This window comes from Oryctolagus cuniculus, chromosome 6 (genome assembly GCF_051225735.1).
Source record: "Oryctolagus cuniculus isolate XC-2025 breed Fujian yellow rabbit chromosome 6, ASM5122573v1, whole genome shotgun sequence".
In the NCBI taxonomy this organism is placed as follows: domain Eukaryota; kingdom Metazoa; phylum Chordata; class Mammalia; order Lagomorpha; family Leporidae; genus Oryctolagus; species Oryctolagus cuniculus.
Genome location: NC_142872.1, coordinates 120,148,751 through 120,291,799, shown reverse-complemented (window position 1 = coordinate 120,291,799; position 143,049 = coordinate 120,148,751). Strand labels below are relative to the sequence as shown.

Sequence of the window (143,049 nt, the reverse complement as noted above, 5' to 3'; positions counted from 1 at the left end):
CACCTCGCCACCTGTAGAAGCTGTGTGACCTTGGGCAGGTTCTCTGGTCACCTGTCCCTTTCCTCCTCTGTAGAATGAAGTAGCAATGTGAGAATCAGCACCTAGTTGCACTGTGCTAAACACTGAGGCTCCTGGAGGCCTAACAGGACCTATTAAGTACAGGTCCTGGGAGGGACTTGGTAAATGATAGGGGTGGTGGTTCCCATAATCCTGCATGCTTGATTCCCAGGCGGCTCTCAAGGGACTCGGGCTGAGTGCTGGTCCCAACACTCTGGCTCCAGGCCTGGGGCTCCGCAGCTCTGCCAATGAGGCTGCTGATCGGGATGCTGATTAAATTCCCTGATAGAGAAGCCCCAGCATTCTGGCCCAGGGCTCAAGGACCGGCAATATTTAGCACAATCTGCGTGGTTCTCTAATTAAGTTATTTTTCGAAACTGCCCTTTGCAAGGTCTCCTTCCTCACCTCTCTCTGGCCCCTTCTCGCTGGGTCCCTGCCAAAGGAGGGAAATAAAACCGAGTGGGGCGCCCTCCTCCCTCCCTTGGCCGCCGGGAGAGAAGGTGACTGGAGGCAGGCTGAGCCCGTGTTCCTTGCAGACAATGCAGCTGCACCAAGCCCTGGTCATTCCAGGTGGCTGCGGCCCCCACGCAGGGGGCTAACGTCCCCACCAACACTGGCCTGGGCCTTGTGTTTTGTTTTGGGGAGGCAGAGTTGGGCTCGCCACTAAGACCCATCCTTTATCCCGACAGCTCGCAAGTGCTCTGCTGGGAAGGGCGATTAAACAGCACTCCATGTATTTTTCCATTTTCCTATGTGCACCTGGTAAAAATAAAATAAAACAAAAGAGGCCCAGGATTGAACTGTCATTGTTTTCTTTTAAAAGGGGGAGCGGGCTCACGTGACTGCGAGTAACCGCTTCGGCCAAGCCGCTTGCCACTCCGGAGTTTGCTGCAGAGCCGCCCCCTCCCGGCGGGGACGCTGACGTCACGGAAAAGCCCGGTCGCGGGCCAGCGGCGCTCGCTATAAACCGCGGGGCCGCGGCGGCCGCAGGCGGCGGCTCGGACGGCGGCCACCGTGCAGCAGCAACGCGCTCGGCTGCCCGGATCCCCCTGCGGAGTGACGCGCGTGCGCGTGTGTGCGCATACCCACGCGGACCGCCGGCCCCGGCCGTGCCAAGTAAGGGGCGCGCTGCGTGAGGGGCTCCCGGGAGCCGCGGCCCCTAGCGGGCAGGGAGTGGGCGTGACCCCCGCGGGCGCAACTTTTCAAGTTGGGAAGGGAGCCCTTGGGGTGCTCAGTCGAGCTGTGGTTTTCTGTGGGAGTGGGCGGACGGGGCAGAAGGGGGCGCAGAGCCTCAGGTGCAGGGGTTGTCGCTTCTGTCCCCTTGATTGCCTCAGGGGGAGGCTCGCCGCCTCCTACAGTTCCGTACCGACAGAGGGTAGTCCTCAGGACACCTCCTGCTCTTGTCGTTTGGGTTAAAAATCGCCGGCCAGGTAGTGGGCGAGGTGTTGGGGCGCGGAGTTTGGGGGTGAGGCTGGGGAACAGAATGTTTGTCCAGTTCTTTCTCACTCGCACCGGCCGGATCTCGCTGATGGAAATGCAAGGGCTGCCATCGGTATGCACGGATTGCACAATTGTTTGCAGCCAAATAAACTTAGCAATTTGGATTCCGTTTTCCACGACCTTTTTGTACTCCATCTCTGGTGGCCGCGGAGTGTGCGGAGAGGCAGTCTTGCGAAGGGAAAGTTGTAGGAGGGGCTCTGGCCTTCTGATTGGCTTCCAGATGTCTGAGTCGAAGAACCCTGCGGGAGGGATGTGGTTTGCTCAGAGCGAGGTGCCTCCTCTGCCAGTGGATAGGTCTGGACGTGAGCAGGTCATTCCCCAACGTGGGTGAGGAGCCCGGGGTGGGGTGAGGGGAGGTGACTGTAACCCTCCAGAATCCCCCTGCCCCCCGCTAACGGTCTGTCCAGGCAGCTGGAGAGCATCAGGGCGTCTTGACTAAACATGGAAGTTCCCATAAGTGCCTGTCCAGTCGCACGGTGGGGGGGTGGTAGGGGGTAGGGGGTTGGGGGTTGGGGAGAGTGATGTCATGGCCACGTGTTTCCCACCGAGGCACAAACGCCCGCTGTCCGCTGGTGCAGTAAGAGCCTTGTTTAGACAAGAGCACCCAACCTGGCCAGCTGGTCTCCAGCAACATTAACTTGTTGCTTTTCAAGCCTTCTTGGGAGGTTGTCGGCTCTCTCTGGTTGCCTCTGAGCCAGCTCTGAGTGGGGATCACAGGAGTCCCCAAGGATGGAGGAAACCCACGGGCAATGGGCCATGTTAATGGTACTTTTTAATCTGTGCAAATGGTGTGGGGTGTGTGTCCCGGCGAGGGCCTGGCTGCTTGGGGTTTGGGGACTGTTTCACTGGTGCACTGATGTTAGGATACTTGGTCGTCACCACGTCACTGACGACCGCCCCTGACTCTCGCTCATGCTTGCTAATGCTGGCTTCTTGGCTGCTCTGCTCCCTAGGACCCGACGATGACTCTGAACAATGTCACCTTGCGCCAGAGCACCGTGGGCATGCAGCCCCAGCAGCAGCGCTGGAGCATCCCGGCTGACGGCAGGCATCTGATGATCCAGAAAGAGCCCCACCAGTACAGCCACCGCCACCGCCCCGCTGCCGCCCCGGACGACCACTGCCGCCGGAGCTGGTCCTCCGACTCCACGGACTCCGTCATCTCCTCGGAGTCGGGGAACACCTACTACCGGGTGGTGCTCATCGGGGGGCAGGGAGTGGGCAAGTCCACTCTGGCCAACATCTTTGCGGGCGTGCATGACAGCATGGACAGCGACTGCGAGGTGCTGGGAGGTAGGTAGTGCACCTCGGTGGGCTTCCATCCATCAAGCGGTGGTCCAGGCTGAAAGAGCAAGAGTGGTGGGTTGTTGGAGAGCTGAGCTGCGGCTGTGCATTCTTCACGCTGGGTGAGGGAGCTGGGTGCCCAGAAAAGCCTTGGTCCAGCTTGGCACAAGAAAATGGAACTGCTCCAAGACAGGTCCCATATCTGCTGAACCTGGGCCAGCAGGGAGTGTCTTAGATTCCAGGTCTGAAGGGGTGGTGGGTGGGTGGGGGGGTGGGCTGATGAAGAGGGCAGAGAGTAGGGGTCTGGATCCCACTTCTGGCTTAGGCGACTCTGACCTAGAGCTTATTACCTGAGTTTGGGATAGATGCTGCCTTTCCCTGGGTTATACCAGGGAACCCAGCATTTGAAAAACTGCAAGAATTCACTAGTTTCCATCAATATTAGAGCCGTTCAAGGGTACAGATAAAGAGTTCAATATATATATGTGTGTGTATATATATATATATATTTGAAATGGTATAAGAATTTGTTACAAATTTAAAGTACACAATGTTGATACATATTTTCTATAGAGCCTTACAGCTTTTCAAGACAAGATTTCTCATGTAATCTCATTTAAAATGTTTAGAGAAGGCCTGCTTATTTCCTATACTGATCACGAGCACACGTATTCCTCTGTGGCAGGTCAGCCACAGTCCTGTGTTCGGGGAAGTGATAGGCAGATCCGCATGACCAGTGGTATCCATACAGTGTCATTCAGCCACGGCTTCAGTCTTAGCATGTGTGGCCAGGGTAATTGGCTGCTGTGGAAATAAAGGAAGAACTGTCCAGTGCTTGCCCAACTCACGTGTTCTGTCCATACTCTCAGCTGCGACTCAGCCTGAATCACAGACCTGCCGAGTGGGAAGGTACCTTAGTGATGACTCAGTTCCCGCCCCCTCTGTGTGATGCACACAAAGCCTACTCCTCACTACCGGCAGCCGCTTCATCCAAGGGATTTATTCTTCTTGACGGTGGCAGGGTCGGGGAGGCCACGGCTGCCCGAGGCAGCTCAGGAACTGGGCTATTAATGATGACTCATGGACGTTAACATTGATTTCCCTCCTCCCTTCCGAAATCTCAGGGACTACAGCTTAGCAAGAGGCAAGGGGACGTTGTAGCATTGATCTTCTCTTCATAGGGGCTGGAGGGTGACTCTCGCTGGAAGAGAGGAAGGAACCAATGCCGGGGGGTGGGCCTTTGCTGCGAGAGGGGTGCTTTCTTAGTCCCTTCTGTTTGTTTGTTATTTGCTTTATGAAGAATCACCCAGTGACTCTGGGCTTAGGATTTAGGAGCCTGATGTAGAGTCTGGAATTTTGTCATCTTAGTTCAGTGCTTTGCTCATGCTGCTATTTATGGGGCACCTGCCATGTGTGTGCCAGGCACTGTGCCAAGTACTTCCCATGTGCACTTTTGATAATACTAAAGTGGAGCCCATTTGGTATTAATATCCACATTTTACATATGAAGAAATGGAGACTTGCGACATCACGTGACTGGCAGGGTGACAAAGCATGAGATGGCCAGGGTTTAAACCTAGTTTTGGTTGAACCCAAACCCTGTGTTCTTTCACAGTCTTTCCTGCAGCCTCGAATTTAGCTTCCAAATGCTGCCAAGAACCACAGCCTTGTGGGTGGGGGTATCAGCCTGGCTCTGTGCAAGGCTCTGGGGTACCCTGTGGTGGATAAGGTAGCCCATCCTAGGAAGGAGCTCTCTGTCAGTGGCCGTAATTCAGAGCATGGTGAACTTAATGAGTACCGCAGGATGGATAAAGTGCTTAGGGAATTGGCATAGGAATACATCAACTCAGAGCTGTCTTGAAGAGGAGGGAATTGAAACAATCTGTCTATCCTGGACTTTCAAAAGCACTGGTTTGTTACATTGGTGGGGCATGCATCCAGTGGCTGGTGTCCCCAGAAGACCAGTTCATGTCATGCAGGCATTGCACTTGGGAAACCTGTTAAAAGAAGGAGGCAAGGAAGAGGACGAGAGTGTCCCTTTCCTACCTCCTTAAACAGAGAATCTTTGACGGTGAGAAAGCTCCAAGGGACCCATCCCATCTAATATGTCCTCGGGAGCAGCTTCACTCCTACCGTCAAGGATCGCATCACTTCTTTGCAGGCCCTGTTGCTTTTATGTTTCTGAAGAAGAAGGTTTTATAAGGCACAGCCCCATATTGTTGTTGTTTTTAAATTCACCATTAACCATTAGAAAAAGAATCTTCAATATTCTCATCATTTCTTCTAATAAAGGTGGATGTTATTCCAATTATATTGCAACAATCTTACGACTCTTTGTATACATTTAATACCATTCATTCATTCATTCATTCAATCCTAAATAATTACCAAACATCCAGGGAGTTTCAAACAGTTCATGGCAAAACTATGCATGGATCTCAAATTTGGTTTTTTGTTTTTGTAACAAAATGCACTTAGCTTTGAGTTCCATTTTCCACCAGCTTTCTGAAGCACCCTCTCGTGCCCGGGACTCGGTGAGGCTGTACAAGGACTCCTGGGACTTCTTTGCGATGCTCCCAGGGTGCAATGGAGATCAAATCTGTACCAACTCTGAATCAAGACAGGGCGTTCTCAGAGTCTGGAGAGAGTTACTAGGAGAGGACTGTGGGAATTCGGAGGAGAAAAATGACTTCTGGCTGTGGAAGGGTTTCACGGGAGAAGCGCTCTGGAAGCTGAACCCTAAAGGCAAGTAGGGTGTGGAAGCCTGAGCGAGCTGAGCAGGCACTCCATGCACAGGCTGGGAAGTCCGGGAGACAGCACCGGGCCTGCAGGCTCCCCGGTGGGTTGGACCTTGGCTCTGACACTGACCTACCTGGTACTCTCAGACAAGCTGACTTTACCTCATGAGAATAATTGGGGTAATACCTACTTCATAGGATAGTGGGAAGTTCAAGCAGGTAGCATACGAAGCATGTGGCCCAGTGCCTGGTAGATATGAATGTGGAGTCTGATTCTGCTGTTTCCATTCAGTGTGCTTATCTTCTCAGACTGACAGGTTCACGCATCCCCCCTACCCCTGGCCCTGGTCTACGTTGATCACTGGCTGGGGCCCTTGCAGATGTACAGAGGAGTGACAGCCACTACAGGAGAGAACAGTTTCTGCCACGGTTCCCTGGGCTTCCTTGGGCTATGAAAGCAGGAAGCAAGGGAGAGTTTGCAAGGGGAAGGGATGCGAGGGCCTCAGAGCTTTTGAGGGACTGCAGAACAATCCAGTGTGTGAGGATGCCTGAGCCAGTCTTGGGCAGGAGGGCCCTGCACAAGGGGTACTAAAGAAAATATTGACATGGTAAGGGAGATTATTCAGAACTATTGCCATCTGGGGAGAGATTGCTCTAGACTCCCAATACTAGAACGAGGGATTTATGACCAAAGAGCAGGTTGCAGGCAGGTTGGTGGATGGAAAATTACTGAGAGGAGGCATCCAGTACATGCTAAGTCCATGTAACGAGTTGAGCTAAATCAGGCCACAGACTCAGACACCACGGCTGGGGGGATCCGGGATTTGGTCGGATGCTGATGGTGGGGGATTCTCACTAAACTGAGTACACAGGACTCATGGTGTGATGGGCACAGACTTTGCAGGGACGGGCACAGAAGCCCAGGATAGAGGCCTGGTCAAGAGGAGAGTTTGGAGGAGCCAGACTAAAGTTTGGTTGAGGAGAGAGTCTGTCAGGGGGGATCAAATGAGGAAAGACAAGCAGAAGGCCCCGGGTCCAGGGAAAATGCTCCCGGCCACAGTTGCCCCCTGTGGAGCCTCCTCCCGGCCATCAGGTGGTTACTGCTGGTATGCAGAGTGAGTGGGCACCCCCCACCCCCACCTCGCTTTCCATCCAGAGCCCTGGACAGAAGAGGACGTCCCCACACACTGATTACTGAACTGCCCAGACTGCAGACTCAGCTCTGTCCCCACCCATCTTAATCCAGAGCAAATCTCAACAAGCACTTTTCTGGAGTTTCATATTCTATTCTACTTCCACCTCCTCACATTGATGGGAGCTTGAAATGGCTAAAAGGTGAGCACAGCCACCCTGTGGGCAGGAGAGAGCTGGAGCCGAGGTGAGAGGCAGGTGCCACGCAGGGCACACTGTGTGTTGCGAGGGTCCATGGGGCACACAGCGGGCACAGAGGTGTTGTAGGCTGCCAGGTCTCCTGCGCAGTGGCTCTTGGGAGCAGAGTGGCTAAGTGGCCAGTGCCCACTTTCACTGCTGTGATCCTTAGTCCCCTTCCCCTTGGATGTGTTCTGATACCTCTAGGCCAAGAGAACGTTTCGGTTTGCTTTTGCCCTTAGCTAGTGGAACACAGCAAGTTTCTTTTTAGACAACTGGGCATTCAACTTAGTCAGTTCCCTGTGCCTGCTCTCGGGTGGTGGATAGTGGGCCCGGGCAGGGAAGGTGCTTCATGGAGCATTTTCTGAGTGCAGGGAGAGGTATGGAGAACAGATGATGTGGCCAGCCCCACCCTCGCCAGGCTCTGATGGTTTCTATTGGGTTGTATGGTTTGGCACCTGGAGGTCGTGGGTCCCACCCTCCAGTAAGCCACAGAATGCCCCCCACTGGGATTGGCACACATGTTGTGGGTGAGGCAAACACAAGGAGCGTGGCAGATTCTTAATCCCAATGAAAAACAGTTACCACTGCTTTTGAAGAGTGACATTTAAGGAGGCGTGGAAATGGAGAGCTGTCCCTGGATAGCTTTCTTTTCATTTGTCCATGTTTTCTAGTTTTTTAAAAGATTTATTTATTTATTTGAGAGGCAGAGTTACAGAGAGAATGAGAGACAGATATATTCCATCCACTGGTTCACTTCCCAAATGGCTGCAATGGCCAAAGCTGGGCTGGTCTGAAGGTAGGAGCCAGGAGCTAGGAGCTTCTTCTGGGCTTCCCACATGCGTGCAGGGGCCCAAGTGCAAGGGCCATCCCCCACCGCCTTCCCAGGCCATTAGCAGGTCACTGGATCAGAAGTGGAGCAGCTGGATATTGAACTGACATCTCTATTGGATGCTGGCACCACAGGTAGAAGCTTAACCTACTATGCCACAGCGCTGGCCCCCGTCCATGTTTTCTGTCATTCCCCTCTCTTGATTCCAGATCCTGGGAGGAGAAACAGCCAATCAAAAGCATTGCTTTTCCAAAGCCTTTGCCAATAAGAGACAAAAAAATTCCCTGGTTTTCTTAACGTGGCATTCTTTTTTTTTTTTTAAGTTTTATTTATTTTCATCTTATTTGAAAGGCAGAGGGATAGAAAGAGATCTTCTGTCTGGTAGTTCACTCCCCAGATACTGAAGCTGGCCCAGGCAGAAGCCGAGAGCTCAGAACTCCACCTTGGTTTCCCACATGGGTAGAAGGGACCTGGATACTTAGGCCCTCATCTGCTACCTCCAAGGATGTGCATGAGCAGGAAACTGGATCAGAAGCAGAGTGGGACTTGAACCAGGCACTCCAGTGTGGGTTGTAGGGAACTCCAGGCAGCAACTTAAGCCACTGTGCCAAATACTGGCCCCTAGGGTGGCGTTCCTAAGCTAGGGTTAGCCTGCAGTAGGAAATGCTGAGTAAGGCAAGAACCAGCTTCCTCCATCTGAAAAAGGGATGATAACATTTGTTGAGCTTTTGCTTTGTTCCCAGGCTTAACAAATGTGGTTGTCAATCCCATTTCACAGACGAGGAAAACTGAGGCTCTGAGAGTTTCAGTGGGTGGTCCAGAGCCACGTAGTTATGAAGGGTGGCACCCAGGTTCTGCTTCAGGTCTGCTTGTGCTCACAGCCACAGAGCTGTATCTGTCATTCATGTCTTCACTGCACAGGGTTTCCCTGAGCACCTGCAGTGTGCCAGGCGCTGTGTTGGGTACTGGAGGGGGCAATAAGTAGCACAGAGGCAAATCTCTGTGCCCACATGCTAAGCAGCAGCAAGGACAGAAACTAATAGGATGAGTGGGCGTCTTGCGTGTCAGACGGCACTCAGCAATGGAGAACCGTGGAACAGGGGAAAGCGTAGGGAATATTGGGGGGAGAGCAGTGCTGCAATTTGACATTGTCGGTCAAGGGCACAGGCCTTTGGCTCTCTAGGCAAAGAGATCCCAGGCACCAAGAGCAGCAAGGAAAATGACCCATCATGGTACAAATCACTATTTTCAAATGATGAAATTTGAAACAGGAAATCTCATTGTGAAAATAGAGCAGGGGTGGGTTCTGCTGATGGGAATTCCTCTTGCAAAGATCCCAGCGTGCCTCTGCGTTCTCCAGATGAGTCCAGGCTGGAGTCTCCCAGGCCCCTTGTACCACACTCACCCTTCCCCTACACCCAGTCTGGGCACAGATGCAGGGAGGAAGTTTCCATTACCAAGGAGAGACGGAGGCTGCGCTGCTGTTGGGCTCAGGATGGAAAAACAAGCCTGTTTATTCCTAGGGAGCTGCATAAATTTTAAAGGAAGCAAACTGGAGCCCAGACAGGGCTAGATTTTTCTCTTGTACTTCTCCGTAGAGGAGAAAGCTCTCTGAGCTGGAAGCTCCTGAAATGACCAGTAGGTATTCAGTGACCACCCACTGCAAGGTACAATGGATTGCACATAAGGCTGATGAAAATGAGGCTTGCAGCTAATGCCGCCTCATAGCATCAGCCAGGGGCTCTGAGTACAAAGCTCTTATGTGGGCTTATCTGCATAAATGATTTTTCTGTATAAAAGGTCCTGGAGTGATCAAAATGAATGCCTTGCATGTCAGGTGTTTTCGGACTGTGTGTAGAATGTCGTTGAAGGTGACAAAAACGTAGTAATTTATCTTTGCAAATATTTGTGTATTTCCATCATTCATTGCATGCTTAGTAGGTTTATTTGCTAGCATAATTGTTTACACGACTCTCTTAGGTAAGAATGTTGCATTTTCTCCTGAGTCCAAAAACCACTGTTCTGTTCTTTTCCAGAAGATACATATGAGCGAACCCTGATTGTGGATGGGGAGAGTGCAACCATTATACTCCTGGATATGTGGGAAAATAAGGTATGCCCAACTCAGGTTCTCTGCATGTTCACCAGGCCTTGCCTTTCAATAGGCTGTTGGTTGTGAGGGTGACCTTGTCCTAGGATCCTGGTATTCCAACAAGGTGAGCTCATTTTCTTGATTGAAAACACTTTCTTCTGAAGAACAAGCCTGTTCCAAGGAAGAGGTCCTCCCCAAATGAGCTCTGAATAATATGCATGCTGCAGGATTTGCTCCTAGATCTATATTTTTTTTCTTTTTTTCTTTTTTGACAGGCAGAGTGGACAGTGAGAGAGAGACAGAGAGAAAGGTCTTCCTTTTTGCCGTTGGTTCACCCTCCAATGGCCGCTGCGGCCGGCGCAGCACGCTGATCAGAAGGCAGGAGCCAGGTGCTTCTCCTGGTCTCCCATGTGGGTGCAGGGCCCACATGGGCCATCCTCCACTGCACTCCCGGGCCACAGCAGAGAGCTGGCCTGGAAGAGGGGCAACCGGGACAGAATCCGGCACCCCAGCCGGGACTAGAACCCGGTGTGCCGGTGCCGCAAGGCGGAGGATTAACCTATTGAGCCACGGTGCCGGCCGCTCCTAGTTCTATTAAAAATATAGAAAAGGGTATTTGTTTAGGGGAAGTGTGAACAAGTATGAAAGTATGAACAGTTTTTTTTTTTTTTTTTTTAATTTTTGGATGGCGGGCCGGCGCCGCGGCTCACTAGGCTAATCCTCCGCCTAGTGGCGCCAGCACACCGGGTTCTAGTCCCGGTTGGGGCGCCGGATTCTGTCCCGGTTGCCCCTCTTCCAGGCCAGCTCTCTGCTGTGGCCAGGGAGTGCAGTGGAGGATGGCCCAGGTGCTTGGGCCCTGCACCCCATGGGAGACCAGGAAAAGCACCTGGCTCCTGGCTCCTGGCTCCTGCCATCGGATCAGCGCGGTGCGCCCGCCGCGGTGCACCGGCCGCAGCGGCCATTGGAGGGTGAACCAACGGCAAAAGGAAGACCTTTCTCTCTGTCTCTGTCTCTCACTGTCCACTCTGCCTGTCAAAAAGTAAAATAAAAAAAATTTTGGATGGCTTCATTTTTTTTTCTTCTAGATTTATTTATTTGAAAGGAAGAGTGACAGAGTGGGGTGGGGAGGAGAGAGAGAGAGTGAGAGAGAGAGAGAGAGAAAGAAACAATCTTTCATTTTCTCTTTGACTCCCTAAACAGCTGCAACTGTAGGGGCTGGGCCAGGCTGAAGCCATAAGCCCAGAACTCCATCCAAGTCTCTCTCATGGGTGGGCAGGGGACCAAGCACATGGGCCGTCTTCTGTTGCCTTCCCAGGCACACTAGCAGGGAGTTGGATCAGAAGTGGAGCAGCTGGGACTTCAAACTGGCACCCATATGGGATTCCGGCTTTGTGGGCAACAGCTTTATCTGCTATGCCACAACACCGGCCCTGTGAACAGTTATTTTCAATTATATAAGACCATCTTAGGTGAAGTTGTTATTCTCAATGCTAGTTTTTGATGTTTGCTTTTTAAAGATTTTGGGCTTCTGAGCATGTAAGTTATACCTTTTGTTTAATGAAAACCCACCTAAAAAGTAGTCTTCAAACAGTACTTTCTACTTTGTGTATCTGTGTGGGTGCAAACTGTTGAAATCTTTACTTAGTATAGAGTTGATCTTCTGTATATATAGCTAATTAAAAATGAATCTTAATGAAGAATAGGATGAGAGAGGAGCAGGAGGTGGGATGGTTTTGGGGTGGGAAGAACTGCTATAATCCAAAACTTGTACTTATGAAATTTATATTTATTAAATAAAAGCTTTCTATAAAAAAAGAAAATCCACCTATTCTCCTTAAATGATTCTTAATTTTGTTACTTGGGAAAAGCAAAATGTTTTTGAGTAGTCAGAAAAGGCTCCTTTTTGGAAGTTTAGATAGAAGATGGAAATTTTGTTTGGCAGGGTATTTGTTTAATTTATCAACTCAAGCTGTAGAAGAAATCAGAAAGTAAAAACTTCTGACACAAATACTGTACTACCAGCCATGGTTACAGCCCCCGGGCATCTGGTTGACCTGGGCGAGCAATGTACTTTGGGGAGTTGAAAGTAGTTTCCTTCTCTTACCAGCATGGGCACTTTAGGATACAAATACTGCCTCTCTGCAAACTGACACCTCTTTTCCCAGGCCAGCATGAGCTCACGGCAGATCTTGTCATTTCGTTAGGGGGAGAACGAATGGCTGCAAGACCACTGCATGCAAGTCGGGGACGCCTACCTTATTGTCTACTCCATCACAGACCGAGCAAGCTTTGAGAAGGCATCTGAGCTGCGAATCCAGCTCCGCAGAGCCCGGCAGACAGAGGACATTCCGATCATTTTGGTTGGCAATAAAAGTGATTTAGTGCGGTGCCGGGAAGTGTCTGTATCAGGTATGAGGGGTGGTGCCAGGACTGCGGAAACATCCTGGGTGGTGTGCTTCTGCCTGCCGACAGGTGCCCTTCCTCCTCTCTCTCATGAGGCTGGGGACAAGGACTCAAAACAGTCCTACACAGTTTTGTGCGTGCCACTAACTCCTGTAGCCCCAGCAGTTCATCCCCATGCTGGGTGCTGTTCTATTGGCCATCTGGTCTACCTGCAGGATTCTCCTCTCCCCAGCTCCAAGAGGTTTCCTGGAATTCCTTTAGGGAAGAGTTCATGCTCAGCAAATACTGGCAGTCCTTGACCTTTTCTCTTTGTCCTTTGTATTCTCCAGGGAGATCCCAAGCATTCAGGGAAATGAAAGAAGTGTCCTCATACAGGAAGGATAGTGAACTCTGACTTAGGGGAGCTGGGAGAAAGGGTCACTGGAAGCAATCATTTATTCTGGTTGACTCTGGTTCCTCTAAACCTGGGAACACCCTTCTCCTCCCTGTTCCCTGCTTCCAGTTAAGGCACAGTCTGGTGGTGTCAAGCACACTTGTTCACACTTAGTTCAGGGCTGATTCATATGTGCTGTGTACAGACCCGAGTGCTTTTAGGGCCACTGAGACTTTATTGGCCTAATGCAGATTTGGTCTTTGCCATGATTGTAAAATTAAAGTACTGCATTGCCCGGCCCTTTAGAGGAGAAAAGAAGCCTCATAAGGAGAATGCCCTCAGCTAGTTTGGCAAGGTCTTACTGCAAGGATGTGACTGTCAACAGTAAGCATTGTCTTCCAAGGCTGAACTGCAGTAGGGGGTCATTGAAAACCGTGAAACATTTGAAGTAGAGATGCTTCCAGAGAAGCTAGGATAGTTTGCTGTGTTTTACATGTTTGCAAAACCCTCAAATCTTTTTCAAAATATCCCATCCCTACTGTTTTTCTTTTTTATAAAGAGAGGAAAGCCACATAGTGGAGCATTCTGATATTCAGCATCCTTATTTTCAAGTCAGAAGAAAGATTTAGGAACACGGGCTTGAGAATGAAGCAGCCCTGGGCTCACTTCCAGGCTATATGAACTCCCTCAGTTTTTAAAAGACTCTTCTCATCTTTTTCATCTAGGTAATAGATTACTAATATATTTTCCAAGACCTTTGTGAGCACTGAAAATGTTTAGAAGTAGCTTAGTGTAGTTCTTAGCACATGGTAGGTCTGCAGTACATTAAGGCTGTACTTTTATTGGTTTAATTAGCATCACTAGATGAGGATACCTCAAAAAGTTTGTGGGAAATGGGATTACAAGATAATTTATGTTGGTACAAAGATATTTTGAAAACTATGCATATGAGAGAACTTCAGGGAGCCCATGAAAAACGCATATTAGGAAAAAGAAGATGCATGGGGTTCAAAATTTTTTGCACCCGAAGAACCTTATCTTTGAAATCCCTTTTCCATGAGTTTTTGGAAGCCTGTGTCCTGCTTCCAGGGACCCTCCTGTAAAGACACTGGCCTTGGAGGGCGTGTGCGATAGTGGTTCGCATTTGACTTGGAATTAGCTTGAGAACGAGTTCAAGTCAGGACTCATCCTAATCTGTTTGCCCTCTGACCTTCTTCTCCCCGCCTTCGCTTACCAGAAGGGAGAGCGTGTGCCGTGGTGTTTGACTGCAAGTTCATCGAGACCTCAGCGGCTGTGCAGCACAACGTGAAGGAGCTGTTTGAGGGCATCGTGCGGCAGGTCCGCCTCCGGCGGGACAGCAAGGAGAAGAATGAGCGGCGGCTGGCCTACCAGAAAAGGAGGGAGAGCATCCCCAGGAAAGCCAGGCGCTTCTGGGGCAAGATCGTGGCCAAGAACAACAAGAATATGGCCTTCAAGCTCAAGTCCAAGTCGTGCCATGACCTTTCTGTGCTCTGAGCTCCCAGAGTGACCCGGATGTCCCCCCCCCCATGGACATCGTAGAAGGCCATTGGGGCCAATAATCTATATTAGATTGGATTCTTAAGGATCGCTGGATGTGGCTTTCCCCATTGCAGCCCAGAACTCACGTGCGAGCCTCTTGGGCAACATGGTGCATGGGAAATGAAAGATCCTTGAACAGAGTCAGTATTTATTTACAGGAAGAGCCTGATCTTGTTACCCGAACACCCCAGACTCATGGGAGGACATGTTTGGTGTTCATATGTGTTTCTTCTCTCCTTTGGATAGTAGAGAATTGAAGCACACAGAAGAATATCTACAACAAGAAGTTTTCTCATAAAAATTTTGCCCAGTGTTCTGATATGTGAATTTGAGGCCAATGACTCATAAACAGATATTGGGAAGGTATCTGAGAGTTTACTCCAAGGAGGGAGAAGTTTCCACATACCTTGTCTTCGTGGAGCTGGGACTTGTAGAAGTAGGCTCGTCCTCACGGTCATGGCTCTGATTAATCCATCAAACTGTGAAAAGAACTGGTGGACCTTGCTGGAAACTAAAGCGTACCAACAATTTCTGTTCAGTACCCACAGAGATCTGTAGAATTGGGAACTGATATGTGTACCACCTATAAGTTCAGAAATTGTATCTTATGTGTCTTCACATTTTTTATTTAGGGGCAAATTAATCAAAGTCTACTTAATCAAACCACCTTTCGTGTTTCATTATTTTTTAACCCATGGAGCCATCATATAAATTTTTAGAAATCTGAATTACTGATATCCTGCAGTGCAAAATGCCAAATGTTTCAATATAATCAAACGTCTGAATTTTTTATAAACCGCACAACACAAAAGCTTCCAGGGCTTTGGGGTCACCCTTGGATGCCACAGCTCTGCTCTATTTATTATTATTTTGCAAAATAACCATTTTAACATTTGATAAAGCATATTTATGAACATATTTCTTAGCAAGAAAACGTCCATTTTATTACCATTTTCTATCTTTTTTCAAAATATGCAAGTTTTTACCTATATGTCTTATAATAAAAGAAATAAAATATTTGAAAAAAAGGCATTCTTAAATGTTTTCCTCCCCCAAGAAGATGACTATGATTATTCATATATAACTTTTAGAGCAAGCGTGTTCTAAAGTGACAAACCTGTTATTTCATTGCTTTTTCTCATTAGCAATAGCCCAGCCATCCTTACCTGCTTTACAGAGGGTCCGCAGCATCTCTCCTTTGGAATCATGATCTGCAGTCACGCAAAGTTATTTTTGCCTGATACAGTTGGGAAGTGTTTGGGGTCATCAAAATGCAAAGTTATAGTGAAAGCCTGATTGACCTTTTCCATTGGTGTGTAAATTCCTGACTGTGCAGATGGGCCTTGCTTTGCTCCCCAAAGGCCCACGGTCTTAAGCCTGACTAAAGCATTAGAGGAGGTTGTAAAGGATTAGGGGAGGGAAAAAAAAAAAAGAATGAAATGTGATTTTGAGCCTGAGATTTAGCCGGGCAAGTCTTCCCCCAAGCTCTCTCCCTGACGTTAATGCAGTTTGACACTGACCACGGGGCATGGCTCCAGCAGCCTGTGCAACCCTTTTGCTGGAATGGAGCCACCTGGTGTTGCCCTGTCACGTCTTCTCTGGCCCCTGCTGCACTTCATTCACTCTCAGGAGCCTGCCTCCCTGTGTTTTAAGTCAGACACACAGTGATAGTGACAGTCATTGGACGTTGCCTGAAGTGACACCGTTTTAAAAGGTGTGCCTGCTCTGTTTCATTGGCTCTTTCTTCTTCATTTTCCAAGTTAAGAGCCAAGGTCTCTATCTCTGTGTACCTTATGTCTTTGAGTTGCTCAAGGAAACAGTCCAGGGAGGTGATAAGAGTAAAGATTCAGGTTACACAGGCCTGGGTGCATCTCGGCTGTGCCATTAACTTTGGTGTGTCTTTGGGGTAGTCAAGTGTTTCTAGCTATCAATTTTTCTTTTTATGATTGCTGTGAGATTAGCATGTTTCAATCTATTGTACAGTAAAGAGCTTAAGAAATGCTCATGTTTATTATTGCCCATCTTCCTTTTTGCCTAAATTACAGTTAGTATTATATGTCTATCTCCTCCAGCTTGGAAGGAAGCTCCTTCAACCCAGAGACCACTGCTTTTCCCTTTACCCCTCTACTCTCAGTTCGCTGCCTTGCATGTATTGGGACTTTCCTTACTGTTTCCTCTGGAATTTCATGGCTCTTCCCATGGCTCCGTGAAGTCAACAGGCTATCTCACTGCAAACTAGTTCAAGGGCAAAGTGACTCATCCAGGTGTGTTCAGATGTGAAATGTGCATTTGCATATTCTAGTTCCCTAAATGGTTTCTCTTTTCATTCCCATCTATCACCCCACACAAAGCACACACATGTACATAAAGCATACCACTTTTACATACAGCGAACACACAGCACACATACACACATAGAATACATGTAGTACACATGCATGCTACAAACACACAGAATATACACACCCTTTATCTACACTATTCTTTGTTCTCAGACTCAACCTTGCTCACCACCTGTTCCAGATTGTCCTGCCAAATGGCCATCAGACCCAAGTTCCCAGGCCTCTCAGGCTTGTGGGTGTGTTCAGCATTGTCACAGCAGGGCTTGACCCAGTAGGCTGTAGGCCAATCTAACAGATCTGGAATCAGATAGACCTGGGTTTCCATCTGGCTTTTTTTTTTTTAAGATTTTTTTATTATTTATTTGAGAGGCAGAATTATAGACAGTGAGAAGGAGAGACAGAGAGAAAGGTCTTCCATCTGCTGGTTCACTCCCCACATGGCCACAATGGTCAGAGCTGGGCTGATCCAAAGCCATGAGCCTGGAGCCAGGAGCTGCTTTCAGGTCTCCCATGCGGGTGCAGGGTCCCAAGCACTTGGGCCATCCTCCACTGCCCTCCTGGGCCACAGCAGAGAGCTGGATCGGAAGAGGAGCAGCTGGGACTAGAACTGGCGCCCATATGGTATGCTGGCGCCGCAGGTGGAGGATTAACCTGCACCACAGCGCCGGCCCCTCCATCTAGTTTAATCACTTCACAGGTAAGTATGTGCATCCTCTCCCAGTCTCACCTTCCCCATCTGTACCATGACATAGCGACAGCTCCTCGAGGGGTGAGGGAATGTGTGACCTTTCAGAGCGTGAGTCATCGCCGCGGGAGAACAGGCTCATGCACCCGCATTGCTCGGACACCGTGCGGCCCCGGGCCCCGACAGTGCAGGGACTCCCGCGATGGCTCAGACTCTGTCCTTGGCCTCAGATCTCCAGAGCAGTCAGTCTGGTCTGAGAAGTCAGAAAAAGGGGCACTGGAGGCGGGAAGTAAATGAAAAAGCTGCAGGAAGATAATACCAGGAAGGAAATGGATTTTCTGACATTAGATAAAGGAAGGAAGAAAATTAAAAAAAAAAAAGATTTATTTATTTTTTTGAAAGAGTTACAGAGAGGCAGAGGCAGAGAGAAAGAGAGAGGTCTTCCATCCACTGGTTCACTCCGCAGATGGCCGTAATGGCTGGAGATGAGCCAATTCCAAGCCAGGAGGCAGGAGCTTCCTCCAGGTCTCCCACGCGGGTGCAGGGCCCAAGCACTTGGGCCATCCTCCACTGCTTTCCCAGCCCATGGCAGAGAGCTGGATCTGAAGAGGAGCAGCTGGGGCTTGAACCGGCACCCACATGGAATGCTGGCACTGCAGGTGGTGGCTTTACCTGATATACCACAGCGCCAGCAGGAAGAAAATTCTTAAAAGTATTGATTAGATGCGGGAAAGTATCAATCTATTTTTTAAAAATTCCATTTTGGGGAAGTGGGAGCATTTGAGATAGATTGGTTTTTCAGCGCCCTGTGTTTTTGCTTGATTTTGTTTGAACTGTCTGGGCAGGGAGTGGCAAACGGTTGTGGATTCACTTTGCCATTTTTAGTGTCTCCTGCCTGTGCCAGGTGGTGTGGAGACCACACAGTGCATGGAGACAGTTTGGCCTTTTTTTTTTTCTTTTGACAGGCAGAGTAGACAGTGAGAGAGAGAGACAGAGAGAAAGGTCTTCCTTTACTGTTGGTTCACCCCCACAATGGCCGCTGTGGCCAGCACACCGCGCTAATCTGAAGGCAGGAGCCAGGTGCTTCTCCTGGTCTCCCATGGGGTGCAGGGCCCAAGCACTTGGGCCATCCTCCACTGCACTCCCGGGCCACAGCAGAGAGCTGGCCTGGAAGAGGGGCAACCGGCACAGAATTGGCACCGCAGGTGGAGGATTAGCCTAGCGAGCTGCGGTGCTGGCCGACAGTTTGGCCTTTAAGAAGCTGATGGTGGATGAACAGCCATGGAAAGTGGGCATGGTGTGGAAGGAAGATAGCTGTGTGCAAATTGAGACTGGACATTGATGATCATAAGGGCATCATCACGGTCATGGCTATGATGTGGGAGGTGAGGCAGTGGGAGTTGAATGGGAGAAAGAATTTCGTGGTTGGCTGGTGCAGTCACGGATGTCTTCTTGGAGGAAGTGGCATTGAGCTGAACCTTGAAGACCAAGTAGGGGTGGTTGAAAGGAAGAAAGAAGGAAAGATGGACCTGTGTAAAGAAAACAGCATGGGGCGGGCACGCTGGCGCAGTGGGCTAAGCCTCTGCCTGCAGTGCAGGAATCCTATATGGACACCGGTTCGAGTCCCGGCTGCTCCACTTCTGATCCAGCTCTCTGCTGTGGCCTGGGATAGCAGCAGAAGATGGCCCAAGTCCTTGGGCCCCTGCACCTGCGTGGGACCCAGAAGAAGCTCCTGGCCTCTGGCTTCAGATCAGCTCAGTGCTGGCCATTGCAGCCATTTGGGGAGTGAATCAGTGGAAGGAAGATCTCTCTCTCTCTCTCTACCTCTCTGTAACTCTGCCTTTCAAATAAATAAATAAATCTTTAAAAAGAAGAAGAAGAAAAAAAGAAAACAGCGTGGGCAGAGACAGCGAGGAGGGACGGGAAACACCTATTCAGAAAATGAGTGAAATCTTGTTCTACCAGGAGTTTCCGGCATGTGTTAAATGTGTGAGGCTTGGAGTCAATAGATCTAGTTTCAAATTCTTACTTGTTGAGTATAGTGGATTGAATAGGGTTTCCCTGAAAATTCGTGCGTATTTGAACCTCAAAATGTGACCTGATTTGGAAAAAAGGTCTTTGCAGGGGTCGTTAGGGAAGGAGCTTGAGCTAAGGCATCCTGGATTGAGGGTGGGCCCTAAGTCCACTGTGTGGCGCCCCTAGAAGAGGAAGAGGTTGGGATACAGAGAGGAAGGCCACACAGAGATGGGGCAGATGCAGTTCCAAGCCAAGGGGTGAGCGGCACCCCCAGAGTGGGAGGCACAAGAAGCGTCCCCCTAAAGTCTTCAGCGGGGATCATGGCCCTGCCAACCCCACTGTGTGGGTTTCTGGCATCTCTGACTGTGAGAGAATAAATTTCTGTTGTTTCTCACTGAGTTTATTTAGCCATAAGAAAACTAAGTGCATGGGTTTATTTAACGGCAAGTACTTGGTCTGGATAAGGCACAATTTGTTCATCCGAGAAACAAGGATACTAATGCCCATCTCATAGAAATACCAGGAGGACTGACAGTGAAGCGCTTGATATACTAACTGCCTGTCACAGGAGCAGCAGGGAGTGAGCGAGCAGGAAAGGTAACCTGAGAGCAGTGGGGGAGCTCGGAGCTCCAGGCTGGGAAGTGGACTTGGTTCCAAAGACAAGGGCCAGGGCTTGCATATTTCCAAACAGAGCTGTGACAGGTTAAAGAGGAGCTGTTTCAGGATGACCCAGGAGAGCTGAGCCTGGCGGGGAGCGGAAGGCACCAGCCTCAGCTCAGGGAGGCCTCCATGAGGCCTGGGTCAGAGCCCGCAGAAGGCACTGCGGGTGCAGGGAGGGAGGCCATTCACTGGAGCCTCCAAAAACGCACTTGGGGTGTTTATTGGCCTGGGTGCACACGTCTGGCAGTATTAACATTTTAGATGAGAAGTACTCAGAAAGCAACAAAACCTGATGCCCACAAGTGCCAGACAGCACTGCAAAATGACAGAGAGTGGGGCAGGGGGAATCTTTTAGCAAGGTCGAAGCACGGGAGGACCAAGAAGCACTCTTGCTGGTACCACCCAGAAGTGCCAAGGCACTTGTTAGACTTGGAGAAGTATGGCTGCCTTGAGGATGATTTGATTGGATTTCGGAGAGCCCTTTCTGGAATAGTATTTGCACACGCATACACATACACACACCAGTTTGCATGAGTTTTGTTTAAAGGTAGGGAATGAGGGTACAGATGACAGATGTTTTAAACATCTGGTGGGGAACTCTAGCCAGCACGTGTCTGTTGGGCTGGGCTGCATCCTGGGGAGGGGGCACCCCAGACACAAGGGAAGAACAAGTGTGTGGCTATCAGAAAATGGGCAAAGAGCTATGAGGAAGCATTTGAGCAGTTTGTAAGCCTTTATTTGCCTAAATAACATAAGCAGATATATTTACAAGCAGTAATTTCTTTTTCTGTAAACATCAGTCTAGACAAAGCAATGAGGTGGGAGTGCAAATCCTATTAACAAAAACAAAGAAAATGGCCTTGTGATTCATCTATTGGATGCTAAGATGGAGCCGGTGGTCTGCTGTAACGGGCTTCAGTATGTGAAGACAGCAGAATGAGGAGCTTGGTTTATCTGAGGAACGGGTGAGCTGGGACGGAAAAGAAAATGAAGTGGAAGCAGGGCCTCCAGATGTCTTTTGGCCAAGAACTGCAACCCTAGAGAGGCAGGCAGGCGGGCAGGCGGGCAGGCGGGCAGGCCCCCGGCCTGGCGCCCCCCCCCCCCCGCCCTGCGTAAAGGGCGCGTTCTGACTGTCAAGTGTGAGCAGCTGAGTCCCAGCCCCGATGACGGCGTGGATGAGGATGAAGTGACTGACGCTTAGCTCTCTCCCTCTTTGTCATTCAGCAGCGCACGCAGACCTGCTGTCTCCAAAAGATGACTCAAGGTTGAGTGCGAGAGGATCTTCAGTATCAGATCCGCCTCCTCCTGTGTACACAGCAGACAGAAATCGGGACTCGGATGAGTGTAATTTGCTCTGATGACTCAGTAGCCCAGCTGGCCTAGAACCCAGGGCCCCAGGGCCCAGCTCAGCGGTTCCCTGGGTCCACACTGCAGTCAGACAGCTGCCCCCCTTTTCCGTTCTTCAGGGAGGAGCACTTGGCTGTTTGGCTTGGGCTTCTGCTTCTGGGCCTTACGCCACTCTCCAAACCTTGTCCTGAACACCCGGATCAAGCTCAAGTGTCCTGGGCTTCAGGCCTCTGCCAGGTGAAAGAATTGTGTAAGAAGTGTTGGTAAGTGCTAATGTCTGCCCTCCAGAGAACACCGGGCTTGGCGCTGAGAAGCCCGAGGCGAGACGCTAGTTCTGGCTTTGCTAGTGCTTAGTGAGCTTACAGTCCTCACATAGAGAATAAGAATAAGGATACTAACCCCAGAGGGGTTTGGAGATGACAGAGATAAGTAACTGTGATGAACTGTAACCCCTGAAAGGTGTTCAAATCTTACAAGGTTGCCACAGCGCTGTGCACCCCTGAGCTGGCTCAGGGCTTTTGTGCTCCAGTTGCTTTAACTGGTGTGAGGTCAAAAGCTCTTTTGGTGGGGCTGGTGCTGTGGTGTAGCAAGTAAAGCTGCCACCTGCGGCGCCAGCATCCCATATGGGAGCTGGTTCAAGTCCCGGCTGCTCCACTTCCCCTCTAGCTCCCTGTTGTGGCCTGAGAAAGCAGTAGAAGATGGCTCAAGTCCTTGGGCCCCTGCACCCACGTGGGAGACCTGGAAGAAGTTCCTGGTTTCTGGCTTCGGATCAGTGTAGCTCCAGCCATTGCTGCCAACTGGGGAGTGAACCAGTGGATGGAAGACCTCTCTCTCTCTCTCTCTCTCTCTCTCTCTGCCTCTCCTTCTCTCTCTGTATAACTCTGACTTTCAAATAAATAAATAAACCTAAAAAAGATAAAAAAAGCTCTTTTGGAGTAGGTGGGTCTCTCAACAGCCACCCCAGCTCAGCTCCTGATTCCAGCGCATAGACAGACGCGTACTTACTTCGCTGATGTATTGGACTGGCCTGGTCATTGTCCCTGAGGATGTATAAAGCCAGTTAAAAAACATTAGCAGCTGGGAAAATGCCACACATCTCCTCTGGCAGCCAAGGAAGGGAACTCTTAATTTGATTTCCTTTATTGTGTCTTTGAACAGACTGGGCAATGAGAAATGCTATTTTAAGTGAAGATGAGGACGTTTGACTCATAAAAAAATTAGGTTGCTTGGTGACCTGGTCTGTTCTCCTGCTGGGAAGCTGCACACGGCTGCATCCAACAGGCCAATGGGCCCGTAGGGTTTCACAGGGCCTTCCGGTTATAACTGTGAGTGCGGCATTGAAGACAGCAGTGAACACAAAGAATCCACCTGTTTTGTGCCTGAGAAGGAAGGTGCAGACTAGAGTGGGTGGCTAAAAAGATGGGATGAGGTGGCTGTGAGGAGGGGCCTCTGCCATCCAGGGACCCACGTTGGAGTCCTGGCTTCGCCTGTTCCAGGCTGCGTCACTTGGGCATCTTTCTAAAGCTCTTTTCATCTGAATGGAAACATTGAATGACAGCAGAAAAAATTGAACTTCTTAGGTTTTACGGGGGAACACATGGGAAAATGCGTACTATGTACTCGAAGAAGCCCTTGGCACCCTGTGAAGGTTCAAAAACTTTGAGCAGTGTTTCATGATTTTCGTTATTCAAACCCAAACCAAGAGCCATCAGAGGTGAGTCCAAGGAGGAATCCGGAAGCGAGGAAGGCTGTCTATTGGGAGACCACCTTACTCCATTGTTCTCAGTTTTCATTTTCTCCTTGGGCAGTCTTGATTCTCGTCTGTGGGTGACCTGACTTAGCGTCCTGGTCTAAGAGTGGACCATTTTTCATGGCCAAAGAACTTCTCCCTTGGCAGCTGAGAATAGGCTAAAAATGTCAAAAAAAGCTTTATTAAGTTCTGAGGTCACTCAGCAACTTGATTTCTGAATGTATCCAGATAGAGCATAATGGTAGAGGTAATTAGCTCCCAACCCCTTGGGCACATGCTGGGGTACAGATTGTCTCAGGCCTCTTATTGGAATTTCTTGTTTCCAAGCCCCCAAACCTCTATGAGAGGGTTCCCCTTGAGGACTCCCCACTCAGGAATGATCTCATGGATATCTTGATATCAAGACCCAGAGGATTAGACGCCTTCTCTGTTCTCTCTCAGTAAAAAATTATGTATTTGAAATGCAGAGACACAGAGACGGGGATCTTCCACCCAGTGGTTCACTCCTCAAATGCCCACAACAGCCAGTGCTGGGCCAGGGCCAAACCAGGTGCCAGGAACTCCATCCAGGGTCCCACATGAGTGGCAGAGACTCAAGTACTTAAGCCATCCCCCGCTGCCTCCCATGGTGTGTGTTAGCAGGAAGCTGGGCTTGACTTGAGCCAGGACTCACACCCAGGCACTCCGATATTAGAAGTGGCATCCCAAGCGATGTCTTAACTGCTGTGCATAACAGCTGCCCTGACCGTCTTTCTTAATCCTAGGTCCCTGAATGAGATCCAGGCATCTCCCTTCCCTAGAGGACTGGCCTAGTACATTTCTCCTGCTGAGGTGCGAGCCTGACCCTTGACCGTCCAGACGCTGTGCCACGTGCCACTTTCCCAAAGCATGTTCTCTGGGGTCCTTGCTCACTGTTGGATTAATGTGAACTCTGCTGAAGAGGAGATCTCCAGAGTCAAATACATCCAGGGAAAATGAAAGAACATGAAATAGGTTTATTTTTATTGTGGGAAAAAACCTCATAAAAATTTACCATTTTAATCATACAGTTCTGTGACACTAAGCATATTTACACTGATGTGCAGCCATCACCACCATCTGCATCCAGAAGGTTTTCGTCATCCAATGTGAAAATCTGGGCCCATTCAGGAATAATACCCTGGGGTTCTCCCTACCCCTAGCCCCTGGCAATTCACTTGACTGGGTTTTCTCTGAATTTGTCAGTGCCAGCCGCCTCACGTGAGTGGAATCAAACTCTGCTTGTCCGTTTGAGACTGGCTTCTTTCACGTGGCGTAGTATCCTCAAGGTTCATGCATGTTGGAACATGTGTCAGAATTTCCTTCCTTTTCAAGGCTGAATAATATTCCATTGTGTGTGTCTACCACACGTTGTTTCTCCATTTGTTGATGATGGCCACTTGGGTTGCTTTGACCTTTTGGCTATTGTGAATTATTCTCCCACAAATTTGGGCCTAAAAAAATCTGTTTGAGGCCCTGATTTCAGTTATTTTGGGCATATACCTGGAAGTGGAATTTCTGAATCATCAGGTAACTCTTTTTATTTTTTGAGTACTTTGCTTCCTTCCTCACTCTCCTTTTTTTTTTTAATTTATTTGACAGAGTTAGATAGTGATAGAGAAACAGAGAGAAAGGTCTTCCTTCTGTTGGTTCACCCCCCAAATGGCCTCTACGGCCAGAACTACGCCGATCCTAAGCCAGGAGCCAGGTGCTTCTTCCTGGTCTCCCATGCGGGTGCAGGGGCCCAAGCACTTGGGTCATCCTCCATTGCCTTCCCGGGCCACAGCAGAGAGCTGGACTGGAAAAGGGGCAACCGGGACTAGAACCTGGCGCCCATATGGGATGCCAGTGCTGCCGGTGGAGGATTAACCAAGTGAGCCACAGCGCCGGCCCCTCTCTCTCTCTTTTTTTTATTTGAGAGGCAGAGATGGGGTGTGGAGAGAAAAAGAGAGAGAGAGAGAGAGAGAGAGAGAGTATGAGCTCTCCATCCACTGGTTCATCCTTCAAATGTCTGCAATGGCCAGGACAGGGCTGTGCCGAAGCCAGGAGCCAGGAACTCAACGCAGGTTTGTCACGTAGGTGGCAGGGACTCAATCCCCTGCTGCCTCTCAGGGTCAGCATCAGCAGGAAGTAGGTCCTGGGAGCCAGAGCCAGGGATTGAATCAGGCTCTGCTATGGGATGTGGGTGTCTTAAAGGGAAAGCAGGTTGCCTGCAACCTGCCTATATCTTAGTTGGGTTACTGTTTTCTTTTTGAATTGTATGAGTTCTTTATGTGTTATGGATATTATCCCTTAACAGACGTATGATTTACAAATATTTTCTCCCACTCTTTGACTTCCCTCTTTACTCTGTTGCTAATGCCTTTGATGCACAAAAGTTTTTAATTTTGATGATATCCAATTTATGTTTCTTTTGTCACCTATGCCTTTAATGGCATATCTGAGATGTTGCCAAATCCAGCATGGTGACAATTTCCCCTGTGCTTTCTTCAGAGTTTTATAGTCTTACCTCTTGTGTTTAGGTCTATGATCTGCTTTAACTCTTCTATGTCATGTAAGGTAAGGACCCAACTTTATTTTATTTTCACATGGGAATAGGTTTCTTGCATCAGCTAGAGTTTATTGTTTGCAAGGAACAGAAACTGAGATGGGCTACTTTAAGGAAAATTATTGAAAGAAATTTATGAATTAAGGGAAAAACTGAATAGTCACGTCTCTGGATATATAGGATCTGGGAAAGACTTGGGAACTTTAATCACAGGAACTCATACACTGTTCCTAAGGGAGCCATGACCTGTGAGACTCAGCTCCAATAACGTTATGTGTGTGATTCCGAGCTGGATACCACAGTTGCATTGGGGCCTATAGGTGGAAGTGTATGTGTGTGCGCGTGTGCGGGTACATGCATGTGTGTGTACGTGTGTGTGTGTGCGTGCTGAGGATGAGGCAGCACTATCATTTAATGTTCTCAACAAGCATACTACCTAAACTCCGCAGGGCAAGGGTGGCTGGGTGGCGGGAGTGGTTCCCCAAGGAAACGCAGGTGCTGTTACCAAAGCAGGGAGGAGGGCGGCCTGGGCAGGCCAGACAACAGACACCCACTACTTCTCTTCCTCAGCGCTGTTGACGTTGCTTTGTGCACCCTGGGCCGGGAGGCACAGCGTGTGCAGCACTTCCCTACTTATCCACAAAACCCTCAGGGACAGCTTAAAGGAGGAATGTTCCCCAGAACATGTGTTGAGAAGTGTTCTGCCATGCTAAGAAAAACAGCTCCAGATGTGTGCAGGTTCCCTGGGAGAGTCTGATGCGAGCAGGCCTTGTAATCACGTTGTGCTGCACACTGCTCTACGCTCCATGGCAAAGGCCAGAGAAAGCTTCTGGATCAAGGGAAGAGCTGTTCCCTCAAAATGCACTAGCAAGCTTCCAAAAATGCAAATGCAGGCAACAGCATTCAGCCGACATGATCCAGCTTCCCTACTCCGACAGTTAAATTCCCCATGACTACCCTCATGAGAGCTGAATTTTGGAAGGAAGTCCCTGTAAACACAGAAGAGAGAGTCTGCCTATTGTGACCTGGTACGCACTGGCCTGGCCTCGGCTAGGTGTCTGGTTGGCTACGTCGTGAGCGACTGACTGGCCTTAGTCTCGGAGAGATTGGAGGCATAGAGAGAGGTGGCAGCTGGGCAGCGGCCAGTCCATGAATCCACTGCTGACTTGGGCTTCTTTTGTGACTTTCAGAATTGGTTTTTGGTTTCTGCTGCCAGCACTACCCACTATGTCCAGCTTCTCCAATTTGCAAGCAGGCATCTGTACTTCTGCCACTTCATAAACCCTGGCATGTGAGACCCACAGGGCCATCCACCCGGGCCATGGCTCCCCTCCCTCACCAGCTCCGGGTAAGGTAGAAATGGCTGTTTTTGAATTCTAAAAGTGAGTGCTGATTGGCAGGGTGATTTGGTGCCTGGGTTTTGGGGCTTCCCTGGGAGCTTCTTAAGGTTTAAAGTCAGCTTCCTAAGCCTCTGGTCTCCGAGGCTGGCCCTGCTTCTTCCAGGGCTGGGTTTGGGGATCAATGCTGAATGCAGACATCTGGGACCAGGGAGCATGGGCAGTGGGGAAGGTCCTTGTCCCCGGGGTGGCGCTGTCTAGGATGTGAGACGGGAGGCAGGATGCTGAGGATCTGGGGTTCAGCTGTAGCTCCTCCACCAGCTTCTGGTCACCTCTGTGGCTAGAACCTGTCCTCTATAAAGTGAAGTGTTAGGCTCAATTCAAAACCCAACATCTACTGAGCTTCGATGATGCCACAGGCTCTGTGATAGAGGGACGTGCCATTAAAGAATTCTTGCTCTGTGTCCCTGGGAAGGTGATTTCTAAGGACTCTGAACTCCCAGAAGCTCTGGGACACTGGGTGCTTTCCAAGACCTTGGCACAGTGGCACTCTTCCTCCCAGGCCCAGCCTTCAAGCCACAGGTCTAAGGATACACAGCTATTAAGTAACTGACTCCCAGTCCAGTGCTCTCTGCTCTGAAGCCTGCTACCTCTGCCCGCCCCTCTCCTCCCAGACTCTTCTATCCAGTGGCATAAGAGCTACCACCTTCCAAACATGTACCAGGCATATCTCAAGGATATGCATATCAGCCCCAGTAGGTACCGCTGTTGTCAGTATTGTCACAGGCTCAGAGAGGTTGTGTTCCTTGTCCAGAGTCACACAGCTTGTCTGCAGTATTTGATTGCAGTGCTGTCTGGAGCTGCTATGCTGCACTGCCTCCTGGAGTCATCACAAGACACCACTGGGAGGACACGGGCTCTGTTCTTGTCCAGAAATCAGAAGGTCGTCCCATTGGTAGGCTCCTTCCCCGGGCTCCTGCTAGAGGAGGCAGAATAACAGAGGAGCCTGGAGAGCCGGCTGTGAAGAGACCCTGGGCAGGGCCTGTTCTGGGCCAAATGTCAACTTTCAAGGCCCCAAAGACATTCTGAGTCCTGGGGGCTCAGCGGTCCCAAGGAAGAGCCTACTGGGAGCCAGCAGAGGCTGCCCTATTCCCTGAGGGACACCGTGGACGGTCAGGAAAACATCCTCCCCGCTAAGGGGTGAGGCCTGTGCTTCTCTCCGTGGTGCCTGCTGCCCTGGCCTCTCTCCCCTGCCCTGGGCCCGCCAGAGAGGCCTCTCTTCCCCCCACAGCCTGCCCCCGCACAGGGAGGCCCTGAGAACAAATTTGCCACCATGCCCCACCCCCCGCCCCATCCCCTCTCCTTCCACCCCACCCTGAGATTCTCCCGACCTGCAAGGCTCCCTGGGTGCCTTACAGCCGGGAGGTGGCCTCCTAACTCGCTGAACGCTGACCTTGCAAGCTGAGACTGGTTTCTTAGCTACAGGAAGTGTGTGGGACCTGTGGCGGCTCTGCGGGGGACCTTTGAAGATAGCCAGGCGGCTCAGAAGCAGCCAGGGCCTGAGAGGAAGCTGCAAGCTGTAGGGGGAGTGAGCCAAGCCCTGCAGGCCCCAGGGGAGGTGGCTGTGATGGCTGAAGTCACCCCGGGTGACACATGCTAACAGAGGAAGGTCACGGGTTCCACAGAGACGGGCGTGAGGCTGGCATCTGTGAGTCACTGTGGGAGAAACTCGCAGCCATGCCCCAAAACCCATGTCCCCGGACCAAGCCGTGTCCACAGCCGCCCTCCCATAGAACCCGTGATTAATGATCATAAAAGCACCTTGCAAATGGGAGCCTCTGCACCGGGTTTGCCGTCAGCCTGAGTCTGGCGGTTCACATTCGATTAATTTTTATCTGGCCTGCCAGGGAAGGGCCCTGCTCGAGCTGAAAGCACTGAATTCCCTGCCAGGGCCCGGGGCGGTCACAGCCCCGTAAAATAGAGATGACAAAAGCCGAACAGATGGGCGAGTAATGAGCTTAATTCTCTTGCCCACCCCCTGGAGACCCGGGGAGGTAAAATCAAGTGCTCTTGGAATGTAAGAGGGAAATATGGCAGCAGGTTTTTCCTCTTGCTCAAGGAATAGAGTATTTTAAGAGGGAAATTTCCAGTGCACATGGATTTGGATCCCGCAGTGGCAGGAGGGAGGGGTGCAAAGGGAGCCGAGGAGGGGCTCCTTTTGGGTCTGGATGAGGGTGGCTGTGGCCCCTAGCAGCTCTTGCTTTGCCCTCCTGCCCAGTCCAGAAGCTTAGCCACCACGCTGCTGTGTGTGGCTGGCCCCAGGCATGAGCCTGGGCAGCAGGAATGCGATTCCTGGCCTGTACCATGCGTGTTCATGGGATCCCCCGCTGGCTGTCAGCCCCTGAGCCGAGACCCCCGGGGCCCACCAGAGGGCCCCAGGAACAGCCAAGCACTAGCTGCTGTTGGAGTCAGGGTAGAGGGGATTGGGGAAGCCAAGGAGACTGGTGATGGGGGTGGGGGCCTGGCAAGTCCCTGAGGGCAGGGTGGGATGGGAAGAGTGAGGTCTGGGGACTTGATGCCACTTCTTGAGGCTGTAGGTAAGGCCAGCGTGCCGTGGCGGGGAGTCTGGAGTTTGGGGATACATGTTCTGAACTCTGACCACCTAATTAGATCTAGCCAGAGAGCCCGAGTAAGCCAAACCAGGCTGCACCTGCCGGAGCTCCTTGGGGAAGCTACTTAATCTCTCTGGAGCCCAGGTTTCTCGTTTATAAAATGGTGATAATCCGCAGAGCCAGTGTGGGAGCCATCGGAGCTGCGCCCGAGGGCCGGGGCAGGTATGGTTCAGGCCCTGCGGCCCAGCCAAGTCCCCCTCCCTCAACAGAGGCACAGACCAACCCCCGGCCCTTCCCCCAGATTTGACTGCCCCACCGCAGCCCTTCAAAGCCCTGGGAACTTTGGGGCTTTTGTTGTCCTCCCGAGGACTTCCCCCCCAGATTTCCTGCCTCTGCAGCGTTTCCAAGCCCCCCGCCCCACCCCCACCCCGCCTCTCTCCTGCCATAACTGTTGTCTTGTTTCTCACTCCCCACGCCTGCTCGTCCCTTATCCACCAGGGAAGGCATCATTCATTAAGGGTGGGTGCTGCTGAAGACTCGGCCTAGCTGGGCATGCTTCGAAGATGGAGCAACAACCCGCAAGTGAGTAGTAGTCGTTACTGGCCTCCTTGTGTCTCTGCCATTTCCTCAGACACCTGGGGCCATTCATAACTCTATATAACCAATCGCCCCTAACCTTGGCGCTCGCGATGCTGTGCGTTAACAATTCAGGACTGGCTGCGTGGCTCGCCTCTCCTTGCAACTGGATTCTCACCAGGGGTCTTCAGTGAACTGTGGGCTCATTTGCTGATCATGCTTGGAGTCTCATAGGCCTGGGGCCTTGGCTCAGACACCTGGGCTCTGGTTTAAGTGGCTGTAAACTTGCAGCTGACCAGCTGAGACTTGTTGATGTGACTGGTGGGTGGAGATGTGCAAGCTCTTGGACTGGGGCTCCCCTTTGTGCTATTGATCAGAACAAGTCTCAGCTTCCGCCCCCACTCAGGGAGAGGGAAGCAGATTCTGCGTTTGAAGGGAGCAGGTGCATGGCCATGGCATTGCAGAAGGCGTGGACACGGGGAGCAGGGAAGGGTTGTGTGCAGGCTTGGTGCTCCATCACGCCATCTTCCGCCTTATCTCACCTACTGTCCTCCTGCTGGACCCTTAGTCTCTCCTCCTGGGAAGTCTAGAGTTCTTCCGAAATACTCTTTTCTTTTTTTCTGTTCTAAGGGCCTCAGTTGTTTTTCCCATTTGAAGAAGAACCCATTTTTTAAAAAAAGATTTATTTACTTGAAAGGCAGAGTTACAGAGAGGGGGAGGCAGAGGCAGAGAGAGAGATGTGCAGAGATCTTCCATCTGCTGGTTCACTCCCCAAATGGCTGCAATGGCCAGGGCTGGGCCAGGCTGAAGCCAGGAGCCAGGGGCTTCTTCCTGGTCTCCCACGTGGGTGCAGTGTCCCAAGGACTTGGACCATCTTTCGCTGCTTTCCCAGGCCATCAGCAGGGAGCTGGATTGGAAGTGGGACAGCCAGGACTCAAACCAGTGCCCATATGGGATGCCAGCACTGCAGATGGCGGGTTTACTCACCATACCAGAGTGCCAGTCAAACTCCACATTCTTATAATTTTATTATACAGAATGTTTTCCTTTATTAATTTTTCCCCCTTTGTAAATATGTTCACAACTGAAAATGGTTCAAAGTATGTTTGACTAAGGTAAACCAGCAGTTATCAGCCTGCCTGGGCATGGGAGTCACCTACAATATTTAATTTTATTTATTAAGATTTTATTTATTTGAAAGGCAGAGTTAGAGAGTGAGAGGGAGAGACAAAGAGATCCTCTCTCTGTTGGGTGACTCGTCAAATGGCCTCAATGGCCAGAACTGGGCCAGGCTGAAGCCAGGAGCCAGGAGCTTTTTCTGGGTCTCCCACATGGGTGCAGGGGCCCAAGGACTTGGGCCATCTTCTGCTGCTTTCCCAGGCCATAGCAGAGAGCTGGATGGGAAGTGGAGCAGCCAGGACTCAAACCGGCACCCATATGGGATGTAGGCACCGCAAGCGGCCGCCCCTACCTACAGTCCTGGGACTGGTGTTGTGGTAAAGGAGGTTGAGCTACTGCTTCCAGTGCCAACATTCCATATTGGAGTACAGGTTCGAGTCCCAGCTGCTCTACTTCTGATCCAACTCCCTGCTAATGTGCCTGGGAAAGCAGCAGCTATCGCCTAAGTGCTTGGGCCCCTGCAGCCATGTGGAAGACATGTGGAACTTAGGGCTCCTGGCTTTGGCCTGGCACAGTCCCAGTTGTTGTAGCCATTTGGGGAGTTAATCAGCAGATGTTAGCTGTCTCTCCCTCCCTCCCTGTCTCTCCCTGTCACTCTGCCTTTCACATAAATAAAATAAAATAAATCTTAATGCCCAGATCTGTGGTAGGCTTTGACTATTGTTAGCTTGTTTTTTAAAATATCCCCAGGTGGCATGTACCAATGCCATCTCACTAGTCCAAGTGATCAATTTCTGTTCACAATTGATCATAATGATAGGACTAAGAGTCAAAGGGATCACATAAACAAGACTAATGTCTGCAAATACTAATTGATAGAATAAAAAAGGGAGAGAACGATCCAACATGGGAAGTGAGATACACAGCAGACTCATAGAATGGCAGATGTCCTAAACAGCATTCTGGCCTCAGAATCAGCCCTTAAGGCATTTAGATCCGGCTGAAAAGCCCATGAGAGTATTTCAGGCATGGAAAGCCAAGACACTCTGGCCAAAAAAAAAAAAAAAAACAAACCAACAACAAAAAAACCTAAATGATAGATCTCCGTGAGTGAGATCCCAGTGAAAAGAACAGGTCATCAAAGAAGGAGGTACCTTTCTCTGAAGGGAGGAGAGAACTTCCACTTTGACTACGACCTTGTCTAAATATGATCAGAGTCGGTGAACTCAAAAGGCTTCCATAGCCTTGGCAACTCATGACAAGAGCCTAGGGTGATTACTGATGCCATAAACAAGAGTGTCAATTTGTTAAGTCAACAACAGGAGTCACTGTGCACTTACTCCTCATGTGGGATCTCTGTCCTTAATGTGCTGTACATTGTGATTTAATGCTATAACTAGTACTCAAACAGTATTTTTCACTTTGTGTTTCTATGTGGGTGCAAACTGAAATCTTTACTTAATATATGCTAAACTGATCTTCTGTGTATAAAGAGAATTGAAAATGAATCTTGATGTGAATGGAAGGGGAGAGGGAGAGGGAAAGGGGAGGGTTGTGGGTGGGAGGGAAGTTATGGGGGGGGGAGCCATTGTACTCCATAAGCTGTACTTTGGAAATTTATATTCATTAAAGAAAAGTAAAAAAAAAAAAAAATCCCCCGGTGGTTCTAATAGTAGGTGGGCTGAACGCAACTGGAGTGAGTAAAAGCCCCGTGTGTCTGGTGTGTCTGAGATGAATTTTGCTTCCCTGTAGTATGGACATCTTGAAGCCATTGTTTGTTTTACCAGTTTTCCTTGAGCAGGTTTCTCCTTACTGTCACACACTGGGGGAGCATCCAGGGCATGGCGGGAACTTGCCGAAGCCAAGCTGCCCTCGCTTTTACTGTTGCTCCCGAGGGCAACCTAAGGGAGGGGTGAGGAACGAGGTTATGAAGACAGACACTTCACCGTGGTCTGCCCTACTCCTCATCTGTAACACGACCAAATGAAAACCCCGACTCGGGGGGTGGGTGTTCAGCCTACCAGCGGAGACACCAGAGCTCCCGATTCCAGCTTCCTGCCAATGCAGCCCTGGGCAGCAGGGGTGGGGGCTCGGGCCTTCGGATCCCTGTCATTCACATGGGAGACCTGGATGGAGTCCCTGGTCCTTGGCTTCAGCCTGGCCCAGTCCTGGGCATTGCAAGTATTTGGGAGGGGAGTGTACCAGGATATAGGACTGCCTGTCTCTGTCTCTCTCTTTCTCCACCAGAAATAAATTTATAAAAATGCCTACTTCATGACTGCTTGTGTCCTACAGCCTAGGATTGCTACGAGGACATGATGTCTAGACGGGTATATTTTGATATAAATAATAATAGATATAATAAAACATAATGGGATTATTGTCTTGTTCACTCAGTTCACCCCTCAGCTGGCTCACTCTTTGGTCCAGTTTCCAAAGCAAATGTGATGGCAGTGGCTGGGGTGACGTAGTGGTGCCCTGATACTGGGCTGGAGTACATTAGTGTTGGAAGAGAGCAGAAGAGAGCCGTTCCTGTTGCCCAGGGAGCCCTGAGCTCTGCCAATGCAAGATTATTAAGAGCATTAAGAAAATTCTCTGGTGTACTTAGGTCTCCTCTTTGTTTTCCAGGTGGAGTTTTCCGGAGCCTAATACTCATTTCAATGTGTGATTAATTGAGTAGTGTAGCTCAGCTGGGGTGTCCTGGGCATAGTGGACATGAGCAAGGATCCAGACATCTTCTCATGGGGGCCTGGGCCAGGTAGGAGGTTGAGGGGGTGGCAGATGATGTCTTGGAATCCCAGAGTTGGAATCAGTGGGCTGTTTGACATCTGGACACGTCTATGAGGACACAGAACCTGGGAGAGTTAAGTGCATCCAAAGTCACACAACTGGTGACGGGTGAAGCTCGGGCAGGGGAATTGTGGGGATTACGACCACCACTGGGCCCACCCTGTGTCAGGCTTTGTGTTAAATCTTTATCTCAACTTTTGTGGCCATCCCGCACAATGTATAGAAGCGGCTGTTTGTTATCAGTGCCATTGGGTAGTTAGAGAACTGAGGTATTCTGATATCACAATGAGTATGTGAAGGGTCAGGGCACAATACAGCCTGTAACACTAGGGGGACCATTTAAGGTGTTGGAATGCCATTTAAAAAGCAACCCTAAAGGGGGTTGGCATCGTGGTACAGTGAGTAGAGCCACCACCTGCAATGCCAGCATCCTATATGGGCGCTAATTTGTGTTCTGATTGCTCTGCTTCTGACCCAGCTCCCTGCTGATGGCCTGGGAAAAGCATCATGAGATGGCCTGAGTACTTGGGTCCCTGTCACCCACATGGGAGACCCAGATGAAGCACCTGGATTCAGCCTGGCCCAGCTTTGGCCATTGTGGCCATCTGGGGAGGGAACCAGTGGACGGAAGATCTCTATCTTTCCCTTCCTCTGTGGGGAGCAACTGGGAGCAACTCGGACTAGACTAAGTTACTGGAATTAAGACTTATTCTATGCATCTGCTCTCCCACAATATGGCGCTGGGAGAGGAGGAAACAGCTTCTACGCAGCTGCCTCCAGTTCAACCAATAAACTGTAGGACCTGCTCCTGATTGGAGGAGAGCAGCGTACTCAGCGTGTGGGTAGCAGAGTTGGGATTGGTGGAAGAGGACTATAAAGGAGGAGAGAGACAACATGCACCAGGAACATCTAAAGGTAACACCTGAGCAGCCCCCGAGAGAGCCGGCCGGCAGTGTGCCTCTCCCCCGCGGAAGTGGGGAAAGTGGCAGGGGGAACCGCCCTTCCACGGAGGTGGAAGGGACGGTAGCCAACCCGGGAAGAACCAGCAGCAAACCCGGGGAGGGCCGAGCAGACAAAAGAACAGCGCAGGGTCCTGTGTTGTTCCTCCACGAAGACGGGGAGCGACATTCCTCTGTATATCTGACTTTCAAATATCTAAATCTTAAACAAAAACAAAAATCCTGTAACATTTCTGTTTCTTGGAACAGACTGTTCATACTGTCTTCATGGTCTTATGTTAGGAGGAATCTGATTAAAACAACAACGACAACAAACTCTTCCCTAAAGGCAAAAACCGGAAAACCAAGACCTCGCATCATGTTCTTTTCATCTCATTCACTGAGATGTGAAAATAAATCAGAACTTAGTTTTGATTTCTGATAAAATGGAAAGACTGTTGAGCGAAGCAAAGACTCGTGACCTCAGAGAAGCCATATGATTTGGGAGAATGAGCACGGGTGTGTGATTCACACTGAAAGTCCCATCTGTGGGTTAAAATGGACCAGTCTAATACAAGCCCCTTATTTGGAGAATTATGGAAGAAAGGCAGAGAGACATGATCTTATACAGTGGGAAAAAAAATCTAAATTTAAAAAATTTTACTTATTTGAAAGGCAGGAACACACACACATACAGAATGAGAGAGAGAGAGAGAGAGAGAGAGAGAGGTCTTCCATCCACTGGTTCACTCCCCAGATGCCTTCAACAGCTGGCGCTAGGTCAAACCAGTCAGCAGGGAAGAAGTCAATCCAAGTCTCCCACATGGGTGGCACGGACGGACCCAGGTATCTGAGCCATCACCTGAGGCCTCTCGGGGTGTGCCTTAGCAGGAAGCTGGATTGGAAGTGGAGGCAGGACTCAATCTCAGCATGAGATGTGGATGTCCTAAGCAGTGGCTTAACCTGCTGTAGCACAATGTTGCTGCCATAAAATATTTAGAAAACATACAATTTTATCATGCTATCTTTTATTGAGCAGTATGTGTGATACTATTATACAACATAAGATGGGAGAATTTAAAAAATTAAACAGTGATAATGTCTCAAAAGCACCCAAAAATTGCACAATTAGAATGCGGTGTAATGCGGTGGTTCAGTGTTCAGACTGGGGAGTTGATTTCCTGGGTTCATATCTTGGAGGCTGCACTTTGTTAGTTGAGTCACTTTGGGCAAGCTTTCTTGCTTTCCCTCTGCCTGAGTTTCCTTGTCGTGGATCACGTTGTTTTCAGATCTGAATGAGTTCATATTATGTGTGTCCTGATACAGAATTCTCTTGACGTGGATCTTTCCGTGGCTGGCATTTTATTGCTAGTGGTGTGGTTTTTGAATTAGAGCAACCACTCCCCTAGTTTCTGGTCTTTACCTTTGTCCAGAGCTGCCTGGGATTGCCCCTTGGTACTGGGGCAACTGTACTTTGGTACTGGCCCATCGCTGCCTTGGCTTACACAGGCTGATCTTGCAGTATTTTGCAGCTTAGCTAGGTTTTTCAGAGCTTTGGCAAAGTGTGCATTGGTGATTGCTTGCAAAAAAAGCACTCCAGAGGGGATAGCAGGTCCTCCTGGGTCCCTCTCACCAGAAGATAGCCATGGCAGAAGCGCTTGGCCCTGGAGTCCCAGTTGGGTTCCGTGCTGTGGACTAGTTGTGATTTTCAATCGTGTCTGCGTCTGGAATGCCTGTGCTGTGCCACACACTCGGCCTCTCCCCCAGCCCCCGGGCTGCTGGTCCTACTCAAGGTCAGATCAGCAACTAAAGCAAGAACAGTACTCTCATTACTATTTGAATGTACAAAGCTGGGGAAATGGTGGGGCAGAGAGAAGCAGGGAGATGGACCACTTTCTCAGCCCAGATCCCCACAGCAGCTTTAAAAGCAAACAGCTCAAGTGCCTCTTCTGATAACCACCCAGTCCTGAGCAGGGGCGGTTCCGAGCCTGAGCCAAGGGCAGCCCTGGAGTGCATCACCCAGGGCGCTGGCAGGGGCAGCTAGAGACCAACAGGAGCTCTGCTATTAGCTGTTCCCAACTACAGGCAGAGACGAGCCTGGCCTTGTGGCTGGCAGAGATCAGAGGCCTGTGTGAGAGCCTTTCGGGGCCTCGGGAAGAATCTCTAACAAGTGATCATGCAAGAGACAGCGGTGGGTTAGGTAATGGGGGCCATATCTCGCTCTCTAAAGCACCCACAAATCTATTTAGAAGGAGGAGGTTTTGGCTTTTTGAGAGGATTTCAAAAAAGTTCATAGCAAATAGACTCCAAAGATAAATTTATTTTGTTACAAAAATTTTGACATCCAGGCGGAGTTGTTTCAAATATACAGCTTCCATGAACTTTTTGAAGACTTCTTATATGTGTGGATTTCAAAATATTTTTTGCACCAAAAATAAGCTTATCTTTTATTTGATTTTCTGTGAACTTATTGGAATGCTCTCATTTCCGCAAGAGCGCCCCTTCCCACAATCCCTGTAACCCAAGATGAAATCGTGGACCAACATGGAATATTCCATACTCTCTACCACAGCCCTCTGCTACAGACATCCCCTGACCGTCTGTTTCCCTCACCCGTGGGCAGCATGAAGTCAGAAGGGATACCCAAGAACTTTTGTTCACATTTAGGTTCTTCCATCTATTGGCTGGTGGATGCTGGGGTGAGTCACTCGGTGGCAAAGAGTTTCTTCCTTGGTGAGGTGAGGATACAATGATGTTTACCCCAGAGGATTCAATCTGCATCCTGGATAAACACTGTCCATTTCCAGAATCAAGGGACTTTTTTGTTTAATAAGAAGAGATAGCACCTTTCCTAGCAGTTGATCCAATGACCATACGAGTGGTCCTTGGAGGGTCCCACCTGGATGCTTCCTTCCTCACTTTGTGATGAACCCTGCTCAGCTCTGTGTGTGAGACAGATTGTGGTGGTTTATTTTGTGCACCTACTCGGCTGGGCCCTGGTGTCCAGATAATGCAGTTGAAGATCATTCTAGATATTTGTGGGAGAGTGCTGGTGAAATTACCATGAAAGTCCCTGATAGAGCAGATGGCCTTCCCCGGCATGGTGGGCCTCATCCCATCAGTTGATGGTCTGAGTAGAACCCAGACTGACCTCCTGCAAGCGAGAGGGGACTCTGACGCAGATGGCGTCAGGCTGGCACCACAGCGCGGCTCTTCCCACAGATTCTGGGCTTGCTGGTTTCTGGAACTGTGTGATCCAGTTCTTGAAATCAGGTCTCTGCACCCTCATGGATTCAGGTCCTGTGGGTTCCATCTCGCTCCTACAGAGATGGAGAGACAGCGAGGGCATCGGCCTCCTCTGCCACCTTATGGAGACAGAGGGACCCTGCTTGACCACGGGGCACACAGCCCTTTGGCCTCATGCCTGCTTTTCATTGATTTGCCTACTTGGGATAGATGAGAAGTGTAAAATGGGGGACACTCTGGTAATTATTAGATTGCATTCTGCTTAAGGGAACCTTAGAGACCAAGGACACAGTTAGGAAAAGGGGAGCAGAGCAGAGAGGGGACCAGATATGAACTCACAGCCAAAATGAATTTATTCAAGAAGAAAAAGAAATTCGTAGAGGTGGCCAACTGCCGGCGTGCATGAGACTGAACACGTGGCGCAGAGCACACCCTTCCAGCAGGCTGGGTCTTACATACCACTGTGGGCTACGAGTCTGGAGAGGAGGGCAGTGCGGGAGCTGAGCTGGATTGTGCGGGTTTTTCGAGGCCTTTCAAACTTGGGAAAGAATGCAGATGGTGGGGTGGGGAGAATCCAGGGTGCAGGATGGAACTGGTCTCTGGAAAGAATGTAGAGGTGAAAGTCCATCCAGGAACTGGGCTTACTTTCAGGCAAGGAACTAAAATGGCTGAGGCTTACATCCTTGTTCCATCAGACACAGCCTACTTTTTGAAGACAAAATGCAAACAACACAGCCAGTTACTGCCAACCTAGTGCTATGAGAAGAACCTATGGGGCAAGCATCACGACTTAGTAATTGCAGTATGAAAGTAACAGTAGCTTACCATATCAGCATATACAGGCCTTTTACCTTTACTGTGTCTTATTTAAATTAAAATTATTTATTTGGGGGGCTGGTGCTGTGGCATAGTGGGTTAAGCTGCTGTCTACAGTGCCAGCATCCCATATGGATGCCGGTACAAGTCCTGGCGGCTCCACTTCTGATCCAGCTCCCTGCTAGTGTACTTCAGAAAGCAGTGGAGGATGGCCCAAGTCCTTGGGCCCCTGTCACCCATGTGAGAGACCCAGAAGAAGCTCCTGAATCCTGGTTTTGGTCTGGCCCAGCCCTGGCTGTTGTGGCTATTTGTGGAGTGAACCAGCAGATGGAAGATCTCTCTCTCTCTGTGATTCTGGTGTTCAAATAATTAAAAAAAAAAAAAAAACCTTTAAAAATTATTTATTTGAATGGCAGAGACAGAGGGAAAGAGAGAAGGAAGGAAGGAGAGAAGATCATCTCCCATCTGCTGGTTCACCCTCCAAATGCCTGCGACAGATGGAACTGGGTCAGGCAAAAGCCAGGAGCCAAGAGAACTCAATCCAGATCTGCCATGTGGGTGGCAGGAACCCAAGTATTTGAGCTGTCCCTGCCGCCCCCCAGGGTACCCATTAGCAGGAAGCCAGAATTGCAAGTGCAGGCAGGACTGGGACACAGGCTCTCCAGTATGGGATGTGGGTGTCTCAGCTTAACCCCTGTACCAAATGCCTTTATTTCTTAAACAACATAATAAATGCTGGGGCCTCGTTGTATACACAGGGCGTCACTGTAGCTCCCAAGTGGTAGCACTTAATTTCTCCCTGGACATGGTATTTTATGAAAGAGTTGTCTGTTGATCTGTTGATCATTTTCTTTCTTTTTTTTTTTATTTTGACAGATAAAGTTAGACAGAGAAAGAGACAGAGAGAAAGGTCTTCCTTCTGTTGATTCACCCCCCCAAAATGACTGCATGGCTGGCGCGCTGCACTGATCCGAAGCCAGGAGCCAGGTGCTTCCTCCTGGTCTCCCGTGCAGGTGCAGGGGCCCAAGCACCTGGGCCACAGCAGAGAGCTGGACTGGAAGAGGAGCAACCGGGACTAGAACCCGGCGCCCATGTGGGACACCGGTGCTGCCGGTGGAGGATTAACCAAGTGAGCCACGACGCCGGCCCCTGTTGATCATTTTCTAGCACATTCTTTCCAATTCAGTTCTAAGTCCATCCAGGCAACCATTTTCAAGTGCTGGGGGTAAATGTGTCTGGCACGGAGGGTCATCTTTAATGAGTGCCAGTGACAAAAATCTGTCATGGTCAGGGAATGTGTGATGCTGGCAATCAAGTATTTTGGTTCTATGGTTTCACAGAATCCTGTGTGGGTGAACGGTAGTGAGATAAATTTAATTCAATAAGGTACATTGAAAGCTCTGCCTCTTTGGACTATAATTATGTTTTGGTGATGAGTCATAAGCTTCTTTAGGATGTCTTGCTGCCTTTGGGTCATGTTTGCAGTTATCAATTCTCATTGCATTTTATCACCACTTTCTAATCAATAGGATGCTAAATAAATTAACTTTCATTGAATTGCCTGCCACAGGGGAACAAGACCTGCATTTGTCTGGAACATTGTTCACCATCTGTTTCAGAGGGCTGTAAGGTGATGGGAAAAAGGAGCAGGGACGTACACTTGCTCCTTTGTTAGTTTCTCACCCTCACTTGGCAGACTCGCGATGCGGGTGCCCTGGATTTGCTGCCAAGATAAGGACTGAGGCAGGCGCTGTCTGTGGAACTCCCTGGCCTTCCCGGATGGACCTATTCCTTTATTGCAATGGTTGGAAGTTTTACCTTCTCGCCCAGCAAACCCAGACAGTAGAGAAAGGGTTTTGCATGCAGACTGCTCTAGGTTAGAGGGCAAGCCAGGTCACTTGCCAGCTGTGCAACCGTAAGTTATTTAAACTCTCTCAGCCTCCTTCTTGTTTGCCAAAGTGTGGTAGTGGCAATTGCCAAGCTTCAATGAGGTCATTGATATCAGATGCCTGGCGTGTGGCCTGGAATGCCAATTCACAAGTGACAGGGAGTATGATTGCTTGTAACTCCATTATCAATTCTGAGTTCCCTGACAATTGGAGATTCCGAACAAATTTCCTATAACCTCACCTCACGCTATGACAGGCTACTGACATCTTCCCAATTCCTTCACATTCTTGGTGCTTAGTCTCAAGTGAGCAATCTGCCCACCATCCCCACCTCCCCTGTGCTCCCAGGCCTGTGTATCTGCAGGTGCTATGTCTATTTCAGTCTGCACCAACCTGGGCAGAATCCCAGCACAGGCGCCCCTTCTTACATTATTTATGTGCTAACAGGTAGAACTATTCTCAAGTTTCAATACTCACATTTTAAGACTTGGACCTCAAATTTACCATCTTTTAAACAATTATTGATTTATTTATGGAGGCTGGGAGAGAGAGTGAGCTCCTGTATTCTGGCTCTCTCCCCAAGTGGTTGCAATGGCCAAGGCTGGCCCAGAGCTAAAGCTAGAAGTTAGGAACTCAGTCCACATCTCGCATGTGGGGGTGGCAGGTGCCCAGTCATTTGGGGCATCACCTGCTGCCTCCCAGGGTCTGCATTAGCTTGAGCTGGGATTTGAACCGAGTTCTCTGATATGGGAGGCTGGCATCTGAGCCACTTGGCTAAACACCTACTTCCAAATTTACCTTCTAATTTAGGAGTCTTCATTCAAATTTTCTGTAGGGCCGGATCCAGAGGATGATATAAGAGGATTCAGCACAAGATGCTGTTGTTGACAACTCATTCCTTGGGCAGCTTTCTAACTAGAATGTGTTTATTACTAGCCTTAAAGTAGTAAAAGACTTGATTGTTCAAAAAAAAAAAAATCACCACTCTGTTATTATTGACCAACACCTGACCAAGAGAAAGAAGGTAGAGGAAGTCAGGATATGTGTGTGTGTATGTATGTATGAGAGAGAGAGAGAGAGACTTGAAGTTTCCCATTTTAATAGGAAATTTACAACATAAGTAAAAGCAAGGATAATAATCTTATGAACCCCTGTGTGCCTTCACCTAGCTTTGGGAGTCAGCTGCTCATGCCCAATCTTGTTTCATCTGTGTTCCCCCTGTAGCCCACACCACCTGCCTTAGGCCAGCCCAGATGAATTATTTTCATTCTTTTCAGGCAAATCTCAGACGGAAAATCACTTCCATTCATGACTATTTTCATATATGTCTGCAAGTGATACGAACTCCTTTTAAAAATGGATACCCCTGGGGCCAGTGTAGTAGTGCAGTTGGTTAAGCTGCTGCCTGCAATGCTGGCGTCCCATGTGAGCATTGATTTAAGTCTTGGTGGTTCTGCTTCCCATCCAGCTCCCTGCCAATGTGCCTTGGAAAGCAGCTGGGGATGGCCCAAGTCCTCGGGTCCCTGCCACTCATGTGAGAGACCCAGGTGACATTCTAAGCATTGGCCGCTGTGTGGCCACTTGGGGTAGTGAATCAGCAGATAGAAGATCTCTCCCTCTCCCTCCCCCTCTCCCTCCCCCCTCCCTCCCTCTCTCCCTCTCCCTCCCCCTCTCCCTCCCTCCTCCCTCTCCCTCCCCCTTTCCCTCCCCCTCCCTCCCCCCTCCTCCCCTTCTCCTTCCCTCTCTTCCTCCCTCCTTTCTGTAACTTTACCTTTCCAATAAATAAATTTTAAAAAAATTGATTCCCTAAAAATGGACAACATTAAAATTCCCCTAATTTTATATTTCCTTTTCTTTTAACATTACATTTCAGATAGTTTTAAATTTGCAAAACAATTTATGAAGTAGTACAGAGTTTCCATACATCCTACTCCTTTTTTTAAAATTAGTTTGTTTCAAACAGGGTCTAAACATCTTTTAAATTTTTTAATATATAGATTTCTTCTTTTTTTCTTTCCAGGTTATATATGGAAGAAACAGCATATTTTTTTTTTGTCCTGCAGTTTCACATGCAATGTAATTTTGCCAGTTACAGCCCTGAAGTGTCATTTCATCCATAACCTGTTTCTCGGACTAGCATTTGATGGAGTTTGGGTCTTATTCAAGTCCAATTTTTTCATCAAGAATGCTTCTTATATACCGTTGAGTTTTGCCTATATGTGTGATTTCTGTAGTGGTTGTAAAGTGGGAATATTCTAATTATTTCATTCCTTTATTTATTAGCCAGAAAACTTCCATAAAAAGAAACTTAGGAGAAAACCAGGAGTACTTATTTACCCAAGATGCAGTTTACATAGTGAGGGCAGGCTACATCCTTCTTGTCCTGTATTGATGTAATCAGTTAGTCCCCTGGTATCCTCTACGGGTGGTTAGTGAGAATTTGCAGTTGAGGATAACTATGACCTCACAGGTTTTTTAAAAACAAATATTTATTTATTTGAAAGAGTTATACAGAGAGAGAAGGAGGGGCAGAGAGAGAGAGGTCTTCCATTTGGTGGTTCACTCCCCAACTGACCACAATGGCCAGAGCTGTGCTGATTTGAAGCCAGGAGCCAGGAGCTTCTTCCAGGTCTTCGCATGTGGGTGCAGGGGCCCAAGGACTTGGGCCATCTTCCACTGCTATCCCAGGCCATAGCAGAGAGCTGGATCAGAAGTGGGGCAGCCAGGACTCGAACCAGCGTGTGGGGAGCAACTCGGACTAGACTAAGTTACTGGAATTAAGACTTATTCTAAGCATCTGCTCTCCCACAATATGGCGCTGAGAAGGGAGAAACAGCTTCTACACAGCTGCCTCCAGTTCAACCAATAAACAGCAGGACCTGCTCCTGATTGGAGGAGAGCAGCGTACTCGGCGTGTGGGTAGCAGAGTTGGGATTGGTGGAAGAGGACTATAAAGGAGGAGAGAGACAACATGCACCAGGAACATCTAAGGGGAACACCTGTGCAGCCCCCGAGAGAGCCGGCCGGCGGTGTGCCACTCCCCTGCGGAAGTGGGGAATGTGGCAGGGGGAACCGCCCTTCCACGGAGGTGGAAGGGTCAGTAGCCAACCCGGGAAGAACCAGCAGCAAACCCGGGGAGGGCCGAGCAGACGAAAGAACAGCGCAGGGTCCTGTGTCGTTCCTCCACGAAGAGGGGGAGCGACACCAGCGCCCATATGGGATGCCGGCACTGCAGGCAGTGGCTTTACCTGCTACGTCACAGCATGGAACCCAACCCCATGGACTTGAACATATTTGACGTGTTTAAGGTCACATCACTGATACTCACGTTTTCCCATCTTTTACTAGTGGGCACCTCTTCTTGTTGGCTTTGGAATGCTCTGAGACAAGGCCAGCTTTTGGCAACTTCCTTGCTGTCTGGTCTGACAAACATTCTACACATTATCTTGTATGTTTGCTGTCTGAGACCTAGAGTCAGCAATTTCTAATGATTCTTAAAAATCACAAGCTGGCATTAGGGCTATCCATTGTTTAAGAATTGGTCATTACTTCTAGTCTTATTAAGTGGGCATAATTAAAAACAATACTTATAAAATACATCACACTTCATTAATATTTTGAATTTGAATTTAATGTTGGAGGATTTAACTTCCATTTTATATTTGTATATCATTTTTATTAATATCTTGGTTCAAAACCATATCAACATGCTTTACCATACCTGTTTCAGAATAATAAATATTGATATCATTTCTAACCATATGATTTCTTTTTCTAAAAAACATTTTATCTAGTTAAAAGGCAGAGTGAGACACACAGGCTGGATCACTTCCAAAATGGTCATGATGATCGGGGCTGGACTGGGCTGAAGCCAGGAGCCTGGAACTCTGAATTTCTGACATAGATGTCATGGGTCTAAGCTATTTAAAAGTAAGTAAGTATTTATTTATTTAAAAGTCAAAGATTTTCCATTGCTGGTTCACTACCCAAGTGGCCACAATGGTCAGAGCTAGGCCAGGATGAAGCCAGGAGCCAGGAGCTTCATCTGAGTCTCCCACATGGGTGGTGGGGACCCAAACACTTGGGCCATCCTCCACTGCTTTCCCAGGTCATGAGCAGGGTGGATCAGAAGTGGAGCAGCTGGGACATGAACCAGCATCCATGTGGGATAATAGGCTTTAGCTGGTATGGCATAAGAAAAATGTTCTACTCCCTGGTTCTGGAGGAATTCACCCGTGTCTTCCTCTGGTACTCGTACTTACAAGATCCCTTTTCCTTTTTTGTTATTTTTAAACATTTAAGCCTCTGACCTATGGGAAACATAACAGCAGTGTGTGGAAGGAGGAGGGGTTCTCTCCCATATTCATTTTGGTTTTTGATCAGAACAGGGCAGTCGCAGCCGCAGGCTCAGCCAGGTGGCTGGAGTCCAGAGGGCAGCTGCTCTGAGGTGCTGACCGAAGGAGTGACCGCTATGACTCCTGTCTTCCGCACAGGGACTCTGCGGCCAGGAGTCCGAGCAGGGGGCAGCCGTTCCATGCGGTGCCTCAGTCACTGCGTTGTATGCCCTCATCCCATATTGGAGCCTGGTTTGAGTCCCAGTTTCACTCTGATTCCAGCTTCCTGCTAATGTGCAGCCTGGAAGGCAGTAGGTGATGGCCTGAGTACTTGGATTCCTGCCACCCACAAGCGAGGCCCATATAGAGTTCCAGGCTCCTGGCTTTGGACAGACGCAGGCCTGGCTCTCGTGTGCAACTGAGGAATGACCAAGTGAATGGAAGATCTCTCCCTGCCTTTCATGTAAAATGAAAATGAATAAATTTTTGAAAACTAAAAAAAAAAACAACAAATGTTCATCAAATTATTGACCACAAGCAGTTGGTGTTAGAGACAACTTTAATGGTGTTGCTTCAGACTTAAGCACAGATGGACTTGAAAAAAAAAATCTTTCTAAAACTCAACCTTTTTGTAAGTAGAAGAGCTTCTTTATTTTGGAACCAGTCAGGGGAAGAGCAAAGTAGACGCTCAACATTATGAGAGTACTTCAAAAAATTCAAGGAAAAGTGAATTTCTGAAGTCTATATGTAACTTTTATAATATGCATTTTTCCGTAAGTTTTTGGAAGACTTCTTCATAAGAATTGGCAAGTCTGGCCTGTATTCCTGGTGAAGGGAAGTCCACTCTACCTCCTCCAGAATGGTCCAGAGGGTTACCTCCACAGAAGACCACTTTTTTTTTTTCCCCCAAGAAGCCAATTTGGATGCTTTGGTTGGAAGAGGGGGGTACATGCTATAGTTCAGGAAATATTAGCTGATAATCAGCGAAGCTGCATGATCTAACAAGAGGGTTCGTTATGTTGTCCTCACTATTTCTGTTTCTGTTTGCGATTTTCTATTACACATTGTTAAAATGGGAAAATGCCTGGCTGAGGTGTTTGGTATCTGATACGTATACTCCTCAGGGTCTTCTACACTATCCTTCCATGAAATTAATCACCGGAAAGCTATATCCCAGGCGGACCCCGTTAACTTAAACTCCTGTAGAATGGTCTGCACCAAGCTACCCTTTGCTTTCATGAAACTGGAATAAAACAGTGCCGTGCAGAGGATGTCTCTGTGTCTTCTATGCCATCGCAGCAAAGAGATCTCTGACGTTGTTTAATCTGTGTTCTAGAATTGATTGGATCTGATCCAGACAGAGTTTTTTTCAGTAAGAGCCCTCCCTAAGTAGTATTGGATTATAGTAGTCTACCAGGAAGTGCACAGCGACCGGGGGTCTCTCTGTGCCATGGCAGCCATCAAGGACCCTTGCCTAGACCTATTTTTGTAGTTTACAAAATGGTAATATTCACACCTCTCATCCTCTCCCCCATTTAATAGCTGGAAGATTTGCATAAGAGAAGCATTTCCTTATGATGACAGAGCATGGCACAGTGACTTAGGCCTGGAAAATGCTAAGGCGAGCCACCTCCGGCTGTCTTCTTTGACCTCAGGAGAGCCATAGTGACTCCAGGCAGCTTCTGCCACGGAGAGAGACCATGCACTTGGGCAGGGCAGTCTGGATGTGTCTCTTTGCCCAGTAACCTTTCTTGGGAAAGTGTCCCAGGGTATCACTGGAAGGAGTCCAAGGCTTTGCCAGTTATGAAGACACTGCTTCAGGCCTGTATATTCCGGGCAGCTTTTTGGTAGCTGTGAACAGAAATTGGAGAGTCTACCAGGCTTCCAGAAGCCATTGGCAAAAACAGTGGGTTCAAATCCTGTTCACTCTGAAGTCTAATGACTCATCTCAAGGCCTCACTGATGTTCGCTGTATTTTATTTTATTGTATTTTTAAAATAGAAATTTATACGAGGATTCAACTTAACTTTCTGACTTCCTTTGTAGCTGATGAGATAAAGTTTTCTAATGATCTTCGTAATAGCATCAGATCGAGTGTTCAGCCTCCTGGTTGCCTGGGCTGTGACAGATAAGGCTAATTGCTGTTGGTTTCAGGTCTGAGTGTGCTTGGGGGACAGAGCTATAAGTCCTTTAGAAAAGTTATTTACACAATGTTGGGATCTCTCCTTCCACCTCCAATATGTGCTTAAAGAACTTCGTACCCCTTTCAGACACACAGGGTTCATGGCTCCCCAACACCTCTGCTCTACCTGAGTCTTCGCCTCCTCAGCTGAGTCATGGCAGATTTCCATATCCATGGTGGTGATTACTACTGAGGCCAGAGGGTAGCATTGGAATTGGGATTCAGGTCCCAGGCTGCCCATCTCCAGGGTCTGTGGTCTTAAACATTATACCTTAGAAAATACTAATTTCCTACGGGCCAGAGTCAAGACGGGGAGAAATAAAGTCTCACTGCCTCATACCAGGCTCAGGAAATGTGGCAATGGACACTGAATCCCATTGGGATTGGGGCCCTGATGGTTCTCCCTACATTCCTTTACTTTGTGATCACAACGGAAAGACCCCCAAATCCAAAGTTATCAGAAAATTAGTTTTCAAAAGTCCAAAGTCCTTGTAGGTCAATGTTAAACTCCAGAACAGAGATCAGCAGGTCAGCATTGTTATACGGGGAGCCACATCCCATCCGAGTCCGGGAGAGGATTCAGTATGGAGGGCAGGAGCCAGCTTAGGAAACCCACTGAGCTGAGATAATTCAGTTGCTGTGGGGTTGGGGTGCTTGTGGGGTTATATATACCTCTGCATCACATTGGCTGGCCTGCCTGTCGTGTTGAGCTGTGCTAAGAAAAGCTAACCACTTCCTATTTACTGCGGGACAGGATGACCGTCCAGATCCCCCGAAGGAGAGCAACGGGTGGCTGCCAGGTAAGGCTCTTGCTCCGAGACAGGGGAGGGCAGCAGGAAGTTAAGGATCAAGGCCTGTCAGCTGGAGAGGTCTGGGGTAGTGTGGTTGGTGCGGTCAGTTGCCAGAAGTCCCACCTGAGCGAGTTTCTCAGCTGAAGCAGGTCTCCCACTGACGTAACTCAGGAGAGAGTGAGTGCAGCGACAGCTAGCGGAAGGGCAGCTGGGGTGGAGGCAGGGACATTTAGGCTGTGGAGCTGTGAGCCGAGCAGTCTTCTCTGTGCACTTGAGCTGCCCCTGTCCGACTGCCGTTCCTCACAGGTAAGCTGGGCTCTGCAGGCCACGTGTTCCATGGCTGTTCCTGGAATGCTCCAGAACACAGCACTTGGACGTTTTGGTTTTATTTTTCAAATGTGAGCTTGATTCAAACCTCAGAGAATCTACTTTTATCTTCTTTGTACCTAAGCAATAGCGACTGTCTCCCAGTGTTGTGAAGATTAAATGAGATAATATGTACAGAGCAATTATAAAAGTGCCTGGTAGAGGGTAGGCATTCAACGGGCAGTTCTTAATCTCAGCAACACAGTGGACTCAAAGGGACTTAAAAAAAATTATTTATTTGAAAGAGTTATACAGAGAGAGGAGAGGCAGAGAGAGAGGTCTTCCATCCAGTGGTTCACTCCCCAATTGGCCACAACAGCCGGAACTGCGCCTATCCGGAGCCAGGAGCCAGGAGCTTTTTCCTGGTCTCCCACATGGGTACAGTGGCCCAAGGACTTGGACCATCTTTTGCTTTCCCAGGCCATAGCAGAGAGCTGGATCAGAAGTGGAGCAGCCGGGACTAGAACCTACGCTCAAAGGGAATTTTAAACATGATTGCTGTCACGTTGCACCCAAACCCCCAGCTTTCAGAATCCCTACGATTCTGTGCAGCCAGGGTTGAGAGGTCCTAGACTAAACATTTATTATTTGCTCTCAGAAAACTCTTATAGGCAATGGAAAAGAACAGTAGCGTTTGGTTAACTTTTTGTCAAGTCCTACATTGTTAACACTGGTTTTCTTTTGTATGCAGTGGTAACTCATATCTTATACTAGTGAATCCGGTGAGAGAGAATTCTGGCTCCAGGAAGTTCTCTTTGCTTCTCATATCCTGTCTGAGAAGCTGGTCAGTCCAACAAGGGGTAAAGCAACAGCAGGTGGGCTAAGTGGAATGCCAATGGTGTAAGTAGGGATCCTCTACTGGGGCCACGGCGGTGCTGTCTTGTTGCGGGGGAACCAGGTGTGGCTGACATTCATGGACAATCCCAGAGGGCTCCCATCCTTCCCTGCTCCTGCCTCTGTGAGCGGGGCCACTCCTGTGGGCATTTCAGTTCTTTTGTGTCCTCATACAGCAACCAGAAAATTCTAGTTTTAAGAGAAGACAGCTTTTCCGGAAATTCTGCTGGGTTGTTTCTGGGATCAGGCTGACTGTGATCCTGAAAGGAGAACCAAAGGAAGGAACATCTAGCCCCTTGGTCTCCCAGCTTTCTAGGTTTAGCCAGCGAACAAGCAAGTCTGCCTCCTGTTTGGGCAGTGAAGTCAGGAAGTTCAGCTAGTGTTGACGGCTTGGGCTGAATTACCCGGTAGGGGCAGGCACTAAAGGCCATGGGGTCACACGTTTTTTTTTCTCCTGCTTTGCTCAGGGAAAAGAGAATCATCATGTCCTGAAATGCTCTTTAAAAAGTAGAACATAATAAATATCAAATACTAGGTAAAACCAGTGAAAACTCACATATGAGAGTATTTCAGAAAGTTCACAAAAAAGTGAAATTTACAAATAAGTTTACTTTGCAGAAAAAGTTTTGAAACCTTTGTATAGTTTTTTTTCATAATACTTATTTTCCACAAAGTTTTTAAAGTACCCTTGTATTTAAAGGAAAATAAGTGGATCAAATCCCCAAACATCTGTGATAATAGGTCACAAATGTTAGGCAGTGATGAGGCTAGAGATCAGAAACGTTTAGCCCGTCCGTGTCTTCTATGTTGAATATCCAAGTGGCATTGGTTGCAGGGAATCTTTCTTTTGTTAATGGTAGCTTTATTAAGATACTCATACACCATACCATTTACCACTTAAAGTGTGCAATCAACAGTCTTTAGTATATTCTCAGAGCTGTGCAACCACCAGCACAATAAATCTTGGAAAATTTTTATCACCCAAAAGAAACCACCTATCCTTCAGCTCCTCTACTCCCTTGTCTTGATTATTCTGGATTTTTTTTTTTAAATTCATCTCAGTCAAGTATAGGTGTTGCTAAGGAATAGCCACTGACAGGAACAGCACAGAATCCCTATGCTAATGTTTCTTGTGGAAGGGCCCACGTTATCACCTGCATTAGAAATCCAACATCTGATTTTCTGGGATTCGTCCTAGCCCTACTGAATCAGGATATCATAGCCCAATGTCAATAAACTCCCAGGTTGGACAGCCCTGGAAGGCGTTGGTCCAGTGTTCAGCTGAGGATGTGAATACTCACTAACCAGTCCATCTATGGATTCTTCAGTAACGTCTCGGCCTGGGTAACTGGAGCCCAACAAAGGGCCTTGCTACTGGACAGGGGCTTGGAGCCACCATCTGCAGATGGAGTTAAATGATTCTTAGAATCAATCACTGCAAAGTGGGTTCACTTCTGTCTGAGTAGATGCTAGGACCCCCCCCAAAAAAATCTTTGCTGGCCCAGACTGTCTTTCTTGAATATTTTTAGGAGGAAGCGCAGCTTGGCTGTTGGCAAAGATTTTGCAAGAGTATTACGTGTGGTTCAGTGTTTCTTATTGGGAACTAGTGGTTTGCTGTATCTTGCTTCTAAATCCTTCAATGATTCCCGAAAGCGATCTGGGAGCAAAACAACAATGAAAAGGCTGCCAAACACACAAATAAACAAACACACTCAAACTCTAGGAGAATCAGAAACAAGCAAAAGACTACACGAACGTGGGAGCTATTTTGCTCATCAGGAAAGAACTCTGACCTGGTCAGTGAAAGTAACCAGGGAAGATTCTGCTCCAGCTTGAAACTCTAACAGAAAATTAGTTTACCTCCTCCTACTAAATAAATCTGCAATGAAGGCTTAAATCCTGGTGGTGGGGGGGTGCAAAATCATTTGCTTATTTGTGTTCCTATCACTGTGGTTGAGCCTACAGGTAATCCTGACTATTGGGAATTATTGAGTTAAATAACTGAAGGAATTTTAGGGCTAAGAAATAGTTACTAAGAGCTGATAGAAGATAAAGTTTCTGCCAACGTCAAGTTAACAAGAGCAAAACAGAAATTAAGTAATTAAAATTATTGAATACTTTTGCTAGGTGGGCTTGTATGTTGATAGACTCAGATAAAATATTCTCAAAATATGCAATATGTAATGTACAAATAAAGAACATTAAAATAGAAGTACATGAAAAATGAAAAAAGTTAGCATTCATAGATTCTACTTAGAGTTGTAAATAGAAATACTAGAACTATAAAATTTTTTAAATCTAAGGATTTTTTAAAGATTTATTTATTTATTTGAAAGTAAGAGTTACACAGAGAAGGAGAGGCAGAGAGAGAGAGAGGTCTTACATCTGCTGGCTTACTCCCCAGATGACCACAAAAGCTGGAACTGTGCCAATTTGAAGCCAGGAGCTTTTTCTGGGTCTCCCATGTGGGTAGAGGGGCCCAGGGATTTGGGCCATCTCCTGCTTTCCCAGGCCATAGCAGAGAGCTGGATTGGAAGTGGAGCAGCTGGGACTGGAACCGGTGCCTATATGGGATGCCAACACTGCAGGTGGCGGCTTTACCCACTACGCCACAGCTCCGGCCCCTACTAAGCATGCTTAATAAAATATCCTTACCTTTTAAAAAAAATTTGTATTTATTTTTATTTATTTGACAGGCAGAGATCTTTCATCACCTGACTTACTCCCCAAATGCTCATAACAACCAGGGCTGGGCCAGGCCAAAACCGGGAATCTGGGACTCAATCGGGGTCTCCCACATGGGTGGCAGGAACCAAGTACCTGCTGCCTCCCAGGGTGTGCATCAGAAGGGAGCTGAAATTAGGAGTAGAGCCAGGACTCAAACTAGACGCTCAGATATGGAAGATGGGTGTGCCAAGTGTGTCAACTGCCACAGCAAACGCCTGCTCCCACAATTTGAATTTCAAGAATAAATCCAAGTTTTTATAGCATTATTGTCTGGGAGATTATCTAGATTTTATTGGTTACTAACATAGTGTGTAAATTATTTCTTTTTTTAGAGCTAATATTGGAGGAATAATTAAAATAATTGCATAGACAAAAGTGATAAAATATTTTCACCACCAGTAATCTGTTCATCAGAAGCAATTTCCCAAGTCCTTTTTAATTGTTCACTTGTTTTCATTACATGAATCATATCTCCTTTACTCTGGAAAATGAAATCAATAATATTTATCAGGTACATGTCGTTAGACCTATTATTCTTATCAGTCATGAATATTGAACCAGCAGTGTCTCACTTTTGCACAACAGATGGCTAAAATGCAGCGGTATTCAACCTAAAACGTGCATGCTCTTAACTCCTGGGGTTTAATCGAGAAGAATGTACAAGGGCCGTAAGGGAGGTATTCACAACTCTGAGAGCCACGTGAAGCTGCTTTGCCAAAGAGTACAGGGAAAACCTCACAGTTCAGGGCTGCAGTCACCTGTTGATTTCCCTAGTAGCTGATTTTGGCCTTTTCAGAGCTTAATCAGCCTGGCCAAGCAGGAAACCAGAGGCTACAGCACAGGATGTGCGAAGAAGTGCAGTGTAGGGTCTTAGCCGTCTTCAGCAGGAATGGGCTCCTGCAGAGAGATTTCTTCCCTCTTGATTTTTTTTTTTATTACTCATGTGGAGCTAGGAGGAAAGTAGTCCATAGATTCTATAGTTGTGAGAAATCCTTTGGGCTTGGAGTCGGACCGAGGTTTTTGGATCCTAATTATATAGCCCCTAAGTCTGTGAGACTCGGGCAAGAGGTGTAACCTCTTTGTACCTCCACGTTCTATCTGTAAGCTGAACCCCACTTCATAGACAGGTTGCAAAGATTAAATGAGCAAACATATTTTGCAGTTGATGTACTAACATGCCATCAACATGAATACTGTTGCTGAAAAGCACGAACAACTAAAAACAATACATCCACTTCAAAAAAATCTGACAGTTTTAAAACTGTTTTCATTTATTGGAAAGGCAAAGAGACAGATAGAAAATTATCCATCCATTTGTTCACTCCCCACGTGGTCACAGTAGTCAAGGCTGGTCCAAGCTGAAGCCAGGAGCCAAAAGCTCAGTCCTGGTTTCCTACAAGGGTGGCAGGGATCCAAGTACTTCAGTCTATCTGCTGCCTCTTAGGGCATGTAATAGGAGAACCTTGGATTGGATGCAGGGTGGCTGGGACGGGAACCGGGAACTCCAGTATGGAATGCCAGCATCCCAAGTAGTTAAACTCCTGCCCCAGAAACTTAGAGTTAAGAGCACTTTTTAACATACATTATTAAAAGGTTTCCAGGGAAGAAGAAAACTCCTTTCAGAGCAATGCTGTGCGATGCTTGTCATGAATTCCAGAAAGGGAAACCCACAGCAGTGAGAGGAAACTGCTTGACTTCCTGAAACCAGGTCCTTTTGTGCAGATGATGGGAGGGCAGAGGTGTTCGGAATTTGAGAAGTAATTAGCCTCACTAACACCATTTCTCTAAATGGGATGTTGGCTGTGAGAAAAGGGAAGAAGGGTCCTTCCTGGACCTGTGACTCCACGAGTGTTCTAACCGCTGTCATGCAAAGAGGTGGTTTCATATCAAGGTTTCCCAGGGTGAGTGAGGTCTATTCCCACTTGTGCCTTGGAGCCCTCACAAAGCCGCCTCCTGGGATCTGGGAAGGAGGGAGCCCATCCAGTGTGTGAGCTACCTGGTGCTTCCGTGTGCTAGGAGCACAGCCCACGAGACACCCAGAAATGAACATAAGAAGGTCCACAGAAAGAGGAGAAGGGGTGACATTTAACCCTCCCTGTGGACTCTCTTCTCCATATGACTGGAGAGTAGAAATCAGAAATTGGTCTAAAAGAGGGCTGGGCTTAAGAAACCTCAGGGTACTAGCTTGTATAAGTTACTTAAGCACCTCATTTTGAATGAAAAAACTCACTTTTGGGTAAATTCACTCTTGGAGTTGTGGAAAAAAAAGCACTCAGTTTGTATTTTGGGGAAAGTTTACTTTCGATTGTCTCATGTAGACTGTGATGGGGGCTGTTGCATTCCAGAAGCAGGTGCAGCCAGCTTACGTCTTGGGTCATGCCTGAATCATTTATGCTGTCTCTTACGGCTGGTTATCAGTGAACTGTGTCACAACTCGGGCTTGGCACCCTGTGCTCTGCCTTCTGTGTCTGAAATGGAATCTATGCAAATATTTGTTGATCGAGTCTCCTGTGTCGGGGGGTGCAAAATGGGAACAGAACTGTCTTTGATGTCTTGGGTCTCACATCCTGGGGATGGTTGAATACACAAAGAGCTTTTCACTCCAGCTTCTCCCTGTCTTCTAATTTACTCATTTTTACTAAAAACTTTGGCAACCTATTTTTGAGATGTGTTGCAAGTGAATGAAACTGCTTTTGTTATATTCTTTCCTGGAGTGAATATAATGATACCTTTTATGATGCCCTGTGGTTCATAAAGATCAATAAAAATGTTAATGGTTAATGTTTGACCGAAGGTGAAGGGAGAGGCCGGGAGACAGAGCAGAGTTGAAGGAGTGTCCTCCTGGGAGAGACTCAAGTCACGGTGAGCGTCTCAACAAACGAATGGAAGGCATTTTTTAACCATCGTTTTGTTACTTACAGAAAGGTAAGGATGGACATTTCTTAACTATGTCAATAATGTTTTTCTTTAAGGATGACAAAATATCTGGGGGAGTGGGACCACTTAGGCAGTTGTTGAACAAATTTAATCTTTGAGGTGGGCTATGTAACAGTGCTGGATAGGGACATTTATTCCTGGTGTGACAAGTTTTGCTGGCAGGGCACAATTTCTTTTCATAAGTTGATGTTTTATACATTCATTTGAAGAAGTGGGTTTGGCTGAATCAACGTTGGTAGTGGAGTTAAAGGAAGGTTGACTTCTCTGATTTAACAAGTGTTATACCCACTCCTTTGTGATGAACCTATGAAAGTGCCTAATCTAACGATGCTCTGGGATTCTTGTGTTCCAGAAACTGGAGTTGGACTCTCATTCTGGCAAAGGGCTTCGATTCTCAGATGCAGTCTTTACAAATTCAGCATTTGTTCTATCTACTTCCCAGAGAAGGAGCTTGAGCTTGGGAATCTTACTGTCCGGGACACAGTGTGGAGGGGAGTAGAGAGGGGAAATAGTCTCTGTAGAAAAGAGCTGGGGTAAGGACTGAAGACGGAACTAGAGCTGCCTTTGCAGTTGGGAAAGGAAGGTGGTGTATGTGTTGGTCAGATCCTGGTGCTGCTGTTGGCCTTGCTGGTGCATGTGCTACCTGACCGTGAGTGACTGTGTTGTGAAGTTATATTCAGCTTGGTGTCTTCCAAACTCTAGTCCTTGTCTGTTTTAGTCTTTTCTTTATTACGAAGGACTTTATGGGGACAGATGGCCTCTGTGGTGGGGGATATCAAGCAGGAGATTGAACTACCAGGGAATGCATTGCATTTCTATTGTCTTTATTTTTCTTCAAGAAAAAAAGAAGCCTCATTAATACCACAGGGGGAATAGATGACATTCAGCTCTCACCAGGAAGCAGAAGCCTTTCCTGAGTCAGGGTTTATAGTGGGTCATAGGACATGCAGTTCCTGAGTCCTCAGGGCTGGGCAGGTTTGTCATGACCAGCCAGTACGCTCCAAGCAGAGGGCTTTGCTCCCTGAAGCTTGATTTTCTCATCTATAAAATGGAGGTACTTGTCTAACTGGAGATTTGCGAGAGGTAAGCTACATAAGCAGCTGAATAACTTACTAGATTGTCAGGCATATGGTAGACATTCAGTGATGCCATCTCCCTTTTCCACGAGGAAGTCCAAGTTGGTGACTCAGATGAAACCGAAGTCACTGTTTGATTCTGTAGGGAAAGGCAGAAGTGATGCCAGACAAAGAATGATTTTCGTTCTGTAGGAAAGCACTTTTCTAGCAAGGAAGTGGGACACAACAGTGTCAAAAGGGAATAAGAAAATGGTTTTTTCTTTGTAAGAAGCACTTAAAAGTCTCTTGTGGTTCCCATATGTCTTCAGGTGAGGTGTGCAGATGATGTCCTTTGAAATTCACTGTGATGACCCCTAAAAGAAGCCATCCTAGTTCAAAGGGAAGGTGCATCTCTATCACCTCCTCCCTGCTCTTCAAAAACCCAAAATATATCCTGGCAGAATCTCAGCCTCTTGTTCCATTGTCAAAGGAAGTTTGTGGAAAGGGGAATGAGCCCCCAGCTTTTTCCATGTCAAGAGATGACTGAGGGAGAAGGCTAGGCATCAGCCTGCTCACTTCTCTGAAGGTCCACAAATAAACACTCGTACTAGCGCTGGTTTACATGAGAGAGATACATAGATTTATTTGTTGGCCTAAAATTGCATTCATTCAGAAATCCCTGGTGTTGAGTTTCAAATGGGGGCTAGCCTACTCATACATAATCTCCTATTTCCTTGTTTAGATAATCTATTTGTTACTTGTAAGATAATCTATTTGTTATTTGTGAGAGCAAACAACAGTAATGTTTACTTAGGTACAAAACATACCAACTTAATAGAAACAGATATCCACCCAGTGTCTGAGATTTTAATTGCATTAAAGTTGATTAGTTTTTTGTTTCAACAACATATAGCAGACTAAGCTATACCTGATTGTTGTGTACGTGGTACCAAGAACACTCAATTTCTCTTAAAATATCCTATAATGCTGACATGTTGAATAGTCTCATCCATGGCATCTGAGTCAATAACTTCTTACCATCTAGTAATTGTTTGAAAACATTAGGAATTAAAGTTCTTGTGTAAGAGACAAAAAGACTCAAAAACGTAGGTTGGTTTAAGCTAAAGGTGAGTCCCTCTTCCTTACCTGGAGGCTGCGTGGCTGAGTGGTGCCACGCTTGGGCTCTCTGTTCAGTTCATAACCTTTCCTCAGTTTCCTGCCCTGTAGGGCAGTCACTCTGCATCGTAAGATTGTTGTGCTGTTTAGCTGACATGAGTTGTTCAAAGTGCTTAACTTAGAGCGGATACTCAGAAAATGCAAGTCTTTTAATGTTTCAATGATAACCTCATCAAGAATTGGATTTCTTTCCTCGTGGTTTGGTACTGTTTATTACATGAAATTAAATTCATTTTTGCTTTCTCTCCTTCCATCCCAGTTGTCACTTATGATTTAATTACAGAAATGAGGACGTTAACCTGCTGTCCTTGAGTATGACTGCACATTGTTGCCTTCGGGCTACCTTATAAATGAATTAGTATCACAGCAAGGCTTTTTGTCTAATTGTTCAATGTCCAACTCCTACGGGGTGAAATCTGATTTGGACTTTCCTCCTACTGACTTTCTAAGGCCAGAATGTATGACTTTATTACCTTGACAAAATGCTCATCTGCACCCTTTAAGCGACATCAAGGTGTGTTGTACAACACAGGAAGAAGCACTGTCACAACTAATCAAGCCCCTTAGATGAGAAGTTGTGACCCCATGAGGCTGGGTGAGACACTGGGTGATATTCTGCTGGAGACCCAGGAAGGTCCTGCCCTGCCCTGCCCTCCTCCTGGGGCTTCTGCCATGTAAACCTGTGCAGCACAAGGAATTCAGTGCTAAGCCCTGTCACCCCCAGAGTGGGGCCTCCCTTCCACTCAGGGCTGGCCTGGCCTGCAGCTCGGAGGAGGGGACTCTTCTTCCTTGCTGACCCCTCCCTTGCTCAGTCTGCAGGGTGCTGGGTGGAGCAAATGCCAACCGGGCATCAGCAGAACCACATTTCAGTAATATACCTTGGAGCTCATTATCCTTTTCTTTGATAAGAATTATGCTAGTGATTCATATTGTAATGAACAATTAAAAACTTATTTGAGAGGCAGAAAGAAAGAGAGAGAAAGAAACTCCTATCTACTGTTTCACTCCCCAGATGTCTGCAAGGGCCACATCCAATGCCAAAGCTAGTAGCTGGGAACTCAATACAGGTCTCCCATGTGAGTGACAAGAAGCCAACCACTTGAGCTGTAACCGCTGCCTCCCAGGGTGTACGTTAGCAGAAAGCTGGAGTCAGAAGTTGAGTTAGGTATCAAACCCAGGAACTCTGATGTGATGTCTCTCTCTCTCTCTCTCTCTCTTTTTTTTTTTTTTTTAAAGATTTATTTACTTACTTGAAAGGCAGAGTTGCAGGGAGACAGGGAGAGACAGAGAGATCTTCCACCTGCTGGTTTCACTCCCCAGCTGGCTGCCATGGCCAGCCTGAGCTTCCTCCAGGCCTCTTGCATGGGTGGTAGGGACCCAAGCACCTGGGCCATTTTCTGCTTCTTTCCCAGTCCATTAATAGGGAGCTGGGTCAGAAGTGGAGCAGCTGAGACATGACCTGGTGCCCACATGGGATGCTGGCATCACAACTGGTGGCTTTACCTGCTCCTCCATAATGCCGACCCCCTAATGTGATGTCTTTTTTTTTTTTTTAAGATTTTATTTATTATTTGAAAGACAGAGTTGGAGAGGCAGAGGCAGAAGCAGAGAGAGAGGTCTTCCATCCGATGGTTCACTCCCCAAATGGCTGCAATGGCTGGAGCTGGACCAAACCAAAGCCAGGAGCCAGGAGCTTCTTCCGGGTCTCCCACGTGGGTGCAGGGGCCCAAGGACTTGGCCATCTTCTACTGCTTTCCCAGGCCATAGCAGAGAGCTAGATCTGAAGTTCAGCAGCTGGGACTTGAACCAGTGCCCATATGGAATGTGGCACTGCAGGCAGCGGCTTTACCCTCTACGCCATAGTGCCAGGCCCATGTGACATCTTAACCACTAGGCTAAATACCTGCCCCAATTTCAACCATTTTCAGTTCCTCAGAGGAGGTATCTATTCTTCCTACAAGCCCATCAACCTTATCGTGAAGCCTACTGGTAAATAACAACCTCCAGTTATGCGTACTTGCAAATCCAGATTTTCATGTATTCCAAGACTGGCGTATATCTATCTTGCAAAGTTTAATGAGAGAAAAAGAGAGCTCGTGTGTGTGTGTGTGTGTGTGTGTATGTGGGTGGGGGGTATGCTTGCATCCCTCCCCCTTTTCCTTCCTCTTCCCACATATCCACGTTTTCTCTCCCCCCCTCTCTATTCCAAAAGCAAACTACAGACATCACCGGATGAGTAATGGTGTGAGCAAGCTTTGAGTTGGAACTCATTCATATCTGGCCTCGCCTAAAACTGATGCAGTGCTTAGCAGTGCGTGCCACAGAGGGGAAATAAGTGGCACCTGGGGTATTTGGTGCTGTTTGGCTCTGGTGATATTGTGAATTCCAGTCACCTTCTCTCCTGCCCACACCACCTTAGGATATTTGAAAATAAATTGCGCCATGCTCCCCTCCTGCACTTGCTTTGTTCTTTGGAACTGCATGAATAAACTTGAATACGAGGTGAATTGTTTTTGTATGGAAAACACTTAAGGCTTTTTTTTTTTTTTTTTTTTTAAGAAAAAGGACAAATAGACTTGTCTCTGTTTAAGATTTGCCTAATGGTTAGCTGTATGCAGGGGCTAAGACATCAATGTTAGGATGTTGAGTTACTTGTGGTTCTGGGACCTAGAAATTCCTGTCCTTAGAAAAGTAGGGCAATCCCAAGTGCCTGAACCTGTCTCCTGGAGGCTTTGGAGCCTGGCAGGAGAATGGCGAAGCCCCCCAGCATTGTGGGCACTGCCCCCCGGAGGCCACCTTCCTCAGGTGACTCCAGAGTATTAGTTTGTATTAGTTCGCTTGAGCTGCCGTAACAAAACACTGCAGAACGGATGGCTTAAATCCCAGACATGAGTAGTCTCACAGCTGTGGAAGCTGAAGTCCAGGATCAAGGTGTGGGCAGTCCCTGAGGCCTGTGAAGGAAGCATCCGTTCCAGGGCTCTCCTTGGGGTCTGCGGCTGCCTGGCTTCCTGTGCATGTGGTGTTCTTTCCATACAGGAGGCTGCTTCCATGTTTTCTCTTTGGATAAGGATACCAGTCAGCTTGGAGTAGGGCCCACCCTTATGACTTCATCTTAATTTCATTAATTCTATAAAGGTTCCAAATAAGGTATCTGGGAGGTAGGATTCCAACACCTGGATTTTTTTTTTTTTTTTTTTTTTTTTTGGTGTGACAGCGTCGTGTGGGAGGAGATGGAGCACAATTTAACCCATAACACTTGGCTGGATTAAATATTGGGAGTCTCTTGTGAAACTCAGTGTGGGGAATGAGAGTGTGCAACATAGAGACATTCACAGTAGGAACAGTGCCCCAGGCTGACACAGCTCTCCCTGTGTGTGTGTGTGTGTGTGCGTGTGTGTGTGTGGTATTAGCATGTGATGAGGAAGAGCTATCACAAAATAAACACAACAACAAAACTTTTCAAATTCTTTGGAGGGATAAGTGATGGGTTGAATGATGCTTGGTGTTTTATATGAATGTTTGTGTTTCCTGAGGGAGAAGAGTATGATTTTTCTTTTTTTTTAAATATATTTTTGAAAGATTTTATTTACTTATTTGAAAGACATAGTTACAGAGAGAGGGAGAGATAGAGAAAGAGCTTCAGTTCACTGCCTCACTCCCCAAATGAGCACAGTGGTTGAGGCTGGGCCAGGCTGAACCCAGGAGCCTGGAACTCTATCCGAATCTCCCATGTGGGTGCAGGGTCAAAGCACTTGGGTCAACTTCTGCTTTTCCCAGGAGCATTATCAGGGAGCTGGATTGGAAGAGGTGTGCCTGGGCCTCGAACTGGTGCTCATATAGGAGGCTGGCATCACAGATGGCAGTTTTACCCGCTATGCCACACTACCCCTCCCCCAACTTTTTAAAAGGCATGTATGATTAACAGCACAGGCAGTGGGACCTTGGGCAAGTCTCTGAACTTCCTAGAATGTCACCTTTTGACTTTCAATCTTTTTTTTAAAAAAGATTTATTTATTTTATTTGGAAAGCAGAGTTACAGAGAGGCAAAGGCAGTGAGAGTGAGTGAGTGAGAGAGAGAGAGAGAGAGAGAGAGAGGTGTGTCTTCCATCTGCTGGTTCACTCCTCAGATGGCCATCAAGGCTGGAGCTACACCGATTTAAAGCCAGGAGTCAGGAGCTTCCTCTGGGTCTCCCATGTGGGTGCAGGAGCCCAAGGACTTGGGCCATCTTCTGCTCTCCCAGGCCATAGTAGAGAGCTGGATTGGAAGTGGAGCAGCCAGGACTCAAACCGGTGCCCATATAGGATGCTGGCATGGCAGGCAGCGGCTTTACCTGCTAAGCCACAGTGCCAGCCCCCCTTGATTTTCAATCTTTAAGAGGTAGATTCCGGGGCTGGCGCTGTGGCACAGTGGGTTAAAGCCCTGGCCTGAAGCACCGGCATCCCATTTGGGCGCTGGTTCTAGTCTTGGCTGCTCCTCTTCTGATCCAGGTTTCTGCTATGGCCTGGGATAGCAGTGGAAGATGGCCCAAGTGCTTGGGCCCCTGCACCTATGTGGGAGACCTACAAGAAGCTCCTGGCTCCTGGGTTCGAATCAGCTTAGCTCCGGCCATTGTGGCCATCTGGGAAGTGAACCAACGGGTGGAAGACTTCTCTCTGTCTCTACCTCTCTGTAACTCTGTCTTTCAAATAAATAAAATAAATCTTTTTTTTACAAAAGAGGTAGATTCCAATTGTATCTGCTTCAGGAGCTTTTGAGAAATCAATAAGAGGATTCATATCAACATCTCAGCACTGTGTGCAAATTGTTTTCAATAAATATTAGCTGCTGTAGTGTTGTTGTTCTGGCTGGCCACTGATCTGGGATGCGCAGGGATTCCTGATTCCTGTGTTTGCTGGGCTGTGGTGAGTTAAATGAAGGCACCAACCCTGCATGCCAGGCGCAGCTCTGGTCACGCACTCGCCTGCAGGGACCCCAGCTGGTAGTCACAGCAGGTGGTGGTGGAGACATCTGCTAGCGAAGGTGCCTCCACATTTTAAGGACTGAGACTGTCTCTTAAAAATTCCTCCCCTAATTGTTTTTCTTTTTTTTTTGTGCCTAAATTTTTATTTGTTTGAGGAAGAGAGATCTCCCATCTGTTGATTCTCCCACCAAATGCCTGTGGCAGCCAGGGTTGGGCCCGGCTGAAGCTAGGAGCCAGGAACTCCATCCAGATCTCTCCTGTGGGTGGCAGGGACCTAAGTACTTGGGTCATTATCTGCTGCATCCCCGGGTGCACATCAATAGGAAAGAAGTAGAGCCGAGATGCAAACCCTGACACTCCCATGTGGGATGTGGGCATCCCACCTGGTGTCTTTAACCATTGTGCCAAGTGCCTGCCCTTCCTATTTTTGAAGATTTATTTAATTTATTTGTTTGGAAAGCAGAGTTATAGAGAGAAGACACACACACACACACACACACACACACACACACAGATTTTCCATCTGCTGGTTCATTCCCCAGATGGCTACAAGGGCCAGGCCTGAGCTAAGAGTTTCATCTGGGTCTCCTATGTGAGTGGCAGGGGTCCAAACACTTGGACCATCTTTCACTGCTTTTCCCAGACCATTAGCAAGGAACTGGATTGGAATGGGGAGCAGCTGGGACACAAACCATATGGGATGCTGGTGTTACAGGCAGCGGCTTGATCTACTATGCCACAATGCTGGCCTATTACTATTTTTGAAAACCTTTTAGCTGTGTTGTTAAGAGTATGCTTGGACTCTCAGATAGTTGGTATAGAAAAGGTCTGAATTCAGTCCTTGTATCTGAAGGAAACCTGACAAGCAGCAAGAATTCTAAGCAGTTGGTGGGATCAGCTATTTCAAGGAGTTCACCTGCATTGGCCCGAATTATCTGGAGTTGTACTCTGATCCTTTCCAAGCGCTGTTCATGAAGCAATCTAGCACGTGCCTGTATCTTGTTGCTTTTAGGTGAGCTCAGTCTGAAGCTTCTCACCATGTCATCGTGACTCGGGCTATGATGCTCAGTAGGGAATTTTGTCCCTGCAAAGAGGAAATACGAGTAGGGATTATTTGACGGAGACGGATGCCGTTATTATCCCCGCCTTACAGGAGAGCACTGGGGGCCGGTCCCAGAGCCGCCAGTCCAGGTCCAGGTCTAGGTCTGTGCTCCCAACCACTGCAGGGTGTGGCAGGCTTGTCCTGGGATAACTCCCAGCACCCTACTCATGGGAGGGGAAGGCGATTGCTCCTCTTTGCCACTGGAAACTTTTCTGTGTCTTTAAATGTAAAGGACAAGTTCATTTTTACTTTCACATTTTTGGATTCCATTAAAATGTCCCAGACAGCAGCCTCTTTGATTGATCATCGGATTAAAAGAAGACATTCACTTTATTTTCATGTTCTTTTCTGTCATTCAACTTGTTTGTATTTCTTTTGTGGATTAAAATCACTCAAGGAAAAAAATCAGAGAGGAGCATTTGGCCTGCTGGTGGACACCAGCTGGGATCCATGTCCCACGTGGGAGAACCTGGGTTTGAACTGGCTCTTGCTCCTCGCGGTGCACAGCTTGGAGAGCAGCAGCCACAGCTCAGGTGGTTCTGTTGCTGCCACCCACGTGAGAGGCCTGGATTGACTTTCTTGTCTTCTGGCTTGGGCCTCTGGCCTGGCCCGTCCCAGTGGCATCACAGACATTGGGAGAATGAAACAGTGGAAGATCTCTCTCTCTCTCTCTCTCTCTCTGTGTGTGTGTGTGTCCCTCTGCCCTTCAAGTGAATAAATTTAAAAAAATCAAAGTACAGATGATCTGTTTCAACCAGTTCTTAGCTATGTATTTAAAGCTTTCAATCTCAAGTTAGTTTCCTTTGACATGTTAGTTCTGGAAGGTCTTATAGATGAGAACAAACTACTAGATATACATGCTTAACTAGACAATCACAAATGTTTTAGAATTTAACAAATATCTGTTGAGGGCTTAGTGTATATAAGACAGTATATAAAGATCTCTGAAAGGTTAAGTAAAATAATGATGTAGCCTCTCCTCTGATGGATTTCAGTTTTTAGTTGAGGCAGTAACATTATCAGGTAAATAAATGATAAATAAAATGCAGGGTAAGGGGCAGTGTTGTAGCACAAGTTAAGCTGCCGCTTGGGGCACCTGCATCCCATGTCAGAGTGCTGGTTGAGTTCCAGCTACTCTGCTTCCAGTCCAGCTCCCTGCAAATGCATCCTGGGAGGCAGTGGATGATGGATGCGGTGCCTGGGCTCCTGTACCTATTTGGGATATGTGGATGAGGTTCTGGGCTCCTAGCCCATTTGAGTGGATGGAAGATTGATCTCTCTCTCTTTCAAGTAGATAAAGATAAGCAAATAAACATTAAAGAAAATACTGGCAGGATGGGCTTCAAGAAGAAGAGGATTCTAGCTGGAAATCAAAGAAGATTTGCTGAAGGAAGTAGGATTTAGGTCCTAGCTCCACAAAGGCCAACCCTGTACCCTTGTTTCGGTACCCCAGTTCCTAGCATGGTATCTGGAAAAACTAGAAGCCTAATGCACTGCTTTTAAAATAAATGGATAAAGTGGACCTAGATGGTAAGATAGGAGACATGGAAGCAAAGCTGAGGAAGGATAATCTCAACCCACGCTCACGAAGCAATTCACTTACTCTGGGCCAGGCCTGGTGCCAGGCGGGGAGAGCAGCAAGTGCTAATGCATGGACCGAAGGGAGCTCGGTGCAAGGTCCATCCCAGGGGACAGCGTGGCTGGGTGTGGGGAGGGAGTGGCAGATAAGGCTAGAAGAGGTGGGAACAGCATGAGAAGGACCTGGGCTGCTGAAGAGTTGGAAGAGAAGGAACCCCGAATGTGTCATTGTCCTCATTTCTACTTCTGTGAAGTAAAAATCAGCTGATAAGATGGTCATGTGTATTTTGCTAATGTAAAAGCATTGTTAGACTTAGGAAAACCGATACATGCAGTTGTATATACACATGTGGCCCTCTGTATCCTTGGAGACTGATTCAAGGACACGCCTCTGCCCCCATGGACTCTGGACTCTGTGGATACTGAAATCTCTCACTGGTGCAGTGTTTGCATATGACCTAAACAATCCTCCCACATACTTAAACCATCTCTAGGTTACTTAGAATACCTACTACAGTGTATATGCTGTGTAGATAGTTGTTATATTGTTTAGAGGATAATGATGAAAAATAAAGTTTGTACAGTACAAAGTTGTTTAAAGATTTATTTATTTATTTGAAGGGCAGAGTTACAGAAAGAGAGACAGAGAAATCTTCCATCCTCTGGTTCACTCCCCGAATGGTTATAACGGCCAGGGCTGGGCCAAACCAAAGCCAGGAGCCTCTTCCATGTCTTCCACATGGGTGCAGGGGCCCAAAGACTTGGGCCATCCTCTACTGCTTTCCTAGGTGTGTTAGCAGGGAATTGGGTCCAAGGGGGAGTAGCTGTAACTCCACCTAGTACCCATATGGGATGCTGGCACGGCAAACAGTGCCCTAGCCCACTGCACCACAGAGCCAGCCCACAGACACAATTTCTTGTCTTGAATATTTTCAATGTGTTGTTGGTTGAATTTGTTAATATGGAAACTGGGGCTCCAGAGATCATGGACTTCATTTTGCAATCTGCTGGAACCTGGGATTGTTGCTTGTTTCTGTTTTTCCAAATCAAACAAGCAATGTAAAGCAGCCCCCAAGAAAGTCATATTTGTGTTTAATGAGTTAATTCTAAAAAATGATATTTGGACCTGAAATCAGATTGTGTTGGAAAGCTAATTTTTCTATATTCAAGAAATTCATGAATCTAAAAGTCCAGAAAAATTTTAATCCTAGCTTTTCCTTAAAAGATCTTTGAAACCATGGAGTAAGTTACTTAATTTATACAGCATGTACAAAATTTTAGATATACATTATACATAGGACATGTATGTCTGCGCCTGTTCCTGCATCCATTTTCTGTAGCTATCAGGCTGAATGGGATGCAGTAGAAAGCATTGTAAGAAGTTTTGGGCTTTAGAATTCAGATCTTGTCGGAAGCATGACTGGCTTACTTATCAGCAAATTGCTTGACCTTAGGCAAACTGCTTAACTTTGAACCTCAATTTCCTCATCTATAAAATGAGAATAACAATTCCCAACTCATTATGTGTTTTTTGAAAAAGCCATAAGAGCATCTATTTATTATTGAGTAATTTCTGGGTATTTTCCATGGGAGGAGCCTGAGGCACAGAGGTGACGTCATCCACTTGTGGCAGATCAGCTTGGAAAACGCAGAACTGGATTTCCTGTCCAGGCTCTCTGACTCGGAGCCTGCCTTTTGCATTATCCTCTTATGCTGTTTTAAAAAGATTAAAAATTATTTGATACTAGCTGATAGAATAAAAAAGGGAGAGAACGATCCAACATGGGATGTGAGATACACAGCAGACCCATAGAATGGCAGATGTCCTAAACAGCACTCTGGCCTCAGAATCAGCCCTTAAGGCATGCAGATCCAGCTGAAAAGCCCATGAGAGTATTTCAGGCATGGAAAGACAAGACACTCTGGGGAAAAAAAAAAAAACAAAAACACCTAAATGAAAGATCTCTGCGAGTGAGATCCCAGTGGAAAGAACGGGTCATCAAAGAAGGAGGTACCTTTCTCTGAAGGGAGGAGAGAACCTCCACTTTGACCATGGCCTTGTCTAAATATGATCAGAGTCGGTGAACTCAGGGGGCTTCCATAGCCTTGGCAGCTCATGACAAGAGCCTAGGGTGATTACTGATGCCATAAACAAGAGTGTCAATTTGTTAAGTCAACAACAGGAGTCACTGTGCACTTACTCCTCATGTAGGCTCTCTGTCCTTAGTGTGCTGTACATTGTGATTTAATGCTATAACTAGTACTCAAAACAGTATTTTTCACTTTATGTTTCTGTGTGGGAGCAAACTGTTGAAATCTTTACTTAATGTATGCTAAACTGATCTTCTGTATATATAAAGAGAATCAAAAATGAATTGAAGGGGAGAGGGAGTGGGAAAGGGGAGGGTTGCGGGTGGGAGGGAAGTTATGGGGGGGGAAGCCATTGTAATCCATAAGCTGTACTTTGGAAATTTATATTCATTAAATAAAAGTTAAAAAAAATTATTTGAGATGGAGAGCGCTCCCATCCTCTTATTTACTGCCCAAATGCCCACGATGACTGGGGCTGGGCTGGCCAGAGCGGGGAGCTGAGAACAGAATCCAGGTCTTCTAGGTAGGTAGCATGGACCCAGCTGCTTGAGCTATCACCACTGCCTCCCAGGGTCTACATGACCCAAAAGGTGGCATTAGGAACCAGAGCTGGGATTGAACCCAGGTCCTCTGGTGTGAGATGCAGCTTTCTTTCTTTTTTTTTTTTTTTAAAGATTTTATTTTTTGAGAGGTAGAGTTCTAGATGGAGACAGAGAGAGAGAGAGGTCTTCTGTCCAGTGGTTCACTCCCCAAATGGCCACAATGGCCAGAGCTAGGCTGATCCGAAGCCAGGAGTTGGGAACTTCCTCCAGGTCTCCCACATGGGCGCAGAGGCCCAAGCACGTGCCCATCTTCTACTGCTTTCCCAGGCCATAGCAGAGAGCTGGATGGGAAGAGGGGCAGCCAGTAAACGAACCGGTGCCACAGGCGGAGGCTTAGTGTATTACTCCATATCGCTGGCCTGAGATGCAGCCATCTTAACCACTAGGCAAAATGCCTTCTCTTCATTTCCCCTTCCTTTAAAAATGTTTATTATTTTTAAAAAGTTATTTTGGAGAAAGTGAGTGAGCTTCCCTATTTGCTGATTCACTCCCCAAATGCCCCCAGTGCCTGGAACCAAGGTCGGAGCCAGGAGCCAGGAATGCCATCCAGGTCTCCCGCAATGGTGGCAGGAACCTGGTTACTTAAGCCATCACTACTGCCTCCTGTGCTGAAGGTAAGAGTTGGAGCCAGGAGTCAGTGTGGGGTGCAGGCTTCCTAGCAGGTAGGCTGAATGCCTGCTCCAGGTTCCGCTGTTTTGAAAGGTCCCTCCACAAATCTGCCTCATTGGCACTGCTAAATACATGGCCATTTCTTCCTTATCGCCCAGGGCATTCCTAAGAATTTTGCCTCTTTAAAGTTCAGATATCAACTCTACAAATAGACCCAAAAGCCATGGTGTTATCCCTATATTTGTCTTCAAGTGTGTCTACACTGAAATGTATTAGAAAAAGGAAAATTTCTCCTAGTATGAATGTAAATCTCCCCATAGGAGAAAACCACTTTTCTTGTGTAGTCATTAAGGTTGTTTGAAAATTCTGTTAACCTTGCCTGAACTCCTCATTCTGCTTCCACATTTATTTTTCCTCGATATGACCCAGGTAAATCTATAAAACAATTGGTTATGTTTGCTTTTATCTACTTTCAAAATGTTGTCAAGTGATGTACCAGCTGTGTGTGTGTATGTTTGAGAGAGAGAGAACAAAATGTGTGTGTGCTTGACAGGCTTACTGATCTTTATTTCTTTTAATATTTCATCTCCTATTTTCTAATCATGTAGTCATAGTTGCTACTTTCTTTTGAACTCCATATATATTGTTAAGCTAAACTCACATTAAAAAAAAGGTTTATTTATTTGAAAGGCAGAGTTATAGAGAGAGGAGAGGCAGGGAGAGAGGGATCTTGTAGCCACTGGTTTATTCCCCAGTGGCTGCAATGGCTGGGGCTGGGCCAGGCTGAAACCAGCAACCTGGAACTCCATCTGGATCGTCCATGTGCACACAGGGGCCCAAGCACTTGGGCCATCTCCTGCTGCTTTCTCAGGTGCCTTAGCAGGGAGCTGGATTAGAAGTAGAGCAGCCAGGAATTGAACCAGCATCCTTATGGGATGCCAGCTTCGAACGTGGTGGCCTAACCTGCCATGTCACAATGCCTGCTCCCTAAACTTTCAACATTTCAATGCAAGCTTTAACAGATGATTTTTTTTAACTGAGACAAGATAAAAATATATATATATTTGACAGGCAGAGTGGACAGTGAGAGAGAGAGAGAGAGAAAGGTCTTCCTTTGCCGTTGGTTCACCCTCCAATGGCCGCCGCGGCCGGCGCGCTGTGGCTGGCGCACCATGCTGATCCAAAGGCAGGAACCAGGTGCTTCTCCTGGTCTCCCATGGGGTGCAGGGCCCAAGCACCTGGGCCATCCTCCACTGCACTCCCAAGCCACAGCAGAGAGCTGGCCTGGAAGAGGGGCAACTGGGACAGAATCCGGCGCCCCGACCGGGACTAGAACCTGGTATGCTGGCGCTGCAGGTGGAGGATTAGCCTATTGAGCCGCAGTGCCGGCCAAACATGATATTTTTAAAATGTGTACCAGCATGTGGTTCAGAGGGTTAAGCTGCCGCTTATGCCGGCATCCCATTTCAGTGTGATAGTTTGAGACCCAGCTGTATTGCTTCCAATCCAGTTGACTGCTAATGTGCCAGAGAAAGCAGCAGTGGAAGATGACCCAAGTATTTTGGGCCCCTGCCATGCATGTGAGAGAAGTTCCGGTCTCTCAGCTTTAGTCTGTCCCAGCCTGGGCTGTTGTGGCCATTTCAGGAATGAACCAGTAGATGGAAGATCTCTCTTTCTCTCCCTCTCTTAGTCACTCTGCTTTTCAAATAAATAAAAAAAATCTGTAAAGTACTAAAAAGCATTTCTTTTTTATGGAGTTCTGTATTTTTTTCATTTGTGTAAGAATTCCAATATGGAATAGATAAGGAATTATCCCAGGAAGTCAGTTTATAAGCAGAGCCAAAAATAGTTGTACACCATAGTATCTGAGGCATACTTTATTAGAATGTTAATAAGTCAAACTATTTTATAACTCTAATAAATGAAAAATGGAATATAAGAAAATGAATTCAAATATTTTATTTCTTCCTTCAGATTGCTCTCTGAGCCTCCTGGTTTTTCTACAAAGTCCCTTTCCTTCCCTCCATCAGCCTCTACCTGTCAGTCTCCAAAAGCAGTACTGACATTTTTATCAGAATTTACCAAGTGCTAAAAGGAAAATGGTTAAATGCTCTCTAAAGAAATTTGCCACTTGCATATTTTATTAAATGTGAATTCAGGAAACAAACTAGTTAAAATGTGAGAAAACTCATAAAATCTATATTTTAAAGAATTGTTTCCTCCTATAGTTAATTTGACTTGTTCAGTGATTTAAAGTTTGTTGCTATATTTGCATCTTCTTTATTTTGATTCTTATAGAGAAATTTCTACTCTCCATTTGATTTCTTGTAGTATGTCCTTTCTTTAGTGAGTGACAAAGACAGATATGGAACATTCAAGGATAAAATTGAAGGAAAAAATGTAAAAATGGTACATCACTTGACAACATTTTGAAATGATCATTTTTAGCATCTAAATTTTTGGAGTGGTTAATTTGAAAAAATATTATTTGATTATTTGAAAGAGAGAGATCTCTTATCTATTGGTCTACTCCCCAGATGCCTCCAACAGATGGTGCCTGGGCCAGGTCAAAGCCAAGAGCTGGGAACTCAGTACATGTCTCCCACATTAGGTGTCCCAAGTACTTGAGTCAGTGCCTGCTGCCTACTGGGATATGCATTAGCAGGAAGGTGGAATTAAGAGCAGAGTGGGGATTTGAACCCTGGCAGTCAGATAGGGGATCAGGTGTTTCAAGTGATATCTTAACCACTGTGCCAAACATCTCCCCCTAGAGTGGTTAAAATTTTAATGATTTTCCAACAATGGATATACTGGTGATATGTTTTCAGTGCATAAAAGCTTTAAAAATGAAAGAGGATGAAGAAGTAAACCAGGATCATAAAGTGATAACCAGAGATAATAAGGTGGTTGGAATTTTAGGCAGTGGATGTATTTTTGATTTCCTTGAGTCTTTTGCTTTGCTTTCTGGAGTCCAGCATTGTGCTGGGCAGCAATGCTTTGTAGGCCACATGGGAAACGTAGCCCACATTTTCGCATCAAGTAGTCATGACACGTCTCAGTGAAAGTATAATTTCTGTGAAATGTAGAGCCTCAAGGAAGAAAGGGAAAATAATATTGAACAGAAGACAATAAGGGCAGACTTTGGATTCTTATTTGGTCTCTTTTGGAGGCATAGGTAACACGTTTTTTCCTGAAGTGTATTACAAGGGTATCAACTTTATATAGAAGGCCAGAGACAGCCAGTGAGATCTCTGAATGAAGGATTGCCAATGTGCTTCAGTGCTTCCCACCTGAGAAGTCTAATATTTGAAGCTTTGAATCAGAACCATTAAACTTAAACTGACTTCCGTATGTATGTATTTGAGATGCAGAGATACTGAAAGACAGAGACATTCCCCAAACTCCTGCAATGGCTGGGACTGGGTTGGGCTGAAGTTTGGAACTGGAAACTCAATCCAAGTCTCCAATATTGGTGGTAGGAGTCCAGTCACTTGAGCTATCACTGCTGTCTCTTAGGGTCTACTTTAGCAGGAAACTGGAGTCGGAAGCCAGAGCTGGGAATTGAACCCAGGTACTCTGATATGAGATGTTGGGGCTAAATGTTCAGCCCCAGAACCACTAAAATCTTGTGTCTAATTATCTTGGCTGTTCCTGACCCACATATTAAGAATAAAATTTATAATATAAATTATATATAATATATAATAGTATAATAGTAAAATTTAATGAGTAAAACATATAGTAAGGGTAAAATTATTTTAAAGCATTAACAAAAAATGAGTGGGGATTATATTCATTGCCTATCATGTAAGCCTTAGAATGAAGGAGACTAAGAGTGAGGCAGTTAAAGAATGAAGTTATGGAGCATTTGTTTCAAAGTGTTGACTTGCAGGTTACCATGGATGAGGTTTCATGAAGCTTCTGGAAGGTCAACCCGTCCCTTATAGAGGAGAGTTTGGTCTTTAGGGATCTCATTTTACTACATTTATCACCGAATCACATCCATGAGTCTTTATGGGTTGGAAGACATGATTTTCACAGACTGGTAACTAATCATATTTATCTCTGGTTTATTCACAGGCATTTGAATGAAGAGTATCATGATGACTCAAGCCCATCTTCATTCCCTGTGTCTTCTTATACTTTATTTGGTAAGAGAGTAGATGTGTTTCTCCATTTATTTACTAGAATACTTCTGCCATCTTCCTACCCTTACCAGGGAAAGAATAGCAATCATCCCTGTAAAGAAAAAAATGTACTCATGAACATTAAGTTGCCATATGGAGTGGGCACTAGTTTGTCATCATATATTTTCAGTGAGATGTTACCTATCATCTGTCTCTCCTTCAACCTGGGGAAGTACTTTCTTGTCAGCTCTTAAAAGCCAGTATCATTTGATGGGCAAAGTTTATAACGATCCATTCAGGGCTAGACCTTCACGTGTAGCTCAAGGAATCCAGAAAAAAATTAGAGTGATATATATGAATATGTACATATTCATTAGTCTGTGTCCCTTAAACTTGACTTTTTTTTTACTTTGACAATGAAAAAAATTGCACCCAAACATCAAGAAAAGCATTTTCTCTATTTTTGACTCCCCCCACCCTGTTCTTTTCATAGTTGGCTTGGAATTTTGGGGTTAAATTGGTTCTCAGCCATTTGTTGACAAAGGTTTCCTGAGCTTAGAGCTGGATGGAACTTGGGGGTCCCAGCCATCATCCTTGGGCGAGACAGTGGGATTCAATCCTTGTTTTCCCACGGGGCTCCTGATATTCCCAAAGCTTGCCAAGAAATTTGTTGTATTATAAAGCAGGGTTATGGGAGTGTATTTTCCTTTCTCTAATATAGAAGTTCCTAGATCCTTACACCTCAAATCTTGTTTCCCTTTCTCTGGAATCCACAAATAACACACCAAACTCCAAATCCCAGAGAGCCCTAAGAGCCTACACATTTCAAAATATTTATAAACAGAGTCAGACTTGTACAGCTAGCAGAGCCATCCCTGTTGGACAGTGTGTGTGTGTGTGTGTGTGTGTGTGTGTGTGTGTGTGGTGGGGGGATGTAGTTCAAACTTCTTGAGCAGTGTGCATCCTCATGGTCTGCAGATTCGAAGCTTGTCCCCAGGATACGCTGCAACGGCTGGTTCACACACCCCCACTCACTGTCTCTCTTCTTCCTCTTCTTCCTGTCCTCCTGGACACCCTTTGATATTTACAGTATCCCAGGACGGTGGCAAAGTCAAGCCTGGCTTCAAACTCAGTGCAGCCACTTACCAGGAAGCAGAAACTGAGTGACTCACCCAAGCTTTCAACTTCAGATCTCTGCCCCGTGACACAGGTCTCATGATACAGCTGGGATTGGGGCATTAGGGATGCCCAGTCTGTCAAGTCTATGCATGTTTTTCAAAGTCTGAAAAAATCAGAAAATTGGGACATTTCTGGTCCCATGAATTCTGGAGAAGGGGTACTCAATCTGTAGTACTTGCCTTAAGAGATGCTGTTGTAAGTTAATCAGACCACATTTATTAAACTCTTGGATCAGTGAGTGGCATACTCTAAGAACTCAATAAACAGTAGCTGTCTATCACTATAGCATTTTGGGTACTCAGGGCATGCATCTGAATGGGCCCTGATTTCCACAAAGAAGGGGCTGCATTTTAGTCACCTTTGCAGATTTAGTGCCTGCAGAGTGGTGGCAACAGGGTAGAAAGAAAATAGGCAAATGGAGGCTTATGTTAAGAAATGGCACTCTGAGATCTGTGGGGAGGGGTAAGATTCTGTCTCAGCAATTTGATATTAGTAGATCTTGCTTGTTGCCTGAGCATGGAACACACATTTTTCTTCCTGGACAAAAGTGAAAATGAGGTTCCCTTCTCTCTACTTGCACCCCTATGGGATTTCTACTTAGAGTGAAACAATGGCCCAAAGCACCGCTGGCAGCGAGAGCCTTGCCCAGGAGGTGGCTCAGCAGAGTTGTCTTCGGGTGAAGGCAGGAGGTCGCTCCCTCCTCGATGAGGTCTTGGGGGTTTTGCCATGGAACCACTTCTCTCTCTCGCCTCTGTCCACCTCATATGCCAACTCCTTTCTATGAAGACTGGAAGTTTAGTTGGAGCTTCCTGCCTGCTACTTGAGAATCATCAGCCAATTATTCCAACACTGTGCATGGCTCTTCTGTTTTTTTTTTTTTTTTTTTTTAAAGATTTATTTGTTTTTTTCTTTTAAAGGCAGAGTGACAGGGAGGAAGGGAGGGGATGGGTGAAGGGGTGAAGAGAGAGAGAGAGAGAGAAACTTCCAGGTCTTCCACATTGGTGCAGGGGCCCAAGCACTTGTGCCATTCTCTGCTGCTTTTCTAAGGTGCACTTACAGAAACCTGGATTGAAGGTAGAGCAACTGGGACTTGAACAGGTGCCCATATGGGATGCTGGTGCTGCAGGCTGTGGCTTCATCAGCTATGCCACAGCACTGGTCCCTCTTCTGTGCTAAGAGCTGGTTTCATAGGAGACTGGAAACGCAGCAGTGACACAGTGCAGAGCACGGAAGAGAACAAGTAGGCAACCTAGGGATATAGAAAGGGTGCTGAGCAGGGAGGCAGGGGAACCCAAGAAGAAGCCATCGATTGTAGTATTTGCCTGGGACTTCCGGGAGGAAGAGGGCTTGGCACAAATTCTACACAATCAATATGTTGAACTCTTGCTGGCGTCTCCGAAGCAGGCCGACCTGGCAGGCGCTGTGGCTCCTTTGGTTTAGAAGGCAGTGTGGCAATGTGGTTGAGAGTCGGGACTTGGTGGGGCACCAGGGCTGGCGCATGTCTTGGGGCAGCACTAAATGATCTGTGAGTGTGTTGCCTCTGCTGTGGGGCTACTCTGCAGAACGGCATCCCGAGAGCACAGATCAGAAGAGATGAGGTATGTGGGTGCCAAGTCCATTGCTGCCACGCAGGAGAAACTGGCTGTGTCATCCCATTCACTTGCCTTTGGTTCAGCTCTTGCTGAAAAGATGGCGGGTGCTCTCCTTCCGAGGCTGGCATGGAGCCACCCTCTTGCTCATTCCTAGGTTTCCACCACACAGTCCTGCCCACTTCCGGCGGTGAGGCTTGGTGACTCACCATAGGTGTGCACACGGATTTTGAAATCTTTATAGCCCCAATAGCCGCCCTAATGGGCAGGAAGAGTTTCGTTGCCCTGATACAAGGATGCAACTTTGAACCCTCGAGCTCAGACACAGCCTTCCTTTTCTGATTAAGCCAGGCAGCTTGTCTGCCTGTGCAAACCACAGCCTTGCTCCCCGCAGGCAGGCTGGTGAGTGTAGTGTTCTCTGATGTGGCCGGCGGGAAGGCTGACCGCCTGCTGACTGGGGGCAAAGTTACTGAAGGTGCCTGGTGTCAGGCAGGAAAGCACAACCCTCCTCCTGCACCAGCCACAGCGCCATGCCACCACGCCACCAGCTGTACCAAGAACTTGTGCCCCACCTTCCGGAGGAGATAATGGAACTGGTGAAGACTGGAAATGGAGTGGGAGGGCGGAGGAAGAGGAGGAAGGAAGAGCCAGCTGAAAGTCTGCGGAATTATTGTGCGAGTTAAGAATGTTTTCAATAAGTATTTGGGGACGTAGAGATTGTGCCTGGATTTGAACGTTACGTATACATGTATTGAAATATCACATAGTGCACATAAATATGTACAATTTTTTATATCAAAGTTATTGCCATTATTATTTTTTTTGACAGGGAGAGTCAGACAGTGAGAGAGAGAGACAGAGAAAAAGGTCTTCCTTCTGTTGGTTCACCCCCAAAATGGCCGCTATGGCCAGCGTGCTACTCAGATCCAAAGCCAGGAGCCAGGTGCTTCTCCTGATCTCCCATGCGGGTGCAGGGCCCAAGCACTTGGGCCATCCTCTACTGCACTCCCGGGCCACAGCAGAGAGCTGGACTGGAAGAGGGGCAACCGGGACAGAATCTGGCGCCCTAACCAGGATTAGAACCCGGAGTGCTGGCACTCCAGGCAGAGGATTAGCCTAGTGAGCCATGTGCTGGCCTATTTAAAATTATTATTAACAATTAAAGATGTTTTTTGGCTACTAGTCACAGGAAATTTGACTTTAGAGCATTTTAAATAAATAGGGGTTTATGATCTCAGGTAACATGGAGCCTGGAGTGGCAACTCAGGGCAGGTTGGCAGTTCCACCGTGTTATCAGAGGCTTGGGCTTATCTCTCTTGCCACTGCCATTTTTAAAAAAGATGTATTTATGGGACCAGCTCTGTAGTGTAGTGGGTTAAGTTGCCACCTGCAGTGCTGGCATCACATATTGGTGCCAGTTTGAGTCCCAGCTGCTCCACTTCTGATCCAGCTCTCTGCTATGGCCTGAGAAAGCAGTAGAAGCCAGCCCAAGTGCTTGGGCCCCTGCACCCGTGTGGGAGGCCTGGAAGAAGTTCCTGGCTCCTGGTTTCAGACAGGCCCAGCTCTGGCCATTGCAGCCATTTGGGGAGTGAACCAGTAGGTAGAAGATTCATTCCTTCTCTTTCTCTCTATCTCTGTTTCTCTGCCTCTGGAACTCTACCTTTCAAATAAATAAATCTTAAAAAAAATGTATTTGTTGGAAAGGCAAAGTGACAGAGAGGGAGAAAAACAGAGAGAGAGAGAGAGAGAGAGAGAGAGAGAGAGAGAGAGAGAAAGAGCTCGATCTCTGTGCTCTGTTTCTCTCCCCAAACACCTGCAACAGCCAGCCTGAAGCCAGGAGCCAGAAACTCCACCTGGATCTCCCATGCGAGTGGCAAGAACCCAGATACTTGGGATATCATCTGCTGCTCCCCAGGCACATTAGCTGGGAGCTGGATCAGAAGCAGAGTAGCTAGAACAAACCGGGCCCCATCCATATGGGATGTGGGTGTTGGCCCTCTACCACCTTTTGAGCTCAATTGTCCCTCATGGTTCCTGATGGCTGCCCAAACTGCAGATATATCCCTGTGTCAGCAAGAATCAAGGGAAATGGCAACACTGGCCATATCTTTTCTTGTTTGATGTTTTTTAAAGATTTATTTATTTGAAAGGCAGAGTTACAGAGACAAGACAGAGAGAGAGCTCAAGAGATCTCCATCTACTGGTTCATTCCCCAGATGGCTACAGCGGCTGGGGCTCGGCCAGGGGGAAGACAGGAGCCAGAAGCTTCTTGAGGGTCTCCCACATGGTTGTCAGCATTGGGCCATCTTCTGCTGATTCCCCAGGTGCATCAGCAGGGAGTTGTTTTGGAAGTAGAGCAGCCAGGACTCGAACGGGGGCCCCTGCGGGATGCCAGCATTGCAGGCAGGGACTTACCCTGCTGAGCCACAGTGTTGGCCCCTGTCCTTTTCATTTTTAAAATTTTCATTTTATTTTTGAGGCAGAGAAAGAGACACACAGGGAGAGAGCAAGCATGCTCAGAAGACGGCATGCATAGAAGCGGGCACTCCCATCTACTGATTCACTTCCCAAATGCCCAACACAGCTGGAGCTGGGCCAGGCTGAAGCCAGGTGTCAGGAACTGAATCCAGATCATGAATGTGGGCGGCAGGGACCCAAGTACTTGAGCCATCGTTGCCGACTCCTAGGATTGTATGAGAGCAGGAAACTAGAATTGGGAGTGGAGCTGGGACTTGAACTTGGGTACTCTGATACGGGATGCAAGTGTCTCAAGTGGTATCTTGACTGCTAGGCCAAACACTACCCCAGTCCTCTTTCAATCGAAAACCAGCACCTTGCCAGGATCTCTCCCCACTTCTTAGACTTCCTCCTCTTGCTTCATGAATAATAACAGGGTCACTTGGCCACCCTTGTGGCTGCGGGGGAGCCGAGAAAGTGACAGTTGGCTTCTTGTTTGTTATTTCTTTGTTATCAGACAATCAGGATCAACTTAGTGAAGACTCAGCAAAGGAGGGATGTAGTGTAAGACCTTCCCGCGTCTCCCACAGACGGGCTGTTCTTGGGCTACTCCCTGCAGGCAGCAGTTTCTATGGAGAGACCGCCCTTGTTCTCCTTAAAGTGGAAAACGAACTCTCCTCTCCCCTGCCCAGTTCTTACTGTGCTGGTTTTGCTGATCTTGCTCCAAAAACCACTGACTGGCCATGTCCTGCTTCTCATGCCAATCTTTCCCACCTCTGACTTCCACCACAAACAGGAGACCCAGAGAAACACCTGGGAAGGAGGGGAGGCTGCCGCCGCTGGGTATGGGGCACTGGGTCCCTGGTCCTAGAAGACATCCGTGTGAGGGCATGACTGGCTCATTCTTCCTGTGCGCTCCCTTCAGAGGGCCCTCCTGGGGAGGCTCAGTGCTCCCCATTCTCTGGCTGGAGAGAGTTACCCTGCATGCACGTCCCCAGTGAGGCTGGCTACGCTCCGGGTCACCTTGGTCACTTTTGCACCCCTACCATGGGCAGTCAGTGAGGCGTAGTGGCCAAGAGTGTTGGTTCCGGCTACTCCCTGGGAAAATTGCTTAACTTCCCTGTACCTGAGTCACAGCACCTATAAAACTGGGCTAACAGTAGTCATTCCCTCCAGCAGGATAGTCCCTGGGATGAAACGTGCTTAGGGCAGAGTTCCTTATGCTTAAAGAGCTTTCCTTACTGTCCTGGACGCTCTGGTTACGATTCCACCTGGGTGTGGCTGGCTGAGGGGCTGCTTCGCTTTTAAGTTTAGGCTCTTTGCATTTCTGGACCCAAAGCAGGGGTTCTACCACTTGGGACTACTGCTTGGAGTAAATCTTCTTGTGTTTTCATTTTTTCTTTCTAAATAAGCAGAAAGAGCTAATCAAGTGTTAAAACCAGTAAACTTTTCTTGAGTGCAAATTCTTAAGATTCAAAATTCAGACTCAGATTTGACCAAAAATTACCACATAACCGTGGGCCGAGCAAGCATTAGACTAAACATGTCTGCATATTTTTTTCTCCCTTATAAATTTGGTTATCCTTGAGGTGACTGTGAACTCCAAAGCACCAAGACTGTGCCTTGAATGTCCTTATCCAATCACAGGAGTAGCGAGAGGTGTTTGAAGAAGCTGATGCCAGTCAAGTAGAACTGAGAAGGCAGAGTGGCAGTGTGGGAGACCCTGTGCTTTCGCTCAGTTGGACTCCAGCGTCACCTCTCTAAGCCCCTTTTATTACACAGGAATGTTAATATTCTTCCCGTTTTTTTCTTCCCCATTGTTCTTGTGGTTAAACTTGAAAAGCAATGCAAACTTCAGACCAAGGTACTTTGACCGGTGGAGCCCCTGTGTGTCATGATCGGATTTCACATTGTTTGCAGCCGTGAGAGAATCCTGTGTTTCAGGGATCAGTTCTGGAAGACCTGACAAAAATCAGCAAGTCACACACACACACACACACAGAGTCATGAGGGATGCTCACTTTCTCTCTCTGTTCACAGGCAGCTGGATATGGCCAAGATGGGAAGTTTAGTGGACCCCTGAAACCCATGACATTTTCCATGTATGAAGGCCAAGAACCAAGTCAAATCCTATTCCAGGTAAAGGCTCCCCTGGATCCCTGTCATCTTGATTTCTCAGGCTCTCGCGTGAACTTTCACTCCCTTATCTGTGGCCCAGCAGTGGCACGACAAATCTAACGATCAATCAAGAATGACCACAGCTGAGTGAAACAGCGGGGCGGGCACAGTGAGGGCAGCACCGCTCCTGCTCCTCATTCAGACTTCCTCAGTCGCCTCCGGAGCCAGTGAGCTCACCCCGCTCGCGGGAGCCTGGAGCCTGCAGACTCTGCCTGTTCATTGGAGTGGCCCAGTCTCTGGCCAGAGCGCTGGCCATCTGACCCCTGACCCCCAGGGCTGTCTGCTCCATAGACTTGCTGCCTGCAGCGTCTGATACCGGGCTTCTCTGAACTCAGCGTTGGAATAGACTGTCTGGCCAAAGGCCGGTCTTTCCCTTGCCACTTCCTCTGGGCCCAGGTTTGGGGCCGCACCTGCGGGCTGGGACGCCAGCGGTGGTGGGTGGCTGTCTCACTTGGTTAGATACCTGTGAGGGGCATCAGGGCGGACTGCAGGTGGCATGAGGGACTTCCGTTACTGACGGTACTGAACCAATTCTGGAAATGTAATGGCGAAGGACGGTAACATAGGGCTGGGTTGGGCACATGTCCCCTCAGGTAGCAGCTGGCGCCCAGAGATGGGGGAGGGGCTTTAACAAGCCTCTGGGGGCGCCCAGGACCCCTCCTCACTGCTTTTACAGGGGAGCCGTGGGGGTTGCTACACTACCTTCTAAAGCAGGTGCCTTCCATTAACTACTGAGTATTGGTTTTGGGGGGACAGTTCCGGACCACAGAGGAGACACGTACGGTACAGGGTCATTGCACAGGGGCTCCCCTCAATCACTGGCAGGGGTGCACGTGTGTCTATGGCCAGCTCTGCCGGGCATGGGGTGAAAAGGGGGTTGGGCCCTCAGGACGCGGTGGGTGCATTGAGAGTCCAGAAATGGACAAGACTGACCTGGAGAGGAAGCGAGGGCAGAGTGTCTGGCAAAGGCATGGCCAGGACAGCTGCCCTGTGCGGGCAGAGGCGAAGGGCTCCAGGAGGCTGGCGGCTGTGGCCGAGAGAGCCCAGGAAAGAGGCTGGGAGAGGGGGCTTCGGAGACAGGCAGGCGCTGGCTCCCAAAGTGCTCAGGTTTCCCCCCCAAAGCAGTGGGCCTCAGTCAAGTTCAGAAAAGACCCTTGTGGCTACAAAATGGGAGGGAGAAAGGCCACTGCGGGGGAACTGGTTAGACGGCCCACTCACCCAGAGCGGTCTCCTTGTTTGCTTACTTCTCTGCTCAACCCGGGAACCCATGGGTGCAGATTCGCTCTTTTTAAAATTCCTTTCGTTTGTGCATTATGCTTCACAAGCTGGTAAGAACTTTATGTGCCTAGTACACTTTTTTTTTTAATTGACCATGTATAGAGTGCCTACTGTTAAAGCAGACGCTATGCTGGGTACCAGGGATACCGATGACCCGGGTGCTGTGCCTGCCCCAGTGGGCAGGCAAGTGACAAGTGACAAGGACACAGGTGCGTGCCCCGAAGGTGCTGGAGCACGTCTGGTAGGATGCAGAAGGGCAAGCTTAGGTGGCAAGAGAGTGACTGATTTTTAAAATTTATTTTGAAAAATTGATGAGTGAAAATTGGATCTATCATGTACAACATGTTGCTTGGAACTCTGTAGACTGTGGGCTGGCTAAATCGAGCCAATTGACACATGCATTACGTCACATTTTTTTTAATGGTAAGTACATTTAAAATCTAAGAGTTACTACTGTTTCCTGAGGATGGTAGTGGGTGGACAGAAAAGGTTTCAACAGCTCCTAACCTGAATATTCAGAGATCAGTGCTAGCTCCCAAACAGGAAGCAGGCTCCGAGCACAGCAGAGGGGTAGGCATGGGGGTGTGCATTTAGTGAGAAAACGGCAGACGGCAGGTGGTCCCGAGTCTCCTAGGGAGACAATGCACAGAAGTCCCCACACCTGTGAGGTCAGGCACCTACTTGCCTGCACCATCACCACTACCTTCCAAGGTCTGTGTCGGCATGCAGCTGCAGCTAGGAGCTGGAACTGGGCGTTGAACCCACCTACTCTGATGTAGAACGTGGTGGTCCTCCCTGGCGTGAAGAGAATACGTAATTTAACGGTAATAGAGATTTCAAGACAGAAAGTGGACAAGGACATAGAAGACTCAGACAACACTGTGCAACTGATGAGAAACAGATGCCTGTGGAAACTCTGACCAACAGAAAGTCCTGAGTGCTGGGATAAGTGCCCACCCCTGTGGTAAATCTGAAATCAGTGTTAAGTCCTGCAATTCTTTCCTCCCTTTTCAAGAATGTTTCAGCTATTCTGAATCTCTTTTGCATTCCTATATGAATTTTAGGATCAGTCTACAAGGCAACAGGAATTTTGATAGGAAATGTGTTGAATTTGTTGATCAGTTTAGGGAGCATTGTCACCTTGACAGTATTAAGTTTTAGATCCATAACTATGGAGAATTTATTTAGATATTCTTTAATTTCTTTCGACCATGTTTTATAATTTCTGCTTTATAAATCTTGTATTTATTTGGTTAAATTTATTCTGAAGTAGGTTATTTTTTATCTTTAGGTTGTTCTTCGATAGTACATCAAAATGCAGTTATTTTTTGTAACTAATCTTTTTCTTGCAACCTTAAAAGACTTGTTTATTAACTGTTATGATTTTGGGGGGGTTTCTTTTAGGATTTTCCATATATAGAATGATGTTCTCTGAGAACAGGGGTTGTTTTACTTTTCTCTTTCCAATCTGGATGGCTTTTATTTATTTCCCTTGTCTATTTCCCTTTGATGGGACCTCCTTTATTTAGTATGATGTTAGCTGTAGGGCTTTCTTAGATGCTGTTTATCAGGCTGAGAACTTACCTCCTGTTCCCAGTGTATATTTTTAATCTGAAAAGGATGTTGGATTTTGTCAAATAATTTTCTGCCTCTTTTGAGATACTCATATGGGTTTTATCCTTTATTCTATTAATAATAATAACATTAACTGATTTTCATATATTCAACTGGCCTTTCATTCTGGGATAAATGCTACTTGATAATGACATGTAATATTTTTTATATATTGCTGGATTCAATTTGGTAGTATTTCACTGAAATGTTTGTATCTCTATGCATAAGAGATATTGGTCTGTTTTTTTGGTCTGGGTACCAGGATACTATTGGACTCACAGAATGGGTTAGGAAGTATCCCTTATTCTTCTAGGTTTAGAAAGAATTTGTGGGCCGCTGCCGCGGCTCACTAGGCTAATCCTCCCCCTTGCGGAGCCCACACACTGGGTTCTAGTCCGGGTCGGGGCGCTGGATTCTGTCTCGGTTGCCCCTCTTCCAGGCCAGCTCTCTGCTGTGGCCAGGGAGTGCAGTGGAGGATGGCCCAAGTGCTTGGGCCCTGCACCCCATGGGAGACCAGGAGAAGCACCTGGCTCCTGCCATCGGATCAGCACGGTGCGCTGGAAGCAGCACGCCGGCCGCGGCGGCCATTGGAGGGTGAACCAACGGCAAAGGAAGAGCTTTCTCTCTGTCTCTCTCTCTCTCACTGTCCACTCTGCCTGTCAAAAAAAAAAAAAAAAAAAAAAAAGAATTTGTGAAGCTTTGGTGGTAATTACTCTGTATGTTAGGTAGACTTTACCAGTGAAGCCATCTGGTCCAGGGCTTTGTTTTATGGGAATTTTTAACTGCTAATTTAACTTCTTGTTACAGTTCTAAAAACCTGTTGGTTATTAGAGTGTGTTGTTATTTCCATGTATTTATGAACCCTCCAAATTTCCGCCTATTATTGTTTGCTGATTTCATTCCATTGTTGTAAGAGAAGATACTTTATATGACTTTTTAAAAATAAAAAAATATTTTAAAATTTATTTGAGAAAGAGAAGGGGGAGCAATACAGAGTCAGAAAGAGAGACTGAGTGAGCACACCCATCCACTGGTTTACTATCCAAATGACTGCAATAACTGGGGCTGGGCCAGGACAATCCAAGTCACCAACATAGGTGGCAGGGGTCCAAGTACTTGAGCCATCATTTGTTGCCTCCTAAGGTGCACATTCAGGAAGCTGAATAGGGAGTGGAGCCAGTACGCACACCTGGAACACCTCCGCACTTCAGTATGGGAGATATGGATGGAGCTATCTCCGCTGACTGATTAATTGCTATGCAAATGCCTTCCCTTATACGACTTCAATCCTTTTACATTTGCATTTATTTGAAAGGGGGAGGGAGGAAAGGGGAGAGAGAGGAGAGGAGAGAGAGAAGAGAGAAAAGAAAGAAAGCACTTTTATGTGCTGGTTCACTCCTCAAAGGCCTGCAATAGTTGGGGCTGGGCCAGGCCAAAGCAGGAGCCTGGAAATCCATGTGGTTACCCTGTCGGTGGCAGGGACCCAAGCACTTGAGCCGAAACTTGCTGCCTCCCAGAGTACATCTTAGCTGGAAGCTGGAGTGAAAGAGACCTGTTTATTGCCTGAGGTATAATCTATCACAGACAATGTACCATGTGGTTGATTTTTGTTGGTAAGTGTTCCATAGGTGTCTGTTAGTTTCTAGTCAGTTTCACAGTGTTGAGTCTTCTATTTCCTTGTCCACTTTCTGTCTTGAAATCTGTACCTATTACTGTTAAACTATATATTCGCTTCAATTCGATCAATCTTCATGTATTTTGGCATCTGTTGTCAGATCCTATATGTTTATAATTAAGTTTTCTTTGATTGGTCTGTGTATAATTTCAGAATAACCTTTTTAGTCTCTAACAATTCTATCTTAAAGTATGTTTTGTTTGATAATAGTATAGTGTAATTTCACCCTCATTTTGGTGGAGAGTTTGTTGGAGTTATAATTCTTACTTGGAAAGCTTTCTTTTTAATCCCTTTAAAGGTGTCTTTTACTGCCATCTAGTCTCTGTGAGGAATAAGCTGTTAATTTCATTGAGGACTCCTTGTACATGATGAGTCTGTGCAATTCCTAGGTTCTTTCCTGCTGCTTTGAAGAGTCACTTTGTCTTTCAGCTGTTTGCTTATGATGTGTCCAAGTTTCAATTTCTTTGAGTTTGTCCTGCCTGGAGTTCAGTACTTTGGATGTATAGATTTGTGTATGTTTTTTTTTTTTTTTTCCTTTTTTAAAAGATTTATTTATTTGAAAGGTAGAGAGAGAGATAGCTTCCATCTGTTGGTTCACTCCCCCAAATAGCTTCAACAGTCAGGACTAGGCCAGGCCAAAACCAGAAATTCCATCCTGGTCTCCCACCTGAGTGGCAGGGGCACAAGGACTCAGGCCATGCTCCACTGCCTTTTCAGGCGTGTGAGCAGGAAGCTGGACTGGAAGTGGAGTAGCCAGAACTTGAACTGACCCTCTCTAGTGGCATGGCCACATCACAGTGGAGGATTAACCTGCTGCACCAAAACACTGGCCCATAGTGTCTTTTAATTTGGGAACTTTTCGTCATGATGTCTTCAAGTAATCTCACTATATGGGTTTGTTGAATGGTGTTCCATTGTCTTTGAGGTTCAGTTCATTTTATTCCTTTTTCTCTCTGTACTTTAGACTGAATAATCTCAATTGACTTAGTTTTTTTTTATTCTTTTTTCAAGTCTGCTTTTGAGCCCACTAAATGGATTTTTCATTTAGTTATTGTACTTTTCACCTCCAGAATTCTTATTTAAAAAAAAAAAAACAACAGAATTTCCACTGGCTTACTAATGTTCTCTATCTGGTAAGACACTGTTTTCATACTTTAGTTTATTAGAAATAGTTTCCTTTAGTTTTTTAACCTATTAAGTTATGGGGGTACTCCCAAAAGGTTGTAGAAAATGGAATTAAAAGATGTTTATTTCTGAGCATAAAATTTTTGAAATAGGTGTGTAGTTTTGTCATAAAGGAATTTTCATGAACTTTTTGAATGCTCCTCATGCATAGTTTAAAAATATTTTTTGCACCAAAATAAACTTACCTTGTAATTCTATTCCCCATGAACCTTTTAAAGTACCCTCATCAGTGATTTACATAGTTATCTAGTAAGTACAAGGGTCGGACCTTCTCGGGGATAGTTTATATTTTATATTGACTGCTTTTTATTTTTAAACTGAGTTGTACGTTTCATGGTGATTTGTTGAAAGTGGACATTTAAAGTAATAGAATGTGGCAACTCTAGAACTCACATCCTTTCCTTCCCCCAGAGTTTATTGCTGGTGATTTGTTCAGTGACTTTCCGAAACTAATTCTGTAAAATATGTATTCTCTGTCATGCGTAGTCGTCGAAGTACCCTGCTCAGCTTGGTATTCAGCTAAGCACTAGATGGGAATTTCTTGAACTGTCTGGAGCCAGTCCATCTCCGAGCCCTTACTGGAGGCCACTCTGTGTAGGTTTGAGCACACCTTCAACAGTGTGGCAGGAATGTACAGCCTTGCCTTAGGGCTCACTTCCTTGTAGAGAGCGCTGAGGTCAGCCCTTCTCAAGCCCTTCCTGAACAGGGGCACAGTCTTGCTCACGCATGTGGCTTTCCAGAGTCCCAGAAATCTATCAGTCAGAGATTTTCAGCGCCTCCTGAGGACATCCCATTCCCCAGCCTTTTCTTTTAAGTATTGTGGTCAGCTTCTTATTTGCTTCAACGATAATCACAGCCTTAAGCATCTACCAATTTAAACAGTCACTGCTGACTTTTTCCATCAGATGCCCCAGTGCACTGTTGTTTATAGTGAGTTCTGAGCCAGGCCAAATAAAGGCAGGCCTGTGAGGAGATGTTCCCGGGCAAGTCAGATAGCAATAGTCCTCTGGCGGCAGGGCCTTTGGGAAGCTCCATGCCCCCTCTGCCCCTTGTATGGTTGCAAAGCTGTGGATTTTCAAGACTACTGCAGATCTTTGGAAGGAATGATGGGGTTAGGGCAAGCAGAAACACCACAAAGTTTGTTTTTTCAGATGTTCAGTAGTTTTAAAAATGATAAACATTTCTTGGCTTTTGTAAGCATTTGGTTAACTTCCCAAGTTGGGAAAAAGTTGATATTTACAGCTTACTCATGTTTTCATGGCTTTGTGGAGAAGTGATTGTGTGCAGGCCCTCACTCTACCTTTTCCATTGATGCTCAGCCTTTTCCTTGAAACAAACAGCAACATTTTTCATTTATTATTCAAACAACATAATCCCACCAAACACACACGCACAGGAATTCTGTTGATAGTCTTATTCACCTAACACATTAACATTTTTTGAGATAACTTTTCATTTACATTTTCATCAAGGACTTATTGGCTCTACTAAATAAGTGAAGAATTCAACAACCACAAAGTTAAAGAGGCCACAGTCCAGCAGGAATATGGCATGGGCTGTGCACAGTCACTGAAGGAACAGAGTTCAACTTCACTCACATACAGTAAATTTAAAAATAGTCGCAAAATCATTAAAAATGTGGTAGTATAGAACTCCTACCAATTTGGCAAATATTTAGAACAGATACACACAGGCATTTCTTTTTGTAAATGTTCGCTCTCCCATATAAGAGAAAACATGCAGTATTTGTCTTTCTGTGCCTGGATTATTTCACTCAACATGATGTCTTCCACAATTTCTCTTGTTTTTATAAAAATTTCATGTTCTGTTCCATTGCTATGAATAATTTTGGTACTGTCACAATCATAGGCTAGATTTATTCTCCTATCCTTTTGTTTTTGTTTTGAAAAGCAGAGAGAGAAGTTTTCTCTATCCACTAGCTCACTTCCCACATGAGTGTAACAGCCAAGGCGGGGCCAGGCCAAAGCCAGCAGCAAGGAACTCCATGCGGGTCTCCCATGCGGGAGGCAGAGACCTAAGTCATTACACCGTTATCTGCCGCCTCCCAGGACGTGCACTAGCAGGAAGCTGGGTGGCAACAGAGCAGCCAGAACTGGAACCAGGTACTCTGATATGGGATGCGGGCGTCCCAAGCAGAGGTTTAGGTGCTGTGCGAAATATTCACCCCCACAATGAACTCCTTTATAAAGATTTATTTATTTATTTCAAAGGCAGAGTGACAGAGTGAGGGAGAAATGGGGACAGGGGAAGAATAGATCTGTCCTTTCGTCTGCTGATTCACTCCCCAAATGGTTGCATCAGCTAGGGCTGGGCCAGGCTGAAGCCAAGAGTCGGGAACACCATCTAAGTCTCTCACATGGGTGGCAGCAACTCAAGTACTTGACCCATTATCCACTGCTTCCCAGGTACGTTGGCAGGGAGCTGGATCAGAAGCAGAGTAGCTGGGACTTGACCCAACACTCTGAAATGGGATGTAGGAGTCCTGAGTGCGGCTTAACCTACTGTGCCACAACATTGGCTGTTCCACACTCAACATTTTTTGATTAATATTCTATAAAGTTTATATGGCATAATAATTTCACCATCTTCTTGTTTTGACCATATAGGAGTTTCCAAGTTTACAGTACTATGAATAATGTTATTTATACTACCAATATGTAGTTTATTCTTTCTTCAAGAAAATATTTCCTTAGGATAAATTCTGTTTGATAAGGCTTTCTATCAAAGCCACAAAGATGTTATGCTTCAGTTACTTCCAAAAGAATTGCATGAGTTTATATTTTAATAATATATGTACTTATTTATATCACTATTCACATTGGCATTATTTTTAAATTAGCTAATAAAATATTTAAAAATTATTAATGAGATTGAATCACTTTTATGTCTTCTTCCAGTTTAATGTGGATCATCCATTCTAATGGCCTTAAAAACTGCTAGAGCTGTCCCATGAATAGTGGTTGGTATTTTTTCACATCTGAAACAATGAGATTGTTATACAGAATTATATCAAGTTGAAGTCATTTATGAATTGTCTTCCTTAATATTAACATGTCTCTTGATCTCTGCCACAATTTTTAGAAGAACAGAGGGATATCTTTTGTTATTCCAGCAACAAAGCTACTTTTTCAATTTCTTAGAAGCTACTAATAGCATATCTTTCAGGTGACTCCAGAGAAACCCCCCTTAATCCCGGCTACAATTTAAAGCATTAATGGCTTTTGTTGATAAGTTGGATTACACACTGATTTTTTTGAGGAAAGTATCTTAAATGTCACATGGTTGAGGCACAAGCAAGCTTTTAGAATGTGCCGCTTTACAAGTGGAGGTTTTCTTATTTAGTGGTTGTGCAAAGGTAAAACTTTGCCTGGAGTTGGTGACTTCTGTAAATTCCACAGCACTGTTTTTCCTTACAACCTAATAAATTTTTTTGCTTTTTCCCAGTTTAAGGCCAATCCTCCTGCTGTGACTTTTGAACTAACTGGGGAGACAGATGGCGTGTTTCAGATACAACCAGATGGACTTCTGTATTGTGTCCAGGCCCTGGACAGGGAAGCGAGGGCTGTCCACAATCTCCAGGTGAGCCGGGACCAGACAGAAGCATCTGACTCCATCCTCTCTCTGCACCCTGGGCCTCTGTGCACTGGCGCCTTCATCCCTGCATCCCGTTGCAATGCTCCTAACAGTAATGGGTTGCCTTGCCAATTGTGTTTGTTTCTTACCAATTACAGAGGGCATGGCAAAGCACCCTCTTCTTTAGGCTTTTTGAACAGAATAACCTAACTTTAAAATCTTATTTATTTAGTTAATTAGTTATTTAGTTATTTATTTGGAAGGCAGAATGGGAAGGAGAGAGACAGATATACATACACAGATCAAAATTTCTTCATCTGCTTGTTCAGTACCTGAATAACTTCAATAGCTGAGGTTGGGCCAGGCTGAAGCCAGAAGCCAGGAACCTCATCCAAGTCTTCCATGTGGGTGGCAGGAATTCGGGTATTTGAGCCATCACCCTCTGCTTCTTTGGCACAATAACAGGGAACTGGATCAGAAGCAGAGCAGTTGAGACTGACACTGGCACTCTGATATGGAATAGGGGTGTCCCAGGCATCAGCTTAATTCACTATGCCACATTGCCTGCCCCCAAAATAACCTAATTTACATTGCCATGACCCTCAGATGGCATTACTCAGAAATGCTGTCCTTCTACTTGGGTATCTGGGTCAAAACCAAGCCAACACTTCACCGATACTTCACTAGGGCATGCCTCCAGCTCCTGTGTGGGCTCTGGACCCACAACAGAGGCATTGGGCTCCTTTGGGCTTTGGGAGAAGCAGGAGGAGCCAGTGGTCACAGGCCGACAAAGGAGATCCTTCTCCCTCTCTTTTCCCATTTGTTTTCATGGTTTCCATCTGGATACCTAGGAATGGAGGGAGCTGCCTGTGGGAAAGGGCGAGTCCACAGCTGTCTGCTTCTCTGAGGCACCTTCTGCTGTGGGCGCGGCAGGGGGACCAGCATCGTGGCTCTGTAAGAGGCTGGGGTGCTTCACAGTCTCAGGGTCAGAGTGCTGTCAGGTCCCTAACTCCAGACACTGGGAAGAGCAGCACGTCCAGTGTCCAGCACGCCCGACGGCTGGAGAGCCACTGCCCTGAACAGCCAGGCTTAACTGATAGGGCCCCTGTCTTACCAGTTCCCAATCTGGGCTTTTGTGGGTTCTTTTCGCCCTGAAGTCACCTGACCACTGGTTCTTTAAGCTCTGCTCTCCTTCAAGCGGCTTTCGGGCCTGTGCTCTGGAGTCGAGTCTCACCAAGGTTGTTTGCTTTTCCTCCACGTCAGGTTGCAGCCCTGGACAGTCACGGAACCATTGTGGAGGGCCCAGTCCCCATCACCATAGAGGTGAAGGACATCAACGACAATCGGCCCATGTTTCTCCAGTCAAAGTACGAAGGCTCAGTGAGGGAGAACTCTCGCCCAGGTAATAGGCAGGTGCCTGGAGATATTAATGGAAAAATGGAAGGGTATTGAGTAGAAGGGTCCAATTTTTGTGACTAACAGCACAGCTATTGCTCATCAAAGCCTTTATATCATTTAAATTTCACAGAGATCTTCTGGGAGTTGTTTTATTATCACTATTGCTCTAGAGCAGGGTTTTTCAGCCTTGGCACCGTTGACATCTTAGGCTTGATACTTTTTCTTTTCTTTGGCGCTGTCTGGTGCATGGGTATCTTGTAGGATATTTATCAGCATCTCTGACCTCTACCCACTACATGCCAGTAGCAACAACAAGAAAGTCTCCAGTCATGTCTTTGAGTGGGGGTTGGAGAAGCACAAAATCATCCACAGTTGAGAAAGTTTGTTTTAGTTGTTTTTTTTTTTTTAAAAGATTTATTTATTTATTTGAAAGTCAGAGTTGCACAGAGAGAGAAGGAGAGGTAGAGAGAGAGGTCTTCCATGTGCTGGTTCACTCCCCAACTGGCCGCAATGGCTGGAGCTGCACTGATCCAAAGCCAGGAGCCAGGAACTTCTTCCGGGTCTCCCATCTTCTACTGCTTTCCCAGGCTATAGCAGAGAGCTGGATCAGAAGTGGAGCATCCAGGACTCGAACCAGCGCCCATATGGGATGCTGGCACTGCAGGTAGCAGCTTTACCTGCTACGCCACAACACCAGCCCCCAAGGTTGAGTTTTGAGACAACTTAGAGCTCCAGACCACTCTTGGAAGGTGAACTCATCTCCCATATTCTCTGAGGAATATACATAACCATTGTCTCTACTGGTACCCATGACTTTTCTTTGCTTGCATCCATCCCCCAGCCCTGGCTCATCCCTTCTCTGTGCTACGTCGGCCTTCCACTCATCACTTCTACAAAAGCCCTCTGTCAGGGCATAATGCAGTAGGCACCTGTACAGGAGCAGCACATCACACAGAGCACACAACGAGAATGAACGTTAGACTTCTTGAGTTCTCAGAGTGCTGATCATTTCCGTCAGCTCACCATCAAGAATCTCTTTCTGCTGCTTCCTATTTTCCTGCTCTCAGCTTTCAGTGTCCATCTCCAGTAATGGAGGGGGAAACGAATCCTCCTACTTTATTACATGGAATAATTTCCCCATCCAGGTCCCTGAATTTGCTTGCAAAAGTCTCATACACAGGGTCTTTTGTACAGAAATCCTCCAGGCTTTCCCTCTGTCTTCTTACCAACGAGGTCTTCTTGAGAAATGGTTCTCACACTTTTTGTGTGAGAAAATATATAATTTTCTCTGAAAATTATCAAGTTCTGCCCAGGGCTCTTAGAGAGATTATATCCAGTGGTACTCTGGTAAATGTTTAATAGTTGCCCTTCTGGGAACGGGGAAGCCCTGATTTGTGCTCTTTGCATCATATAAACCATCCCACTACCCATTCTACTACCAATATGCTAAAAATTCACTCACAAAATTTCTGAAAAGTCAATAGTTAGCTCTGATGAGCTGATCCCAGTACCTGCTGGTTGTATCTATCAATATTTACTGTATTAGAAATTTAATATTTATTAAATCCTTTAAGAGTATTAATAAACAATCACTTTTTTTTTTTTTGACAGGCAGAGTGGATAGTGAGAGAGAGAGACAGAGAGAAAGGTCTTCCTTTGCCATTGGTTCACCCTCCAATGGCTGCCACGGCTGGCGCGCTGCAGCCGGCGCACCGCGCTGATCCGATGGCAGGAGCCAGGAGCCAGGTGCTTCTCCTGGTCTCCCATGAGGGTGCAGGGCCCAAGCACTTGGGCCATCCTCCACTGCACTCCCTGGCCACAGCAGAGAGCTGCCCTGGAAGAGGGGCAACCGGGACAGAATCCGGCGCCCCGACCAGGACTAGAACCCGGTGTGCCGGCGCCGCTAGGTGGAGGATTAGCTTATTGAGCCGCGGCGCCGGACAATCACTAATTTTGTAAAAAGAATGGCATTGTTTTAATCTTTGCAAATTTCTTTAATGTTTGGATTAATAGAAAACAATTGGCTTCTCATATCTTTTCTGCGTGCATTCTGTGCCACATGCTATTTCGGTTGAAGCACATGAAGAAAAATTAGCCTCATGGAGCAGACACGCTGTACAGTTGAGAAAGAGGGAACTATTTTGATAGGGTTTCTGGTAACTGTGAACATTCTTTGATACTACACCAAAACTCATCAAATAGTAGTTTCCTAATGATCAGTTGCAATGTGAAATCTGAAAACGTATCCATGACGTATTTTGTACTCCTTTATACTAACAACCATTAAATTATCTTGCACTTTGAGTGGGTCTTTTGTGCATGCATGTTTTTTAATTCCATAAGCCCCTTGAAATAGTCTCAGGGATTCCCACGGGACCCTGGGCCACACTTTGAGGAACCCTATCCCAGATGAGGGGAGAAGAATAAAGGTTAATTTTCCCACTAACATGAATTATGGAACTTTACCCCATTTTATACCTGCTTCTTAGAGGCAGAAGTGGCTGTGGTTGGTTTGGGTTTTAATTACTCTCTGTGTTCTTTCTGGGTATGTTTTGTTCATCAGGAAAGCCCTTCATGTATGTCAATGCTACAGACCTGGATGATCCTACTACTCTCAATGGTCAGCTTTTCTATCAGATTGCCATCCAGCTTCCCAAGGTCAATGATGTCATGTACTTTCAGATCAACAACAAAACGGGGGCGATATCACTTACCCTGCAAGGTAAGGCAAGCGAGGCTCTCGCAGGACTGTCAGGGTCATAGAATGGGGCTTGGAGCTGTGGCCTTCAGAGACATTTTCTGTTTTCTTCCCCTCTACTTCCCGTAGGAGCTAAGGAACTGGATCCTGCTAAGAATCCTTCCTACAGTCTGGTGGTCTCAGTGAAGGACATGGGAGGCCAGAGTGACAATTCCTTCAGTGACACCACATCTGTGAACATTCTGGTGAAGGAGAATATTTGGAAAGCACCACCACCCGTGACGATTGTAGAAAACTCCACGGAGCCTCACTTCTTCAAAATCACTCAGGTAGTACCAAAATCACAGCTAGAACCTATTAGATAAATGGCCTTACTTTGTAGAGATTCACCCTCATGGTCTTCATTGATACATTTATTAGACATCTTTTTGCATGACGTAATCATAAAGCAAGTTCAATAGTCTCTGGTCCTGAGTCTCTGAAGTTCACCATCATGGACAGAAAACTTGGATTCAGCTTACAGAGAGAATTTCACTCACTGTCGCCTTAAAATTGGTAATGAGATATTTGTTGTTCCCAGACAGTACTGTGGGATGTGATTCTCTTGGAGCAGGTTGTGTATGGTGCACACATCATATACATGCACATGGTTTGAATTTGGGATTGCAAATGTTTTTGAAGGCCTGCTTATCAGTTTTGTGGAAAAAATATTCACCAATAGAGATACCCCATTGGAGGCTGAGAGATAGAGATGGCACTTACCAAGGGTTAACGGAGTCACAGTAGGCAGCCTTTACCTTGGAGACACCCTTGTTCCATCTCCTGTGTGTACCTCTCCCCATTTCCATTCAAATTCTCTTCCTTACTCCCTTCCTAACCTTAGCTTCCAGAAATCCACTCTGGACTTCACACAGAGCTAATATTTTCTGGAAGCTCAGGAGGCTTTTGGGCATGAAAAGCTGTGGGTTAGTGGGAGAGCCCTGGATTTGGAAGCAGATGATCAAAACCATGTTCTTTGTCCATTATTTTAATGGTTGATTACAAACAAGTAGTGTAACATTCTGAATCATAATTTCTCATCAATAAAATGGGAATAATAACACTTCTCATGTTTGTTGTGAAGACTCAATGAGGTAGTATCTGTGAAAATAGATAAAAAGTATTATAATAATATAAACAGATACCAGTCTATGGTTCCCCTAAGATGAAAGCAATGATGCTATTGTGAAAGCACTCTGGAATGGCCCCAGTCATATCTTTTGCCTAACTTAAAGGACTTTTACTTACTGAATTTGAATTAATTGAATTTACATTTATATTTATTTTAAAAGAGAGCAAGTCAACAATTGTTACCATGAGAATTTTAGATTGGGGCCTGAATTAGAGTTTTCCTACTTATTATTCAGGTTATTCCCATAGAAATGTATAAGTGCTAGAAAGAACTCCAGGCTTAGTTGATTTGGGGACTGTCAAAGAAGAGAAACTCTGGGGATGCCACCTGCCGTTTTCAGGGCTGGAGAAAGTGCTTTGTGTGCCCTGAAGCCATGAAGAAGGGTGGAGAGGCACAGTTCAAGAAAGCCCAGTGCAGGCTGAGTTTTTAGGACACAAGGGGCGCTCACTTTAGAAGGAAGAGCATAGTCTTTGGCATGGACAGTGGGTGGTGCTGCAATAACTAGCAATGGACAAAAAGTGGTTCCCTTGCTACTTTCCCAAGCTACTCTGAGAGAATGTTTTTTTCTTGATGTTTATTTACTTGAAAGGCAGAGCACCAGAGGGAGAGAGAGAAAGATCTCCCATCTGCTGGTTCACTCACCAAATGGCTGTAACAGTGTAATAGTCAGGGCTGGGCCAGGCGGAGGCCAAGAGCCAGAGATTCCATCTGGGTCTCTCCCATGGGTAGCAGAGACTCAAGTACTTGAGCCATCATTTGCTGACTCTCAGGGTGTGCATTAGCAGGAAGCTGGATTGAGAGCAGTGTGGCTGGAACCTGAAGCCAGGCATTACAATATAGGATGCAGGCACCCCGAGTGGCAGCTTAACTCTGTGCCACAACACACACTCCATGAGAGAACGTTTAGTATGGAAACCTCGACTAGCTCTAGGGCCTTGGGCAGATCGATTGCATTTGTTTGTGTGTGTGTGTGTGTGTGTACACGCCCTAGTTTCCTCACCTGTGAAATGGGAATAATAGTAATCTGTATAGGACTGTGCAAGAATTACATGAGATAAAATATCAACATGTTTAGAATTATGTTTGGCATGTGGTAAACTCTTAATAAAAGTTAATATTAGTATTAGAATATCAGAGACATCAGACTCTGTACAGCCAGTAGACTGGTCTTAAAACTGAGATTATTTATTTATTTTTATCAAGTTTTTTGCCAAACAACTCTAGGAGTTTGCAGTTTTTCTTATCCCTGAAGATTTTTTTAAACTTTAAATCCATATATAGATTTTTTATAATACACATTTTCAGTAAGTTTTTTAAGATTTATTTATTATATATTTGAAAGAGTTACACAGAAGAAGAGGGAGGGAGGGAAAGAGAGAGAGAAGGAGGGCGGCTGGTCGGTCAGTTGGTCAGTTGGTCGGTCAGTCGGTCAGTCTGTCGGTCTGTCTTCCATCCACTGGTTCATTCCCCAGTTGGCTGCAAAGGCCAGAGCTGCGCCCATCCAAAGCCAGGAGCTTCTTCCGGGTCTGCAATGTGTATGTGGGGGCCCAAGGACTTGGCCATTTTCTACTGCTTTCCCAGACCATAACAGAGAGCTGGATTAGAAGTGGAGCAGCTGGGACTCGAACTGGCATCCAAATGGGATGCTGGCACTGCAGGCAGTGGCTTTACCCACTATGCCACAGCGCTGGTCCCATCCCTGGAGTTTTTAACACTGAAGATTCCGGGGACAGGATGGGCCTTCCTTGTGTGCCATTTGTCCTAATTTAGATACTAGTATGGAGAGTTCAAAAGTCCCTCCTCTTATTCCTCTTCATTGGTGAATTTCAAAGCTCATCATACATCACAGCTTCTTTCTCAGCCAGTGCTTGCTACAAAGTCCATTTTGTTTCCTAAACTGACATTTCATGGATAGGGATCCTTCAGGGTCAGACTTCCAAATGCAAACAACCCACAGACTCCTGAGAGGATTTGAATTGTTTGATAGAAGACAAATCCCGTTGCTGTGGTTTTCTTGAGTACTGTAATTTTTTAAGGGCTTATTTTTAGGTTGAAAGTGAAAAACGTGGTTTTTTTGTTTCAAGAAACCGCCAACTTCTAAACCAGGTTGTCAGAGCTGCAAATGGAGAACCAGAAGACTGTTCCCTTCCTTCCCAGTGTTCTTGATCCAAATGCCTCTCATTCCATCCATTTTCGGCCCCACAGGTGCAGTGGAATGAGCCAGGTGCACAGTATTCCCTAGTGGAGAAAGAGAAGCTGCCGAGGTTCCCGTTTTCCATCGACCAGGAAGGAAACATTTACGTGACGCAGCCCTTGGACCGAGAAGAAAAGGACTCGGTGAGTAACAGAGGAAGAGTTGCAAAGGCGACGAGGAAAAGTCCAGTGGCCACCTGCACTTGAGAGAAAATAAAAATTAAAAATAGAAAGAAAAAAATCTGTTTTCTACACCCCGTCATATCATTGGCTCTCAGAGGCACAATCGTTTGGCAATTTCCCCACAAATCCAACCCATTTCACTTTAGTCTTATTTCCTATTTGTAACTAAATTGAAAATAAGGGATCTCATGATATAGAAATGAAACGACTCTTTTCTCTGCCTTTTAAAGGGGCTAGTGAAGGAGTCTTCTCTTAACCCCGGCCTTCCTGTTTCAGTATGTTTTTTATGCAGTTGCAAAGGATGAGGTTGGAAAACCACTTGCATACCCACTGGAAATTTATGTGACTGTTGAAGACATCAATGATAATCCACCTATGTGTCCATCTGCACTGACTGTATTTGAGGTCCAGGAGAATGAAAGATTGGGTAAGAAATGAGCTGTTCAGTGCCGTGTAACTTCCTCCCTGTGTTAACTTTGCAACCCCTTCTCTCTGTTGGCTAAAACGTGGGTAGGTAAACCTAATTGGGGTCATAGAAAATGTTGAACCCAACTTAGGAGTCATGGAGGTACAGTATTTTGGATCAAAAAGTACTTGGGTAGAAGTCTTTTTTAAAAAGTTTGTATTTATTTATTTATTTGAAAGGCAGAGAGAGAGAGAGAGAGAGAGAGAGATCTCCCATCTTTTAGTTCACTCTGCAAATACTCAATATCCAGGGCTGGCCAGGTCGAAATCAGGAGCCTGAAATATAATCAGGGTCTCCCATGCAGATGGCAGGGACCATCGTATGCTGTCTCCAAGGCACATTAGCAGGAAGCTGGAAAAGGGAGTGGAGCCAGGGCTGGAACCCAGGTACTCTGATTTAGGATACAGGTGTATCAACTGCATCTTTTTTTTTTTTTTTTTTTTTTGACAGGCAGAGTGGACAGTGAGAGAGAGACAGAGAGAAAGGTCTTCCCTTGCCGTTGGTTCACCCTCCAATGGCCGCCGCGGCCGGCGCGCTGCAGCCGGCGCACCGCGCTGATCCGATGGCAGGAACCAGGAGCCAGGTGCTTTTCCTGGTCTCCCCTGGGGTGCAGGGCCCAAGCACCTGGACCATCCTCCACTGCACTCCCTGGCCACAGCAGAGGGCTGGCCTGGAAGAGGGGCAACCGGGACAGAATCCGGCGCCCCAACCGGGACTAGAACCCGGTGTGCCGGCGCCGCTAGGCGGAGGATTAGCCTATCAACTGCATCTTAATCACTAAACCTAACTCCTGTCTGTCTTCCTCCTCTTCCTCCTCCTCCTTCCTCTTCCTCCCTCTCCTCTCCTTTCACCCGTTACTCCTCTTAGTCTTTTAAAATTTTTATTGAAACATGCCTGTATTTGGGTATAGGGTTTTTAAAGAGGTGACTAAGGTAAAATGAGGTCCTTACCAGGGGCCGTAATCCAAAATGACGAGTGTCCTCATAGAAGGGGAGATGTGGACCCAGCGAGGTGCAGAGGGAAGAGGATATGAAGCCCTGGGAAGAGAAGAGAGCCAGCTTCGAGCCAAGGAGAGAGGCTTCCGAAGACACGAACCCAAGCAACACCTTGACCTCAGACTGTCAGCCTGCAGAACTGGAAGAAAATGAATTTCCATGGTTGAAGTCACTCAGTTCATGACACTTTATGGCAGCCTTAGCAAAGTGATATGCTACAGTGTTTGACCCATGACACCATGGAAGGGGTCACAGGGCCGAAGTAAATCTGAGAGCCTGTGCCTGCTCCTTGGAGTTATTTATGGGATTTTCTAGGAACTTATTTATCCAGCAAAGCCTTTTAAAAAGTAAAAGATTGCATGGAGCCTGTAATGGGTGCATTCTCTCTCTTGTTCTCCATAGGCAGCAATATTGGGACACTGACTGCCCAAGACAGGGATAAGGAAAACACCCCCAGCAGCTTGTTAATGTACCGGATTGTGGAGCAAGTCCCCAAAATTCCTGCAGATGAACTCTTCCTGGTTGAAAAATTTGAGGGGAAGTTCCAGTTGGGTAAACAGTCCTTGAAGAAGCAAGATACCCCTCAGTACAATTTAACAGTAGAAGTATCCGACCAAGGTTAGTATTGGAGCTGCTGCCGTGAGTACACAAAACTGCTTCCCTTCTAGTTCTTCTCTGTTAGGATGCTCTGATCCCTGGATATGTGAGTCTTAGAGGAGGAGGCCAACTCCAGTTCTTTGCTTTCCTTGTGAAACACATGCATGCAGAGGCAGCCAGTTCTGTTCCATACAGGTCAGTGATGTGGCCAAGAGGGCGTTGGAGTTATAAGGATTTTACTAGGCAGATGCTTTTGAGAACAACTGGGGAGGCGGGTACACAGCGAAGGCTGGGTGAGCCCATAGACCATAATACAAGCCTGACCCTGAGCGAAGGAGAGAGTGGGGATGGGAGTTGGGGGGAATGCCCTGGACCCCTGGGAAGTCTATCGAGAGTTTATCATGGTGGTCAGGGAGTCCAACACAGGCCATCACAGGAGTCTGTTATCTCTGCGAATGGGCCTACCGTGGTACCACTGCTGTGCTCAGCCGCTGGCTGTGGGTGTCCCAGGGAAGTGAGGTCCCAGTGCAACTGCAGCGTTGGATTTCAGAGCACAGCCATGGGGCTGTCATCAGTTCATATTCCAGTTGTAGAAGTCTGCACATTCTTTTGTTCTGAGAGGTAGAGTTACAGACAGAGGGAGATAGTAAGGTCTTCTTTCCACTGGTTCACTCCCCAAATGGCCAAAATGGCCAGAGCTGTGCTGATCCAGAGCCAGGAGCTTCTTCCAGGTCTCCCATGCGGGTGCAGGGGCCCAGGCATTTGGCCATCTTCTACTGCTTTCCCAGGCCATAGCAGAGAGCTGGATCAGAAGTAGAGCAGCCGCAACTTGAACCAGTGGCCGTATGGGATGCTGGCACCACAGGCAGAGGATTAACCTGCAGCACAGCGTCGGCCCCCTGCACATTTCATGCTCATAAGATTTCCCAGTTTTTCCTTTGGGACCGCTGTATGAAGGTGGAGTAGTAATGCATCTTTTGGGGAAGTTCTGCCTTCTCCTATGTGCTTCCAGTTGGCAATTTGATGACATCACCAGACTTAATTCCTCACTTCAGAGCAGGTGGTTTTTAATATTGGTTGGGTCACAAGACCCTTTAAGAATCTGATGAAAACTATGTTTTCTCAAATAGTTGCTCACTGTGTTAGACAAAAGTGCATGGATACACAAAAATACACTTATCTAGAGAGAGCGAGAGTGAGAGAGGGTGAGTGAGTCATTTACAGGGCACTCAGATGAGTGTAGATGGTCAAGAACCCTTCCTTGAGTTAACTAGCACTAGATCAAAGATTACCAAATAATGTAGTAATTGTTGTACTGGGAGTCACAGATTGTGTAGAGATAGAGAAGAAAAGAAAAGAACATGATTTCACACTGGGCTTCACACTTATCTCCTTTGCATGGATGTTCCTATGCTGGGAGAACCAGTGTTTAGCAGGCCCCCAGAGTAGAACATTTGAAAGCCAGCAGTCTGACAAATACTGAGGTTCCAATGTTTGTCTCACATTGTGTTGAGGTACAGCAGAAGTTACTATAAGAAATCGCTCTTCTCTATGATGAACTAAGAATTTCACACATTAGCCATGCATTCTTTCAGCAAACAGCCATTGAGCTTTTACTGTGAGGCACCAGGCAGGATATTGGGATATACAGATGAGTAGGACCCAAGGTTGGTCCTGAAGGACCCTCAGGAAAGAAGGGTCATTCTGATGGAGGAGAGGGACATGTGAATCAATACATTTCAAGGGACACATCCTATGTAGCCCATGAAGAAAATGAGGAACTCAGTGGAGGGAGAGCGCTATGGTTTTCTGGAAGGTGTCACTGCTGAGTCTTGGAAGATGTGTGACAAGTGACAAAGCTGTGTAGGGCTTATTGTGAGAGCAACAATCCCACATGCTAATGCTGGGAGACCTGAAGCAGTTTAAAGTGATAAGAGCATAAAATAGAAATTAGATTATAAATTGCTTGTGTTCATAAGTGCTACTATAGAAAATATGGACCAGATTATAAAACTTACATATAGTGTATATGTTGATGGAATGAAACACTTAATTGTACACTACAGAAAACTAGAGATTAGGCTATCATTAACATGGCTTTACATAAAAATCAAGGAGGGCCTGTTATCTAAGAAGTGTGCTGTTGGCCCAAACAAGGTTTGAGCGGAGCATTGAGTCCATGAGTTCAGGGCCTGTAACCACCCCAGTCTTCAATCACATGTGTGTCTCCACATATTCTGGAAGCTGGACCCAACTTGAATCAGTAGCTGCTTGCTGATCATTTGATCAGTGCCCAGCATCATATCTGATGTATGGATCACAAGGTCTCGGGTTAGACTATCTGAGCATCTCAGATCCCTGCAGGAATGGGATGGGCTTTGCAAAGGGTACCAAAAAGAATCTGAAGAAAGGATTATTTGTTAAGGTTGTAAGGTTCTAGGCAGGGTTAAGGGAAACCAACAGGAGGTATGAGGCAGGGTGGACAGCCCATGGTGTCAAGGGAAGGGAGCAAGACATGTGTCTGTAGCCATGGGAGAGGGGAACCCCCCGCTGCTTGACTCCTGCCCTTCCTTAGTCTCCTGCCAGAGCTTCCTGATGGCAGAACCCAACTGTTACCCAGAGGGATGGCATCTGTTGATGCAGGTGGTGAGGTCAGCCTCCTGGGGCACGGAGCAGGGCGAGGAGTGGCAGTGGTGGAAAGTGCACAGGGTTTGAGTCCTGGCGCCCTCGCTAGCTGTGTGACCTTAGGCAGTTACTTACCTTCTTCATCTGCTGGAGGCTCCATCTGTCACCTAAGTGGAACGATAACAGTATCTTGGTCAGGACGTGACTATGAAGGTAAACAACACAGGTAAAGCACTCAATCCAGGGCCTGGCACATAGATGCCACTCATCATTGTTATGAGGAGAGCCTCGATTCTGTTATTGTCTACATTTTATAGACAAACTGAGGTACACAGACACTTCGTAGCACATCCAAGCTCTCACATATCTGACAGCCAGAATCCCCAAGCCCAGAGTCCTGGCCATCATGCAGTACAGTTTGCTTTGGTCATAACAGTGGCAACCACAACCGAGAACCTACCATTTTCTTGCTTGTGCTGGCTCTCTCCCCAGGCATTGCATGCCCACCTGGCCTCCATGCTCTTCTCAGGTCTGGGGTTGACCTGCTGTATCTGAGTAGGTCTTTGAATGGTCAAACCTGCCCCTAAAAGCCTGGGCTGTTTCCCAGGGTCCCGTGGTGGCCCGTTAGCCTCCAATAGGGGAAGGTAATTGTTCCACTTTCTCTCTTCTTAAGGGCGGGGGGGCTAGTAACCCTGAATCTCCCCATCAGAGAGCCCAGACCAGATGTAGGATGGCTGTATTCAGAAAAGAAAAAACATTCGCTGGAATGCCCAGGGAAGCATTTCCAGCAGGATAGTTTTGTAGTGGATTTTGAAGACAATATGCGTTGCACTAGTCAGAAGGAGAGAGACTCCTGCACAAAAAAGGGGCCATCCCGCTCAGGAACAACCCTTCCCTGGGATGCAGGCAGGTGGAGAGCAATGGGGAGCCCAGGGAAACTTCTCTCCATTCTTTCTTCCGCCTCCACCTTGGTGACCTGCTTGTGCAGGTGAGGAGTAGAGAAATCTCTTTCCATGTAAATTACATTACAAGTCAGTTGCAAAAATTGTGGCAATAGCTGTTATTTCACTTGTCATTTTTTTTCTTGTAGATTTCTGATCTTAATGCATGATTTTCAGTGAAAATTTCTGTGATGTGACTTTGGTTTTCAGATTTCAAGACCCTCTGTCTTGTGCAAATCAACGTTATTGATATCAATGATCAGATCCCCATCTTTGAAAAGTCAGATGTGAGTAGTTGTCACTGTTCATTTTTCCTTTCCTTTGTTTATGTTATACTTGACCCTGACTTCTGGGATAAAGACAGATAAATTTCCAGGGGGAAAATGCCAGACTTAACACACAGCCTTGCTTAGTACACCAATAACAAACCCAGATACCATCTTCAGTGCAAATCTCCAGGGAACAGTAATATTTACTGTTACTGTATCTGGGAACAACTGTTTATAAATTCCTGCCAGCCTTCATTTATTCCAAGGGCTGCTTAAAAGCTACAGCCACAATCTTTGTCAAATGGAAGGGAGTTGAATAGCTACTTGTAGTTTGTCACTACCTATTTTGTGTGTGTTAGGATAATAGATTACTGCTAAGTCTTAAACAGCATTTTTTGGCCAAAAATTTAGTATTTGGAATATCAGCAACTGAAAGTTATTTTGTAATAATGGAGTAAGAGCAAAAGAGAAGAAATAAATGAATCTGTGGCTTGAGCCAAAGGGAAAAAAAATGTGCTGTGACGTTTGCAAGAATCGGGAGAAGTGGGCATAATGAGAAGAAGGTTAATTTAGAACATCAAGAAAAATGCAGGTTACTCTTTCCTTGTTGGTGAAATGGGCTTAAGACTTGATGATGGCATTGTCACTGCTTCCCTGGATAGAGATGGCTCTGTTTATTTGCAAGGAGAGAGAAACCCGTTTGACTGGGTTGTTAGGTCACGTTAGAAGCAGTTACGGGGCAGCCAGAGCCCTGTGATGCTGTTCGTAAATCTAAGCAGGGACAAGGCTGTGACAAAGAAGGGAATTGATTTCTGAGGAGGCTCGGGGAGGTAAGAGGTGTGACTGGATGTTACCTTGTATAACAGTCACTGAAAGTAGATCTTTGTAAAAATTAAGAGTGGGGATAGGAGAGGGAGGAGGAAAAAGGGAGGGAGGGTAGGGTGAGAAGTATCACTATGTTACTAAATTTGTATATATGAAATACATGAAACTTGTACAACTTAAATAAAATTTTTTAAAAGGTGACTGTGAGTAAGCAAGCAGGACTTAAAGGACTTGTTTCTTCTTAGCCCCCGTTTTTGTGGGCACCTCATCTCTTCCTAGTGTCATAATCTCCCTGTGTTTCATCTAGATGGCACTTTTTAGATTGAGGGCTGGAAGCTTGCTTTGGGAGTCTTAGACGTAATGAGAAGTGCAAATCTGGCTATAGAGAGGGTGAGCTTGCCTTTGTCACTACCATGGTCCTCTCTCGAGCCTCCCTGTTGCCATCTTTAAGATGTGATGCCAAGAGAGCTGACCTGGGGAACTTGCAGGGGGAGTGGGAGATGTTCTATGCCAGGGGTTTAGGAGTTGAACAATGATGACATTGAATTCCAACTCTCTGATTCACTGGCTGTGTGATCCTGGGTTTAACCTCTCCAATTCTTTGCTCCTTTTTTAAAGGGAGATAATATATGTGAATTAACGGTAAAGCTAGCCTTCAAACAGTACTTTATACTTTGTGTGTCTGTGTGGGTGCAATCTGTTGAAATCTTTACTTAGTACATACTAAGTTGATCTTCTGTATGTAAAGATAATTAAAAATGAATCTTAATGAAGAATGGGATGGGAGAGGGAGTAGGAGATGGGATGGTTTGCAGGTGGAAAGGTGGTTATGGGGGGAAAACCGCTATAATCCAAAAGTTGTACTTTTGAAATTTATATTTATTAAAGTTTTCTTTAAAAAATGGAGATAATATAAGGTGTTTTATTGCTTGCCTTCATTGAGCACGTACTGTGTACCAGGCATTCAGGGACTTTCCATGTATTATCTCTCTTATCCTACACAGCAAGCATGAAGTAGGGTAGCTCCTATTATCTCCATAACACAGATGGTGAAACTGACCCTTAAAAAGTGAGGTAACTTGCTACAAGTCACCCAACTAATAAACAACAAGTTTAGGACTCATAATTGGGCCATGTGGTCCCAGAATTCAAGCTTTTAACCTCTATTCCTTGGTTGATTTAAGAATCAATGTAAAAAGTATAGGAATAGTGCCTGCCACATTGTAGGTACTCAAAATATCCCAACTGTTTATTGATACAATTACTATAATAATAGTTACAGTTGATTAAACATGCTTGGATAGAGGAGGAGGAATGTGTTTTAGAATTCTAGTAGTTGTTCTCTGAAATGTTGTTTTCCTTGGTGCCATGGATATTGGTTCATGAATATGGCTGATGTGAAAATCAACTGCAATTTATCCATCAACAGGAAAAACCTACCCCATCAATATTAATAAAACTATGACTTGTGTCCATTGTGAAACCAAAGAGATGGTTCTATTTGATAACAATGGATGTTCTCATTCTTTTCTTCGCCTGTTCTTCCTCAGTATGGAAACCTGACTCTTGCTGAAGACACAGGTGTGGGGTCCGTCATCTTAACCATCCGAGCCACCGATGCTGATGAGCCGTTTACTGGGAGTTCTAAAATCCTCTATCGGATTATAGAGGGAGACAGTGAGGGACGACTGGAGGTTGACACGGATCCCCAAACCAGTGTGGGCTATGTCAAGATCAAAAAGGTGAGTAGCCATTTGCATTTGTCCTTCTTGGTGGATTAATTTACTTATGATTGTGTGAAGACCTGCAAGCAGAGGTAACATTAACGGTGACCACTCAGGTCATGGCAATGGGCGCCCAGAATACTTGTCATGTCTGCCCTCCTGCCAGACAGAAAGTAAGGATTCTAGTCTTGGCTCTGTCACTAACTGGCTAAGTGACTTTTATAGGGAAGTAATATTCCCAAGTAAAATATATAAAACATGATACAATTTTTTAGCATCAGTATGTTCCATGCAATATTTGGGACATACCCTAAAAACTTGCTTATCTGACACCATATTTCCTTAGCAATGCTCTATTATTTGCTAACTCCAGCAACTGTGAGGGGTGGGGAGTGGCACTCAGGACTTCACTTGCCCCTTTGCAGACGTGAGTTTGGATGGATGAGCCCTGTGGGTCCTTTAGGCTACAGATACTTCTAAAGTGCCAGGTCTTGAGTCTTCATTGGTAGTTCTTCGTTCAAGGCTAAAGACAAGTTCATCCTTTCATCCCCATCCTTGGTAAAGTGTACATATATGTCTGTGAAGTTATCCCTTTCTTCTAGGTTATCAAATCTGTTGCCATATAATTGTCCATAATAATGCTTTTCATTTCTGTGTTCTCACTTGTAATGCCTCCCTTCTTGACTCTGATTTTATTTGAATCTTTTCTCTTTTTTTCTTAGACTAGCTAAGGGTTTGTCAGTTTTGTTTATCTTTTCAAAGTACCACTCTGTTTCATTGATTTTTTTTTTTTGTATTTTTTTGTTTCTATGTCATTTATTTCTGCTCTGAGCTTTATTTCTTTCCTTATATTAAATTTTGGTTTTAGTTCTTTTCTTTTTCATTGAGATGCAATAGTGAGTTGTTTGAGATCTTTCTGCTTTTTGATGTAGGCAATGATTGCTATAAATTTCCCTCTTAGTCCTGTTATTGCTGAATTTCATAAGTCTGGAGATGTTGTGTTTTCATTTTCACTTGTTTCAAGAAAAATTTCTTTAAATTTCCTTCTTAATTTCTTCCTTGATCTATTGATTTTTCAGGAGTAAATTCCTTAATTTCCATGTATTTAATTGCCAAAGTTTTCTTGTTATTGATTTTTAAGTTTATTGCATTGGGATCAGAATATGTAGCTAATATGACTTAGAAATTTGTTGAGATTGTTTTGATCTATCCTGGAAAATGTTCCTTGTGCTTCTGAGAAGACCGTATATTCTGCAGCTGTTGGATGGAAAATTCTGTGCATGTCCATAGGGTACACTTCAGTATTTCTTTGTTGATTTTCTACCTGAATGATCTGTTGATTTCTGAAAGTGAGTGTTAAAGTTCCCTTCTAGTATTTCATTAGAGTTTATCTGATATAAATATATTAATATTTGCTTTATTTGAATACTCTGATTTGGGTACATATATATCACAATTATTTCCTCTTTCTGGATTAAATCCTTTATCACTATATAATGACCTTACTTGTCTCTCTTTACTGCTTTTGATCTGAAATCTACTTTATCTGATAGAAGTATATTAGTCTTGCTTGTTTTTGTGTTCCCTTGCCTGAGATATATTATTCTGTCTATTCACTTTTTTTTTTTAAACCACAATGAGGTTTTTTTTTTTTTTTTTTTTTTTTTTTTTTTTTAATTTATTTGACAGAGTTAGTGAGTGAGAGAGAGAGGTCTTCTTCCGGTGGTTCACTCCCCAAATGGCCGCTACGGTCGGAGCTACGCCGATCTGAGGCCAGGAGCCAGGTGCCCCCTCCTGGTCTCCCATGAGGGTGCAGGGCCCAAGCGCTTGGGCCATCCTCCACTGCCCTCGCAGGCCTCAGCAGAGAGCTGGACTGGAAGAGGAGCAACCGGGACTAGAACCCAGTGCCCATATGGGATGCTGGCGCCACAGGCAGAAGATTAACCAAGTGAGCCACGGCGCCGGCCCCTATTCACTTTCTATATGTGTCTTTAAAGGTGAAGTGAATTTCTTCTAAGTAGCATATAGCTGGATCTTGCTTTATCCATTCAGTCACGATATATCTTTTACTTGGAAAATTTAATAAGGTAATTATGATGGTAAGGTCTTATTCCTGCTTTTTGAGACTTGTTTTCTAGTTTCATTGTAGTTTCTTTCTCTCTTTCATTTGTTGTTAAATGAGTTTCTCTAGTAGTGTACTTTGACTCACTGTTCGTTAATTTTGGTAAGTTTATTATGGGATTTTTGCTCTGTGGTTACCACAAAGCTTAAAAAACCTTATTTTGTTTAAAACAAGGTGTTTTGAAATGATATCTACTTGACATTGATTACAAATGTACAGAAAGAAACAAGAGCTAAGAAATACACATTAAGAACTCTTACATGTACATTCTATCCCTTCCCATATTTTGGATTTTTGATGTCTCATTTTACATCTTGATAGAAATACCTGACTCTCAACATATTAATGTAGTTTTTATTTTCAGTTGCTTTGCTTTTCTAGCTTATGTACCATATTTACTGTATTAGAAGCATTCTGAATTTGTCCATGCAGCTACTCTTACCAGTAAGTTTTATACCTTCTGATATTTTCTTCTTAGCATCTCTTTCTTTTAATTTGGAAAAACTCTCCCTTTAGCATTTATTGTAAGGCAGGTCTGGTGGCAGTCTAGTCTCTGTTTTTGTTTGGGAATGTCTTTATGTCAGCTTCATGTCTGAAGGGTAGCTTTGCCGGGTACAGCGTTTTTGGGGGTCAGGTTTTTTTTCCCTTCATTCTAATCCCTCCTTCTGAAGGAAGAAGTCTGAAGTCAGATGAACTGGGACCTCTTTGTGTTTTTGTTTCTTCTCTCTTGCAGCTTTGAGAATCCTGTCTTTAGCCTTGGAGAGCTTGATTATTCTGTCTCTTGGGGCAGATGTGGTTGAATTGAATCTGATGACCTGTGACCTTCTTACACCTAGAGAATTGTATCTTTTTCTAGGTCTGGCAAGTTTTCTGTTATTACCTCTTTGAATATATTTTTACCCTTCTGGTATTTTAAATTCCTTTGTGAACCCCAGTTACTTCTCTGGTCATATGTATTTGGTATCCTATAGTCCTATAGGTTGGGAACATTTTTTTTTTTTTTGACAGGCAGAGTGGACAGTGAGAGAGAGACAGAGAGAAAGGTCTTCCTTTGCCGTTGGTTCACCCTCCAATGGCCACCACGGCCAGTGTGCTGTGGCTGGCGCACTGCGCTGATCCGAAGCCAGGAGCCAGATGCTTCTCCTGGTCTCCCATGGGGTGCAGGGCCCAAGGACCTGGGCCATCCTCCACTGCACTCCCGGGCCACAGCAGAGAGCTGGACTGGAAGAGGGGCAACCAGGACTAGAACCTGGTGCCCTGACCGGGACTAGAACCCAGTGTGCCGGCACCGCAGGCGGAGGATTAGCCTAGTGAGCCACGGCGCTGGCTGGTTGGGAACATTTTCAACTATTCATTGAATAGGTTTACATGCCCTTAGTCCTCTCTTCCTTCTCAGGGATTCCCAAAAATTTGGAAGGTTTTTCACTTCCTTGTGAAGGTCTCAGTTGCTGTCTTCCTTCTTTGTCACTGTGCCTGTGCCTGACTGGGACATTTCACAGGTCTGTCTTGGAGTTCAGATGTTCTGTCTTCTGCTTGATCTAGTCTTATTGAGGTTTTCAACAGCATTTTTAAATTTTCTTAGAGTTTTTCATTTTTTCTTCTTTTTTTTTTTTTTTTGACAGGCAGAGTTAGTGAGAGAGAGAGACAGAGAGAAAGGTCTTCCTTTTCCGTTGGTTCACCCTCCAAGTGGCTGCTGTGGCCGGCGCACTGTGCCGATCCAAAGCCAGGAGCCAGGTATTTCCTCCTGGTCTCCCATGCAGGTGCAGGGCCCAAGAGTTTTTCATTTCTAAGATTTCTGTCCGATCCTTTTTCAAGATCTCTATCGTTTAATTTCTCATTCATGCCATGCATTGTTTTACTAATTTCTTTATTCCTTATATTTGTACAAAAGAATATCCTCTACTCTCTCCTCTTTTTGAGTATCATTGTAACCATCCTTTGTCAGGCATTTCACAGTTTCCTCCTCTTTGATGTCTGTCACTAAAGTATTATTGTTTTCCTTTAGAGGCATCAGAATGCCTAGCTTTTTCATATTTGCTGTGTCCATGCAGTGATATTTGCGCATTGGGTAGATCACTTGCTCTACTGCTTTTTAAGTGTGGCTTTTGTGGTAGAAGGCTTTTTTTCTAAAGATGTGTTTTCAGGTGTCAGTTTGGTCTGCTTCTTTGGCTTTAGTTCCAGAGGGAGCACACAGTGTCTTCTCCCTATACTTTCCTCTGCTGCAATTGACGGCTACAGCGGTGGGGCCCTGGGGTGCTCTTCAGTCCCAGTGGTGTCATTGTGTCCAGTGGTGGAGCTGCAGAAGCACTTATCTGTAGTATTGGTGGGTTGCTGGGTCCTGGCAGCTGCCCAAGAGGGTAGAGATGGGTCTGTGGTAGCCCATGGGTCAGGGCCATGGTTTTAGAAATGCTCTTGGCAGACGATCTGAGTGGGGCAAGCATTTCAGGCTTTGGCTGTGCAGCTGGGTTCACAGGAACACCAGCCTATTATCCTTGTGAGATGCTGTGCTTCTGACCATGGCTTGCTCTTAGCAGGGTGGTGGCTGGGACTGTAGGAGCTTTAGACCACAGTTGGGACTGAGAGAATGGTCCTGGTTGTGGTCCAGAGTGGAAAGGACAGGGTCCCAGGAGCGTTGGCCTGTAGTCCTGATGGGGCGTGTTGGGGGCGGGATGGCTCATCGTCCCAGGTCACAGGATGCTGTTAGCAAGCAGTCTGGGTGAAGTGAGAAGACACAGCAGTGGTCCAAGTGGCTGAAGTCTCGGGCTGGTAGTCCTTGCAGGGTCCCACAGTCAGCAAGGGTGTTGGGGCGGAAATCTGGTAGGGCAGGTGTCCCTGCTTCTAGGTCCTAGGCGCAGAATGCCCCTGTCCCCTGCAGTGCTGAGTGCTGCCTGGACCGGGGCACTGGGGTCCAAGTTGCTCTGCTAGTTGTAGTCGAGGTTGTGAGGCTGTGGTTCCTTTTGCTAGGATGGTGGGGTGTCAGTGGAGCCCCATGGGTCGGGACTTGTAGAGGTTTCCAACCTCTAGGACAGTATGGATTCTGTGTCTCCTTTGCCAAGTCAGTGCCACAACTGCCCTGGGAGCTGTTGAGGAGACAGAATGAGTTCCTTCTCTGAAGCAAAGCTACTTTGTATATGCCAGGTAGCTCCTGTACTGGGCTCCAGGCTGGCAATGACCGTGGACTCCTGTCCCAAGAATTGCCAGTGTAAGGCATCCATGGGGATGGACACTAGTAAAGCTCTTCTATTTACCTTCCCCTATGCAGGGGGATGCCTGTCAGGCTGCAGTCAGGGGGCACTTAGTTCCTCTCCTGTGCTGCCACCCCAGGTCTCTGTGTCCTGCACACTTGCCTGGAAGAATTCCAGCATTCTGCCTCGGGCACTCACTTCAAAAATCAGCACCTGGATTTCTTATCTGTGGTTCTTCTCTGCGGAGGACAGCCAGGCATCTCTGCTTAGCCATATTGAAAATCTACTTAGCTCCTATTTCTTCATATAGGATTTCCCAACTCCCTCTCGACCTACTCCTGTCCCCTGCCACATACACCTTAATCTTGACCCTTTGCTCTGTAGCTGCCTTATCTGAGTATGAAAAGGATTTATTAACTGAGTCAGTTGGAAGCAGCACTCAGTGTCATCCAATTAAAGTTAAAATGCCTTCCTAGAGAAGAGTGAAGCTTCCCAGTTACAAAGGACCGGAAGTAGAGCAATAGAAACTCTACCAATAGAGTTAGCTGCTGAAGGATCTGAGTACAGTGTGCTGGCGGCTGCACTACAAACCAATATAAGTTAAGGTGGCCATTTGTGGTGAGCAGGCACTTTGAGGAAGATGTTAGTAACCTCAAGATTAACAGTAGCCAGGAGCAGTAGGTATGTTCCCCCACACAACGTTGACATGAGGAAGTGTGTTACAATAGAGTAGGCCTCTGACCAAACTCTCTGTCACATCCTTATTTTGAATGTGTTCATATCCCAAGTGTCTAGAATATTGCCTGGCATATAGCAGTTCAATTAATATTGCTTGACTGAGTGGATAATTGAATGCTGTACCATAGACAATTATTAACCAGTGGCATAAAAATCATAACGCAACTCGTGCTTTAGGCCCATGAAGTCCCAGATCACTGTCCCTTGGGCATCGTGATAACAGTTCTCAAGTGAGAGGATTTGTTTGACCATCCGTAGGAAGGTAACATTTGACAGAACAGAGACTAAACCCTGGAACTTTGAAAGGCACAGCTGCTGGCCCCACCAGACGCTTACCACACTCATCCCCAAGTATCCACAGGAGATTGGTTCCAGGAATAACTCTCTGCAACACCAAAATCTGGATACTCAGGTCCCTTATAGAAAATCATGTAATGTTTCCATGAATCTTTACATCTCCTATACTTGAACCTCTGGATTATGTATAAGGCCTAACACAGTGTAAATGCTATGTAGATATTTGTTATACTTTATCATTTAGGGAATAATGATAAGGATTTTTTTAAATATTTATTTATTTGAAAGGCAGAGATACAAAGAAAGAGAAGGGGGGGAAAGAGGGGGAGAGGGAGAGAGGTCTTCCATTGCTGGTTCACTCCCCAAATGGCTACAATGGCCAGAGCCGGACTGATCCAAAGCCAGGAGCCAGGAGCTTCATTTGGGTCTACCACACAAGTGCAGGGACCCAAGCACTTGGGCCATCTTCTACTTCCCAGGCCATAGCAGAGAGCTGGACTGGAAGAGGAGCAGCTGGGAGACAAACCAGTGCCCATATGGGATGCTGGTGCCACAGGCAGAGGCTAAGCCCATTATACCACAGTGCCAGCCCCCACAATGTGGTTTCTTATGTATGGCTTAGCCAAACTTCTGAGTCCCTGCCTATGAAGTCACAATTGTTCCAAGGTTGTATTAATGATTTTAAGTGATTAAGTTTGTATTTTAGAACTATACACCAAAACGTGAAGTTTACTATGTGTAAATTTAAAAATAAACAAAGTTAAAAAAACAATTTTAAAGTTAAATTTTCAGAGTTTTCTGTTGCTCTCTGAAGATGGGAAGAATTAGGATAGCAACAAGTAATCTACACAGTTATTTATGATCTACAAAGAGAAAAAAGTGTAAGGTGGCCCTTGGAGATGTTTCTTATTTCAACTGGTTTTTCTGTATTATTCGTACATATTTATGGGATACAGTGTGATAATTCCACAGATGTATACAAGGGCTTATTATCAAATCAGAGTAATAGAGCATCTCCATCTCTTCAAACACTGATCATTTCTACGTGTTGGGAACCAAAGAACCTTTGGACTCTTTTCTAGGTGTTTTAAAATAGATCACAGATTATCCCAGATGATAGTTACCCTACTAAGCTATAGAACACCAGAACGAATACCTCCTTTCTGTGTTTTGATGTCTCTTATCTCACCTCTTTACTCTTCCCTCCCATGCTTCCCAGTCATTAGTAATCACTCAACCATTGTGGTCTTCAGTGAGTGAGGATATGCACTATCAATCTTCTGTGCCTGGCTTATTTCAGTTAATCTGATACCCTCCATTTCCATGTACTTTGATGCAAAGTACAGGATTCCATTTTTTTATGGCTGAACAATATTCTATTGTGTACTTACACCACATTTTCTTTATCTACTCTTCTGTTGGTGGACACCTTAGTTAATTCTATATCTCAGCTATTGAGAATAGTGCTACTGTCAACATGAAAGTGAAGGTATTTCTTTGATAATTTCACTTGCTGGATATATATAATCAATAGTGGGATAACTGGATCACATGGTGGTTCTTTTAGTTTTTAAAGGAATCTCCATAGTGTTTTCCATAGTGGTTGTACTAATTTACATTCCCACATCAATGTATGAGAGTTCCCCTCTTGCTACATCCTTGCCAGTATTTATGTCATCTTAAAAAAAAGATTTATTTTTTTTTTATTTGAAAGCAGAGTTACAGAGAGGTCTTCCATCTGCTGGTTCACTCCCCAAATGGCCGCAATGGCTGGAGCTGCGCTGATCTGAAGCCAGGAGTCAGGAGCTTCTTCCAGGTCTCCCTCATGGGTGCAGGGATCCAAGCTTAGACCATCCTCTGCTGCCTTCCTAGGCACAAATCCGTGCCCATATGTGGTGCTGCACTGCAAGTAGCAGCTTCACCTGCTGTGCCACAGCGCTGGCTCCATTTATGTCTTTTTAATAATCTTAACTGGTGTGAGACGATGTCTCATTGTAGTAATGATTTGCATTTCCTTGATAATTAATAATAATCATAATTTTTTCATATATTTTTGGCCATTTGCATATCTTTTGTGAATTGTTCAGATAATTTGTCCATTTTTAAACCAGATTATTTTTGCTGTTTGAATTTCTTGTATTTTCTGGATAGTAATCTTTGCCAGATGAGAAGTTTGCAAATATTTTCTCCCCTTCTGCTGCTTTACTCCTCTGCTATGTAGAAGCTTCTTAGTCTCTTTTTTTTTTAACTTTTATTTAATGAATATAAATTTCCAAAGTACAGAATATGGATTACAATGGCTTCCCCCCCCATAACGTCCCTCCCACCCGCAACCCTCCCCTTATCCACTCCCTCTCCCCTTCCATTCACATCAAGATTCATTTTCGATTCTCTTTATATACAGAAGATCAGTTTAGCATACATTAAGTAAAGATTTCAACAGTTTGCTCCCACACAGAAACATAAAGTGAAAAATACTGTTTGAGTACTAGTTATAGCATTAAATCTCAATGTACAGCACACTAAGGATAAAGATCCTACATGAGGAGTAAGTTGACTTAACAAATTGACACTCTTGTTATGGCCTCAGTAATCACCCTAGGCTCTTGTCATGAGCTGCCAAGGCTATGGAAGCCCCCTGAGTTCACTGACTCTGATCATATTTAGACAAGGCCATGGTCAAAGTAGAAGTTCTCTCCTCCCTTCAGAGAAAGGTACCTCCTTCTTTGATGACCCATTCTTTCCACTGGGATCTCACTCGTGGAGATCTTTCATTTAGGTTTTTTTTTTTTTCCCCCCAGAGTGTCTTGGATTTCCATGCCTGAAATACTCTCATGGGCATTTCAGCCGGATCCACATGCCTTAAGGGCTGATTATGAGGCCAGAGTGCTGTTAGGACATTTGCCATTCTATGGGTCTGCTGTGTATCTCTTGTCCTGACAGTTGATGTACGATGTAATACTTTATCCATTTTAGTATTTTTTTTTTGTTCTAGTACCATTGGTTGAACTCTGTAGTTAACACACAATTATACTTAGGTGTTTAAATTTTAACTGAAAAGTGATCCCTGTTAGGAATTTGGAAAACATTATGTTGAGTGAAATAAGCCAATCCCAAAGGGATAAATACCACTTGTTCTCCTTGATAGGTGACAACTAACTGAGCACCAAAAAGGAAACCTGTTAAAGTGAAATGAACACTATGAGAAACGGTGACTTGATCAGCCCTCACCCTGACTGTTGATGAGCAGCTTAATATGTTATCCCTCTTAGTATTTTTTTTGTTTGTTCTACTTAATACTTTTGGTTGAATACTGTAATCAATACACAATTCTTCTTAAGTGCTGAAACTTAATTGAAAAGTGATTGCTGTTAAATATGAGTGGGAATAAGAGAGGGAAGAGATGTGCAATTTGGGACATGCTCAAGCTGACTTACCTCAAACGGTAGAGTTAGAAACATACCAGGGGATTCCAATTCAATCCCATCAAGGTGGCATGTACCAATGCCATCTCACTAGTCCCAGTGATCAATTTCTGTTCACAATTGATCGTAATGATAGGACTAAGAACCAAAGGGATCACATAAACAAGAATAGTGTCTGCAAATACTGATAGAATAAAAAAGGGAGAGAATGATCCAACATGGGAAGTGAGATACACAGCTTCTTAGTCTCTTATAATCTAATCCCATTTGTCTGGGTTTGCCCTTGTTGCTTGTAGTTTTTGGGTCTTATCTAAAATATCCTTGCCTACACCAATGTCTTGAAGTGTTTCCCCTATGTTTTCTCCTAGTAATTTAATAGTTTCAGGAGTTACATTTAGGTCAATAACCTATTTTGAGTTGATTCTTATACATAATGAGAGATAAGAATACACTCTCCTGGCTGTTGCCACAGCTCACTAGGCTAATCCTGCACCTGTGGCACCGGTACCCCAGGTTCTAGTCCCGGTTGGGGCACCAGATTCTGTCCCAGTTGCTCCTCTTCCAGTCCAGCTCTCTGCTGGGGCCCGGGAAGGCAGTGGAGGATGGCCCAAGTGCTTGGGCCCTGCACCTCATGGGAGACCAGGAGGAGGCACCTGGCTCTTGGTTTCAGATCGGCGTAGCTTTGGCCGTAGCGGCTATTTGGGGAATGACCCAACAGAAGGAAGACCTTTCTCTCTGTCTCTCTCTCACTGTCTAACTCTGCATGTCAAAAAAATATATATATACTCTCCAATCACTGTTTATTGAACAGACTGTACTCTGTCCAATATATGTTCTTGGCATTTTTGTCAAAAAAAAAAAAGTCTGCTATAGGTCTGTGGATTAATTTCTGGTGTTTCTATTCTGTTCCATTGGTCTTTGAGTCTGTTTTCATGCTGGTGTCATTCTGTTTGGGTTACAATAGCTCTGCAGTATGTCTTGAGATCAGGTACTGTGCTGTCTTCAGCTTTGTTCTTTTCTTTAAGGTTGCCATGGCTCTTCAAGGTCTCTGGTGGATCCATGTGAAATCTGTGATCCTTTCACCGATTTCTGTGAAGAATGCCATTATTTGGATAAGGATGAGGCACTTCTGCACAGCCTCTCATTACTTCTCACACTGACCGTGAGAGAGGCAGAAGTAACCCCCCACATACAGTCAAGGGTTCAAGTCCACAGCATGATGCCACCAGGCTGCCCAGCAATGCCAGAACTGGGAATTTGAACCCAGTCCCTGGTTCCTCTCAGGAAATGATTTCTGTGGAGGTTGGCCTCATCACTTACTAGCTCTGTGACCTTGACCAAATGAAGAAACCACTCAGGTCCTAGTTTCCCAGTCTGTTAAAATTGGCCAAATGGTAGCAGCTTTCTAATAAGGATACTGGAGAATTGAGTGGGAAATACACATAGAGTTCTTAGCACTCAATGCATGTCTGACATTACCTTAATTATTGGAGTCAGGATTCTGCCTATGGGTAGGTATCCTTTCATCTCTTACCCAAGGAAGCCAAACTTGGCCTAACTCAATAGTGGATTACACACACTGGTGACTGCTGCCTCGGCCTCTCCAGGGGCAGGCCTGGAGGTCAGGAATTGTGGCGTGTGTGCGCCCGGAGCAAAGCTGCAGGTGAAACAAGTTTGAGCAGTGCTGCCCTCCTACTGCTGCTCTGCAGGTGCAGGGTATGGATCATCACAGTCTTGGGGCCCTTGGGGCCGAGCGAGGGTCATGAGCAGCAAAGTCATTCCCTTGAGCCCTGTGGCTCATCAGTATCTCTCCTGGGATCCACTTTCTTGCTCTTTGGGGTTTGTTGTGGTTTCAGCTTTATGAAAAATGCAAATTGTGTCCCTTTCCACTGTATCTGCTCCTGTTGAATTCTCGGATCATGAGTCTTTTTACCCAGCATGAACGTCAGCTGGAAAATGAATGTGCATACTTTTCCCCATCACTGATCATTGGTGAAAATGTTAAATACCCCCAGTCTTATACTCTTTCCCTCAGCACTTTATCTGTGCTTCCAGAGTGAAGCTAAATCACTAGGCTTGACCTTTCAAGGCAGTTGTGTGCAGAAGAGGAATTGTTGCTTGAACAGCCTGTATCAGCTTACGTGATGAATAGCATGGTACTTTAAAAAGTTCATGGAGAATGGAACTAAAAGTTTGAAATCATAAATATTAGGGGTTTTCAAAAGGTTCATAGCAAATATGTATTCATAACTGTAAATTTCAAAAATGGCTTCTAAAAATTTTATTTTCATTTTGGTTGAAAGATAGACAGATCTTCCATCTTTTGGTTCTCTCCCCAAATGCCTGCAACATCTGGGCCTGGGCCAGTCTGAAGCCAGGAGCCCAGAACTCAAGCCAGGTCTCCCACGTGGGTGGCACGGACCCAGCTACTTGAGCCGTCACCTGCTGTCTCCCAGGGTGTGCGTTACCAGGAAGTTGGAATCTGAAGTAGAGCCAAAACTCAAACCAAGACACTCGCATATATGGGACGCAGGTGTCCCAAGTGGCATCTTAACCACTGTGCCAAATACCCACCCAAGACTTCACAATTTTTGCACTAAAATAAAATTATCTTTTAATTCCATTTTCCATGAACTTTTGGAGGTCCCTTAAATATACCATATTTAGATTTTTTCTTCCTAAGGTTTCAGGGATCCTCTGAAGTGTGTCAGTCTCAGGTAGGAAGGTCGCCGTAGAGGTTGCTCCACTTTCCAGGTGTCCAGTATTAGGAAGCGTTCCCACATAAAATCCTAGACTCCACCTTGAAGGGATCTGAAGAGTCACATGGAACGAATTGCTTTTATCATCTGTAAGTCCTTCCTATGGTGGCCCATCACGTGTTGCCTTAAGCCTATGCTTAAAAACTTTCAGAGAGAGAGAGCGCACGCGCGAGAGCGAGCACTTTACTCTATTTGTGTCTTGGGTAACCCTAACTATTAAATCCTCTCGCCAACCAAACCAAAGTTGGCTTCTTGATCTTCATTCCCGGTCTGGCCTCTCAATGACCTGAAAAAAGAGCAGATGACCTCTCTTTCCATCATTTCTCTTCACCCCTCCCACCCTCCCTGAGTTTAGAGTCTTATTTGGGCACTTGGGCCTTCGGGCCACTGGGAAATAATTCTCCACAAAACAATTGGAAATATCTCGACAGTGTAAATATTTCCTAAGCTGTCTTCTGAGAACTGTCTAGAGTGTCTCAATCAGTCTCTGCTGGATGAAAATATCCCAGGGTTAGAAGAGATTTGAGGAGTGTTTCGGCAGGAGAGTGACAATGCACATTAGCATATTAAAGGTCTGACACAAAGGTCTGTTAGCTTTCAGAGAGGCAGGTTTTTGCTGACTCTGGATTAAGACCTGCTGCTCTGCATGCAAGTTTTTTGAGGTGCTTTAGGGAATCAATCTTTCAAGGAAGCTGGTCACCTCCCCCTGTTAATTTCCCCTCTTTTTTCCCTCTATACAGCCTCTTGATTTTGAAACGGCACCCGTTTCCAACATTGTGGTCCAAGCAGAAAATCCGGAACCTCTGGTGTCTGGTGTTTCATACAACGCGAGCTCCCAAGCCAGATTCCAGCTCACTGTGACAGATGTGAATGAAGCACCCCAGTTTTCCCAGTATGCTTTCCAAGCCACAGTCAGTGAGGATGCACCTGTTGGCACCAAAGTGGGCAATGTGACTGCCAAGGATCCAGAAGGCCTGGACGTAAGGTAAAGGAGACTAGTGCTGGGCAGGCCCAGCTGTACACTGCAACCAAGGTCAGAGGGAAGGTGGAAGGGGTGAGGACAGAGGAGCTGCCTTGCACGGACTCCAAGGCCATCAGCAATCTGTAGCAGTGTCCTTGGCCTTGGCTCAGGCAGGGGTCAATGCCCTGGGCGACATTCCAAGGGATGGTGGCTCATCATTGGGAATCCAGGCTGAGACATTGAGAATGCATAGGCCCCTTCCCAGCACACTTGTTGCAGATTCCGGCTAAGCACTGGCAAGTTCAGGAAGAGGGTCACCTCCCAGACACTGAGCAAACCAGAGCCAGGCCTTGGATCTGAACCAGTCACATGAGCTAGGGTTTGGGGAGGGTTCCATTCTGGACAGAGAGAATAAAGCAACAGCCCAACCACACACACTAGGCCGCCTATTATAGGGTTAAAGAGATTCTCTTGAAGTAGGATGCTTAAGTTACTTAGAGAGCTGGTCTGAAACAGCAAGACTCATTCCATAGGCTACCCCGGAGTGGCTCATGCTCAGGCTGAGGTGGCTGAGAAAATGTAATTATTTCACAGCCATTGTTTTTTACAGTGTAATATGACCCACACGTATTAACCTTGAAATGATGCAATGATGAGTAGTTGGCTCAAGACAGATACAAAGGCACTTCAGCAACTCAGTGGGAAATAGAATTAACAGAAAATTGTGTTGTTGCAGAGGTTTTAAAAATTCATGCATAATTTTTTTCATAATACACATTGCAACCAACTTTCTGAAGTACCCTTATGTGTACAGGAGACTGAGAGGGGGTCCTCTAAGACACAGTTCTGGAAGATAAATGAGAAAAAGGTCTGTAGAATGAGGAATAATCAGTAGCTCAGATGCCAATAATAAGTCAGTTGAGAATTGAGGATGACACCAAAGTTTTGACCTGCGTACAAACAGAATCCACCAGCATTCAATGAATGCTAATGCAATTCATCAGCAAATACAGATTCTTTCACTGAAAAATATCCAGAATCCAAATGTTTTTCACTGCTTCTACCATGGTCCAAGGTACTACCATCTCTGGGCTGGTCCAGCCTTGCACCTGCCAGTCCCATATTCCTTGAGCCTGTTCCCTGCACCACAGTGAGAATGGTCCTTTGGAAAAGTAAACCATACAGTCTGTCCTCTTTCAAAACTTCCCAAAGGGCTCCTGTCTGCTTCAGGATAAAATCCCTAACAAGGGAAAGGCCCACTCTGCTCCAGACCTTTTATCCACTTCCAAAGGGGAGTGGTTATGTAGCCTGATTGGCAGGTGGGCATACAGGTGGGGTCTCCTGTGGTTCTTTGTCTTGTCTCTCAAATTCATCACTGATGAGCCCTTTTGAATCACAAACATGGCTGAGTCACCTTCCTGTCTAACACCATTTGACAACTGCCCATGGATCTGATCTTCAGGTCTCTGCAGCTTTATCCTTCGCCATCACTGCTGAAGTGTCTGGACTGCTTAACACCCACCAAGCTCCTCCTTGCCTCTCTACTCCAGCTCATGCCCTTCCTTCTGCTTGAGTCATCTTTCTTCTTGCCTTTGTTAAAATCTGCTCCTGCAGACAGATTTGTCTGATTCCCATAAATTTCTCTGGGATTCCAGAAGTGCACTTCCAATTTATTAACCACACTTACTTGGAATTGTCTACTTTTATGTCTCATTTCCCCCACTGGCTTAAGGGCCCCTCTTTGTAAACCTTTCCCTTGGTCCACGACCCGATTCTGTTAAGTACTCCATGGCTGTTTGTTGATCCATGAAGGACTCTCTGTCACCAGAAGTCCAAGAGCGTCCCCCCAACGTCTCCACCACTGGCTGCTCCAGCTCCTACTAGGGGCAGGTCTGTGAGGAGGGTTTGAATGCTACTTCTAGCTTGTTTTACTTTGACTTCTTTAATAGCCAGAAAAGCTTAACTTTTCTTCCAGAGTTTGTGACTGGACCTCTCCTAACAAAACCTGTCAAACACGTCATCGTGAGGGCAAATGATTCTTCCTTGTGAAGACAGACACTGTGCAAATAAAGCATTCAATGAAAGAGTGATTGTCTGAATATGTTGTGAACGCTGATGATAGAATACTATGTTGATGCGTGAACTATGCTCACGTTTTCATGGAAAGTAACGTGGGCTGCTTTTCCACTGTTTTTACTTTATGAAGTTATTCACTGAGAAACGACAAGAGAGGGTGGCTTAGAATCGACTCCGCCACCGGGGATATCTTTACGGTGGCTCCGCTGGACAGAGAAGCTGAGAGTGTGTATCAGGTACAAGTAGTGGCCACGGAAAAAGGTAAGCAAAAAAAAAAAAAATCGATTATCAGGAAGTGGGATGGTGCAAATGTCATCAAGGTGGAAGGACGAGGAGGATACAAGCGTGTAGGGGAGTGTCCTTGCCTTCCTGTTATTATTGAAGATGTGCCCCTAAACAGAGCTTCTTCCAGGCAGGCTACAGGGATGCCCCCTGCTCGGTGGTGTCCTGTAGGGGTTACAGCTTTTTCTAGGAAAGTTCCTGCATTTCTGGCTGAATCACCTTCCTTCTTTCAGAGGGGCTGTGGGGTTTGGGTTTCTCCTGGGAGCAAGGTCAAATCAGTGCCCTATTGATCTAGACCAGTACTTGGTCCTCCAGCCTCAGATGACAGCTCCTCAGGTTGCATCCTGTTCGTAACAGAAGAGGCTTGGTGCCGTGTTATCCACTTTGCTGGAGCCTGCAGAATAGAAATCTTGGGACTGCAGGAGATTTGGGTGAAACTGTATTTGTGTTTTTGTAAAATAGGGAGAACTTTGGAAAGGAAACACTGTTCTACAGATAATTCAGGATGTCTGAGCCATCCTTGCACTCTTTAGAATCCTTGCAGCCCCTTAAATTCAGTTGTGGAAATGCTATGTCTTTCCCTGGCTCTGAACTTGGAATTGCAGGGAGTTTTTTAAAATTAAAAATAAACTCACAGGAATAGTATGCCTACCAGTGATATGTCTGCTTGATTTACCAAAAAAAAAAAAAAAAAAAAAGTTGAGCAAATTATTACTAAATAAAGTTTGCAGATCCCTAAAATAAGCTTTGAAAATGGGAAGCCCAGGAAGAGGAACAGAGAAGGAAATCATTAAACCAGTCCCTGCACATTACAAGATTCAGAAAAACAGAAGCCCTGTTGTGAGATGAAAGCCCAGTGGTGGAAGGGCAGACCGTGCGCCGACTCTGGGAGGCCTGGGTGTAAGTGGACGGGCCTTCCAGAGGGGCGTCAGCCACAGGCTCCCTGTCTCTGTCACTTGCTCCGAGTGCATTCCACTGTCACGCTGTGTACGTTTAACTCTTGATTTAAAAGCTCCCAGTTCATCAGCAGCAGACTTCTGGCTGAGCCTTTATGCCATGCACTCCCCTACCTCATCCCGCGGGGATCAACACTTCTCTTTGGATGTGCCCTAAGGGTTTCTTGCATTTTAGAAGTTTCACAGATCAAAATCGGGGTCTCACACCCTGTTCTACTAACTTTCAGTTGTCGGCAATGAGATAATGTGAATAAATGAAAGGACTTCAAGAGCGCAATGGTTTTTTTTTTTCTTCCTTGAGTTAGGTGTAGGCAGGACACAGAAGACAGTGGACAAGAAAAGCAAGAAAGCAGGTGTCACTGGAACGGACGCAGGTCAATCAGAAAGTGCAGAAACAGTCTCTATTAGATACTGGAAAATAGCAGCGCTTACAACTTGCTGACAGCCCCTAGTCAGCACTTAGTGTAGTAACTTACTCCTCACACCACACGACAGGGCAGGCACCATCACTGAACGTATTTTATGAGCAAAGAAACCCAGACACTGAGAAATCGAAAAACTTCCCCAAGATTGCACAGTTACCAACTGATCATGCGGCAGAACCCGTATTCTTCAACACTATAGCATAGCACAGAACATTCGTGCAATTCTTTACTGTTTTCTCAAGGTGTGAGTGCTAGGATTAGACCTCCTGGATTAGAAACCCGTCTACTGCTCAGTAGCTGGGTGACCCTGGGCAAGTCACACACACTTCTTGAGCCTCAGCATTCTCATCTGCAAATGGACATCGGAGTTGTTTTGATGTGATGCATGGAAAATATTAGCACGTAGATATTAGGTACTGTTACTAAGACTTTTAAACCAGCAATGATTCAAGCTTGTCATCTTTGTACTACCTCAATCTAAGGGGAGAGTGAGCACGCTGACACCACGTTTCAATCATTCAACTCCTCAGGCAGGTCCTCCTTGAGCTCCACCACGGATTTCCTACTGATCCTTCAGGATGTGAATGACAACCCCCCGCGGCTCGCCAAGGAATACACAGGCTTGTTCTTCTGCCATCCCCTCAGTGCACCTGGAAGTCTCATTTTCGAGGCCACTGATGATGATCAGCTGTCATTCCGGGGTCACCAGTTCATATTTTCCCTTGGCAGTGAAAGCCTAAAGACAGACTGGGAAGTTTCCAGAATCAATGGTGAGTTGTCAAAACTGCATCTGGAGAAACAATGATGGATGATGAACTTACTTGCCTTGGGGGGTTTGCAGAACTCAACACAGAGCTTGAGCTTGCTTCCCTGTTCCAGGAAGGGAGGTCATGCTTTGCAAACTCTCCTACAGAAGGTTTCCAAGGCGACAAAGCCCCCAGCTTTGGAGGGAGGAGGGATTGTAACTGCACAGGGGCCCCTTGGCTTAGATAACTGAGCGTCATTTGCAAGATTTCCAATGAATGCTGAAAACAGACTTCATCATCATTTTTAAAAAGGACTTTGAAGATAAAATTAACAGTTTTATAATAACATATATTTATATGTAAAGGTACTTCAAAAAGTTGGTGGGAAATAGAATTCAGAGCTTATTTTGGTATGCAAGTTTTGAAATATGGGCATGGTTTTTATTAGTTTTGAATTTTTTTAGATTTATTTATTTGAGGGATAGGGAGAGAGAGAGATCTTCCATCCACTGGTTTTCTCCCCAAATGGCTGCAATGGCTGGAGGTGAGCTGATTGGAAGCCAGGAGCTTCTTCCAGGTCTCCCACGTGAGTGCAGGGGCCCAAGGGCTTGGTTCATCTTCCACTGCTTTCCCAGGCCATCAGCAGGGAGCTGGATTGAAAGTAGAACCCCTGGGATGAAGTATTTCTATGGTGTCTGTTGTAATGCCACCATGTTCACCTATCATTCTATGTATTTGAATCTTGCCTCTTTTTTTCTTGATTAGTCTAGCTAGGGGTCAATTTGGTTTATGTCTTCCAAGAACCAGTTGTTCAATTCATTGCTTTTTGTATTTATTTTTTAAGTCTTTATGTCGTTTACTTGTACTCTTATTATCTCTTCCCCTCTACCAATTTTGGATTTGGGTTATTCTTGTTTTTCTAGTTCCGTGAAGTGCACTGATAAATTGTTTGAGAACATTTTTGGTTTTTTTTTTTTTTTTTTTTTTGATGCAGGCATTGATTGTTAAAAACTTCCCTCTTAGTGTTGCTTTTACTATTTCTCATAGCTTTTGGTAAGTTGTATTTTTATTTTCATTAATTTCATGAATTTTTAAAATTTTCCACTGGATTTCTTCCTTGACTGTTTAAGAGTAAGTTGGTTAGCTATCATGTAATTGTGTTGTTTCCAAGGTTACTCTTGTTATTGATGTCTAATTTTATTGTATTATGATCAGAAACGGTACTTGATATAATTTCTATTCCTTTAAATTCGTTCAGACTTACTCTGTGACCTACCATAAAATCTATCCTGGAAAATGTTCTATGTGCTGTTTAGAAGACCGTATATCCTGCAGCTGTTGGATGAAAAGTTCTGTGGATATCTGTTAGGTCCAGTTGATATAGGGTACACTTTAACTGTGTTTCTTTGTTTGAATTTCTGTCCAGATGATCTATTTCTGAAAGTGAGGTGTTAAACTCCCTTTAGGCCCATAAATATTTGCCTTATATATTTGTATGCTCTAATATTGGGTGTATATATGTTTGCAATTCTTATTTCTCCTTGCTGGATTGAACCTTTATTATTTTATGACCTTTTCTCTTTTTTACTGCTTTTGATTTAAAATCTATTTGTATTAGAAGTGTGGCTACTCCTGCTTTCTTTTGGGCTCCATTTGCAACGAGTATCTTGCTCCATGCTTTTACTTTCAGTATATGTGTGTCCTTAGAGGTAAAGTACATTTCTTACAAGTATCAAATATTTGGGTCCAATTTTTAATCCATTCAGTCATCCTGTGTCTTTAAGATTTATTTACTCATTTTTTTGAATGGCAGGGGGAGGTCAGAGTGAGAGAAAGAGAGATCCTTCATCTGCTAGTTCCTGCCCCAAATGCCCACAAACCGGGAGACAGGAACTCTATCTGGGTCTCCCATGAGTGGGAGAGGCCCGAGTACTTGGACCATCCTCTGCTGCCTTCCCAGGGGCATTCGAAAAAAGTTGGGTCAGAAGTAGAGCAGCTGTTTCAACCAGGCACTCCAGTATGGGATGCAGTAGTCACAGTGGCTGCCTCTTCTGCTGTGCCACTTACTGATATGTAAGGTTTTAGTATTGCAATTTGGTACTTGTTCTATATTTTGATCGTAGTTCCCTTCTCCTTCTTCTACACTCTTCCTTTGTGGTTGAGTGATTTCCTCTAAGTGTATACTATTATTTTTTGGTAAATGTGTTAAGGTTCTTGTTTTATGGTTGCCAAGAAGTTTACCAAAAATTTTCCTCTGGCTATAATGAGCCATCTTGAAATGATAACTTAATGTTGATTTATAGAGGTAGGCAAAAAGACAAACAAAAAGCAAAGATAAGAAATCTTAATAAAGATGTGTACATTTGTGATCCATTCCTCTCTACATTTTAAATTTTATGTTGCACTTGATCTCTTTCAATATTGCTTGTGTTTTTACATCTTAGTGTAGTGATTTTTAGTATTCATATTAAAGGTATAAATGATTTATATACCATGTTTACAATGTTAGAGCCTTCTGAATTTGTTTGCAATAGTTACTGTTACCTATGACTTCTCTACCTTCTGATATTTTCTTATTTGTTAACCTCTCTTTTTTCCAGTTTGAAGAACAGGTCCGGTGGAGATAAATTCTCTCAGCTTTTGTTTGTCAGGGAGTATCTTTACGTCTTCCTCATATCTGAAGGAAACTTCTGGATTCAGTATTCTTAGTTGACAATTTTTTTCCTTCAGTGCTATGAAAGTCTCTTCTCATTCCCTCTTGATTTATAAGGTTTTTGCTGAGAAATCTGCAGTCAGGCAAGTTAATACCCTTTATGGTGCTATTTGCTTCTTTTCTCTCGCAACTCTGAGAATCCCCTCTTAATCTTTATCATTGGAGGACTTGATAATAATATGTCTGGGGGGGGGGATATGGTTGGATTGAATCTGACTGGTGACCTTTGACTGTCCTGTGCCTGGATCCTTGTATCTTTCTCTAGGTTTTGGAAGTTTTCTGGTATTATTGAATATGCTTTTGACCCCTTTGGTGTTGCCAAATCTGCCTTGGATCTCAATAACTTGAATATTTGTTCTTTTCATGCTATCCCATATTTCCCATGAGCTTTCTTCATTCCTTCTTTTTTTCTCCTTCATTGTGTATTTTCAAATAGCTTATTTTCAAGTTTGTATTCTTTCTTTTGCTTGATCTATTCTGTTATTGACGCCTTCTGTAGCATTTTCAGATTTCACTTAGTGTACTTTGCATCTGCAGGATTTCTGCGACTTATATAGTTACTTCCATCTGTCAAATCTGTTAGAATATTGAAGAATTCCTGTATGCTCTCAAGTTTTGTTGGATTTCTTTAAAACAGCTATTTTGAAATATTCATGTGGGCATTTGTGGGTTTAAATTCCTAGATGGCTAGTTTCTGGCACCTTCTTTCACTCTTTAGGAGAGGCCATGGTTCCCTGGAAATTTCTGATGCTTCTTGGTATACAGCATTGTCTGAGCATTGAAGGATTTATTATAGTGACAGTGGCTGTCCTAGACATTTTATTTAAATTTTTATAAGCTATACAAGCTCCATGTAGTTCATATATATAGATTTAGGAACATAGTGATACTCCCCACTCTACCCTCCCTCCTGCCCATGCTGAAACACTCCCTCTTCCTTCTCCCATCCCCACTCTTGATTGTCACAAAGATCTACTTTCAGTTTTACTCAATGATCGTCCCAGAAATTTCTCTGAGCCTGTGATACTTCTGTTATTTTAGTACTAGATATCACCGTAAGTTGTGGTTTGCCCCCAGGTTTGCTGTTGATGTGTTTTTACTCGGTCTTAGCAATACTTCCAAAAGTGAATTTGTCCCAGATCTACAGTTGAAATATTTGTATGAACTAGGGAAGTGCCTAAAAATGGGTAGTCCATCTTACAAGCTACTTCCTGGACCTGTGGTAGGCTTGGACTCCTTTCCCTGTGTCTGAAAATGCCATGATGCTGGATCGCATTGGGAGCCCTCAGACCACCACATCTAATGCAGCCTGGGGGTTGGGCAGTGCTCACCCTGCTGTTGTCTGTTGCTGAGGTGGGCTAGCTTCCCTATGTCTGACCCTGGGGATGCTGGCTGGGGTACAGTACTACTTCACCTGGCTCAGAGCGAGCTGGATCGGAAGTGGAGCAGCCGGGACTCAAACTGGCACCCATATGGGATGTCGGCACTGCAGGCAGCAGCTTTACCCGCTATGCCACAGCGCAGGCCCCAGTACATTTCTTTTAATATGTCTAGTTGTTCCAATGCCATTAATTTCAAACATTGTCCTTTTCACATTATATTGTTAACCTTACAAAAATCAAGTGACCACACACACACACACGTACTATTTCTAAACATTCTTTTCTGTTTAATCCCATATGATTAAAAAAATATATTTTATTGGGCCGCTGCCTACAGTGCCAGCATCTGATATGGGCACTGGTTCTATAGTCCCAGATGCTCCACTTCCCATCCAGCTGTCTGCTATGGCCTGGGAAAGCAGTAGAAGATGGCCCAAGTCCTTGGGCCCCTGCGCCCACGTGGGAGATCCAGAAGAAGCTCTTGGCTTCAGATTGGCACGGTTCCCGCCATTGCTGCCATCTGGGGAGTTAACCAGCAGATGGAAGATCTTGCTCTCTCTGTCAAATAAACAAATGTCTTAATATCTTTTTTTTTAAATTTATTCAAAAGGCAGAATTAGAGAGATTTCTTCCATCTGCTGGTGTACTCCCCAAATGGCTGAGGCTGGGCCAGGCCAAAGCCAGGAGCCTGGAACTTCATCTAGGTCTCCCGTGTGGGTGATAGGGACTCCAGTACTTGGGCCGCCTTCCTCTGCTTTCTCAGGCTGATCAACAGGGAAATGGATCAGAAGTGAAGCAGCCTGGACTTGAATTAGTACTCATATGGGATGCCTGTATAACAGGAGGTGGCTTAACCTGCTGTGCCACAATGCCAGCCTAAACCATATGATCTTAATTACTGTGGCTATTTTTTTTTTAATGTATTTTGATCTAATTGAGAGGCCGAGGGAGAGAGAAAGGTCTTCCATCTGCTGGTTCACTCCCCAAATGGCTTGCAACGGCCAGAGCTGGGCTGATCTAAAACCAGGAGCCAGGAGTTTCCTCTGGGTCTCCCATGTGGGTATGAGGCCCCAAGGACTTGGGCCATCTTCTACTGCTTTCCCAGGACATAGCAGAGAGCTGGATCAGAAGAGGAGCCGCCAGGACACAAAGCTGCACCTGTATGGGATGCCAGCATTGCAGGCAGAGGCTTAGCCTGCTGTGCCACAGCACTGGCCCCTCTGTGGCTCATATGAAGAATTGAAATCAGTGTAATTTTCCCAGCTTTGTTCTTTTTCAACATTAGTTTATCTATTCTAGGTCTTCTGTGTTCCTAAACAAGTGTTAGAATGTTGCTTCCATTTCGGCCAAGAGAGGCCTGTTGAGATCATGACTGGATTGAGTTGTATCTCCAGGGGAGTTTGGGGAGAACTGATATCTTAACACAATTGAATGTTTCTACTCGTGAAGGTGGTGTACATCTCCATTGATGCAGATCTTTCATTTCTCTCCGCAATGTTTTTCAGTTTTCATTGTATAGTTCTTACTAAGCTTGCCCTCAGCATTTCATATATTTGATGCTATCTTAAAATTTTAATTTTTAAATATTTCTAGAATATGACACTGTAACTGATGACTTGTGGCTATTGGTCTTGTATTCTATAACTTTGCTGACATCACTTATTTTAGATTCCATAGATTTTTCTACGTAGTCAATCATGTTGTCTGAATACTGGCAAGTTTATTTTTCCTAATTATTGGCTAAAATATTCAGTCTAATGTTAAATAGACATGTGAGAACAGAAATATTTTACTTGCTCATGATCTTAGGGAGAAAACCTTTTTTTCACCATTAAATTATGATATTAACTAATGATTTTCCTTCTGTTCCTGAGAGTTGTTTTTTTCTTAGTTAGGAATGGATAGTATACTATTTAAAGTGATTTTTTTTTTTTTGCATTTAATGAGATAATTTTATGGTGGCTTGTGCTTTTTTGTCTGTTAAAAGTAGAACAATGTAATTCATCAATTGAATCTCAAACCAGCCATCCACTTCCAGGATAAAGCCCAATTAGTGATGAAATATTGTTATTTTAAAATAAACTGCTACAATTTTAAGCTTTTTTGCATTTGTATTTATGGAGGTTATTGGTTGATAGTGTTTTTTTTTTCTTTTTTGACAGGCAGAGTGGACAGTGAGAGAGAGAGACAGAGAGAAAGGTCTTCCTTTGCCGTTGGTTCACCCTCCAATGGCCACCGCGGCTGGCGCACCGCACTGATCCGAAGGCAGGAGCCAGGTGCTTATCCTGGTCTCCCATGGGGTGCAGGGCCCAAGTCCTTGGGCCATCCTCCACTGCACTCCCGGGCCACAGCAGAGAGCTGGCCTGGAAGAGGGGCAACCGGAACAGAATCCGTCGCCCCGACCGGGACTAGAACCTGGTGTGCCTGCGCCGCAAGGCGGAGGATTAGCCTAGTGAGCCGCGGCGCCGGCTGATAGTGTCTTTTTATTTATTTATTTTTTAATCAGAGTGCTGCTAAACTAGTAGATTGACTCAGAAGTGTCCCACCTCTTAAGTGATCTGGAAGAGTTTGTGTAAAATTGGTGTTATTTCCTCAAAGTTTGAGAGAACTACCAGTGAAGCCATTTCAGCCTCGAATTTTTTTTGTGGGAGAAGTTTCAATCCCAAATTCAGTTTCTTTAATAGATGTAGACATTCAAGTTATTTATTCTTGGTTGCACTTGTTAATTATCTTTCCAATAATGTATTTCATTATTTGCCTAGTTTATTGGCATGTTGTTTTTATCCTTTTGTTATCTGCAGATATGTAGTTATACTACCTCATTGTCAAATTATGGGTTTCTCCTCATAAATCTAGCAAGTTTATTAATTTTATTAATATTCTTGAAGAACTAGCTTTTTGTTTCATTGATTTTCTGTTTTGTATTCCACTTATCAGATCTTTATTATTTCCTTTATTCTTCTCAGGTTTTGTTTTATTCTCTTTTTTTAAGGTGAAAGTTGAAGGAATAAATTTGATACCTTTTATATAAGTATTTGGTGCTGAAAATTTATATCTTAGTTGTTAATTTAGCTGCTTTCCACAAAGTTTGATGTGTATGCATTCTCATTAGTTCAAAATACTTTATTATTTTCCTTTATATTTGACTCATGGGTTACTTAGAGACCATAAAGACACAGAAAATAATTCTCCAAATATTTGGAAACCAAATCACACACTTCTAATTTTATTCTTTCATGGCCAGAGAACTTTAGACTGGGATACTTTTAAATTTATCGAGACTTTAAAGGTATTTTTCCATTGTGTTCTGGTTTGTAATATTTCTTCTTTGTTCTCTTGAATATGTATCCGTTTTCCTCTGGATGCCTTAAAGTATCCTATCTCTAATTTGATAATTATGTTCCTTGCTATAGTTTTGTTCATTTTTCTCATTCCTCAGGTTTGTTCATCTTGAGTCTGAGGATTTAGAGTTTTCAGAAAAAAACATTAGCTCTTATGTTATCTGTCCCACTCCTGCCCGTCCAAATACACATGGCAACTGTCCTGCCTTCCAGGGTTCCAGTCACATATACATTAGGCTACTTGAGGTTGTCTCAAACTCACTGATGCTATGTTCACTTTATCTGTTTTTCTTTATTAAATTTGATAGTTTCTATTTAAAATCTTTGAGTTCACTGATTCTCCTTCTTATATGCCCAATTTACCATTAACCCTACCTAGTGAATTTGTCATAATCAAACCTTTTAGATTTGGGTCTTCTTCATATCTTCCATGTCTGTCAATCTTCTCACTTCTTGAATATATAAGATATATTTTTGACTGCTTTTTTGTACTTGCCCTGTGTCATTTCTGGGTAGGTTTCCATTGGTTGAGTTTTCTCTTTGTTAGGATTATATTTTCTCCTTTCATTGCGTGTCTGGCTTTTTAAAAAAGTGTTAAATGCCAGATATTGGATGCCAAAATTTTTGTATTCCCAGAAACCTTCTTGAGCCCAATTCTGAAATGCAGTTACATTTTGTTAGACAAGATCAGAGCAATATTTATTTAAAGGCTCATTTTTTCCTATGTGCTAAAGTAAAAACCTTTGGTGTGCTCTACCCTCTGCCCCAGCAATTCTGAGATTTTTCTACTGTGGCTCTTGGGAACAGAAGCTATTCCTGGTCCTTTATGATTCCAAAGATTGTTCTCTCTAGTCTTGTTGGGTGCTGCTTTCCCCACTTATGGGTAGTTTTCATATATACATATTCTCGTCGGCACTATGGCGACAGCATGGTGGCACAGCAGGAATTCAAGAGCTGGGCTTGTTCCACTACCAATCCAACTCCCTGCTAATGACGTGGGAAAAGCAGGAGATAACTCAAGTTCTTGGGCACCTGCCACTCATGCAGATGACCAAGACGGAGTTCCAGGCTCCTAGGTCTGGTCTGGTCCAGCCCTAACCGATGTAGCCATTTAGGGAGTGAACCAGCAGAGGGAAGATGTCCCTTCTGTTTGTTTTTCAAATAAATAAATCTCAAAAAAATAAAGACTGGGGGCTGGCGCTGCGGCTCACTAGGCTAATTCTCCGCCTGCAGCGCTGGCACACCGGGTTCTAGTCCTGGTCGGGGCGCCAGATTCTGTCCAGGTTGCCCCTCTTCCAGGCCAGCTCTCTGCTGTGGCCCAGGAAGGCAGTGGAGGATGGCCCAAGTGCTTGGACCCTGCACCCACATGGGAGACCAGGAGAAGCACCTGGCTCCTGGCTTCAGATCGGTGTAGCACTGGCCGTAGCAGCCATTTGCGGGGGTGAACCAAGGGAAAAAGGAAGACCTTTTGCTCTGGTTCTCTCTCTCTAACTCCGCCTGTCAAAAAAATAAAAATAAAGACTGGAGGCAAGTTGGGGTGAGGGGTCCCCTCGGCCACTTTCCGTGGCTCACTCTCCCCCTGAATTCTTCTTTGTGAACTTTTGGTTGTCCTGATCTGCTCTTATTCCAGCTCCATTACCTCCACTTAGGGACATCACTGGGCTTGGCCTGGGTTTTCTCTCCCTGCACTACACCTGGATATTCTCTCTGTGTAGTAAGCTGGGCCAATTGTAGGACTTCTATCATTTGCTTTCAGGGATCCTTATCCTTCATTGTCTAAAATCCAGTGGTTTCACCTATTTTGGTTGTTTTTGGTGGGATGGTAAATCTGGGCTCTGTTACTCCATCTGGGCTAGGACTGGAAATGTCTGCCACAATGATCTTTAGGTATAAAAACCTCTTCCCAAGTTCTGGAAAATTTGGGAATGGTACAAAAAAAGAATTGCAACAAGATCAAGATTATCTTCAGAAATTTGAAATTTTGTGTTACCTTGCACTAATTTTCTGTTAAAAAAAAAAAGGAAGTAAAAATTATGCATTCCCTGTTTTGGCAGTGGAAGGGATTCTCAGACATACAGATGTTCTAACTTTCCCAAGGTTATATAACTAACCAGAGGCGGATTTGAGACTCAGGATTTGGTCTACAGATGCTCTGTCCTGTATTCTGCAAATCCCATGCTATATTGTTTTGCAGTCAATCTATATTACTTACATTTTATATTTACAAATTCAAGTACTTAGTAAAATTTATAATCCAAAGATCAATACTTAAAAGTGCTTTTAGCATTATGGACACTAATGGATAGTGAAAATCTGATTTACCAGACACAAAAGTTCCCAGCTGAGATAGACCAACATGACACTCTGCCTTTTTGTTTTAGCTGTCATTCTTTTAACAGAGGTTCTTTTTACCCAACGTTTTGCATGCTTGTGATTTTGTTGTTTAAAATGGCTCCAAAGCATGGGGCTAAAGCCTAGTTATCCCCGTGTGCAAGAGGCTATGATGTATGCACCCTACAAGAAAATACATAATTTAAATAAGCTTTGCTCAGGTATGAATTCCAGTCCTGTTGGTTATGAGTTTAATAGTGAGTCAACATTATTATTAAATAAGGTGTCTTTAAACAAATACACAGAAAATGAGGTGATGTATGGATCAGTTGATGAAAAGGTGAGCAGCATCTCACAGTAACCTAACCCTGTAATAACCCAACATAATTATTGGAAGTCATGAGGACCAACTGTACTTAGAATCCATTTCTACAAAGAACTCATGAATTTGTAACTTACGGTAAGATTTAGCTCTTTTTCCACTATGAGAAGATATTTGTGGAGGGATATAGGTGATACCTCGCAGGCAACCTGAGTATATCATGCAAAGGATGAGTTTTCTTCCTGCCCATCCAGGGGTCTGAAGTTGCATTTTCCTGACGTTCATTTTGCTCTGTTTTGGTAGGTACCCATGCCAGACTCTCTACAAAGCACACAAATTTTGAGGAGAGGGTTTATAACATCTCAGTCCGCATCAGTGATATGGGCCGGCCACCCTTGGAAGGGACTGTCACTTTACCAGGTAGGTATTTAGCCATGGGCAACTTAGGATAGTATCTGTAAGCATGGGCAGTTTGAAGGAATTCTTGTGTTTCACATGGGATTCTGCCACTTTTCACTTGAACATTTGCTCTACCAAACACTGTTCTGCTTTCAGTTACTTTCTGTTCATGTGTGGAAGAAAGGTGTTTCCGGCCAGCACCGAAACAGTCGGGAATACCCACTGTGGGCATGGCAGTTGGAATCCTCCTGACCACCTTTCTGATCATTGGTGAGTATAACTTCTCACAGTTAAGGATTTCTGTCCTGCGCTGGTCTGGTGGCTGCTCAGACGTCCACTGGTGATTTATATTCCTGCCTAGTGCCTGAGTTGACCACATCATATTTTCCAGGTTGGAAGACAGTGCATTAGTACCACCCTCTACCTATCACTGCATCATTGGTTAGTTTAGGAAACAGGAAAAGCTTTAAAGCATAAGTTTATTATGTCTGGTTAGCAAACTTTCATGATGGGAGAGGAATGCAGTAGCTGTGTCCCTGCTATGTGTCAGGCACCATGCTTGCAAAAACCAATGGCTAAGACATACCCAGATCTTACAGTGTTCGTCATTGTTGCAACAGAGACACATTAGCTTTCCCATGGAAATGCTAATGTACCTGAAATGCTGTAGAACTTCCCTTTGTATATCTTCATGACTGTGGACCCTGTTCTTTATGACCCAGAATAACTCTACTGTATCACAGCCTTGACTGCTATGGCCCCTGGCCACAAAGCAGAGTCCCCTCTTCTGTCTCACACTGGCGCTCCCTCCCTTCCCCCTAGAAACAACTCAGTGCTCACTACAGTAACTACCCTCTTTCAACTGTTGTCTTCAAAACAAATGTATTAGAAATATATATTCCATTAATTTATAAGCACAGTTTCATGTCCTTTCTCTCTTGAATGAAGAACTGGGATAATTGTAAATATTCCTGGTTGTTCTCTACCTCTGGCCTTTTCTAACCTTAACCTGCCAATGTGAACTCTTGATTATGGGTCTAACAGGGATCTTATTTCCTTATATTCTTAAGTACAAAGTCCTTATGACATGGCCGTGACCCACCCTAACATGTGCATGGTACCATCGTGTCTCCCTATGCACTACTGTGTACCTTTCATACCAATGGAGCTCTACTTCTATGCTTTTTCTTACAGTATTTGTTCTCGCATCTTGAATGGATTGAATTTCTGGACCAATTTTCTTATCCATTTAATCTCATAATATTACCACTAGTAAAGATTGCATGATTTGGGGGATATATAGAAACAATAGGACTTTAAGTGTCAGACCCCATTCTTTTCAAAACAGGGAATGAATTATTGCAAGATTCCGAATGAGTTTCTGAGCACATAGTCTTTTCTGCCATGATTCTTCCTGTAAACCTACTGACAGACTCAATTTCTTTAAAACAAATGAACTGAAGAACCCTCTTTTTTCACCATGGGCCCTGACTGACAGTACATATTTACTGCTGAGATGGGAGAAACCAGAAAGCTTAGGTATTTTAGGTTTTCTACTCAGTAGCATAGCCTGGATCCATAAAGAAGGGGAAGAAGGACAGGCATCAATATTTATTGAGGGTCTATATGTTCAGGAGCTCTGTAAGATGCTTATACTCATGCTTAGACTCAGGTTAGGAATGATTTTGAACTTGATGCACACTCATAGTTACGGTGGTATACTTACTTACCCAAAAAAGCCAGTGCCCGAGTCCCTCATTCATTAAGACAATGAGACTTTGTTTAACTACAAACAAAACGAAGTTACATGAGTCATTTTTTCCTACCAAGATACTGCTTCAGCAATGAATGTGACAGTACATTTTAAGATTCCATCAATTTGACCTTGGCTTCTCTCTTTTAGGGATAATTTTAGCAGTCGTGTTTATCCGCATGAAGAAGAATAACAGCAAAGATAATGTTGAAAATGCTCAGGCACCTGAAGCCAGACCCCTGAGAAGCTGATTTTGAAAGCAATGTTTAAGTTTATACATCAAGTGCTATTTCAATAACACAGCAGTTAGTCTCATAATTTTACTTTTCATCCAGCAGATGAATATTTACAGCAGAGGAATATTTACAGATATTCCTTCTTGCCATTTAATTTTATACTACTTATATGTTTCATGTGCCATGGACATTAGAGAGATTTTCCATTTTCCCATGACATTTTTCCCTTCTGCAAACCCCCAAACCAGAAATGTCTGTGGTTTTCTCCTTTGGGGAAGGATGTGCTGATTAAATTCCCTGTACATTTTTTTTTTTCTTCATCACGAAGATTTATCAGTTGTCTACTACAGAACTTCCTGGATTCCATTTATGCTTTTTCTCATTCCAACCTGTGTTCCCTTCATCAATATCTCCTTTGGTAGAGCTCACTGAATTTATAACATTTGTCAGAGAAAAGAAAAAAGAGCGGCCTCAGGAGGAAAAAATAAAAGAGCATCCTTGTCCCTTAGTACCAACAGGAACTCTTCTGTGTTGTTATTAACTGTCTTTAACCCCGCATGGCTGATGGGTGCTCTTTGACTGAAGTTCATCAACTTGGGGATTGGGGATGTATGGAACAAAGTTATTGTTTCCACAGAGGCCTCCTTCCCAAACCTCGGTACTGGAGCCAACAGGTGGCTCAAGTCTACTCACTACCCATCATGCTATATGCTGCATGTGTCGTCTCTATTTGTGTATTAATAAAACTTTGGTTATTATATATTTAACATGTGGAAGAAAATGAGGAAGCATGAAAGGAGCAGTGACAAAAGTCAAGAATAAATGTTGGTTGTGGTGGTTTTTGTGGCCCTGCTCAGTCTCTTTGGCTGTGTTTTCTGGTTCTTTTCATCTGTTTAGGGGATGGACTGCCTAACAACGGTTACCTACTGTTTATCAAAACTGCCTCCCCTGTAGAATTAGCACATGTGGAGAGCCCCACAGTAAAATAAAATTCCTTGATAATGGATCCAGGTGTTCTAGGGAAGTATGCCAGAAGTTTTAAATCCAAGAACCTTAGAAATGTCAAAGCATTCTGGACTTGGAGCTATCCTCCAGCTCCTGATTTGAACATGGAATTTAAACCATGATGAACCCAACTGTGAAAGATGTTCAAGCAGGCTAAGGGCTGGACTTTTCACAAATAATCTTCTTCATGATCTGTATTTTTAAAAGGCAAGATAAGTAAATATCCAGAGTCTGTTTTGAAGTGCTCAGGATCACTTTCTTCTATTATACTGTGCTTCAAACTCTAACCTGACTTTTCACACAGGGCTTATGGGAAGCTTAATGGTAAAGGTATCTCCTATCTTAGCTCACATTCAAAGACTAAAAAAAAAAATCCAAGAGTACCAAAGCAAATTTACTTTGCAGATTGTGCCCTAAGCTGAGCAGTAGTGCAACTTTCTCATCAGCTCTGCAAGTGTTTTACTTGTATGTTTTTAACCAGTGGGGAACTGTGGTAGGACATTTAGACCAATTCAATTCGCATTATTGCTTGTCCTGCTTATAGCATTGCTAAGACAGAGGCAGTCCTGAGGCTGCTCAGCCGTGGTGGACTCATGGCATCTCTCTGGGCTCCATTCCACACTGTGCAGGTGCTGGTATCACCTGGCAGCAGGCTGACCGTGCAGAACCGTGTAGAATCACTGATTAGGATTCACACTACTCATTCTGTTTCCTCCCCAGATAGGTCTCCCCTCTCTCTCAACTTTCTCATCCTTCTCTGGCCAGATCATATCCTTCTTAAAAGCTCAAACAGGTTTAAGTACTGGTCCCTCAGGGAAACATCCTGATTTCTACCAGATCATCAGGATACTGCATTATCTAAATTTCTACACTCTGGTGAGGAAAATGATTTCCTCAGCCAGGATCCATTCCCTCTCTGGGAAAAGAAGTTGGATTTCCCACTGGGACAACATCTGAGCAAGACCCCACACATAGTCTGTACGGTTTGGGTAGAGCCAACCTCTTGTGTTTCTGTTTTTCCTCTGATCTGGAGTTGAGCTCATTGAAATTCTTAGAAAAGAGCTTTATTTATCACTTGGAAATTCTAAGCTAACTAGAAGTAAACTTGTGACATTCTGGTTACCGTAAGAGATCAGTCTTCCCCAGAACGAAGACCACAGAGATTCCAGAGATGAGAGGATAAATTTTTCAAGATGTTCAGTACCTGGGTCCAGCTGAGTCTGAAGGCAAACTCATCCTGGACTTTTCTATCCTGTCAGCCAATACATTTTTTGAACTTAAAAAACAAGGAATGTCTGCCCCTTGCGATCAAAAGAGTAGATATTTTTGCCTCATGTTTGGCCTTTCTCCTATTCCACAGTGAACAGTCCACAGTCTGTCTGATTCCCGGTATGGTTTGAGCAGAATTCGACGACTCAGACTCATGCAGATGTTTAAATCCTAATGTCTTATGTGAGCAGTTAATGGATGAATATTAATACTTGAGGGATTAAGAGTGCAGGCTTCATCCAACTGCTGTATCTGAAAGTGGGCTTTTGGGAAACAGTTCAGTTGAACTAGGTTGCCGGGTGGAGCCCCTGAAGGACACAGAAGACGAGCCTGCTCTGTGTCTCTCTGCTTCCTGGCTCACCATGGGATCATCCCTCCACATCCCCGTCAGATTCCAACTAACGGAGTCACCCATCTCGGCCTATGAACCCCCAAAACTCTAAGCTGAAATAAACCTGCTTCCTTTCCTAGGAAGCTCCTCTCAGGAACTTTAGTTGTGTTACCAAAAGGCTGGCTCATACACTTCCCAGTGAGTCTTGGATTTCTCAGAATCTCTCAATGCTGCTGTGTGAATGCAAGTTCTGGCTCCTCTAATGGCTTTTCCATAATTTTTAGAAAGAATAGATGAAATAGCTAATTCATTTTGGCCACTTATGCTATCACTTCAGTGCCACCCATTTGATAAAATCTAAAGGAAATGGCATACCACTTATCCTTTGTGTTTACTTATTCTCAAAGATCCCTTAAATTCCCACTCCTTTTCCCCACACACAAACCCTGACACTCTCTTCAAACCTCCTTGGAGTAGGCTATCGTGGTAAATGAGAATTTCTGGGTGGTCAGGAAATAGCTGTGAGAGAAAAAGGGGCTGGGGGTAGGGTGGGGATGAAAGTGGAGATCATGAGCAGCTGTGTAGAAGTCTAAGGGGTTTCTGTGGAGCCATAGATGGAGAGTGGAGGTGTGCTGAAGGATCATGGTACCGAAAATTCACAAGCAGAATGATGAGATTACCTCTGAAATAGATAATACAAGAGAGGAATGGTTGCTTGCAGGGTGCTGTGCAATGTGACAGGAATCATGGGAGCTTGGTAAACTGGAAACCTTAACATTTACCTGAAAGGACATAATACCTTATAATATCAACTTTAAAAAGCCATTTTAAGATTGGCTGAATAGATATAAAGAAAACAAGACCTAACGATATATGCTGTCTGCAAGAAATTCATTTCACTATAAAGATACACAGAATCTCCAAGTGAAAGAATACAGAAATTCCATGCAAAGGAAAACAAAGTAGGCAGACTTAAAATAGACTTTAAGACAACAATTGTAAAGACAGACAAAGTTACTATAATAATTAAGGGATTAATTCAATAAGAAGATATAATGATTATAAATGTGTATGCACCTAATGCTGGAGCACAGAACTTTACAGAATAAACATTATTAGATCTAAATGGAGAGAAAACGCCAAAATGACCTCCACTCCTTTCATCAATGGACAGACCAAAAAAAAAAAAAAAAAACCAAAAAAGTCAAACTACAGTGAAGACCAAATGTACCTGACAGACATATACGGCACATTTCATCCAGTAGCTGCAAAATACATTCTTTTCATCAGTACATGGAGCACTATCAAAGACCATATATATTAAGCTATAAGTCCCAATAAATTAAAACCAAAGTAATAGAATATATCTTTTATGACCACAACAGACTAAAATTAGAACAAAGCAAACTTTGGAAATAACAAAAACACATGAAGGCTGAACAATAGGTCATTGAAGAAATCAAAAGGCAAATTTTTTAAATTTCTTGGAAACAAAAATGGAAACAGAACATACCAAAACCCATGGGATAGAGCAAAAGGCAGTATGAAGAGAGACATTTAATAGCAATAAGCACTTCCAATAAACATTGTAGCAGTGCAGCATCTCAAGGACATAGAAAAGCAAGAACCAAAGTTACTGGAAGGAAAGAAATAACAGATTAGAGAAGAAATAAATGGAGACAAAAAAATACAAAAGGTGAGGGCTTTATGGTACAGTTATTAACATGCTTGAGACGTCCACATCCCATATTGGACTGCTTGGGTGTGAATCCTCACTCTGTTTCAAATCCAGCTGCTTGCTAATGTACACCCTGGGAGGCAGCAGGTGATGGCTCAGGTACCTGGGTCCCTATCACTTATTTAGGAGACCTGGATGAAATTCTGGACTCATGGCTTTGGCTGGGCACAGACCTGTCTGTTGTGGGAATTGGGGGAGTGGATGGGAGATCTCTGTCTCTGCCATTCAAATAAGTAAAGTCTCCCAATATAGCACAGATTCAGATAGTTTCACTGCCAAATTCTCCCTATTAAGGAAAGATTAACACCAATTCTTCTCAAACTATTCAAATAATAATAAATAATAATAAATAATAAAAAGGGTTCCCAAACTCATTCTATGAATCCAGCGTTACCCTGAAAACAGAATAGACCAAGACAGAAAAAAGAAAATTCTACACTATATCCCTGATGAACACAGATGCAAAGATATTTAACAATACTGAAAAACTGAATCAAACATCACATAAATCCCACTTGATTAGTGAGTGATCTTTTTTATCTCAAGGAGGCAGGGATGGGTCAACACACAAAAATAAATAAATTCAATACATCATCAACAAAATGAAGTATAAAAATCATATCATCTCAATAGGAAAAAATGTATAATAAAATTTAATATCCATTCATAATAAAAATCCTGAATACTTTAGGTATGGAAGGGAGATATCTCAATATAGTAAAGCCTATATATGACAATCACATAGCCACCATCATCATAAATGATGAAAAGCTGAAAGCATTTCCTCTATTATCTGTAACCTGAAAAGGAATTTTAGGTTTTTTTTCATCTGTTACTCAATATAGTGCTAGGAATTTTGTGCAGAACAACTAGGCAACAGAAAGAGACATACAAGGAGGAAAAGAGGATGTCAAATTATCCCTGTGTACAGATGACATGACTTTATATATAGAAAAACCTAAAGATTCCACCAAAAACCTAACAGAACTGATAAACAGAGTCAGTAAAGTAGGAAGGTATAAAATCAACATGCAGAAATCCGTGTCATTTTTATATCCCAATGATAAACTTTCTGAGAAAGACATGATAAGAGTAGTACCATTTAGGATAGCTTACAGCAACACCAAAGCCTGCCTTAGAACAAATCTAAGCAAGGATATGAAAAGATTTCTATAATGAAAACTACAAAACACCAATGAAAACAGTTGAAGATGACACACACAAAAGTGGAAAGACTTCCTAAGTTCATGGTTTGGAGGAATTACTATCATTAAAATATCCATATTATCCAAAGCAATTAATAGATACAGCATAATCCCCATCAAATTACCAAGGGCATTCTTCATAGCTAAAATAAATAAATAAATAAATAGCAATCTTAAACTCATATAGAAGTCCAGAAGAGCCAAAGTAAACTTGAACAAAAAGAATAAAACTGGAGCAATACTTGATTTCAAGACATATTACAGATCTATAGCAACTAAAACAGCATGGTATTGGGATAAAAACAGATGTATAGAGTTATGGAACAATATGTAGATCCCAAAATGAATTCATACATCTACAGCCAATCAATTCTTGACAAAGATACCAAAAATGTACATTGGAGGAAGATATTCTCTTCCATAAATGGTGGTGGGAAAAATGGATGTCTATGTGCAGGATTGAAATTTGACACCTCTGCTCCCCACCCAAGCTTGACTCACCCTGTACAAAAATCAACTCCAAATTGATCAAAGACCTAAATGCAAGACTTAAAAGTATTAGAAGAAAACATGGGGGGAATACTTGAAGACATTAGTATAGGCAACACCTTCTTTGGATAAGATCTCAAAAACATAGGCAACAGAAGCAAAATATGACAAAAGGAGTTATATCAAACTTCTGCAAGGTAAAGGAAACAATCGAGCAAAAAAACTGAGAATAGGAGAAACTATTCATCTGACAAAGGATTACTATCTAGAATAGAAAAGGAACCCAAAAACATAAGAACAAAGATAATACAGTAAAGTGGAGGAAGAAGCTGGATACTTCACAAAAGAAGAAACACAAATAGCAAATGATATATGAAGAAATACTCTATCACTAGCCATCAGAGAAAAGCAAATTGAAGCCATAATGAGAAATCCCTATCAAAATACTAATGATTTAGAGTACAAAGGAGGATTCTGAGATGGTGGAATAAGGAGGGAGCTTACTGCTCTAGTCTAGAGAAAGATAGTTTTAAAAAAAAGTGGAGAGCGTGTAATCTCAGGGAAGAGTTAGGGAGAATACTGCAGAGGAAGCCCCACACAAATTAGAGGGACACTGTGCATCTACCTGGAGGGTGTGAACACATACAACTCAGGACCTGAGCAGCCAAGAGCTTCAGTACTAGCTTTGAAGAGTGAAGTGAGACCATACTGTAGCAGTCCAAGCCACTGGCAATAAACCTATGGGAAGAGCCTGGCGTGAGTCTGGCTTGGACCCCTGTGGGGAATGGTGTACCAGCCAATCTAGAGGGAAAAAAGGGACACATTTCTCACTCCCTGACCACCCAGCACCATCATCCTATAACTAGCTGAAAGAGGACAGGTGCCATTTTGGACATACATAACAGCTACTCCAGCTTGTGTCCACTTGTCCAGCAACCAGCTGAGAGAAGACACCTGAGTCTGGCTGGAGAATTGATTGGAGGCTGGGTGTTCATGATTTGGGATCCTTATATGCTGGGACTGTGAAAACATTTCGACTGCATGGGAGGGTGCATGGCATGGCTGGGTCTTTGGACAGTCACTGTGGGTGGCTCCACATCCTCAGGGATCCCTGATTCCCTGGTGAGGGTTATTGCTGTGGGATCTGTGCTCACACCAAGCAATGCACAGATCCATTGTATGGTTCCTGTGGCAGCATAGATGAATATTGTACCCACTGGGGCTAGCACCCAGGCTAGACCTCTCCTTGGAGGAGAGGTCGTGAACATGAGACTATGCCAACAGAGCTGAACAAACCTCCCCTCTGATAGAGAGACAGAGAGAGAGAGAGAGAGAGAGAGAAGCATAACATGCCCAACTTG

General features: G+C 45.3%; 2 protein-coding genes and 1 long non-coding RNA gene across 6 annotated transcripts; all 3 read left to right on the top strand.

Annotated features, from left to right (window-relative positions):
- Positions 1-1,001: 1,001 nt before the first annotated feature.
- GEM (GTP binding protein overexpressed in skeletal muscle) lies at positions 1,002-15,235 on the top strand. Of its 2 annotated transcripts, none has more exons than XM_008255749.5 (5): positions 1,002-1,173; positions 2,511-2,850; positions 9,816-9,892; positions 12,076-12,280; positions 13,885-15,235. In XM_008255749.5, the coding sequence occupies exons 2-5, from the start codon at positions 2,520-2,522 to the stop codon at positions 14,160-14,162; spliced, it is 891 nt and encodes a 296-aa protein (XP_008253971.1). In that variant the 5' UTR covers positions 1,002-1,173; positions 2,511-2,519; the 3' UTR covers positions 14,163-15,235. The 2 variants fall into 2 exon arrangements, with proteins under 2 accessions (XP_008253971.1, XP_002710738.2); XM_002710692.6 differs by lacking the exon at positions 1,002-1,173 and adding an exon at positions 2,137-2,322.
- Positions 15,236-21,048: 5,813 nt separating this feature from the next.
- LOC149126276 (uncharacterized) lies at positions 21,049-22,182 on the top strand. The gene is made up of 2 exons (XR_016234942.1): positions 21,049-21,520; positions 21,924-22,182. It is a non-coding gene; the product is annotated as an uncharacterized LOC149126276 (long non-coding RNA).
- A 26,186-nt stretch (positions 22,183-48,368) lies between these two features.
- On the top strand, positions 48,369-136,510 carry CDH17 (cadherin 17). 3 transcript variants are annotated; one of them, XM_089335531.1, is made up of 18 exons: positions 48,369-48,509; positions 72,322-72,392; positions 79,634-79,732; positions 88,989-89,123; positions 90,381-90,519; positions 93,079-93,237; positions 93,343-93,542; positions 96,590-96,721; positions 97,037-97,187; positions 98,624-98,839; positions 102,595-102,671; positions 105,029-105,220; positions 118,469-118,713; positions 120,896-121,026; positions 122,959-123,198; positions 133,567-133,683; positions 133,819-133,932; positions 135,566-136,510. In XM_089335531.1, the coding sequence occupies exons 2-18, from the start codon at positions 72,330-72,332 to the stop codon at positions 135,664-135,666; spliced, it is 2,511 nt and encodes an 836-aa protein (XP_089191657.1). In that variant the 5' UTR covers positions 48,369-48,509; positions 72,322-72,329; the 3' UTR covers positions 135,667-136,510. The 3 variants fall into 3 exon arrangements, with proteins under 3 accessions (XP_089191657.1, XP_002710737.5, XP_069931391.2); XM_002710691.6 differs by lacking the exon at positions 48,369-48,509 and adding an exon at positions 54,919-55,055; XM_070075290.2 differs by lacking the exons at positions 48,369-48,509; positions 72,322-72,392; positions 79,634-79,732; ... (1 more) ...; positions 90,381-90,519; positions 93,343-93,542 and having other exon boundaries at positions 93,181-93,237; positions 135,566-136,172.
- The last annotated feature ends 6,539 nt before the right edge of the window (positions 136,511-143,049 follow it).

Bases quoted from the DNA above. Each gene is read 5' to 3' on its own strand.
- CDH17 (XM_089335531.1), top strand. From the start codon at position 72,330: ATGAAGAGTATCATGATGACTCAAGCCCATCTTCATTCCCTGTGTCTT. The intron at 93,238-93,342 runs GTAAGGCAAGCG...TACTTCCCGTAG, and splicing joins GATATCACTTACCCTGCAAG to GAGCTAAGGAACTGGATCCT. The intron at 133,684-133,818 runs GTAGGTATTTAG...TTCTGCTTTCAG, and splicing joins AGGGACTGTCACTTTACCAG to TTACTTTCTGTTCATGTGTG.
- GEM (XM_002710692.6), top strand. From the start codon at position 2,287: ATGGAGGAAACCCACGGGCAATGGGCCATGTTAATG. The intron at 2,851-9,815 runs GTAGGTAGTGCA...GTTCTTTTCCAG, and splicing joins CGACTGCGAGGTGCTGGGAG to AAGATACATATGAGCGAACC. The intron at 9,893-12,075 runs GTATGCCCAACT...TCATTTCGTTAG, and splicing joins TGGATATGTGGGAAAATAAG to GGGGAGAACGAATGGCTGCA.